Genomic DNA, 144179 nt, shown 5'->3' on the forward strand with positions numbered 1-144179 from the left:
GCGTAACACTACTGCGCATCGGCTCTTAAGCACGACGTCACGACGCGACGTCACGTGTGGGCGGGGTTATACTTCCGGTGCCTTGGGGAATCTCACTGCATTATTTTCCACTCAAAACAATATGTCTGAACCCGTAAATATATTTACATTAACGTCTTTTTTTAAAGACGAACCTCTCAGGGTGAAAAAGGGTCTCAATGCTTTCAATTCAGATAGAGTTGTGAACGTAAATGTTTCAGGGGGCATTATAAAAGGCAAGGTACAGGCTTCCATGAAACAGAAAGTTTATCAGGTTGAGGTGAGTGAGCTAACAGGGTTAGCTAGCGTTAGCTTGGTAATGTTGGGTATTCTGGCTTCTGATGTTATATCCCACGTTTACTGGCGATTCATAAGCCTTGGATAAAGACTGCCAGTGCTTTATTTTGTCGGTAGATAATTGTTTTCCGACGTTTGACTTGTTAAAATAACTCTGACGTTCTTGGATCCAAGGCTAGCTTTTCATGTGTCTAGCTCCAGAATGGCTATGATCGTACATACTGTAACGCTGTAAAGGTTTAATGAATTTAAAATACATATTAGGAATTAATGAAATATAGACTTACATGTAAGATCACAGCCATTTTAGGGCTACCATGTGTGCTACGATCTGTTTCTTATTAACGTTATAGGCCACGTTGGATACAGGTCAGCTGGGCACCAGGAAATCTCTGGGCACCTTGATGTAAAATGTTCTATTTTGTCCAAAATGTTTGGAAACATGTAATATTAGAAGAATGGTCTTAACCACATGAACCCCAGCATTCATTTAGTCATCCTCAGACGAGTTTGCCAAGGGTTTTAATTAAATTTAATTAATCAAATTAATCAAATTTAAACCTTTGTGCGTATTTAAGGACTGTGGGGCACAACCCCTCACAGCTCTTGAACCATTCTTAGTCTGTTCCCTCCTAGACCAGTTTGCCATGTGTGACCCTACAGTAGCGCAAGGCTACAGACAACATAGCTCTCGGGATTCATGGGGTCACTCAAACCTCTCCACCACGTTAAGGTGATGGTTCGAGGAGAGCATAACATAATAACATAAAACACAAGACACTTAGTTAGAGCCCTGAAGGACTCTGTCCAACCATATGGGTTGGATAAGTGGTTAAGTAATGTAAAGTATACATGATGTGAACATGCACGGTACATCATTATCATTTAAATATGCAAATTTGCATATTTAAATGTTGTATTCATCATATGGTGATCCTCTTCTTTACGTTGACAGTAGTTTTTGCACTATGCATTTTGTTACCAATGTTGATGTTTTGCATTTTATACTTTTTACAGTGACATTAGTTTTTGCACTATGCATTTTGTTACAAATGTGTTTTGATTAAAAAAATCAAGCAGTGTTCTTAATTCAGTATTACTTTATTAAAAGTATAAATACATGAATCTGATTCTGCTTACATTTATTCAAGTCATTTCATGCTATTTCCCGAAGAATTGGTGTTTGTAGGTTGGTAAGACACGCGCACACTTTCAGTATTTTGTTTATGTTTTTAGTGAACTGATATGGGATATTGTCCAAAATGTTGAACAATTTCAACCTCTGAATGGAGCGCTCCACATGGATCCTAGCACTGGATATGAGTTTGTTTTTCTTAACTTCTTCTTGTGTGAACTGTCCATTAACAAGGAAAGACGGGATGTTGAGTGAAACCCCTTCTGGCAAGATGTCCCGGATTGTGAAGCCTTTATCTGCCATCACCATGTCTCCTGGGCATAGATGATTGAGAACTCCAGAATCTAATGTAATAGCCTTGTCTGAGGCACTTCCACCATAATAGTCACTGACAAATGTTATCACTCCATTAGGAGCCACACCTATTAAGGCTTTGTGTGTTGTGTGGTCCGTTTTTTGTACTGGCTCCATAAATGATTCTGTTTGTCAAGCCTCTCTGTCCTGGAGACTGCTAACTCTGTGCAATCGAGCACAATCCTACAGTTAGGAAATGGACGGAAACACTCTGGCAACGATGCCTGGTTCTTCTCTATGGAGGGGATGTTGTTCTCAAGCATACCAGCATATAAAATGTCATACAGGGCACTGACAATGGTGATAAAAATGTTGGTAACTGTGGCTGTACTGCAATTAAACCTGGTTGCAAGGTCTTCATGACCAGAATTAAGTTTGAGCTTCATCAAAGTCAGTAGCAACTGATCGACTAGTGGCATAGACTGGACTGTCCAATTCGAATGATATTGTAGCTCAAACTTAGATAAGAGTGCTTCCAAAACCAGGACGGTAGCAACATCTGGTAAGCCAGTGAAATATTTTACTTTGACACGATTGGAAGATATTTGGCTGAAGGAAAAGGTCTGTTTTTGTTTCTCCAATTCTCTTTTCAATTTTTCATTCTCTCTTCTCAACATGTCAACCTCTATCTCTAGCAGCGCAACACTGTTAAAAGGGTTGTCTGAAGTACGAGGGGTGTCTGCGGTTGGGTTGTCTGAAGTACTAGGGGTGTCTGCGGTTGGGTTGTCTGAAGTACCAGGGGTGTCTGCGGTTGGGTTGTCTGAAGTATTAGGGGTGTCTGCGGTTGGGTTGTCTGAAGTACTAGGGGTGTCTGCGGTTGGGTTGTCTGAAGTACTAGGGGTGTCTGCGGTTGGGTTGTCTGAAGTACTAGGGGTCTCTGCGGTTGGGTTGTCTGAAGTACTAGGGGGCTCTGCGGTTGCAATGTCAGAATTTTGTAATTCAAGTTCATTTGTCCCTTCTTCACCACTGGGAGGGAGTGGTACTGTTTTTCTCTTCTTGTGTGGAAGGCTGAGGTGGCCTGGGAAAGTCTTCCCCTCGTTCCAAGCAAAACGTGATGGGCCAGCAGCTTTGCCATTTGGAAAATGCCAACTGCACACCCTTGAGCAGGGGCTTGGTGTAAAGCCATCACGCCTGTAAAAAAAAAAAGAATGAGAGATTTAGAAATGATTGGCAATGAAAACTTGAAGCTGCATTGTAACTTATCGTCTGCCCTGGATTTGAACAATTAAAGTAGCATTCTTTAACTTTTTTCGATAAGAAATAAAGTTGATTTTGGTCAAGATTAACCACTATCTTTTACTGAAGGAGGTAACACTGTACTAATTCAGCCTATTTCCCATTCATGAAATCTTCAGCATCTGCTACAATGCCCATTTTTGTGTCTGTGTCTGGTTAGACACAGTCACAAACATGGGCATTGTAACAGATGGTGAAGGATTTGTGAATGGGAAATAGGCTAAATCAGTCCTCTGTTACCTCCTTCAGTGAAAGATAGTGGTAAATTGTGACCAAAATCAACTTTATTTTTTATAAAAAAAGTTAAAGAATGCCACTTTAACCATCAATTATTTAAAACACAATTTCTATTGTGTTAACATACTCTACTGTAAAGATTGTATAATGATATTATACAAACAGTCTACCATACAGATTGGGCAAGTTATATTGTATTCACATACTATACAATACAGATTTTTTTTGGGGGGGGGGCAAATATTATAGCCTTTTCATAGCCTTTTCATAAAGGAAAGGTTACATAGTAAGGCTTTAGAATTAGATGTCAGTCTCCCTACAGAAACATTATTTTTTGTAGATATGAAGTTTCATTGTTTGATTTATATGGGAAAAGTCAGAAGTGAAACTACTGTAACAAAACAGGCAGAAACAGCACATTCACCTGGACTATCTAACGTTATGTACCCCTGCTTATTCATGCATTTACTCCAAGTCTCTTTAATGATAATCCCCTTGAGATGCATCATCTCGTTTTAGATAATCATGGGCTAACAATGCATAGAATAATGCAGTTTTCCGAGTGTGTAGCTGACATAATGCTTGCTTACAGTAACTGTATGTCTTCACAGACAGGGTTGTAGTAGTAACAACATAAGTGGCTAACCGATGCTTGTTTACGCTCCACTACACTCTGATTAAAGCCTTATTGAGCAGAAAAACATATGGAAAAGCACATATATTGATCCTCGCTTGTTGAATTAGCTAAAAATCTAAATACCTGTCTAGTATGTAACGTGGATTTCGGTAACAAGAGGGTAGCTACCAGTAGTAGCTAGTCTGCAGTGCAGGGTAGCTAGTCTGCACTTAGCACAAAAGTCGGCGCCAAACTTCGATTTTCAATGCATTTCTTCAATAGCAACTTACCGTATTAACTGCAGCCACCTCTTCTTATCTTTGTCTTTCGGAGGAAAGCGATAGAAAGACAGTTTGGTCTCGGTTTTACTCTCTGATCGATTTAAACAAAGGGGGACACAGCAGTGAGGCATATTGTCAACAAGTCGATGGAGCCGGAAGCAAATTCGCGCGCGCGCGCCTACGCAACAGGGACGTGCCTACGTCATAGCTTAAGACGCGAATTCAGTGGGCTGCATGTACCCGGAAGTAAACCGGAAGCTAGAAACTTTTTCGGTTTATGTGCCAGGCAAGGGGAAATAAGGCGAGCAATTCTCACAGGAATGAACAGGTGCCATTTTTAGATCTGGTGTCTTCTACTATAATACATCCATGGATGTGCACATTCGTGTCCCTGAAAGAGTGGCCACTGGCCTGTAGATGGTGTAGACCAGCGGTGGCTAACTATGTGCCATGGAGAGCCGTGTGTATGTAGGTTTTTCTTGCAACCCGCGAAATCAGCTGGTGTGGAGTGGGACTGGAAAGAGAACCTGCATACACACGGCTCTGCTGGTGTAGACTCTGGAGTCCTGGCCTGACGTCTTAGCTCTCCTGTGTTGCACAATACTGCCATTGCAACTATTCCCCCAATCCTCTGTGAATAGTACACATGGGCATTGTTTAGTTAATGGTCCCCGCAATTTGCATATGAAGCTGTTGGGTTGGGTCGTTATGCCCCGTATTGTTTATAAGGGTGGGACACCTGCAGTCAGTTTAGACCGAAGAGTCACTCCCAGCAGAGCCCTACAAAGAGGGAGTTACGTCAACTCCGTAGCGTCAACGGGCCAGTTATTTAACAGCAATGGCGGATCGTGGGAGCCCCGGATAGTTCCAAGCAGTGCATATAGAATGTGTGTCACGTTGGAATATATCTATATATCTATATATAAATGTAACCTTCTGAAAATATTGGTTTGTAGTGACCAGAAATCGCGGCTAAGCAGTTCATTTAAATGACCCGCCAAGCTTGGTTTGGAATTACTCGATGGCCACGTGGCCCACGCGACCCTCTCGCGCTCTGAGCCGCCATTGACGCAGCTCTTTCTGGGCTCTGTCTTTCTGGGCTCTGTCTTTCTGGGCTCTGCCACACAGATGATGAGAGATGAAACATGTCCCTCTGCAGACGTTGTGTCCAGGTGACCTGACTCCACTTTCTGTCATTTCCTCACCTGGGTTACCGAGCATGCATCAAGACACTGACCATGACCAGCTCCTGGTCTTCTTGTGTCTAGTTTGGTTTTTAGTAGGGACTCTTGCTTCTACTAGTGTGAACGTGTCCATAAGGTACATTGCCAAATACTTCGAGCACTATCGATGTCCACACACAGTGTGGAGATAAGGGAGGATATTAAACACAGAAAGACACCACTTCGTTTGTTGAATTTACGATCACAGTTACGTCATCATGACGCCGTCTTCTACAGGTCCCGCCTATTTAACGTAATCTCGCATTTGCAAGCTTCCCATTGGCTGTGTGTCACAGAGGAGCGGGATAGGCAAGCAATCAATGTTAGGAACGACAGTAAAGCCCCGCCCACTTGCTGTCTGGCGGCCATACACTATGGTGGTGCGTTCAACAGCTGTGGGAAAGTTGCAGGTGAAGAATGAAAGTGGCCCAAAGTACTGCGAGAGAGTGTACCGGAGTGGCGTGAGAGTGGCGTGAGAGGCCAGATGAGCGGTTTTCTCATGCCGGAATGAGGGCGCAGTGTCATGTAAGGCAGCAACGTGACGTGTTATTGGTGGGAGGTTGAAATAGACTAGAGGAATGTGGATTTCCCAGCCCTTAAAGCCGCTGAGAGAAGCAGTACACCACATTAGCGAGCGTCCCTGTCCGCGGCGTGCGTGAGAGGAGCAGCCGTCCTCGCACAGCCCGTCACCAGGGAGACGGACACTTTCCCGCCCGGCCTCGCCTCGCGGCGGCGCTAGCCTCACGAGCGGCCAGTTTCCGGCAGCGCGTGAACGCGCCATCCGTCAAGTGGAGCGGATTGAAAGTTGTCGTCAACAACGCGCCAGTCGGCCGCTCGGGAAGTGGGACGCCAGCAGCCCGGATCGTCTTTTTATCGTCCAACTTCAAGGTAAAGTCGGCGCGGCCGCTCGTTATTCACGGTTAAATACGGCAGCTCAACCCAGTAGTGTCGATTGGACGGCCGGCGTCAGTTGGAGGAGCGGGTGTCCATGTGAGAGGCACATGAACGTCACTTTGTTCCGTGGGAAGCGGCGTGCGGCGCAACAAAGACCCGCATCTCTCCTTAAGCGTCGGCCGGAGAAAAGCCGACCAGGACTCGGTTAACCCCCCTCCCTAACCTGGTCTCTCCCCGTCCCCCCCTCCCTAACCTGGTCTCCCCCCCCCCCCCCCCCCACTGTTTCTTGTCTTCTCTTCTTTGTGTCTTTCTCCGAAGTGCGACAGGCAGGCGGAGAGATGCCGCTCCTTCACAGAAAGCCCTTCGCCAGGCAGAAGCCCCCGGCGGATCTGAGTCCGGACGAGGAGGTCTTCCTCTGCAAGATCACCCAGGAGATCTTCCGCACATACGAGTACGACACTAACTGCCCCTCTCACAACTGCCCCTCTCGCAGCTGCCCTCCCCGCACCTCTTTACGGCGTGTCCAGCCGCCTCACCTTCGCCCGTGTACGCGCTGTCCGCCGGACTCCCGCGGCTGATGTTGGAAAGTTACCGATAATGTCGAGTCGATATGGAGTTACTGTGAACGAGTGGGTGTATCTATCTACACGGTACATATTCTGGAGGCTTTCAGCCCTCCGTCGCTCATAAAGTCCACAGCTTGCGGATTCACTCGAGTCATCTTCAAGTTTGGTCAGGTGCTGTACTTGATAAGCTCTTTAGGTTAGCTTTAGCTCAGTTAGCTGCCGGCTAACCCATGTGGGACCTCACCACCAGCGGCTACAGCAGCCACTTGGCCGGCCTGCTGGGAGCGCAGTGACGCCACAGAGCCGCCTGGGTCAACCCCAGAAGTCGGCAAAACACTTTTCTAGGTTTATTTTTCCAAGTTCTCAGCCATCATGGCTGAGTTAGTGAAGAAGCTTCTGGTGCGTTCAGACAAAGTCCCTAGTTTTGCCTGAGCAGAAGATTGTTTGGATAAGCCTGTAGGAGAAACGTGCTCTCAGGGCTTTTGTTGGGTATGCTTCAGAATCAAACGATAAAGAGCCAAGACCAGGATCAGATGAATTAATTAAGGGACTTTGTCTTCATATTTTGTTTTTTTTTTAATTAGGAGGTCGGGATTGGGGGGAGTGAGGTTACTCTGGTTTACTTCCAGATCACAGCAGGGAGTTTTTCAGTCTTTCTAGAATTTACACTGCTGGTTTTTGATATGGATGACAGTGTTTAAGATGGTGTATGAGATGCTGCTCCTGAGATATTCTTCTGAATACATCCCTCACCCCATAAAATATTCATCCTACTAACACCCATGTTAGAAAGCAATCAATACTTAGATGATTCATCAAAGCCCAGTAGGTCCAGCTGTCCTTTACTGTTCATATTACAAACATGTTTTGTCAGAGCAGATGTCACCTTTTTTATTAATGTCTGAGAAGCGCCAAAACTCGCTCACAAGTCAAGATTTTGTCATTTCAGCCTGTTGACTCCTATGTATAATCCATTCATGGGTTTAGTAAAGCATTAACCCCTGACAGGGTCGCAGGTTCTATTCCCTTTGTAGCGCAGTAAATAAAGCAAGGCACTGACACTGCCATCTTCAGGGAATCCAGCTATGATGCTTTTGGGTATTGAAAGAGAACTCCAGCAGAACAATACTCATCCTCTCTCTCTTCTACTTCAGTGAGTTCTTTGAGCGAACCATCCTGTGTAACAGTTTGGTGTGGAGCTGTGCACTGACTGGTAAAGCTGGCCTCACCTACCTCGAAGCTGTGGAGAGTGAGAAACGGGCCCGACAGAGCTTGCAGAACTTCCCATCAGCGCTGGTTCTGCCGCTGCTTCACCTGGTGGCCCTGACTCACCGCTGCAGGCTGACAGAGCTCTGTGAGGACATATACACCTTCGTCAAAGACCGCTTCTTCCCAGGGGAGATGGTGGACGTTGCTGGTCGCAGTGGAGCCAGGTAGAATCTACAAACCATAGAGTAGGCAGGGGTTGGTCTGCTGATTTGTGGGTCAACAGGAAGTGTGTGCTGTGTGTTGCCATGATGGTGGGTGATTGGGAGTGGGGATGACACAAAATTACTTCAGTGTTTAAATGATTTCACTAACAGACAACTGATGCATTGTGAATGTTTTCAGTTTTGCAAACGACCACTGACCGTGGCATTACAAAATAAAAGACTGTCGAGTAGACCGAAACAACGCCCTACGATGACGCCCTCATGTAAAGATAAGTTTGTAGACCTAAACAACACCATACGATGACGCCCTCATGTAAAGATGAGTTGTACTAAACAACGCCATACGATGACACCCTCATGTAAAGATGAGTTTTTAGACCTAAACAACACCATACGATGACGCCCTCATGTAAAGATGAGTTTGTAATAAACAACGCCATACAATGACACCTTCATGTAAAGATGAGTTGTACTAAACAGCACCATACGATGATGCCTTCATGTAAAGATGAGTTGTACTAAACAGCACCATACGATGATGCCCTCATGTAAAGATGAGTTGTACTAAACAGCACCATACGATGATGCCCTCATGTAAAGATGAGTTTGTAGACCTAAACAACACCATACGATGACGCCCTCATGTAAAGATGAGTTTGTAGACCTAAACAACACCATACGATGACGCCCTCATGTAAAGATGAGTTGTACTAAACAACGCCATACGATGACAACCTCATGTAAAGATGAGCTTGTACTAAACAACGCCATACGATGACAAGCTCGTGTAAAGATGAGTTTGTACTAAACAACGCCATACGATGACATCCTCGTGTAAAGATGAGTTTGTAGACCTAAACAACGGCATACGATGACGCCCTCATGTAAAGATGAGTTTGTAGACCTAAACAAAACCATACGATGACGGCCTCATGTAAAGATGAGTTTGTAGACCTAAACAACACCATACGATGACACTCTCATGTAAAGATGAGTTTGTAGACCTAAACAACACCATACGATGACGCCCCCATGTAAAGATGAGTTGTACTAAACAACACCATACGATGACGGCCTCATGTAAAGATGAGTTTGCACTAAACAACACCATACGATGACACCCTCATGTAAAGATGAGTTTGCACTAAACAACACCATACGATGACACCCTCATGTAAAGATGAGTTTGTACTAAACGACACCATACGATGACGCCCTCATGTAAAGATGAGTTTGTAGACCTAAACAACACCATACGATGACGGCCTCATGTAAAGATGAGTTTGTAGACCTAAACAACACCATACGATGATGCCCTCATGTAAAGATGAGTTTGTAGACCTAAACAACACCATACGATGACGCCCTCATGTAAAGATGAGTTTGCACTAAACAACACCATACGATGACACCCTCATGTAAAGATGAGTTTGTACTAAACAGCACCATACGATGACGCCCTCATGTAAAGATGAGTTTGTACTAAACGACACCATACGATGACGCCCTCATGTAAAGATGAGTTTGTAGACCTAAACAACACCATACGATGACGCCCTCATGTAAAGATGAGTTGTACTAAACAACGCCATACGATGACACCCTCATGTAAAGATGAGTTTTTAGACCTAAACAACACCATACGATGACGCCCTCATGTAAAGATGAGTTTGTAATAAACAACGCCATACAATGACACCTTCATGTAAAGATGAGTTGTACTAAACAGCACCATACGATGACACCCTCATGTAAAGATGAGTTTGTACTAAACGACACCATACGATGACGCCCTCATGTAAAGATGAGTTTGTAGACCTAAACAACACCATACGATGACGGCCTCATGTAAAGATGAGTTTGTAGACCTAAACAACACCATACGATGACGCCCTCATGTAAAGATGAGTTTGTAGACCTAAACGACACCATACGATGACGCCCTCATGTAAAGATGAGTTTGTAGACCTAAACAACACCATACGATGACGCCCTCATGTAAAGATGAGTTTGTACTAAACGACACCATACGATGACGCCCTCATGTAAAGATGAGTTTGTAGACCTAAACAACACCATACGATGACGCCCTCATGTAAAGATGAGTTTGTAGACCTAAACAACACCATACGATGACACCTTCATGTAAAGATGAGTTGTACTAAACAGCACCATACGATGATGCCCTCATGTAAAGATGAGTTTGTAGACCTAAACAACACCATACGATGACGCCCTCATGTAAAGATGAGTTTGTAGACCTAAACAACACCATACGATGACGCCCTCATGTAAAGATGAGTTGTACTAAACAACACCATACCATGACGCCCTCATGTAAAGATGAGTTGTACTAAACAACACCATACGATGACGCCCTCATGTAAAGATGAGTTTGTAGACCTAAACAACACCATACGATGACGCCCTCATGTAAAGATGAGTTTGTAGACCTAAACAACACCATACGATGACGCCCTCATGTAAAGATGAGTTGTACTAAACGACACCATACGATGACGCCCTCATGTAAAGATGAGTTTGTAGACCTAAACAACACCATACGATGACGCCCTCATGTAAAGATGAGTTTGTAGACCTAAACAACACCATACGATGACGCCCTCATGTAAAGATGAGTTGTACTAAACAACACCATACGATGACGCCCTCATGTAAAGATGAGTTGTACTAAACAACACCATACGATGACGCCCTCATGTAAAGATGAGTTTGTAGACCTAAACAACACCATACGATGACGGCCTCATGTAAAGATGAGTTTGTAGACCTAAACAACACCATACGATGACGCCCTCATGTAAAGATGAGTTGTACTAAACAACACCATACGATGACGCCCTCATGTAAAGATGAGTTTGTAGACCTAAACAACACCATACGATGACGGCCTCATGTAAAGATGAGTTTGTAGACCTAAACAACACCATACGATGACGCCCTCATGTAAAGATGAGTTTGTAGACCTAAACAACACCATACGATGACGCCCTCATGTAAAGATGAGTTTGTAGACCTAAACAACACCATACGATGACACCTTCATGTAAAGATGAGTTGTACTAAACAGCACCATACGATGACGCCCTCATGTAAAGATGAGTTTGTAGACCTAAACAACACCATACGATGACGCCCTCATGTAAAGATGAGTTGTACTAAACAACACCATACCATGACGCCCTCATGTAAAGATGAGTTGTACTAAAGAACACCATACGATGACGCCCTCATGTAAAGATGAGTTGTACTAAACAACGCCATATGATGACACCCTCATGTAAAGATGAGTTTGTAGACCTAAACAACACCATACGATGACGCCCTCATGTAAAGATGAGTTTGTAGACCTAAACAACGCCATACAATGACACCTTCATGTAAAGATGAGTTGTACTAAACAGCACCATACGATGACGGCCTCATGTAAAGATGAGTTTGTAGACCTAAACAACACCATACGATGACGCCCTCATGTAAAGATGAGTTTGTACTAAACGACACCATACGATGACGCCCTCATGTAAAGATGAGTTTGTAGACCTAAACAACACCATACGATGACACCCTCATGTAAAGATGAGTTTGTAGACCTAAACAACACCATACAATGACACCTTCATGTAAAGATGAGTTGTACTAAACAGCACCATACGATGATGCCCTCATGTAAAGATGAGTTTGTAGACCTAAACAACACCATACGATGACGCCCTCATGTAAAGATGAGTTTGTAGACCTAAACAACACCATACGATGACGCCCTCATGTAAAGATGAGTTTGTAGACCTAAACAACACCATACGATGACGCCGTCATGTAAAGATGAGTTGTACTAAACAACACCATACGATGACGCCCTCATGTAAAGATGAGTTTGTACTAAACGACACCATACGATGACGCCCTCATGTAAAGATGAGTTTGTAGACCTAAACAACACCATACGATGACGCCCTCATGTAAAGATGAGTTTGTAGACCTAAACAACACCATACGATGACGCCCTCATGTAAAGATGAGTTGTACTAAACAACACCATACGATGACGCCCTCATGTAAAGATGAGTTTGTAGACCTAAACAACACCATACGATGACGCCCTCATGTAAAGATGAGTTTGTAGACCTAAACAACACCATACGATGACGCCCTCATGTAAAGATGAGTTTGTAGACCTAAACAACACCATACGATGACACCTTCATGTAAAGATGAGTTGTACTAAACAGCACCATACGATGACGCCCTCATGTAAAGATGAGTTTGTAGACCTAAACAACACCATACGATGACGCCCTCATGTAAAGATGAGTTGTACTAAACAGCACCATACGATGACGCCCTCATGTAAAGATGAGTTTGTAGACCTAAACAACACCATACGATGACACCTTCATGTAAAGATGAGTTGTACTAAACAGCACCATACGATGACGCCCTCATGTAAAGATGAGTTTGTAGACCTAAACAACACCATACCATGACGCCCTCATGTAAAGATGAGTTGTACTAAACAACACCATACGATGACGCCCTCATGTAAAGATGAGTTGTACTAAACAACGCCATACGATGACACCCTCATGTAAAGATGAGTTTGTAGACCTAAACAACACCATACGATGACTCCCTCATGTAAAGATGAGTTTGTAATAAACAACGCCATACAATGACACCTTCATGTAAAGATGAGTTGTACTAAACAGCACCATACGATGACACCCTCATGTAAAGATGAGTTTGTACTAAACGACACCATACGATGACGCCCTCATGTAAAGATGAGTTTGTAGACCTAAACAACACCATACGATGACGGCCTCATGTAAAGATGAGTTTGTAGACCTAAACAACACCATACGATGACGCCCTCATGTAAAGATGAGTTTGTAGACCTAAACAACACCATACGATGACACCCTCATGTAAAGATGAGTTTGTACTAAACAACACCATACGATGACGCCCTCATGTAAAGATGAGTTGTACTAAACAACACCATACGATGACGCCCTCATGTAAAGATGAGTTTGTACTAAACGACACCATACGATGACGCCCTCATGTAAAGATGAGTTTGTAGACCTAAACAACACCATACGATGACGCCCTCATGTAAAGATGAGTTGTACTAAACAACACCATACGATGACGCCCTCATGTAAAGATGAGTTTGTAGACCTAAACAACACCATACGATGACGGCCTCATGTAAAGATGAGTTTGTAGACCTAAACAACACCGTACGATGACGCCCTCATGTAAAGATGAGTTTGTAGACCTAAACAACACCATACGATGACGCCCTCATGTAAAGATGAGTTTGTAGACCTAAACAACACCATACGATGACACCTTCATGTAAAGATGAGTTGTACTAAACAGCACCATACGATGACGCCCTCATGTAAAGATGAGTTTGTAGACCTAAACAACACCATACGATGACGCCCTCATGTAAAGATGAGTTGTACTAAACAACACCATACCATGACGCCCTCATGTAAAGATGAGTTGTACTAAAGAACACCATACGATGACGCCCTCATGTAAAGATGAGTTGTACTAAACAACGCCATATGATGACACCCTCATGTAAAGATGAGTTTGTAGACCTAAACAACACCATACGATGACGCCCTCATGTAAAGATGAGTTTGTAGACCTAAACAACGCCATACAATGACACCTTCATGTAAAGATGAGTTGTACTAAACAGCACCATACGATGACGGCCTCATGTAAAGATGAGTTTGTAGACCTAAACAACACCATACGATGACGCCCTCATGTAAAGATGAGTTTGTAGACCTAAACAACGCCATACAATGACACCTTCATGTAAAGATGAGTTGTACTAAACAGCACCATACGATGACGGCCTCATGTAAAGATGAGTTTGTAGACCTAAACAACACCATACGATGACGCCCTCATGTAAAGATGAGTTTGTAGACCTAAACAACACCATACGATGACGCCCTCATGTAAAGATGAGTTGTACTAAACGACACCATACGATGACGCCCTCATGTAAAGATGAGTTTGTAGACCTAAACAACACCATACGATGACGCCCTCATGTAAAGATGAGTTTGTAGACCTAAACAACACCATACGATGACGCCCTCATGTAAAGATGAGTTGTACTAAACAACACCATACGATGACGCCCTCATGTAAAGATGAGTTGTACTAAACAACACCATACGATGACGCCCTCATGTAAAGATGAGTTTGTAGACCTAAACAACACCATACGATGACGGCCTCATGTAAAGATGAGTTTGTAGACCTAAACAACACCATACGATGACGCCCTCATGTAAAGATGAGTTGTACTAAACAACACCATACGATGACGCCCTCATGTAAAGATGAGTTTGTAGACCTAAACAACACCATACGATGACGGCCTCATGTAAAGATGAGTTTGTAGACCTAAACAACACCATACGATGACGCCCTCATGTAAAGATGAGTTTGTAGACCTAAACAACACCATACGATGACGCCCTCATGTAAAGATGAGTTTGTAGACCTAAACAACACCATACGATGACACCTTCATGTAAAGATGAGTTGTACTAAACAGCACCATACGATGACGCCCTCATGTAAAGATGAGTTTGTAGACCTAAACAACACCATACGATGACGCCCTCATGTAAAGATGAGTTGTACTAAACAACACCATACCATGACGCCCTCATGTAAAGATGAGTTGTACTAAAGAACACCATACGATGACGCCCTCATGTAAAGATGAGTTGTACTAAACAACGCCATATGATGACACCCTCATGTAAAGATGAGTTTGTAGACCTAAACAACACCATACGATGACGCCCTCATGTAAAGATGAGTTTGTAGACCTAAACAACGCCATACAATGACACCTTCATGTAAAGATGAGTTGTACTAAACAGCACCATACGATGACGGCCTCATGTAAAGATGAGTTTGTAGACCTAAACAACACCATACGATGACGCCCTCATGTAAAGATGAGTTTGTACTAAACGACACCATACGATGACGCCCTCATGTAAAGATGAGTTTGTAGACCTAAACAACACCATACGATGACACCCTCATGTAAAGATGAGTTTGTAGACCTAAACAACACCATACAATGACACCTTCATGTAAAGATGAGTTGTACTAAACAGCACCATACGATGATGCCCTCATGTAAAGATGAGTTTGTAGACCTAAACAACACCATACGATGACGCCCTCATGTAAAGATGAGTTTGTAGACCTAAACAACACCATACGATGACGCCCTCATGTAAAGATGAGTTTGTAGACCTAAACAACACCATACGATGACGCCGTCATGTAAAGATGAGTTGTACTAAACAACACCATACGATGACGCCCTCATGTAAAGATGAGTTTGTACTAAACGACACCATACGATGACGCCCTCATGTAAAGATGAGTTTGTAGACCTAAACAACACCATACGATGACGCCCTCATGTAAAGATGAGTTTGTAGACCTAAACAACACCATACGATGACGCCCTCATGTAAAGATGAGTTGTACTAAACAACACCATACGATGACGCCCTCATGTAAAGATGAGTTTGTAGACCTAAACAACACCATACGATGACGCCCTCATGTAAAGATGAGTTTGTAGACCTAAACAACACCATACGATGACGCCCTCATGTAAAGATGAGTTTGTAGACCTAAACAACACCATACGATGACACCTTCATGTAAAGATGAGTTGTACTAAACAGCACCATACGATGACGCCCTCATGTAAAGATGAGTTTGTAGACCTAAACAACACCATACGATGACGCCCTCATGTAAAGATGAGTTGTACTAAACAGCACCATACGATGACGCCCTCATGTAAAGATGAGTTTGTAGACCTAAACAACACCATACGATGACACCTTCATGTAAAGATGAGTTGTACTAAACAGCACCATACGATGACGCCCTCATGTAAAGATGAGTTTGTAGACCTAAACAACACCATACCATGACGCCCTCATGTAAAGATGAGTTGTACTAAACAACACCATACGATGACGCCCTCATGTAAAGATGAGTTGTACTAAACAACGCCATACGATGACACCCTCATGTAAAGATGAGTTTGTAGACCTAAACAACACCATACGATGACTCCCTCATGTAAAGATGAGTTTGTAATAAACAACGCCATACAATGACACCTTCATGTAAAGATGAGTTGTACTAAACAGCACCATACGATGACACCCTCATGTAAAGATGAGTTTGTACTAAACGACACCATACGATGACGCCCTCATGTAAAGATGAGTTTGTAGACCTAAACAACACCATACGATGACGGCCTCATGTAAAGATGAGTTTGTAGACCTAAACAACACCATACGATGACGCCCTCATGTAAAGATGAGTTTGTAGACCTAAACAACACCATACGATGACACCCTCATGTAAAGATGAGTTTGTACTAAACAACACCATACGATGACGCCCTCATGTAAAGATGAGTTGTACTAAACAACACCATACGATGACGCCCTCATGTAAAGATGAGTTTGTACTAAACGACACCATACGATGACGCCCTCATGTAAAGATGAGTTTGTAGACCTAAACAACACCATACGATGACGCCCTCATGTAAAGATGAGTTGTACTAAACAACACCATACGATGACGCCCTCATGTAAAGATGAGTTTGTAGACCTAAACAACACCATACGATGACGGCCTCATGTAAAGATGAGTTTGTAGACCTAAACAACACCGTACGATGACGCCCTCATGTAAAGATGAGTTTGTAGACCTAAACAACACCATACGATGACGCCCTCATGTAAAGATGAGTTTGTAGACCTAAACAACACCATACGATGACACCTTCATGTAAAGATGAGTTGTACTAAACAGCACCATACGATGACGCCCTCATGTAAAGATGAGTTTGTAGACCTAAACAACACCATACGATGACGCCCTCATGTAAAGATGAGTTGTACTAAACAACACCATACCATGACGCCCTCATGTAAAGATGAGTTGTACTAAAGAACACCATACGATGACGCCCTCATGTAAAGATGAGTTGTACTAAACAACGCCATATGATGACACCCTCATGTAAAGATGAGTTTGTAGACCTAAACAACACCATACGATGACGCCCTCATGTAAAGATGAGTTTGTAGACCTAAACAACGCCATACAATGACACCTTCATGTAAAGATGAGTTGTACTAAACAGCACCATACGATGACGGCCTCATGTAAAGATGAGTTTGTAGACCTAAACAACACCATACGATGACGCCCTCATGTAAAGATGAGTTTGTACTAAACGACACCATACGATGACGCCCTCATGTAAAGATGAGTTTGTAGACCTAAACAACACCATACGATGACACCCTCATGTAAAGATGAGTTTGTAGACCTAAACAACACCATACAATGACACCTTCATGTAAAGATGAGTTCTACTAAACAGCACCATACGATGATGCCCTCATGTAAAGATGAGTTTGTAGACCTAAACAACACCATACGATGACGCCCTCATGTAAAGATGAGTTTGTAGACCTAAACAACACCATACGATGACGCCGTCATGTAAAGATGAGTTGTACTAAACAACACCATACGATGACGCCCTCATGTAAAGATGAGTTTGTACTAAACGACACCATACGATGACGCCCTCATGTAAAGATGAGTTTGTAGACCTAAACAACACCATACGATGACGCCCTCATGTAAAGATGAGTTTGTAGACCTAAACAACACCATACGATGACGCCCTCATGTAAAGATGAGTTGTACTAAACAACACCATACGATGACGCCCTCATGTAAAGATGAGTTTGTAGACCTAAACAACACCATACGATGACGCCCTCATGTAAAGATGAGTTTGTAGACCTAAACAACACCATACGATGACGCCCTCATGTAAAGATGAGTTTGTAGACCTAAACAACACCATACGATGACACCTTCATGTAAAGATGAGTTGTACTAAACAGCACCATACGATGACGCCCTCATGTAAAGATGAGTTTGTAGACCTAAACAACACCATACGATGACGCCCTCATGTAAAGATGAGTTGTACTAAACAGCACCATACGATGACGCCCTCATGTAAAGATGAGTTTGTAGACCTAAACAACACCATACGATGACACCTTCATGTAAAGATGAGTTGTACTAAACAGCACCATACGATGACGCCCTCATGTAAAGATGAGTTTGTAGACCTAAACAACACCATACCATGACGCCCTCATGTAAAGATGAGTTGTACTAAACAACACCATACGATGACGCCCTCATGTAAAGATGAGTTGTACTAAACAACGCCATACGATGACACCCTCATGTAAAGATGAGTTTGTAGACCTAAACAACACCATACGATGACTCCCTCATGTAAAGATGAGTTTGTAATAAACAACGCCATACGATGACGCCCTCATGTAAAGATGAGTTTGTAGACCTAAACAACACCATACGATGACACCCTCATGTAAAGATGAGTTTGTACTAAACGACACCATACGATGACGCCCTCATGTTAAGATGAGTTTGTAGACCTAAACAACACCATACGATGACGCCCTCATGTAAAGATGAGTTTGTAGACCTAAACAACACCATATGATGACACCTTCATGTAAAGATGAGTTGTACTAAACAGCACCATACGATGATGCCCTCATGTAAAGATGAGTTTGTAGACCTAAACAACACCATACGATGACGGCCTCATGTAAAGATGAGTTTGTAGACCTAAACAACACCATACGATGACGCCCTCATGTAAAGATGAGTTTGTAGACCTAAACAACACCATACGATGACACCCTCATGTAAAGATGAGTTTGTACTAAACGACACCATACGATGACGCCCTCATGTTAAGATGAGTTTGTAGACCTAAACAACACCATACGATGACGCCCTCATGTAAAGATGAGTTTGTGGACCTAAACAACACCATATGATGACACCTTCATGTAAAGATGAGTTGTACTAAACAGCACCATACGATGATGCCCTCATGTAAAGATGAGTTTGTAGACCTAAACAACACCATACGATGACGCCCTCATGTAAAGATGAGTTTGTAGACCTAAACAACACCATACGATGACGCCCTCATGTAAAGATGAGTTTGTAGACCTACACAACACCATACGATGACGCCCTCATGTAAAGATGAGTTGTACTAAACAACACCATACCATGACGGCCTCATGTAAAGATGAGTTTTTAGACCTAAACAACACCATACGATGACGCCCTCATGTAAAGATGAGTTGTACTAAACAACACCATACGATGACGCCCTCATGTAAAGATGAGTTTGTACTAAACAACACCATACGATGACGCCCTCATGTAAAGATGAGTTGTACTAAACAACACCATACGATGACGCCCTCATGTAAAGATGAGTTTGTAGACCTAAACAACACCATACGATGACGCCCTCATGTAAAGATGAGTTTGTAGACCTAAACAACACCATACGATGACACCTTCATGTAAAGATGAGTTTGTAGACCTAAACAACACCATACGATGACGCCCTCATGTAAAGATGAGTTTGTAATAAACAACACCATACGATGATGCCCTCATGTAAAGATGAGTTGTACTAAACAGCACCATACGATGACGCCCTCATGTAAAGATGAGTTGTACTAAACAACACCATATGATGACACCCTCATGTAAAGATGAGTTTTTAGACCTAAACAACACCATACGATGACGTCCTCATGTAAAGATGAGTTTGTACTAAACGACACCATATGATGACGCCCTCATGTAAAGATGAGTTTGTACTAAACAACACCATACGATGACGCCCTCATGTAAAGATGAGTTGTACTAAACAACACCATACGATGATGCCCTCATGTAAAGATGAGTTTGTAGACCTAAACAACGCCATACGATGACACCCTCATGTAAAGATGAGTTGTACTAAACAACACCATACGATGATGCCCTCATTGTAAAGATGAGATGTACTAAACAACACCATATGATGACGCCCTCATGTAAAGATGAGTTTGTACTAAACGCCATACGATGACGCCCTCATGTAAAGATGAGTTTGTACTAAATGACGCCATACGATGACGCCCTCATGTAAAGATGAGTTTGTAGACCTAAACGACACCATATGATGACGCCCTCATGTAAAGATGAGTTTGTACTAAATGACACCATTTGATGACGCCCTCATGTAAAGATGAGTTTGTACTAAACGACACCATATGATGACGCCCTCATGTAAAGATGAGTTTGTAGACCTAAACAACACCATACGATGACGCCCTCATGTAAAGATGAGTTTGTAGACCTAAACAACACCATACGATGACGCCCTCATGTAAAGATGAGTTGTACTAAACAACACCATACGATGACACCCTCATGTAAAGATGAGTTTGTACTAAACGACACCATACGATGATGCCCTCATGTAAAGATGAGTTTGTAGACCTAAACAACACCATACGATGACGCCCTCATGTAAAGATGAGTTGTACTAAACAACACCATATGATGACACCCTCATGTAAAGATGAGTTTGTTCTAAACGACACCATATGATGACACCCTCATGTAAAGATGAGTTTGTAGACCTAAACAACGCCATACGATGACACCCTAATGTAAAGATGAGTTTGTACTAAACGACACCATACGATGACGCCCTCATGTAAAGATGAGTTGTACTAAACAACACCATATGATGACACCCTCATGTAAAGATGAGTTTGTACTAAACGACACCATACGATGACGCCCTCATGTAAAGATGAGTTGTACTAAACAACACCATACGATGACACCCTCATGTAAAGATGAGTTTGTACTAAACGACACCATACAATGACGGCCTCATGTAAAGATGAGTTTGTACTAAACGACACCATACGATGACGCCCTCATGTAAAGATGAGTTTGTAGACCTAAACAACACCATATGATGACGCCCTCATGTAAAGATGAGTTGTACTAAACAACACCATACAATGACGGCCTCATGTAAAGATGAGTTTGTACTAAACGACACCATATGATGACACCCTCATGTAAAGATGAGTTGTACTAAACAACACCATACGATGACGCCCTCATGTAAAGATGAGTTTGTACTAAACGACACCATATGATGACGCCCTCATGTAAAGATGAGTTTGTAGACCTAAACAACACCATACGATGACGCCCTCATGTAAAGATGAGTTTGTAGACCTAAACAACACCATATGATGACACCCTCATGTAAAGATGAGTTTGTAGACCTAAACAACACCATATGATGACACCCTCATGTAAAGATGAGTTTGTAGACCTAAACAACACCATATGATGACGCCCTCATGTAAAGATGAGTTGTACTAAACAACACCATACCATGATGCCCTCATGTAAAGATGAGTTTGTAGACCTAAACAACGCCATATGATGACGCCCTCATGTAAAGATGAGTTTATACTAAACAACACCATACGATGATGCCCTCATGTAAAGATGAGTTGTACTAAACAACACCATACGATGACGCCCTCATGTAAAGATGAGTTTGTAGACCTAAACAACGCCATGAGATGACGCCCTCATGTAAAGATGAGTTGTACTAAACAACACCATATGATGATGCCCTCATGTAAAGATGAGTTGTACTAAACAACACCATACGATGATGCCCTCATGTAAAGATGAGTTTGTAGACCTAAACAACGCCATACGATGACACCCTCATGTAAAGATGAGTTGTACTAAACAACACCATATGATGATGCCCTCATGTAAAGATGAGTTGTACTGAACAACACCATACGATGACACCCTCATGTCAAGATGAGTTGTACTAAACAACACCATACCATGATGCCCTCATGTAAAGATGAGTTTGTAGACCTAAACAACGCCATATGATGACGCCCTCATGTAAAGATGAGTTGTACTAAACAACACCATACCATGATGCCCTCATGTAAAGATGAGTTTGTAGACCTAAACAACGCCATACGATGACGCCCTCATGTAATGGTGAGTTTGTACTAAACAACACCATACGATGACGCCCTCGTGTAAAGATGAGTTTGTTAGATTTTGTTTGCTCTGTGTCTGTTTGAGTGGCTGCAGCAACAGCATATTCCTCTATATTGAGCAATGCGAGTATAGACGGTTTTCAAGAGCAATGAAGAAACGTGGCGGAAAGGAGAGAAGCCCTGACAGCCTGTTGTATGATGTTGTATTTGTTGCACAACACTTGAGAGTTTGTACAATGACTGTGAACTTCTTTCCTGGAATTGTCACCATCGTAATAGTTCCACACACTTGTATTTGAAATATGAAGTTACGGTGAATATAATGTGAGAACCTGCAGATTACATGTAAACTTGTAATACATGTCTCCACATCCACAAATCTGATTACAACCTTTCGAACGTGTCATTCCAACTACACAAATATATGTGACAAATGTCTGTGATCTTGCGTATCACAAAGTGCAGATTTCTGCATCTGTTTAGCTTTTGTGATAAACTTGTTTACTTTTACATTTCGGGTGTTTTGCAGTAAATTTAATTTCATATATTCGATGGCTTCAGTGGCACTTGTAGAATTCTGACATAGTATGAACAAGAACAGCCCAGTTCAAAAAAACCACCCTTACTTTCACACATATCAGATTGTTACACTCCCACAAGCTATCATTCCACAAGCAGTTGTTTAAGGGTTGAAAAACTAAATGTTGAATTGGTGTGTCTCCACTGAATGGGTTTAAGTGAATTTATCAGTCTCTCTTTGGCCAGGGTGTGACAAGAATGAACAGGAGCTCCCGAATCCATTACATGACATCACCATATGGAGTTTAACACTGCATGACAAAACCCAGATCTATAAAACGAGCACACAACAGCTATATGTCAACAGTGTCAGACATAGCATCACATTTTAAGACAGGAACAGACAAACAACCCCAGTTTAAATTAGTTGTTAAAGAGTTGTGTTTACTAGCATATGGCTGCAGGCGCTTATGGACCAAGCCTCACCTTGATTAATGAGTTAATCTGAACAGAAACTATTAATGGGAGCATCAGTACCTCTTGTAAAACTGTGATGGGTAAAGGTATTGATGAACAGCATAGCGCCCTCATCGTGCGCTCTGATCGTGTAAGCCGACAAATTTAATTTAGAATTAGGGATTCCACATCTTGTTTGTAATGTGTGGGCCAGGGGGACTAGTTCTGTCCTCTCAAGTGTGTTTGTGTGTGTGTTTGTTTGTGTTCCAGACAGGGGTGTGAGATCTTAGAGGTACAGTCTCCTAATTCCAACTCAAATGGAGCACAGGTCCTTAATGGCCACACCAAGTCACCAGCAGGGGGTGACACAATCGTCATCAGCGACAGCGATGAAGACAGCAGCCCCCTGCACCCCCCCAGAGCACAGGTCAACGGGTCAGTAGCAAATGAACTCAGATTGTTGTGATACAAACCAGTCCTGACTTGATTTCACTGGTTTAATTTCCTGCAAATCCTGTATATGTTGTACACCAGACACAGGCGGCCATGGGGTGTAAAGAACATACAGGTTTTCCTTTTCCAGGAAACATGGTCGCTCATGTCTCCACAACCAAGACTGTGGACTCCTACACACCACCACATATTCCCAAGTGTTCAGATGATACTTCTATTTTAGCACCTGTCAGTTGTAACTTCATGACAGCTTACCAGGGATGGAATCCTTCATTCACTTCACCTTCCTGTGTAGCGAAAACTCTCTGCAGTACAATAACAGACAAGATTAGGTGGCACTTTATTAATCCCAATGGGGAAATTTGGCTGTTGCAGCAGCCGGTAAGAAAAGAGCAGATACATTACTTAAAAGAGGTACACCATGGATAAAATAACAACTAATTTACAATTTCATTTAGCCGACACTTTTATCCAGACATACATCTGAGAGGTAGGTGGCTTGTATGTCATTAGGAGTCCTAGCCACGGACTCTTATGGGTTTGAACCCCCGATCTAAGGCGGGAAAGCTGGCGTTTATCCCTACCGAGCTATCCAACTGCTAGATATCTACAAAAACAAAACAAGTAGACCTTGCAGGTGTGCCTGATATTCAAGTAAATTTGTGCAAAATACACATGTTTTAAAAAAAAAAGAAGAAGTGGCGTTTCATGCAGGTCACCATCAGAGGCAATGTTGTAAAGACTGAGGGTGGCCAGCAAAAAAACCATCTGAGGTGCTCCTTGGTGCTGCTGGGTGGGATGAGCCAGTGGCTAAAGCCTCCTACAGACTGTGTGATTGTACTGTAAGTTTATTCAAGCCACACTGTGTGATATAATCTAATAAACGTGGGCACGACATCAAGTGTGATGTGTGTAGACTGTACGATGATAACACTACTGAATCACATTAAGGGTGATGTGTGTAGACTGTACGATGATAACACTACTGAATCACATCAAGTGTGATGTGTGTAGACTGTATGATGATAACACTACTGAATCACATTAAGGGTGATGTGTGTAGACTGTACCAAGATAACACTACTGAATCACATCAAGTGTGATGTGTGTAGACTGTATGATGTTAACACTACTGAGTCACATTAAGGGTGATGTGTGTAGACTGTACGATGATAACACTACTGAATCACATTAAGGGTGATGTGTGTAGACTGTACGATGATAACACTACTGAATCACATTAAGGGTGATGTGTGTAGACTGTACGATGATAACACTACTGAATCACATTAAGGGTGATGTGTGTAGACTGTATGATGATAACACTACTGAATCACATTAAGGGTGATGTGTGTAGACTGTACGATGATAACACTACTGAATCACATTAAGGGTGTCCCAGGTTGTCTTCGGTCACAAGACCTTGATAACGGCCGTCTTTGAACTGTCTCACAGTGCCACATAGGAGCACCGTTTGGAGCCACAACCAAAGACATAACCACGTTTAGTCATCTTTCATCTGAGACAGCCCAAATCACACAGTTTGTAGGAGGCTTAAAGGAGATGCTGAGTTCATCAGAGAGAGGATGACGCTGGTTTTGACCCTTGTCTTTCTCTGCTGTGACCTCCATGCTGTCAAACCACACAACTGGTCTTCCTGAGCAGCCTGGTGAGCCTGTTGGCCTCAGCAGTCTTACAGTTTCAGTCCAGTGAAAATCAGGTTTTCCAATCCTATTTTTTAACAGAAAGTTTACTGTTGAGTCCGCGGTGGTGTAGCGGTCTAAGCATCGGCTTTGTGTCGATGCAGTTGCCGGGGTTCGCGCCCCGGTCTTGTCAGATCCGACTATGGCCGGACTCGATGAAGCAGCAATAATTGGCAACGCTGTCTTCGGGAGGGGGGAGGACTCGGCTTGTGTTCGTCACATGAATGCGTCTCTGGGTGTGTCGGAAAAAGCAGTGGTTCGGCCTGGAGTTTCCTTGTCACGAAAGTGGCGAGGCGTCTCCTTCGAGACTGCCGGCCGGAGAGATGCAGTTGGCGAACGCATGCAGTACGAGGGTGGAGTTTGAACTAAAACTAGGGATTAATTGGCCACTAAATTGGGAGAAAAAAGGGAAAAATCCGAAATAAATTAGAAAAAAAAGAAAGTTAACTTTTAAGTTAACTTAACAGTTAACTCTTGTCCTGGTTGTCAATGTAATTTAACCATTTCAGAAACCCATCAGCTTCTGGTAATAAATTACATCATGTGATACTCTGATTTGATTGGCCAGTCAGTGAATTGTTATTATCAGTCTTGTCAGCTGGTCTGGTTTTGAATAGTTGCCTAGCAACATCATGCTAGTTAGTGAGCTAGCTAGCTATCAGTAAAGAGTCTTGTGAACTCAACCTGCTGAGCCTGTGTTCAGAGAAGGGGCGCTAAAACAGTTATAACAAATTGAATGACTCTCCAAACATTAATATTTCACATTATTCAGCACTTTAAAATGAAGTGATTTCAATTCAGGCACCTTTAATAATGCGCCCACACACCACAGTGAAGAAAAGGGAACTGGTGGAACATCTGGAGTATCTTGGTGGACATCTTTAAGGAGCCAAGTCTCCCGATGAAGACAGCCTGCTCCGTTTTTTGTTTTTTTTCTGTACAGTTCATCAGTTTTTTCCTGTCTATTGTTCAGATGGTCCTCCAGAAACTTGTATATTTCCAAAACCACGGCTGTCATCATGAAGTCTGACACTGTCCACTGTCCAGACACCATCAATGGGAAGGCAGCAGAGTAGCTTGATGCTTTCTTGGGATTGGGATGGAAGGTGATGCCATCTTGGCATCACCTTCCATCCCAATCTGCATTTAATTCTACATGTCACAGACATTCCAACACACACAGTCGAGACTGTTGGAGGAAAATTCGAGGTCATTTGAGTCAAACAGAAGCTACGGACTACTGCTGTATCACAGCGACTATCTGTGTGTCAGGATGACGTGTTCACTTGTGTCATGTTACTGCTGTGTTTCTCTAATCATGTGTGTGAAGGTCTACTCAAAGGAGGGCATGAGCCGTCTGTCTTTCAGACTGTCTAATGGTATGTGGCTGTGGTTTTCTGTGTATGTGTGTGTGTTGGGGGGTGGGGCAGGAAGAAGAAGTCTCTGAATCCATCAGCGTTTCGATACAAAGTGAGGATGCTGAAGGCCGAAGGCAGCAAGCCCTTCATAGTCAAGGCAGCTCAGATCAGGTCAGACTGACACCCACACAGTTGTGTCTGCTTGGTGTTTAAATGTCTGCACGTTGTGTTGTAGGATGTGCATTACACTCACTCTGATGTCCAACACTTGTTGTAGCACGTGCATTACACTCAGTGTTGTCCAACACTTGTTGTAGCACGTGCATTACACTCGGTGTTGTCCAACACTTGTTGTAGCATGTGCATTACACTCGGTGTTGTCCAACAGTTGTTGTAGCACGTGCATTACACTCAGTGTTGTCCAACACTTGTTGTAGCACGTGCATTACACTCGGTGTTCTCCAACACTTGTAGCATGTGCATTACACTCGGTGTTGTCCAACACTTGTTGTACCACGTGCATTACACTCAGTGTTGTCCAACACTTGTTGTAGCACGTGCATTACACTCGCTGTTCTCCAACACTTGTTGTAGCACGTGCATTACACTGTGTTGTCCAACACTTGTTGTAGCACGTGCATTACACTCAGTGTTGTCCAACAGTTGTTGTAGCACGTGCATTACACTCGGTGTTGTCCAACAGTTGTTGTAGCATGTGCATTACACTCAGTGTTGTCCAACACTTGTTGTAGCACGTGCATTACACTCAGTGTTGTCCAACAGTTGTTGTAGCACGTGCATTACACTCGGTGTTGTCCAACAGTTGTTGTAGCACGTGCATTACACTCGGTGTTGTCCAACACTTGTTGTAGCACGTGCATTACACTCGGTGTTGTCCAACAGTTGTTGTAGCACGTGCATTACACTCAGTGTTGTCCAACACTTGTTGTAGCACGTGCATTACACTCGGTGTTCTCCAACACTTGTTGTACCACGTGCATTACACTCAGTGTTGTCCAACACTTGTTGTAGCACGTGCATTACACTCGCTGTTCTCCAACACTTGTTGTAGCACGTGCATTACACTGTGTTGTCCAACACTTGTTGTAGCACGCGCATTACACTCGGTGTTGTCCAACACTTGTTGTAGCACGTGCATTACACTCGGTGTTGTCCAACAGTTGTTGTAGCATGTGCATTACACTCAGTGTTGTCCAACAGTTGTTGTAGCACGTGCATTACACTCAGTGTTGTCCAACACTTGTTGTACCACGTGCATTACACTCAGTGTTGTCCAACACTTGTTGTAGCACGTGCATTACACTCGCTGTTCTCCAACACTTGTTGTAGCACGTGCATTACACTGTGTTGTCCAACACTTGTTGTAGCACGCGCATTACACTCGGTGTTGTCCAACACTTGTTGTAGCACGTGCATTACACTCGGTGTTGTCCAACACTTGTTGTAGCACGTGCATTACACTCGGTGTTGTCCAACACTTGTTGTAGCATGTGCATTACACTCAGTGTTGTCCAACAGTTGTTGTAGCACGTGCATTACACTGTGTTGTCCAACAGTTGTTGTAGCACGTGCATTACACTCAGTGTTGTCCAACACTTGTTGTAGCACGTGCATTACACTCGGTGTTGTCCAACGCTTGTTGTAGCATGTGCATTACACTCGGTGTTGTCCAACACTTGTTGTAGCACGTGCATTACACTTGGGGTTGTCCAACACTTGTTGTAGCACGTGCATTACACTCGGTGTTGTCCAACACTTGTTGTAGCATGTGCGTTACACTCACTCTGATATCCAACACTTGTCGTAGCATGTGCGTGCATTTCACTCACTGTGTTGTCCAACACTCCACTAACATTCACGCTTGCCAAACTTCTGTTTATCCACGTTGTCTGTTTTGTTTGTGTATTTTGTTTGTCTTTCTTTGTGTGTGTGTGTGTGTGTGTGTGTGTGTTGTGTTTGTGTGTCTGCAAGTGTGTGTGTCCATGTGGTGTTTTTGTGTGTATGTTGTTGTTGTGTGTGTATTGTGTTTGTGTGTCTGCATATGTGTGTGTCCATGTGGTGTTGTGTGTGTGTGTGTGTTGTGATGATTGTTTGTCTGCATGTGTGTGTGTCCATGTTGTGTTGTGTTCTGTTGTGTCTAAGGATGCACCAATACCACTTTTTTTCAGACCAAGTACAAGAAGTTCCAGTGGGGTACTTGCTGATGCTGAGTACTGATATGAGTACTTAATAATACTGTGACAGTTGTTAACATGACTTTGAAAACATTTTATTTTCATCACATGTTCCTCCCTTTCTTACTGTAACAAATGAAATATGATACATGGTGTTGTTGTTGACATTTTAACATTCAGCTGTGTTTTCCTGAACAGATGTGGCGCTGACTGAGTGTGTTGCGTGTGGTCTTGTGCCAGCCGTGTGTTCTGAGAAGATGTCTGCATGCATATTGAATGTTGCCAGGCGATCATGCAGCCGGTTCTGCATGCATATTGAGTGTTGCCAGGCGATCATTCAACTAGTTCTGCATGCATATTGAGTGTTGCCAGGTGATCATGCGGCTGGTTCTGCATGCACATTTACTGTTGCCAGGTGATCATGAAGCTGGTTCTGCATGCATATTGAGTGTTGCCAGGTGATCATGCGGCTGGTGCTGCATGCGCATTGAGTGTTGCCAGGTGATCGTGCGGCTGGTGCTGCATGCACTTTGAGTGTTGCCAGGTGAACATGCGGGTGGTTCTGCATGCACATTGAGTGTTGCCAGGTGATCGTGCAGCTGGTGCTGCATGCACATTGAGTGTTGCCAGGTGAACATGCGGGTGGTTCTGCATGCATATTGAGTGTTGCCAGGTGATCATGCAACTGGTGCTGCAGTGTTTGGAAACATAGGCTATATTAACTGGTACTGAATTGATGCACGTTGATTTGATTTATTTTAATGTGCAAAGGAAAAAACCCACAAGCTTGCATTGGTGCATTGCATTGCCTTTGGTACAATGAGGTGTTTATTTTAATTATCTTTAAACAGCTTGTACTCGTTTTTTACACATTTCTGTGTAGGTTTTACCTGTTGAAGCATTAGTGAAGCAGAAAACACTGCTGCCACGCAAACACAGCACACAATTCAACACAGTCATAGTGTAGCAGGTAAAAAAAAGAATGCTCTGCAGGCGTCCAGGTAGCATAGTGGTCTATTCCGTTGCCTACCAACATGAGGATCGCCGGTTCGAATCCCTGCGTTACCTCTGGCTTGGTCGGGCGTCCCTGCAGACACAATTGGCCGTGTCTGCGGGTGAGAATGGATGTAGGTATGTGTCCTGGTTGCTGCACTAGCGCCTCCTCTGGTCGGTCGGGGGGCCTGTTCGGGGGGAAGGGGGAACTGGGGGGAATAGCATGATCGTCCCACACGCTACATCCCCCTCACTGTCAGGTGAAAGGAAGCAGCTGGTGACTCCACATGTATGGGAGGAGACATGTGGTAGTCTGCAGCCCTCCCCGGATCAGTAGAGGAGGTGGAGCAGAGACCGGGATGGCTTGGAAGAGCGGGGTAGTTGGGCAAATACAAATGGGGAGAAAAGGGGGGGGTGAAATCCCCCCAAAAAAAATAGGAAAAAAAACCCCGCTCTGCCCTGCACACGTCACATGGCGTATTGCATCCGTGCCCGGGCTGTCTGCCCTCGTCCACATTACACATGCTTGTACCTTTGGCATTTCTTGCTCCGTTTGGACAGATGACGTCCATGTTTTCAAGTGTTTCTTTGCTGCTGTGCTGTGTCATCTGTCTCGTCCCTCCCCCTATGAATGGCAAAGAAAGCACTGCTCACTTTTCACTATTTCAGCAAGCGTTGTCTGTTTGGGTATCGGGTGCGGTTTTAGTTTTATGAGTACAAGTGAGGGCAGAAATGGACCAATAACTGATAGCGGTGTCTGTTCATCCCTGGTTGCATCTTACTTAAAGCAGCGAGACACGGTCGCACTTACCATATTGTGATGTTAGTTCTAGAATAATGTCCAGCTGTAGAGCGATGTGGTATAGTTGAGTCATATTGTGACGTTAGTTATAGAATAATGTCCAGTTGTAGAGCGATGTGGTCTAGTTGAGTCATATTGTGATGTTAGTTATAGAATAATGTCCAGTTGTAGAGCGATGTGGTCTAGTTGAGTCATATTGTGACGTTAGTTATAGAATAATGTCCAGTTGTAGAGCGATGTGGTCTAGTTGAGTCATATTGTGACGTTAGTTATAGAATAATGTCCAGTTGTAGAGCGATGTGGTCTAGTTGAGTCATATTGTGACGTTAGTTATAGAATAATGTCCAGTTGTAGAGCGATGTGGTCTAGTTGAGTCATATTGTGACGTTAGTTATAGAATAATGTCCAGTTGTAGAGCGATGTGGTATAGTTGAGTCATATTGTGATGTTAGTTATAGGACAATTTCCAGTTGTAGAACAATGTGGTCTAGTTGAGTCATATTGTGATGTTAGTTGTCTTTTTTGGAGGAGGGTTTTCAGAGTTTGTAAGCTTTGGACCATTCGGTCTAATGATTGAAAATGGTCTCTTATTACAAAACAATCAACCTCATTTCTTCAAAGTTATTTTCTCCTGAGTGTGGGTTTTGCTGGGTTCTTTTGTGGCTTTAAGAAACAGTTCAATGATTTGTGTTTTCAGTCGAAAGAAGAATGTCTTGTCAAGGGAGAGACTGAAGCTGCTGTTCAAACAACACTGTGAACCTCAGTTTGGAACCATTGCACTCAAGGTAGGAACCACAACACCCTGCTGCCCCAAATAAACTGCTGCCCTAAATATCCTGCTGCCCCAAATATGCTGCTGCCCTAAATATGTTATTACCCAAAGACAGTAACCTGAAGTTGGTACCCTCCTCCTCTGTAGACCATAGTCAGTTAGGGTTTAATGCTGTTAACTGACCATCTCACAGTAACTCATTCCTACCAGCAGGTCCTGGTAAGGTTGAATAAAGTTTGTTTTTTAAATAAAGTATTGGAAATATTTTACGTCACCAGCTCCGAGATGCTTTTCCCCCTTTTTTCCTCCCTTCTTTTGTTGATGAAAGTTTGTTTCGCCTTTGTCACGTTTATCCTTGTTACATCTAGACCCACCACCAGTCTTTGTCTGTTGCAGTGTCTTCATTGACTGGCATAATATTTTTATTTATACCTTTAGCTGCTCTCCAAGACTTTCTAACAATCCACTTGAATCTAAATCCAAGATAATTAATTTACTGATTTGTCATTGTAATTGTTTTAAAATCTTAATGTCTCTGTGTATTCCAGCCATCTACTGTAGTTAAATACAACCTGGTAGAAACCACCTTCTCCCATTTCTTCCCTGATGAGCCCCCCCACTTCCCCTGCAGCCCCCCCGCTAAGGGGCGGGGCAATTGGCCTGAAGATGGCGCACCTGGACAGGTGAGGCTGTGGGTGTGATTTGATGACAACAGTAATGGATGGATATCATTAGGAATAGATTTCAGACACCTCGTCAATTCTGCTTCAGCTGTCAGAAACAACTCGCACCTCTCCTTTAATAATGCCTCTCTCCTCCTCTGCATGTACTCTGATAACACTCCCTTTACTGACACTCACGCCATCTACTGCCTCTCGCGTCTCTGTCATCCATCATCTTCCTGTCTATCTCTCACTTCTCTCTCATCTATCATCTTTCTATCTCTGTCTATCTCTCACTTCTCTATCTTTCTATCTGTCTGGTGTGTCTCTCACTTCTCTATCATCCATCTTTCTGTCGCTCTGGTCTATCTCTCACTTCTCTATCATCTTTCTATCTCTCACTTCTCTATCATCCATCATCATTCTATCTCTCTGGTCTATCTCTCACTTCTATCATCCATCATCTTTCTATCGCTCTGTCTATGTCTCACTTCTCTATCATCTTTCTATCTCTCACTTCTCTATCATCCATCATCATTCTATCTCTCTGGTCTATCTCACTTCTCTATCATCCATCATCTTTCTATCGCTCTGTCTATGTCTCACTTCTCTATCATCCATCATCTTTCTGTCTCTGGTCTGTCTCTCACTTCTCTATCAAACATCATCTTTCTATCTCTCTATGTCTCACTTCTCTATCATCCTTCTGTCGCTCTGGTCTATCTCTCACTTCTCTATCATCTTTCTAACTGTCTGTCTATCTCTCACTTCTCTATCATCCATCATCTTTCTATCTGTCTGGTCTGTCTCTCACTTCTCTATCATCCATCATCTTTCTATCTCTGGTCTGTCTCTCACTTCTATCATCCATCATCTTTCTATCTCTCTATGTCTCACTTCTCTGTCATCCATCTTTCTATCTCTCTGGTCTGTCTCTCATTTCTCTATCATCCATCATCTTTCTATCTCTGGTGTATCTCTCACTTCTCTATCATCCATCATCTTTCTATCTCTCTATGTCTCACTTCTCTGTCATCCATCTTTCTATCTCTCTGGTCTGTCTCTCATTTCTCTATCATCCATCATCTTTCTATCTCTCTGGTCTGTCTCTCACTTCTATCATCCATCATCTTTCTATCTCTCTATGTCTCACTTCTCTGTCATCCATCTTTCTATCTCTCTGGTTTGTCTCTCATTTCTCTATCATCCGTCATCTTTCTATCTCTGGTCTATCTCTCACTTCTCTATCATCCATCATCTTTCTATCTCTGGTCTATGTCTCACTTCTCTATCATCCATCATCTTTCTATTTCTCTGGTCCGTCTCACTTCTCTGTCATCCATCATCTTTCTATCACTGTGGTCTATCTCTCACCTCGCCATCATCTTTTTATCTCTGTCTATCTCTCACTTCTCTATCATCCATCATCTGTCTATCTCTCTGATCTATCTCTCACTTTTCTGTCATCCATCATTCAATTCAATTTATTGTCATTAAAAACAATGTGCAGGCACATATTAAAAATGAAATGAGCGCTGTGGCTTCACCAAACAGTGCAAGACAGACACAGACAAACACAGCAAACACAGTATTAGATATACACACATGAAGACCAAAAGCTAAAAATAAGTTAAAACAGAGCAAGAGTACAAAATATTTAAAAATATCTACAGACATTCATTGGGTAGCCAGGTTCAGGTAGGCATCAGCTTATGGAAAAGAGCTGTTTTTGAGCCTGGTAGTGCAGGCTCTGAGGCTCCTGTAGCGCCTCCCAGAGCGCAGGGGGGAGAACAGTCCATGGTTGGGGTGGGTGGGATCTGCTGATGCTGAGACCCCTTCGACCCCTTCATCATTTTGAGGTCATAAGGTCTCTTGTTTCGGTTGGGAATGTATAAATTTAACTGCTTGTTTGCTGTTTACAGCTGAGCTCCTCTGTGCTGAAGGCATCAGAGGAAAAGTTGAAGTTGATGCAGCAGAAGGATGAGATGATTGCCGTTGTCCAGAAGGCCAAGCTGAAGAGGGAGAAGGAAGATGCCGTGCAGATCAAGAGGAGAGAAAAAGAGGACAAGGAGCGGCTGAAGGAAGAGCACAAGAAAAGGTTTGAGGAGGAGAAACAGAAGAGGAAGGAAGAAAAGGAGCGTATTAAGCAGGAGAAGGAGAGGGTGAGTCGAGACGGAACTCTGCAAGATGTCATATGTGGCTAAAAGTAGACCAACCGTTTAAACACCACCCCCTGCCCCCCAAATCTGTTCAGGAGAGAGAGAAGCTGAAAGAAGAGAAGAAGAAATACGCTGAGCGACTGAAGCTCTGGAACAAACCCAGAGAGGACATGGAGTGTGATGACCTCAAAGTAAAAAAGCCTCATTTTAAGACATCCTTTTTTTCTACAGTCTGTTGTCATTTGATTTAACTAATGACTGTGTGTAACTCTCCAGGAGCTGCCCTGCCCAGCACCGGTCCAAACCCGCCTGCCAGCCAACTTGTTTGGAGACGCCCTCATGGTGCTGGAGTTCCTGCGTGCATTTGGAGACCTGTTTGACCTGAAGGATGAATTCCCTGAGGGTCTTTCTTTGGGTCAGAGAACTCTTTAGTTCCCCTCCACTGAACTAGACTATGGTACCACCACAGTTCGGTCAGTATGGTATTTCATTCTAAGTTGTGATAGGTTTGGTTAATGGTAACCATAAGCTGAAGGGGGACCCACACATTTCATCCTGGACCTCTTTCAAGTGTTACCACACAAAACCAGAGTGCGTTGGTACTGTACCATAGCTACAGCAGGTCCATTATGGAAACAGCTTGGAACTGGTACTGGTTCCTGCCATGGCCGTAGTAAACCCAGTATGGGTACTGTGAAATACAAGGCCTGTCCCAGAGACTGTGCTGTGTGAGTTTGTAACGGTGTACTGCTCATCTCTCCAGAGGTTCTGGAAGAAGCATTGGTTGGTTGTGACCCGGAGGGCCCGCTCTGTGAGCTGCTCTTCTTCTTCCTGACAGCCATTTTCCTGGCTCAGGCTGAAGAACAGGAGGAGGTTGCTAAAGAGCAGTTGGCTGAAGGTAACGTATGTGTGTGCACACACACACAGTACTATGTGTATGTTTGCATCGTAGTCAGTGGTGGACTGTATACTAGTGGACATGTTACAAAATTGTTTTATTGCAGTGATGTGTAAATGGTTACTATCAAAGTTGTGAAAGAAAAAAAGGCCAGCCCTTGCTGGAAATACTGTGAGTAAAGCTTGTAAAAAATGACTTTTTTCAGAAAGCTAAGCAGTGTTTCTACCTGTGAGTCCCTCATTTTCTGCTGCCAAAGCACTATGAAAAGCTATGAAAATGAATTTTATGTCACACTGCTCATCCTTACGATGAAGTCACACACTGACAGGCAATTATATGAAGGGGTGTGTATGACAGACGGGTGTCTATATCAAGGTGTGCGTATGACAGACAGGCGTCTGTATGGAAGTATGTGTGAGGGTAAACTGCTTCTGTATCCTGTAGAACTGTCTGAGGTTCTGGATGATGACACTGACCCAACCCAGTCTGCAATCAGCGCTGTGGCCTCGCTGGCTGCTGCCTGGCCGCAACTCCACCAGGGTAAGACACACACACACACACACACATGCTCCACATGCACAATCCACACACTTAACATACACATTTCATAAAACTTCACATACATGTGCGTGCGCGCGCACACACACACACACATATTAGGGTCTTACATGGAGTTGTGTGTGTTATAGGCTGCAGTCTGAAGCAGTTGGATCTTGACAGCTGTACTCTGTCAGAGATCCTGCGTCTTCACATCCTGGCATCAGGTGCTGATTGTAACCACAGCAACGCAAAGTTCCGCTACCAGAAGCAGGGCGGGTTCGTGTTGACTGATGACCCCTGTGTGGAGCTGCGATTGGAGGATCCTGCACTGCTGAAGAAACTTACAAGTACCACTGTGTACGACCTGAACCCAGGTCAGCCACATTATTTCCTTTAAACTAAATACTCCCCTCATGAGCTTCCCAACAGAAATCACTTGACTCATTTACTTCCAGTCAGTTCACAGGTTGGAGCTTTGATATATTTGAATGAAGTGTGAGTTTTGTGTGTTCAGAGGACAAGCTGAAGATTCTCCATGCCCTGTGTGGGAAGCTGCTGACTCTGGTAGCAACTAGAGAACTGATAGAAGACAGCGCTGAAGAGCAGAGAGCCGCCAGACATGAACTCCGAGATATCAAGGCTGAACAACACCGCAGAGAGAGAGAGGAAGCAGCACACAGGTGTGTATACACAAACCATCATCATCATCATTAAAAAAATATACACACATATACACTATATTCAGCTCTTGTTTTGGTTTGTGTTCAGTACCGTCTCCTTGTAAGAAAGGTTCTGGCATGAGTCTTGGTCTGGTTTCTCCCTGCATGGAGTTAGCATGTTCTCCTATGTTCGTGTTGGTCTCTGCCACATCTAAAGACATGGCGGTGTTTGGTATCAGATACCCTGCCAGCTCCTCTGACCAAGACCCCACTCCTCATCATAGTTGAATGAATGAGTCTTTCCACGGCGATTAATCAAGAATTTCTATTGTCTATTCTTTTTATAAAGTCAGATGGTAAATTGGCTCTTCCACTGAAGTATGGTTTCTCCCACACCTCCTGGAAACCTGGAAATTGTATATTAAGTTTCTAGTCATGGAAACCACCTGGAAAGTACCAGCACATCTCTAGTTAACAACTCAATACAATACAGACAATTTGTTTGGAGCAGCTTATTGTACACAAAACATAGTAACTTCCCGACAAACAAATAACACAAACAATAAATAACATTCCAGGGAGCTAACTGTGGAATAAAATCTATAAGTACTTAATGATATTGATTGGCTAGATAAACTTAGTAAACACAATAAAATGATCAGATTAAAAAAAAAACTAAGAAGCATTTATCAGTCAATTTGCAGAGGGAATGAATGATTTAGAATAACAGGTAGTTTTACAAGCAGGTAAAACATAATAACACCTTGATGGCAACAGAGAAAATTCACTTGTTAGAACTTGTCCAGAAGAAGCCAAAATACTTGCTGCTTTCTGGAGGATTTGTTGGTTGCAAAAAGAATTCAGATCTTTTTGTTTCACTCTGCTGATCTTAGAACAGATTTTAACAATGCTGTTCAGGCTGTTTCTGTGTTTTACCGTGAGGCTGTGAAACTAGCAGGTAAAAGAAAAACTCTGAAGACTCTCAATACAAGATTGATAAAAGCGAAAGAGAATGACAGGACTGACAGAAAAGGAATTTAGTTTACGGAGAAGCTGAATTCTCTGTTGCCCCTGTTTCACAATAGCCTCAGTGTTCACATCTAATTTAAGGTGCTCATTGATGATAGTGCCCAATTATTTGTATGATGTAACCATTTACACACTTTCATTATGTATGATGCACTCTTTGGCTGCATCTCTGCTACGTCTAAAATCAATAATCAATTCCTTGGATTTAGAAACATTTAATTCCAAGAAGTTTTTATCACACCAAGAAATAAAATCAGTGAGCGCATTGCCATGGACTGATTCTGAACCTCGGAGGAGGGTCAGCAATGCAGCGTTGTCAGAAAATTTGACCAAATAGCTACCCTGCTGATTGCTCCTGCATCCATCAGTGTACATAATAAAAAGGGTGAAAGGAGGCATCCTTGTGGTGAGCCTGTGGCCCTAGCTACAGAGTCTGAGAGATAGCCATTTACAGACACCTTCTGCTCTCTGTCAGTCAAGAAGTCTCAAGATCCATAACACAAGCTGATGAGGCAAATTAAAATCATATAACAACCTATCTCATCAATCTCATCACCTATCTATATCATTTCCCCTCGGGTATGAATAGAGTATTCTGATCTATTAAAAGATGTGCGCCATCATATTGAATGCTGATGAAAAGTCAGCAAACAAAAGCTTGGCATGGGCTTGCGGCTTTTCCAAGTGCTTATACAGGTTATTATGTATAAAAAGTTTTGCATCCTCCACACCTCTCCCTGCCTGGTAAGCAAATTACAGTGGATCAAGTTTTTCATCCACAGGTAACAAAACAAGGTTTTTAACAATTTTCTAAAATGTTCATTACTAACGATGTTAGTGCGACTGGTCTAAAATCATTAAGTTGCCTAGTATTGGTGTTCTTTGGGACAGGTATCACAGTAGAGGATTTCCAGATAGCAGGGTTTTGCTTACAGTCAACTGACATCTGGAAGATATGGTGGAGGACACCGCTAAGCTGGTCAGCACATTATCGCAAGGTGCGTCCAAAAATGTGATCTGGATCAGGGGCATTCTTGAGGTTTAGCCATTATAAAAGATCACTAACACATTCCTGAGTGATGACAATATCACAGTCAGAAGACAGAGACTGTCTAAGGCCAGAGATGTTTTCAGAAAAGTTGTGTTTTTCAAAGACGGAATAAAAGTCGTTAAATATATTTGGGAGATCAGTCTAGTTTGTTCCCTCAATTTTAAGAGGTTTCCTGTCTGAGTGATTGAGGACAGATTTAATTCTCCTCCAAGCTGCCTGCAGATCACCGCTGCTGTGCTTGTGCTCCATCCTATCCTCATACATTCTTTTAGCTTTTCTTATCTCATTCCTTGCTTCTTTGGCAATTTCCTTCTTTTCCTGGCTAGTCCCTGTATAAAAAAATGCATTTCTTCTTGTTGATGCCATTTTTAAGTTCTTTAGTAACCCATGGTTTGTTATTAGGGAAGACAGTAATTTTTACAGGGAATATTGAAGTCCACACAGAAGGGTATGTAGGAAGAAACAGTTTGTGCCAGTTCATTTAAGTCAGACCAGGAGCTATAGAAGACACCCCAATCTGTAAGTCAAAGTGAGCTTGTAAGCTGGCAATGCTGTTTTCCCTCCAGCATGTCACTGTTTTTAGTATTTCTCTTGTTGTTTACAGATGGGCTTGTAGATCAGCAGAAGAAGTACACTGTTGTGGTAAGATGCTCCAAAGGGAGGCCTAGGCAGAGATCTGAAAGCGCCAGGCACTGAGCCATAGCGCAGGTCAATAGCGGAGTTCTTCTTGGTAGTTGTACAGGTATATACTGTTCATATGTTTTCAGTGACTTATGTACCTGGCAGTGATTGAAATCTCCTAGAATAGGACCCAGAAGCTGTCCTATCCAGACCGAGTCCAAAACGAGAAATTATTGAGAAATACTACTGTAATGAGAGCTTTACTATTTTAACCTGCTCAGCTTTTCTAGCATTTAAGGTACTGATTTATCATCTCACGTGATGCTATTAGCTGGTCAAATCTGCATTCCAAGTCAATCAGTGAGTGAGACAGGAGAGACAAGACGAGACAGTTGGAGAGAACAGAGAAGTGAGTCAGATAAAAGAAGAATAATTTCACATGGCATGCTCGAAAATAAGAAAAGTAGACAGCGAAAATAGGGCTTTCAATCAAGAATCGACAGACTGGTACATGTTCATTCTTCCCACAGGCAGTTCAAAACCTGTGTCTCACATATGCTCCGAGACCATGACGATTATTAAAAGTGGGAACATGAAGCGCCACTATGAGACAAAGCACAAAGCTTTTGAGCAAACCCGCTGAAATCAGAACTAAGTGCACAGAAAATACACAATCTAAGAGGCCAATATGATCGAGCCACAAGGATCCTAACCCATTCACTGCCCAACAACATGCTAACGAATGTTCCCTGAGAGTTGCTTGGATTTTGGGTCAACACAAGAAACCATTTACTGATGGAGTCGTTGTGAAGGAGTGCATGAATGCAGTAACTAAAACCTTACTCGAGGGAAAACAAAAAGAAGAGTTGTGTGTAAAAAATCAAGCAAATACCGATGTCAGCATCATCAGCCACAAAAAAAAGTGAAATGTTAACAGAGGATCAGAGGATATGCTAGCACAGCTGGATGAAGCAATTCATGAGGCACCATGTGTGGGCATGTAAGGAGAATGGAGAGTTCTGTGAAGACCTGTTAGGTGTAACACCCCTTCAGACCAGTACAAGAGGAGAGGACATCTACCTGGCCATAAAGGAGATGTTAATGAAGAGAGGAATAGGGCCTAAACAAGTGGTTTCAATAACCGCAGATGGAGCCCTTGCCATGGTAGGTAGAGAGAAAGGAGTCATGGCAAGAATGAAAGAGGACAATCCTGAGCTCATCTCTTACCATTGCATAATTCATCAATCGGTCCTGTGCTCCACCCTGTCAGACGAGTATGCTGAGGTGATGAACACAATGATCAACTTTCTCAGGGTGTCCTCTTCCTATCGGCATCACATGCTCAAGGAATTCCTCAGAGAAGTTGATGCAAATGCTGATGACCTTCTGATGCACAACGATGTCAGATGGCTTAGCAAAGGCAGGGTGTTGGAGCACTTTTGGTCTATCCGAACGGAAATTGCAACTTTCTTGGCACAGGTAAAGAACCAGAAGGCAACACCATTTTCTGTCTTTTTAGAAGATGAGAAGAAGATGGATATTGTGGCTTTTTTGGTTGATATCACTTCACACCTGAATGAACTGAATTTAAAGCTACAGGGCAAGGGCAATTCAGTTTGTGACCTGATGACCGCTGTCCGCTCCTTCCAGAGGAAACTTGAAGTGTTCGAAGGACACCTGCAGGGAGACTGTGGACACTTCCCAACAGTGCAGGAACAGGTTCAGGGTAAGAGAGATGTATCTTCTTTTGTTGACTTTGTTGACAAACTGATTGTAAACTTCAGCAAACGTTTTGACAGCTTCAGCCTTGGGACAGCAGCTCGCCCTGTTCATTCAGAATCCATTCCTCATCACAGATGTCAGTGGGTTCTCAAAGGAAGTCACACAGCACTTCAAGTGGGCAAATGCTGAACCTCTCCAGATGCAACTGGTCGATCTCCAAACAGATGTGGCCCTGAAAGAGCATTTTGGAGGAACTGACCCTGCCACTTTCTGGCTCCAAATGGTCTCGGAGACGGCTTTCCCAGGTCTGAGAAAGTAGCACTGTACATCTTGACCATGTTTGGCTCCACATACAGCTGTGAGGCAACTTTCTCCACTATGAACATTATTAAAACCAAATATTGTTCCAGGCTCACCAATGAGCATCTACACATGTGTATGAGAGTGGCCCTGACACCATTCCAGCCCAGATTTAAAATCCTGGCAGTACAAGCTAGAGCTCAATTCTCTCACTGAACAACAGAAAGTGGGGGGAGTGGGATACAAGAGGGAAAGACAGAGAAAAGGAGGTGTTAAAGTAGTCCAATTGTTAAGATGTGTTGAGATTGTTTATTATAAATTTGGTTGAGACTGTTAAGATGTGAAATGGAGTTAACAAAAAAAGAAGAAACAGGGAAACTCAGGCTACACTTTTTATTTCATTTTTCTAAAATTAAGCACTTTATTTTAAGATGCACATTTTTCGAAAACTCTTTATGTATTTTATTTTTAAATGCAGCCCTGATTTTACTTGAAATGAGAAAATTATATTTGTTTATAGTAGCCTACTTGTTATTTATAATCCCTCCAGTTAAATGTGAAAACTGACAATAAATATTGTTGAAATATTATTGAAATGTACTTTATTTATTTAATTTGAAAGTCAGTTGTTGATCATACAGCCGAAGGGAATGATAGCATACTCAACTTCATATGAGTATCGCACAGTAACACAGCAAGGGCAATCATTTGATAGGAATACGCAAGGAGCAAGGAAACACATATCTGTGAAATCGAGGGCATAAAAAACACATGCATCACCACCGGACCTTGGCTTGAGGCCATTTTATTTAACTTGACCTCTTTGAATTTTACTTGAATACCTCTCTCCTAGAATACATTTTGGCGTGTCAGGTGAAAGAGCTTCCAGTCTGTTGGTCACCTCTGTGATCAGCTGAGTGGCTGAAGAGACGTTCGCCCACGGATGAATGTAAACAAGGGTGAAGAAGAGCTGGGGAAACTCCCTCGGCAGGTAGAAGGGGTGAAATGAGATGGACCACAGCTCAAGGTTGGGAGTGCAAATTTTCTCCTGGACCACAACAGTGTTACAGTACCTCTCATAAAACAGCATACACTGCCTTCGGTGGGTTTATTTGTAATGAGAGGCGACCGATCCATTTGAACAGGGTACCCAAAACTGCTTATGTGTAGATCCTCGTTGCGATCCGTGTCTCCCGGCCACGTCTCAGTAAAAGCCAGCAGGCATGTTTCTCTAAAATCATGGTCAGATCTGGCGTAAGTCCCCAGTTCATCCATCTTGTTGCGAATGGATTGTACGTTCGAGAGAAGAATAGTTGGCAGCGGTGGGAGCTGGCGTCTGTCACTTAGTCTATGTCTGCATTGAACACCTCCCCTCCTTCCGTTCTTCCTCCGGTGCTTTTTGGACAATGTTCTGCTTACTGCAGCATTCAAGCTACTGCTTCGTAGTGACCGACCAGGGAATGTATAAAAGATTGTCACTTAGTGCCAGTGGTCAAAAAGCAAGGAGTAACTCAAGGCTGTAGGTGATCATGTTAACAGTCTCGCCACTGCCATCATGGTGTCCACAGGCAAATCAGCTTAAAAGAAACCAAGTGCAGCAAAGACCCCCAAGTAGACTCCCCTCATGATTAAAATCACTTCCACATCAGCTCCAAGGCGATAAAAGTTAAAAAGGTGCATGTTGCGCATTAACAGTAGACAAACATTCAGCAAACAGAGTAAACAAGCTGCCCCCCAGTTGCACAGGTAGCGTGAGCGCCCCAGATGGACTAGCCATAGCAGACAGCAGACTTGTAGCTGGCTAGTCCACACTTGTTAACCTGCTAAGCTGTGAGGCGCAGCTCCACAGCTTCCTGGTGTCAGTATGAGATATGACATTTTGTTGTCTGTTACTCGCCAATGTGGAGCCCAAGTAATCAGTGAAGGCAAGAGCGCCTTCAGAGTCGACAGAGTTCAACTTCAGGGCAGAAGGACATCCTTCATCCATATTTCAGTTAACAACACCACGTCTACACTTTCCAGCATTGCTTCATCAGTAATGTCCTCCATCCACTTCCTGATAGGGCTGTCTGGAGAGGTGGGGGAAGTGATGGAGTCGGGCTGTTTTTGTTTTGTTTTTCATTCATGGTTGTTCTTCATCCATAGTAAACATTTAAACTCTCCCCCAGAGTTCGCCTGCGCAAGGAGGAGAAGCTGAGGGAGCAGGAGCTCCGTCTGAAGGAGAAGGTGAAGGAGCAGCAGGGAAGGTAGAGTAAAATCACATGAATTCAAACCGTCAACAGGCGACAGAAAATAAACTGTACTTGAAAGGAATTTTAATAGTGGGTAACTTTAATTCCATCCTAAAGTGAAGGTATTATAACAAGTTAACAAGTGATGGTCTTATAACAAGTTATTATAACAAGTTAAGTGGAGGTATTATAACAAGTTAGCAAGTGACGGTATTATAACAAGTTATAACAAGTTAACAAGCAAAGGTATTATAACAAGTTAGCAAGTGACGGTATTATAACAAGTTAACAAGCAAAGGTATTATAATAAGTTAGCAAGCGAAGGTATTATAATAAGTTAGCAAGTGACGGTATTATAACAAGTTAACAAGTGAAGGTATTATAACAAGTTAACAAGTGAAGTCCAAAGGAATTGAATCAAGTGCAACTGGACTTGGTATATATCCGTGAAGACGTTTCGCCTCTCATCCAAGAGGCTTCCTCAGTTCGTGCCTTTCTGACTAGACCAAGCTAGTCTGACTGGCTGGTGATGAGACTCAGAATTTATCCTCTAGGAGTCGGTGTCAGAGCTATTGATATGCGTGGCTCTTTGTGATCCGATGTTGGACAGATTGGCCGCGCCCGTCATTATCAGAGCTATTGAGCTATTATAGCTCTGATAACGACAGGTGCGGCCATAACATCGGTACACAAAAGGGCCACTCATATCTATGGCTCTGTTAGCGACGGGCGTTGGTAAACATCGGATCACAAAGAGCCATGCATATCAATAGCTCTGACAACGACTCCTAGAGGATAAATTCTGAGTCTCATCAGCAGCCAGTCAGACTAGCTTGGTCTAGTCAGAAAGGCACGAACTGAGGAAGCCTCTTGGATGAGAGGCGAAACGTCTTCACGGATATATACCAAGTCCAGTTGCACTTGATTCAACTCCTTTGGATAACCATGACCTGGATGAATGAGAACATTCACAGACATATTAACAAGTGAAGGTATTAAAGCAAGTTAACAAGTGAGGATATAAAAAGTTATAACAAATTAACAAGTGAAGTTATTATAACAAGTTATTATAACAAGTGATGGTATTATGACAAGTTATTTTACTATAACAAGTGAAGGTATAACAAGTTATTATAACAAGTTAACAAGTGAAGGTATTATAACAAGTTAATAAGTGAAGATATTATAACAAGTGAAGGTATTATAACATTTGGCCATGATAAGTTTGTTTGACCTGTTGGCATCTTTCAAATGGCCTCAGAGAAGGACCAGCTGACCGCTGTTAATGAGACAAGTGTGTGCGTGTGTGTGTGTGTGTGTGTATGTACATGTAGTAGTACTAAGGACATCTGCATGAGCCCTGAGATTCGCCAGGAGCTTGGCACTGAGGATGAGGAGCAGAGCTCTAATGGGAAGAAAGGTAACGGACTGTGTAAAACACCATGTGAGGAAAACACAAGGTATCTGAGAATCTTCACAGCAAGGACCTGAAGATTACATTCAGCCTCGTTTGGACAATACATCAGCTTGTGTACAGAAGTAACAAGACAACAGCCCTGGTCTGTACAGATGTAGGGAAGTTTACTGTGCTAATGTGTTTTCTCTGCCTCAGATAAAAACAACCACAGTTCCTCCGTCCCCCCCGCCAGCCTCACCGCCGAGGAACTGAAGAGAGAACAGGACAAGGTGAGACACCGTCACCCACGTCTGTCCAATCAGTTTCTCTCTCCAGTCTGTCTGTCTCTCTCTGGTCTCTTTCTCTCTAACTTGTCTCTCTAGTCTGTCTGTCTCTCTCTGTAACACTTCTGTCTCTCTAGTCTTTCAGCCTGACTACTTCTTCTGTCTCTCTTGTCTGTCTGTCTCTCTGTAACACTTCTGTCTCTGTAGTCTTTCAGCCTTACTACTTCTTCTGTCTCTCTTGTCTGTCTGTCTCTCTCTGTAACACTTCTGTCTCTCTAGTCTTTCAGCCTGACTACTTCTTCTGTCTCTCTTGTCTGTCTGTCTAGTTTGTCTTTCCAGTCTGTCCTTCTGTCTTTGTACCTAGTCTGTCTGTTTAACTTGTCTACATTTAGTCTGTTGGTCTTTCTGAGGACGATGTGTGTCGTGTCGTGGTGTCCCAGGTTCGCGAGCTCCAGGAGCGGATCCAGAAGGTGGCAGCCTGTACCTACATCCTCCCTCTGGGCCGGGACCGGCTCTACAGGCGCTACTGGCTCTTCCCCTCCACCTGCGCTTTATTTGTAGAGGAAGATTATTTTGGTCTGACAGAGGACATGCTCCTCCCCCAGCCTGCTGTTCCTCAGGAGGTCAGCATGGAGGAGGACACCGGAGAGAGGTGGGTCACCCGGAGTTCAGAAGCTTTGAGTACTGATCTGCTCCCAGTAACCAGCAGTAGAAGACTGTGGTTTTACTGGTCAGCTCCCAGTAACCAGCTGTATAAGACTGTTCTTTTACTGGTCAGCTCCCAGTAACCCAGTGGTTTTCAAAGTGTGAGGTCCACCTCTCCTGGGGAGTGCCAAAGATTGTCAGGGGAGGCGTGAAAAAAAGCAGGAATTAAAAGAACATGTCTGCGCCTTACAGAAAGTATGATGATGTATATTACTCGACCAGGCCGCCAGTGCTCCCAGCGATCTGTGGTAGGTTTAAAAAGAGCGACCTGTGTGTAAGTTCCCCGGAACGTTTTAAACTTTACTTGACCGGTCAGGTTGAAGCACAGTTTGAGAGGCTGCATTGTACATTTTCATCTTCTCCATTGTGGATTGTTAAAAGGTGAGAAGATACCTGTTCAATTCTCTATTTTGTTAATACTTCAGAAACGTGCACGGAGAGGCGCTGACCCGTACACTGATTCTTAACCACGTGTTGGTTTTTATATGTCAGGTGTGGTATTGGGACTGTGTTCAACATACATATTTTCAAACCCTTTATGGTTGCAGCCCTTTGATGGTAAAACAGTGGATTGTTATTATTATTAAAATGGGGCGGCCCCGGTGACGTGAGGGTCTCTGAAGGGAGGCTGACTGTTGTATACTTGGACCAGTCCTGGACCGTGATGGGCCAGCTCCCAGGTCTGAATGCTTGTGATGAGTAAATGTGAACTAAACAGTTTGAGTTTGAAAAAGAAATATAACTCTGTCTCCACACTTCCTGTACAGTGTCCGTGCCAGTGCCACCCCCGTCCACGCCGGCAGCATGCCAGTCAACCGACCCAACCGATGGGCTTTCTTTAGCTCCGCGGCAGAGGTGGAGCAGCTTATAGAAGCATTGAACCCAAGAGGTCACAGAGAGAACGCCCTGAAGGAAGCGCTGTTACTGGAGAGGGATCGCATCCAGCAGCTTCTCAACAACACAGCTGTCCAGAAGTACAACCATCAAGGTAGCAGACACCACCTCCTGGCCTCCAACCAGCTGGATTTGATAGGCTGTTTGTAAGGTAGCAGATGCCACCTCCTGGCCTCTAGCCAGTTGGACTTGATAGGCTGTTGAATGTGAAACAGGAAGCTTGGAGTTAGCTTGATACACACAGTGATAACACAGGAGCGTCCTGCTAAACTACAACACTGAACGCTCCAAGGGTTCATGGATGTGAAGTAGGAGAGGCGTTACTGTGGTAAGGAGATGCTCTGGCAGGAGGGGGTTATGGGTAGTGTCCAGTTGATGATAGAATTAAGGTGATTTGGTCGAATATAATTAAGTACCATGAATGCAATGCTGTTAAAAGCCGAATAAACACTAGCTCCTAGAAAGTAAATGAAAACCTGTCATCGCACATACTTGCTGGTATTGTTAAAATGTAGTCAGGGTTCCCGCGGGTCCTTAAAAAGTCTAAAATTCTGAACTATAAATTGAAGGCCTTAAAACGTCTTAAAAACGGCCAGATTTTCATCAGAGGTCTTAAATTTCATTTGGTCAGGTCTAAAAAAATATTTTACCCTCGTTCATTTCTAGAAACGCTGGCCGCGGAAAGTTATTACAAAGTAGCAAAAAAGTATCGAGTACAAAGCGGAGCTCTAGTAAAATTCTTTGAAGGACGCCGCCCTCAAGAACGTTGGTTCGGTGTGTTGTAGTTCTTTCTGGGGGATATTCGGGGGATATTGGTGTTGGAACGTACGCGGTGATAAAACTACAAATCCCGTGATAACTGCAATACCTGCCCGCGAAATACGTCTGTGTCTCCTCAGAGTTTGTTAAAGTTTGCCTCCCTGAAGAAAATGGGGAAGTGTACTTTCAACGAGACATGGCTAGATCACAGCGATTTCCGCTGCTGGTTACAAGCGGTATCCAGCTGCAAGTACGAGGCTCGCTGCAAACTTTGTAAAAAAAAACAAAACTATTCAGTTAGGGACTCTGGGCGTGAAGGCGCTAGAGTCACACGCCAGAGCGGAGAAGCATAAGCTAGCCGAAAAATGCCTTCAGTGGACTCGGCCCATCAGCCAGTTTTGTGCCGCACCCCTGCCGTCCTCGCCGTCATCCTCCTCAATGCCTGGTCCCTCCGGTATCCAGCGCAATGTCATCGCTGCTCCCTCGAACGACCTTCGGGGTACTTTTGGATCGACTGACACATCAAAAGCCGAGGTGCTTTGGATACTTCACACGGTGTCAAAACACCATTAATTTAATAGCAACAGTGAGATTAGCGATCTCCTGACTTAGTAATCGCGAAGACGTTCTCTTCTAAGTTTGTTTTAGCCTGTTTTCATTTTGTCATTTTGGACACGTGACACGGCTGTTGAGCTGTAGACGTTCAGTTGACGTTGACGTTGTTCAGTTGAGTTGTAGACGTTGTTGGGTGTGGAAGGCCAATGACTGAATTCATTGAAATAAAATGATTTTTTCAGAATTTCTTTGGTTTAAATATTTTTTTGGTAATGTGTCGTGTAGGTCTTAAATTTCAATTTTTATGGTCTTAAAATGTCTTAAAAAGGTCTTAAATTTGACTTCTGAATGGTCTACATCGGGGGGGTCAGTGGGACTGTGTCCCGAGGGGGGGGTCAGTGTCCTGGCGAAATATATGTTTCATGACTGTCTGTTCTGTTGGCCAGGTCAAACCTCCGCCTCCAGCCCACAGACATCTGCCGCCGCTGAGAGCTTCATGGAGACCAGGCTGCGAGACCTCCTGCTTGACGTGGAGGACAGGATTTATCAGGGGACACTGGGGACACTCAAGGTGTGTACACACACACACACACACACACAGTCAATAAAAAATAGAAAGACTCTAGTTGTGAACATGGAAGTATTGTTTCTTTTCTTTCTTTTTTTTTTTTGAAGTTATATTTTCAACTTTTCAAAATACAACTACAACCTCAACCCACTGCCCATCCACCCTCCTCACAGACCCATACAACATCCCCCACCACACTCCCACCCATCTGGCATGCCACCAAAAATAACATGAATAAAATTAAACCATAAAAAACTAACAAAGTAAACCAGTAACAAGCGTAAGATAGATGAACAAAACAAAAGGGAAAATTAACCAAAAAAAAAAGTAAATACAGTGCATCCGGAAAGTATTCACACCCCTTCACTTTCCCCACATTTTGTTATGTTACAGCCTTATTCCAAAATTTATTAAATTCCTTTTTTTTTTCTCATCAGCCTACACACAATGTCCCATAATGACAAAGCGAAAAAGGTTTTGTAGAAATTTTTGCAAATTTATTAAAAATAAAAACTGAAATATTGCATGTACTTAAGTATTCACACCCTTTGCTATGAGACTCAAAATTGAGCTCAGGTTCATCCTGTTTCCACTGATCATCCTTCAGATATTTCTACATCTTGATTGGAGTCCACCTGTAGTAAATTCAATTGATTGGACATGATTTGGAAAGGCACACACCTGTCTATATAAGGTCACACTGTTGACAGTGGATGTCAGAGCAGAAACCAAGCCATGAAGTCAAAGGAATTGTCTGTGGACCTCCGAGACAGGATTGTATCGAGGCACAGATCTGGGGAAGGGGTACAAAAAAATGTCTACAGCTTTGAAGGTCCTGAAGAGCACAGTGGTCGCCATCATTCATACATGGAAGAAGTTTGGATCCACCAGGACTCTTCCTAGAGCTGGCCGCCCAGCCAAACTGAGCAATAGGGGGAGAAGGACCTTTGTCAGGGAGGTGACCAAGAACCCGATGGTCACTCTGACAGAGCTCCAGTGTTCCTCTGTGGCGATGGGAGAACCTTCCAGAAGGACAACCATCTCTGCAGCACTCCACCAATCAGGCCTTTATGGTAGAGTGGCCAGACAGAAGCCTCTGCTCAGTAAAAGGCACTTGACAGCCCGCTTGGAGTTTGCCAGAAAGTACCCAAAGGACTCTCAGACCATGAGAAACAAGATTCTCTGGTCTGATGAAACCAAGATTGAACTCTTTGGCCTGAATGCCAAACGTCACGTCTGGAGGAAACCAGGCACCTCTCATCACCTTGCTAATACCATCCCTACAGTGAAGCATGGTGGTGGCAGCATCATGCTGTGGGGATGTTCTTCAGCGGCAGGAACTGGGAGACTAGTCAGGATCGAGGGAAAGATGAATGGAGCAAAGTACAGAGAGATCCTTGATGAAAACCTGCTCCAGAGCGCTCAGGACCCCAGACTGGGGTGAAGGTTTACCTTTCAACACGTCAATGACCCTAAGCACACAGCCAAGACAACGAAGGAGTGGCTTCGGGACAAGTCTGTGAATGTCCTTGAGTGGCCCAGCCAGAGCCCAGACTTGAACCCCATTAAACATCTCTGGAAAGACCTGAAAATAGCTGTGCAGCGACACTCCCCATCTAACCTTACAGAGCTCGAGAGGATCTGCAGAGAAGAATGGGAGAAATACTCCAAATATAGGTGTGCCAAGCTTGTAGCTTCATACCCAAGAAGACTTGAGGCTGTAATCGCTGCCAAGGGTGCCTCAACCAAGTACTGAGTAAAGGGTGTGAATTCTTATGTACATGCAATATTTCAGTTTTTTATTTTTAATAAATTTGCAAAAATTTCTACAAAACCTTTTTCGCTTTGTCATTATGGGATATTGTATGTAGATTGATGAGAAAAAAAGGAATTTAATCCATTTTGGAATAAGGCTGTAACATAACAAAATGTGGGGAAAGTGAAGGGATGCGTATACTTTCCGGATGCACTGTAAATAAGCAAAAGGGAGAATAGAAGAGAAAGGGTCGAGAACTAGATTGCAAGTCCACCAACCGAGCATCTAACTCCTCCACAAAGTCTAAAAAGGGCTTCCATGTCGAGTGGAAGTTGGATATAGGTCCTCTCATGGAATATCTGATCTTTTCTCATTTCAGTGACTGACAAACCTCTGCATCCAACATGTGGAAGTAGGAGGAGAAGCCTCCTTCCATGTGAACAATATCCATCTCCAAGCTAATGTATTGGTGTAGGCCAACAGCTTTCCCTGAGTAGCATTTAAATGTGCACCAACTGGAAGGATCCCAAAGGTGGCACTCAAGTCAAGTCCATTTTATTTGTATAGACCAATATGACAAATGTGCCTCAGGGGGCTTTACAGCAACACAACATCCTGTCCTTAGACCCTCGCATCGGATAAGGAACTAATACTACTACTTTTGGCTGCTCCTGTTAGGGGTCGCTACAGCAGATCATCCGTTTCCATTTCTTCCTGTCTTCTGCGTCTTCCTCTGTCACACCAGCCACCTGCATGTCCACCCTCACCACATCCATAAACCTCCTCTTTGGCCTTCCTCTTCTCCTCTTCCCTGGCAGCTCCATATTCAGCATTCTTCTCCCAATATACCCAGCATCTCTCCTCCACACATGTCCAAACCATCTCAATCTTGCCTCTCTTGCTTTGTCTCCAAACCATCCAACCTGAACTGTCCCGCTAATATACTCGTTCCTAATCCTGTCCTCCTCCATCACTCCCAGTGAAAATCTTAGCGTCTTCAACTCTGCCACCTCCAGCTCCACCTCCTGTCTTTTCATCAGTGCCACTGTCTCCAAACCATACAACATAGCTGGTCTCACAACCGTCTTGTAAACCTTCCCTTTAACTCTTGCTGGTACCCTTTTGTCACAAATCACTCCTGACACTCTTCTCCACCCACTCCACCCTGCCTGCACTCTCTTCTTCACCTCTCTTCTGCACTCCCCGTTACTTTGGACAGTTGACCTCAAGTATTTAAACTCGTATGCCTTCGTCACCTCCACTCCTTGCATCCTGACCATTCCACTGTCCTCCCTCTCATTCACGCATATGTATTCCGTCTTGCTCCTACTGACTTTCATTCCTCTCGTCTCCAGTGCATACCTCCACCTCTCCAGGCTCTCCTCAACCTGCACCCTACTCTCACTACAGATCACAATGTCATCCGCGAGCATCATCGTCCATGGAGACTCCTGCCTGATCTTGTCCGTCAACCTGTCCATCACCATTGCAAACAAGATAGGGCTCAGAGCCGATCCTTGATGTAATCCCACCTCCACCTTGAACCCATCTGTCATTCCAACTGCACACCTCACTATTGTCACACTTCCCTCATACATATCCTGCACCACTCCTACATACTTTTCTGCAACTCCCGACTTCCTCATACAATATCACACCTCCTCTCTCGGCACCCTGTCATTTGCTTTCTCCAAATCTACAAAGACACAATGTAACTCCTTCTGGCCTTCTCTATACTTCTCCATCAATATTCTCAAAGCAAACATCACATCTGTGGTGCTCTTTCATGGCATGAAGCCATACTGCTGCTCGCTGATCATCACCTCTCCTCCTCTTAACCTAGCTTCTATTACTCTTTCCCAAATCTTCATGCTGTGGCTGATCAACTTTATACCTCTGTAGTTGCTACAGTTCTGCACATCGCCCTTGTTCTTGAACAAGATAAGGAACAACTCCCTAAAACCCTTTAACAGGGAGAGAAATTAGGAAGAAAGCTCAAGGAGAGCACCAGAGGAGGATCTCTCTCCCCAGACGCACAACATGCAATGATGTTGTGTTTACACAGTTTACACAATACAACATAGAAAGAGGACAACCTAATTATAATGGAGTTATAAAATATATCAAGAACATGAGAGGAGGAAGCTCAAGTGGGAAACATAAAACAGCAACCAAGGCCTCAAAAGTGGAATGCCAGAACTGAGTTAATTTCAGGCAGGACCAGAACATATGTAAGAGACTGGCCTTTGCTTGTTTGCACCTGTCACGTGTTGGGTCTCAATCTGGGTTGATTTTGGTGCATACGTATCATGGTGTGTCACTAATAGGGTTTCAGTATTATTATTATTACATTTACTATGTCAACAACTTGTTACCACCTGACATCATCGTCTGGGGTTAATGATGTTGTATATGATATCAGTATGTTGTACATGACACCACGTGTAATGACCGCCACTCTTTTAGCAACACGTTACCACCTGACATCATCGTCTGGGGTTAATGATGTTGTATATGACATCATTATGTTGTACATCACACCATGTTTAATGACCACCACTCTTTTAGCAACACGTTCATGCACAACACTGACAATAACACTGAATGTAAGTAAAATATCACACATTAGCTTTTTTCTTTTGGCCTAGTTACATTTGAAGGTTGGAGCGCGGCAGTGGAAATTGTGTTCTCTGTTTGAATTGACAACCTGTTGTTGAGTTCATGTCGGACCGCTGTTTTGCTCTTTGGTGTGTGTGGGAGGGAGAGAGAGACGGAGAAACTAACGTTACGGAGTGAGTTTTGTAACTAACATTATGGCATGCTTTTCTTACCAACTGAGTGGGTTTTATGGCATCTGGCATGCTCCTCTTTCCTTAGAAAATTGGTCCGACTCCTGGATGCTTCTCTTCTGTGTTTTGTGTTGTTGAAGTGAGTGTCGTATTGTGTTTCGGGAGAGTGAAGGCTGCGTTGGAACCGCATGTGTTGCGCAGCAGACTTTTTTTTAATCGGTTGGCCGATAAAAAATATGCCGATAACGATAATATGAAAAATTACAAATAGGTAAGCCGATAATTGGCCATACCGATAATCGGTCGATCTTTAGTGCATAGGTATAATGTAGTACTAAAAGACGTAGTAGTAAAATAAAATGCTGCCAAAAAGATAATTTTTTCCCAACTGAAAAAAATGGGTGGTGTAGATACAAAAGCACCGTTGTTTTATTGAATTATTGAACAATTGGCAGGGAGTTCTAAAATCTTCCGCCTCCCCACTCATCACACCACCGGAAGTCTGGTTTTTCTTTTAATAATTTTCTCACTCAGTTTCTGTTTGTCTGACTGTTTGTCTGTCTTTCTGCTTCTTGCTGGCTGGATGTCTGTCTAGGTGATGGACAGGGCTGAATGGAGGGAAGCATTAGAAGGAGGTCACTATGAGTTGCTGTCTGCTGAGGGGAGAGAGAATGGAGGACTGGAGCAGATGGAGACAGACGCCACTCAATTGAGAGCCAAAGACAGGTATAGAGACATGGAGGGATGACAGAGAGTTCAGGTTCAAGTTCAACTTTATTGTCATATGTATTTACAATAAAATGACATTTTTGTGCTCTGGCTCTCTCTGCCTTAACACAAGGAACCCCCCCCCCCAAAAAAAATGTACACAGTGAATTCATACATTATATACACAATATAGCAAAGTATACAATAACACAACAGTGTAAAGTGCATATGGGTAGGTCAGCTGTTCAGCAACCTGACTGCCTGTGGAAAGAAACTATTACCGAGATGGCTGGTGTGTGATTTGATGCTCCGGTAACGTTTTTTAGATGGAAGGAGTGAGAACAGAACATGAGCAGGATGGCTGGTGTCCTTCATGATGTTTTGGGCTTTCCTTTTGCAGTGAGTGGTGTAAATATTATGAAGTTTTGGTAGGTTCATGCCAGTGATTTTTGCTGCTGTCTTTACAGTCCTCTGCAGCAGTCTGCAGTCCTGATAAGTCAGGTCGCCAAACCACACCGTGATACAGCTTGTCAACACACTCTCCATGGTACTGCCATAAAAGTTCGTAAGAGTTTTGGTGCTCATACCAAAACTCTTGAGATGCCTCAGAAAATACAGTCTCTGCTTTGCCTTCTTCAGGATGTGATTGGTGTTGAGAGATCATGTGAGGCAGTTAGGGATGTGTAAACCAAGAAATCTAAAATTGTCCACAATTTCAACAGATGACCCATTGATGGGAATAGGAATATGATTTCCTCTGATCTTTCCAAAGTCAACAATGATTTCTTTTGTCTTATTGACATTTAGAGAGAGGTTATCATGGCACCATATGGTTCAATCTTCCACTTCCTTCCTATAGGCCCTCTAGTCGCTGTCACTTATTAGTCCCATCACTGTAGTGTCATCTGTGAATTTCATGATGCTGTTGTTGTCATATTTGGCAACACAGTTATGTGTAAACAGACTGTAAAATATGGGACCTAGACAGCAGCCCTGAGGTGCACCGGTCCTAAGAACTAATGTGGATGAGTATGTTTTACCTATCCTCACAGTCTGGGGCTGGCCTGTCAAGAAATCAAATAGCCAGTTACAGATAGTTGCCCAGACCAAGACCTCTTGAGTTTCAGCACCATTTTGGATGGTACAACTGTATTAAAAGCAGAACTGTAATCAATAAACAACATTTTGACGTAGGAATTTTTCTTTTCAAGGTGTACTAGAGCAGTATGCAGAGCAAATGAGATAGCGTCATCTACAGATCTGTTGGAACAGTTGGCAAACTGTAATGGGTCAAGGGTACACGAGTGTTACATTTTATATGTGTCATAACCGATCTTTCCAGACACTTCATAATAACAGAGGTCACGTAATCAGTAAGGCGAGACATGGGTGTTTTTTTAGTTACAGGCACAATTGTGGTTTTCCTAAAATACAGTGGAACCACACATAATGACAAGGACAGGTTGAAAATGTCGGTAAAACCCGAGATAGCTGAGCGTAAGATGCCTTGAAGACACAGGAAAGGATGTTGTCTGGGCCAGCAGCTTTATGAGCCTTAACCCTTTCAAAAGTTTACTCACATCAGCCTCTGTCACTTGTAGATCAGCTTCATCGGGTGGGCACCGTGCTGCTGTCACAGGGTCCAAGTTGTGAGCTTCAAAGCGGGCATTACAGTTGTTAAGCTCATCTGGCAGAGAGGCAGAGGTGTTGATAGCCGCACTGGGGCTAGCTTTTTAGTACGTAATCTTCTGCAGCTCCCTCCACATGTACCGCGAGTCACAGCCACTGTATAGTCATTTTCCAGTTTGTCTCTGTATGGTCTTTTAGTGGCTTTGATGGCTCTCCTTTAGTCTTTTTTGTTTGTTTGTCATTTTCCACCTTTATTGGTTTTATGTTAGGGCAACTGGTCTGAAGTCATTGAGGCAGGTGATCTTTGAAGACTTTGGCACAGGAGTGATGGTAGAGAGTTTGAAGCACTGGGGGACTGTACATTGGCTTAGAGAGGTGTTAAATATGGTGGAAAATATTGGGGCCAGTTGTGCTGCACAGTGGCTCAACAAAGCAGGACTGATGCTGTCTGGCCCTGCTGCTTACCTAGTGTTCAGCCTCTTGAATGTAGCTCTCACTTCGTCCTCCCAGATGCAGAAGGGTGGCATTGGAGTAGGAGTTGGGGGTGGCTGGTGGAATAGGTTTTTCAGGGGGGGTGGTAGGTCCCCCAAAACTACTATTGTCGTGGAGCGCGTGTGTCACGGATACGCGCTGGCAACATTGTCGTCGTAGACGGGCGCAGCGGTTGTATATCGGAGCATTTCACTGAGCTGAAATGAAACGATTGCACATAAATTAGGTAAAAAAACGAACAATATTTATTTACATAACAATAAGTGCATGTAGGTGGTTAAGAGTCACCAGAAATCATAAGTGCATAACCAGTGCTGAATTAATAGTGCAAAAACAAATAATCCAAAAACGTAAGTGCTAAGAGGAAGGGTCTACTAGCTTGCTACCATTTCGTGCATCAGGTTTCGTTGTGAGATTTTTTTTAAAAAAATTTTCTGGTCACGTGCGATTTTCAGGAGCTCTTTCAGGAGGGGTGAGGTGTCCTGTTGGCGGGGCAGGCCGCCCCTCCAAGGCAATGGTAGGGGAAACACTGTTGCATAAAACTAATGTAATTTATCTGGGAAGTTATGGACATCTGGAGGGGAGCACGGGTGTTTTTTGTAATCTGTCATTTCCTTAAGTTTTTTCCATATTGCTCTGGAGTTACTGAAAGAGAATTGTTGTTCGAGTTTTGTTGCGTAGCTGGACTTTGCTTTTCTTATTGCAGCACGCAACTTATTCTTGACTGCTCTGTACTGATCCCTGTTTCCGTTTTTTTATTGCCGTAAAATGTCACGGTTTTGGTAGGGATGTACATTTCCTTGCAGAACTTAATATATGACGTCACTGTGTCAGTGAGTTCGTCCAGGGAGTCACAAGCTGCACTAAATATATTCCAATTAGTGCATTCAAAACACCCACGAAGCGTTTCAATGGCAACCATGGACCAGGACCTGACAGATTTGGATGTTGTTTTTTTTTATGTATTTAAGCTTTTGTCTGTATTTTGGGATGAGGAGTAACACAGCGTGGTCAGACTTCCCCAGTGGAGCCCTGGGGAATGCACGGTAAGCATTTGAAATTGAGATGTAGCAGTGATTCAATGTTTTGTTTTCTCTGCTATGGCACGTGACTTGTTGCTTATAGTTCGGGAGTTCGAGGGACATGTTTGTATGGTTGAAATCGCCTAACACGATGACAGACGTGTCAGGGTTGGAGTTTTCAACATGGGAAATGTGTTGCAAGAATTCGCTAATGGCTGTGTTAGCATTAGCTTGTGGTGGAATGTAAACACAACTAATACAATTTAAGTGAATTCTCTTGGAAGGTAATATGGTCTGCATTTCAAACTGATGAATTCAAGATCATAAGAGTGATGAAGGGTTGTTGAGTTGTTACACCAGTGTTGATTGACCATGAGACAAATACGTGAGAATCTTTGAGGTTTCCGCTTTAAAAACAATTTGAGGGCCACCCCACCCAAAATTTTGTGATCCTGTTTAACTCCTGTTTTTTTTTTTTTTTTTTCTGATGGAATGGTAGACTGCCTCCTGTCACTGTCTCTCTGTCCGTTTTACTCTCTGGCTCTCTCTCAGGCTGCAGGAGCTGAAGGGGGAGCGAGTCGGTCTGGCTCTGGCGGGGAGTGGCTGTGGGACGCCGCAGGCAGTCAGCAGCACTGTGCGCTGCCTGGCTCAGGCCCTCGGCCATGTTGAGCAAGGCATCGAGAGGAAGTTCCTGAAGCCTCCACTGGGTGAGTTCCTTTTCTCAGAGTATCCCAGCAGTCTTACCTAGCTCAGAAACAGCTGGAGAACAAGGAAATAAATCATTTTTACTTGTCACGGTCTTCAGGTTTTAAAATTCAATAGAAAGTTTGGAAATTGAAATGGGTTTGGTGATTCTGGAAAGCTACCCCTTGTTGGTTTCTGTTAGCCTTCTTCAAGCTCAGATGAAGCTAGCTAGCAGGACACTCCTGTTATTCACAGAGCAAGTGGTGAAGGGTCACTCATTTGTGTTGTGATGATTTTACGGAATACAAGACGATTGTGTGACTTTTGAGAAAATTTGACAGTAGGATGTGAAAATATACTTTTTTACAACAAAATTTGAACTTCAGTCCATGAAAAACTGCTTTATAAAGAACTGATGCTCTGATTTCGGGCGTACTCACACTAGGCACAGTTGCTTTGTACCGTGCCCGAGCACGAATGTCCCCTCCTCCCCAATCCCTCGCTGACCTGCACTCACATTGCGCTTAACGTCATCACAGTGTGACTTTATGGGTTGAAGCGAAGTGCTCTCGTACAATGGACTTCATGATTTTATTTACCTTGTGGCGTATTTGGAGTTGTTCTGGGTGTGGTGACACATGACCCTCTCACATGCCTTATAGATTTATCAATTATGCAACGCAGCGATTTTCAGTAAATCGTGCTGCACGCATAAGAATGTTTTTTGAAAGGGACAATCATAGCATTCTGTGCTCAGACATGGTTAGTGATCACATGAGATGCGTACATGCCTGAGTCCAACTGAACCATGGCCAAGCCCACCTCTTCCACCGGTGAACTGGTACGCTGAACCCTGCTCGAGCAATCACACCAGTCAAACGAACTGGACTTTGGGGGTCAAACGTGCTCGAGCACGGTACAGACCGCCTACTGTGAGTACGCCCTGAAATCATTTGACCTGGTTCAAAAGACGGATGTGGTTTAAATGATCTGGCCTGATATAAATGATGAGGTGTTGGATGGAACAGACCTGAGAGTTGATCTGTCTTCTAGGTGATGAAGAGTCCAAAAAAGACCAAAAACACAAGAAAAGCAAAAAGAGAGAAGACGACCAGATGAGCGACGGTAACAACAAACTAAATAGCTTTTTGTGTGTGCACGCGCGCGTGTGTGTGTTTGTGTGCGTATGTGCATGTGCGGGTGTGCATGTGGGTGTGCGCACGCGCCCGTTTTAATTGATCACCTGACTGCTATCTTTTTATAACATGTCTCTTCATCTCTCTCTCTGTCTCGCTGTCTCTGTCTAGCTGACAGTGACAGTGGCCGTGTTTGTAAGACTGTGTTGGAGAGATGGCGAGAGTCTCTACTGGCCTGCACCAGTCTGTCTCAGGTCAGCTCATGTGAACTTTGACCTTCACCCTGAACCTCAGTCTACCCCAGCCTTCATTCGGATTCACCATTGCTGATAAATCATCTGCTCCTCCATCCGTCATCACTCTTATCTGTCACTTCGCTACCATCCATCATCACTCTTAACTGTCACTTCACTACCATCCATCATCACTCTTAACTGTCACTTCTCTACCATCCATCATCATTTTATCTGTCACTTCTGTCACTTCTCTACCATCCATCATCATTTTATCTGTCACTTCTGTCACTTCTCTACCATCCATCATCATTCTATCTGTCACCTCTACCATCAATCGTCATTCTATCTCTGTCAGTTCTCTATCATCCATCATCATTCTGTCACTTCTCTACCATCCATCACTTCTCTATCGTCCATCATCATTCTGTCTGTGTCACTTCTCTACCATCCATCATCATTTGATCTCTGTCACTTCTCTACCATCCATCATCATTCTGTCTCTCTGTCACTTGTCTACCGTCCATCATCATTCTGTCTGTCTGTCACTTCTCTACCATCCATCATCATTCTATCTCCGTCACTTCTCTATCATCCATCATCATTCTGTCACTTCTCTACCATCCATCATCATTCTATCTCCGTCACTTTTCTATCATCCATCATCATTCTGTCTGTCTGTCACTTCTCTGTCATCCATCATCACTCTATCCCTCTTCATCACTTTTGTCAGCAATCATTTTTGGATGTCATCTGTTGTGGCTCTGAATTTTGACTTCCTTACTGTTTGTTGCTGGTAATAAAGGTGATCTTTGAGTTGACAGATTTCTCTTAAATGTTTTTGTTTTTTATTTGAGTTAAATTTGTATTTGACTCCAGGTGTTTGTCCACTTGTCCACCTTGGAGAAGAGTGTGATCTGGGCCAAGTCTCTGCTCAATACCCGCTGCAAGATCTGCCGCAAAAAGGGAGATGCAGACAACATGCTGCTGTGTGACGGGTGTGACAGAGGACACCACACACACTGTCTGAGACCACGGCTGAAGGTACACACACACACACACACACACTGTCTGAACTGTGGTTTGAAGTACACACACAACCACTGGCATTCTGAAAGTGCATGCTGGTTTGTCTTGTCCAGGCCGTACCAGTGGGAGACTGGTTCTGTCCAGAGTGTCGTCCCAAACAGAGATCTAGACGCCTGTCCTCTCACCAGCACTCCTCCGTCAACTCGGAGGAGGAAAATTCAGAAGCGGAGAAGCAAACAGTGAGGTGAGGGAGAGAGAGACAAAGACTTTGTTCACATTACAAGCGAAATGTGGCCCAAATCTGATTTATTCACCACATGTGCCATGGGACTCCCCCCCCCCCCCCCCCCCAAAAAAAACCTTGTGGACAGGGTCCGAAATTAACTTTTTGGCTTACCGGCCAAGGGGACTGGTAGATGGAAAAATTCGACTGGCCAAGCATACTTTTTACCGGCCAAAATAATTGGTAGCCTTTTTTGTGCCGTACATATCAATGAGAGAATAAGGAATTGTGTTGAATAAAAGCTTTTAAAAATGTGACAAGAGCAGAAGCAAAAACATTTTTATGTAAAATTAGTCAATGGTAAAGCGATAAAATGTTACTAGTATGATTTCATGTTTTATTTGCAGTATTATTATAACTACTCGAGTGCTCCACATGCCCATCCCTAGTCCCAGACTACTTCTCACTCTACAGCAGCCACTCTCTTTGCACCATCCTTGAAGTCTGGCCTCCTGCTCCTGACAGAGTCTTGGTGCCGCAGATCAACAGCACTGGTTGGGTCATACTCCCTGATCTCGGGATGACAGCGGCACCCTCAGTAGATCCGAGAGTGTGTCTGAGTTGAGGTTGGACGTTAGTGCAAGCTAGGTGTCACATGCTAGTGCTAGCTGGCTAACGTTAGCTACAGCCAGCACTTTGTTTACGCTGTAAAATTATATTTTGAGATGACAACTAAATTCACTTACTCGCACATCCATTTGAAGTTGGAGAGTGGTCTCCCCTTCTTGCCAATGGCATGCACAGTCCTAAACATGTTCTGCATTTTCATGCTGGTCTGCTCGGACATGGCTATTAGTGCCTTTACGGAGGACGTTGCGAGGACAGACTCCAACTGAGCCTGAGAGGCATTCATACAGGTAATGTGACATGTGGAGGTCTCATGTTCCTTAATGTTTTCTACCTTCATTATCTTGTTACCGATGACAAATGAATTGCTACGGTTTTTGGCATACTAGCGACAGACGGAGCAACTCATTGCCACGGTCTGTGCATTATACCCCAGCCAGCCTCTCGCAGCTCCTTTATCGTCATACCTCCACTTTTCACTAAACTTTATTTTTTTCGGTTTGGTGGTGATGGTGGCTTCTTCCTCCTCTTCGGGGCATGGTTGTCTTTTTGATGGTGGTTTTGCGCCTTCTAAATATCGCCACATAACTGGTGTTGCTGGCTAACGTTAGTTTAAAGAATAGAGTAGGCTAGTACCGAGTTTGACGGGTGCTGCTGTCGTTGTTCCTCTCAGGTGTGTGCGTCATGTTACCCGCCAGTAGCGTCTAGCAACATTCTAATGCACTTTGATTGGTTAGTTTCTGTTATTGGTGTTGCCGTGTTATTGTTCTAATGCACTTTGGTTGGTTAATTTCTGTTATTGGTGTTGCCATGTTATTGTTCTAATGCACTTTAGTTGGTTACTTTCTGTTATTGTTGTTGCCATGTTATTGTTCTAATGCACTTTGGTTGGTTAATTTCTGTTATTGGTGTTGCTGTGTTATTGTTCTAATGCACTTTGGTTGGTTAATTTCTGTTATTGGTGTTGCTGTGTTATTGTTCTAATGCACTTTAGTTGGTTACTTTCTGTTATTGTTGTTGCCATGTTATTGTTCTAATGCACTTTGGTTGGTTAATTTCTGTTATTGGTGTTGCTGTGTTATTGTTCTAATGCACTTTGGTTGGTTACTTTCTGTTATTGTTGCTAAGGAGAGAGAGAGAGAGAGAGAGATGAAGGGGGGATTAGGTGGTTGGATTTCTTTTCTTTTTTTGTTACTCACCATGTGGCGGGTAGGCTTCTGAAATTTACTCGTCAATCAGAAAATCTACTCGCATTTGGCGGGTGGCGAGTGTTAATTTCAGGCCCTGCTTGTGGACACAAAAATCAGATTTTTTTTTCTGAACAGATTTGGGCCACTTTCATACTAGAATCTGATGGTGCCAGTGTGACCTGAGTCTGACCGGACAGGTGGAGTTCATGGAGCGGTTACATCACTCACACTTGCACATGACCGACAGTTGTAATTGCTACTGCAGCTACAGCTATGGCTCTGGCCCTTTTTTACCTTCTCATCCTCAGCAGCTGACTCGTCATCCAGCTACCAGAGCAAATCATCTTAGCAGTTAATGCTTGCACATCTGCTTCATTCATGTCATGGTCTCGCAATTTTGGCTTTTTTTTTTCTTTTTCTTACTATATGCGCAGGCAGATTATGTTATTCGTTTGTTAAATCTGCATGGAGGACTTCTCAGGGCTACAGTCTGTTCAAACTAACGTCAGAGATGGCTCACTTTACAACCATGAATGTGAACGGCCAAGTGAAAAGATCGGATCAGGCCACAAAAGACTACATCTGTTACCATTTTACGACACTGTGTATGCAGCTATTCCCCAATCCTCTGTGAATAGTACACGTGGCCATTGTCTACTACTACTATCTACTACTACTACTTTCAGCTGCTCCCGTTAGGGGGCGCCACAGCGGATCATCCGTTTCCATCTCTTCCTGTCCTCTGCATCTTCCTCTGTCACACCAGCCACCTGCATGTCCTCCCTCACCACATCCAAAACCTCCTCGTTGGCCTTCCTCTTCTCCTCTTCCCTGGCAGCTCCATATTCAGCATCCTTCTCCCAATATACCCAGCATCTCTCCTCCACACATGTCCAAACCATCTCAATCTTGTCTCTCTTGCTTTGTTGCCAAACCGACCAACCTGAGCTGTCCCTGTAATATACTCGTTCCTAATCCTGTCCTTCATCACTCCCAATGAAAATCTTATCATCTTCAACTCTGCCACCTCCACCTCCTCCTCCTGTCTTTTCATCAGTGCCACTGTCTCCAAACCATGTAACATAGCTGGTCTCACAACCATCTTGTAAACCTTCCCTCAAATCACTCCTGACACTCTTCTCCACCCACTCCACCCTGCCTGCACTCTCTTCTTCACCTCTCTTCTTCACTCTTCTAAACTCATACACCTTCGTCACCTCTGTCTTCCCTCTTATTCATGCGTAGGTATTCCATCTTGCTCCTACTGACTTTCATTCCTCTTCTCTCCAGTGCATACCTCCACCTCTCCAGGCTCTCCTCCACCTGCACCCTACTCTCACTACACATCACAATGTCATCTGCAAACATCATAGTCCACGGAGACTCCTGCCTGATCTTGTCCATCAACCTGTCCATCACCATTGCAAACAAGAAAGGGCTCAGAGCCGATCCTTGATGTAATCCCACCTCCACCTTGAACCCATCTGTCATTCCAACCATGCACCTCACCACGGTCACACTGCCCTCATACATATCCTGCACCACTCTTGGTACAGAGTATACGTGTCCATTGTAACTCTACTTAATGGTTGCGGCAATTTGTATATGAAACTGATTGCGGCTTTTGGTCGCTATGTAGCTGAACTGTGTCTAGGGTAGGGGAGTGCCTGCAGTCAGCTGAGACTGGCAAAAGTCACTTTGAAGAATGATGAAATGTGTCTCCACTAAACTTCGTGTCCAGGTAAATTGATTCAGCTTTTGGGGGCAACAAACAATGGTTTCAGTTATAACTCATGTCCTCTGTCTTTTTCTCTTTCACTCGTATATGTGTGTGTGTGTGTGTGTGTGTATATATATATATATATGTGTGTGTGTGTGTGTGTGTGTATATATATATATATATGTATATATATATATAAAACCAGGAAGAGCCAAACACTGGTTAAAGTGCTGCCCCGCAGCCAACAGGCCACACCCAAGAATCCCTCTGGCTCTACTGGGAAGACCCCATCAGCCTCCAAGTCTGTATATACATCAACCTCCCTAGTACTGTTACTGCTAGTCTATTACTGTTACTCCTAGAATAAATACTGCCTTACTAGTTTAGCACTGTTCCTGCAAGGCTGAATACTGTTACTGCTAGTCTAGTACTTAAGGCTAGTCTAAATACTGTTGCTGCTAGTCTAGTATAGGAATGTAATTTGTGTTTTATTATCTTAATAATATTTATTGGTATTTTTATTACTTTCATTCCTGCTGCTGTTTTTTATTATTATTATTATTATTATTGAAAGTATCTGCTTTAGTTTTGGACGTTGTGGAGATGTTTTACTCATCTTCCGATCCAATCACAGGTCCTCAGGGAAGAAGGCCCCGCCCTCATTAAAGACTACTCCGGTGTCCACCAGCAAAGCCCCTCCCCGTGCAGGGAGTCGAACTAGTGCCCGTCTGAGCCACGAGGTCGCCACCAGCAGCAGCAAGATGCCACCAGCTCCAACTGACACACGCAAGAGACCGCTGGAAGGTAAAACATTCAACTGCTTCTGCCATCACCTGCAGCTCTTCCAGCAGAGGGAGCCATACTGCTTCATAAAATCACTCCTCTTACTGTCTCTCTTCCCACCAGCAGAGGATACTCCATCTCCCATGCTCTCCAAACCCGTTCTGCCCATCTTCACCCCATCCTCCGCCTCCTCCTCCTCCTCCTGCTCCTCCACCCGACGCTCATCAGGGCGTAACCAGGGCGTCCATGAGCTGTCGGCCTGTGAGCAGCTGACTGTGGAACTGGTGCGACACCAAGACAGCTGGCCTTTCATGAAACTGGTGTCCAGAACACAGGTACGCATGCGCACACACACACACACACACACACACACACTGAGGTCAGTCCCTGTTGTTGACGTCCTCTGTCCTGTGGATAAAGGTTCCTGATTACTATGACATCATTAAGAAGCCCATGGCTCTGAGCACCATCAGAGAGAAGGTCAACAACTGTGAATACAAGAAAGCAGGTGAGCTTAAGTCAGGAAGAGACCAGACCTTAAAAAAAAAAAATCAAACACCCAGATATTCTTGGAATCTCTGAGTCCAGTCCTAAAATCCTCTCTCTCTCTCTCTCTCTCTCTCTCTCTCTCTCTCTCTCTCTCTCTGTCACTCTAGCGGAGTTCATTGAGGATGTGGACTTGATGTTCTCTAACTGTCTGCAGTATAATCCTCGCCACACCAACGAGGCCAAAGCTGGCCAGCGTCTTCAGACCTTCTTCCACAGTGAGCTCAGCAAGCTGGGCCTTGGAGTGTGCAACCCCTCCCTCCCCAAACGCTCCAGGCTTTAAATCAAACAAACCCACCTCAGCTCAGCTTGTCTGAGCATGTGCAGCATTCTGGATTTTTATTTTTATTTTTTATTTTTTGTCTGTAGTAAGAAATTGACATTATGTGGTTTGTCTGGACCTTAAGGGCTCTGATGACATCATCAATTCAGCTGGATTCTGATTGGTCCAGGGACAGCAAATGGGGAGACTAGAGGATGCTGTCCAAATCAAGTTTTTGTTTTGTTTTTTTGCTTTTTCTCCCCAGTTGTATCCGGCCAATTACCCCACTCTTCCCAGCCGTCCCGGTCTCTGCTGCACCCCCTCTGCCGATCCGGGCAGGACTGCAGACTACCACATGCCTCCTCCCATACATGTGGAGTCACCAGCTGCTTCTTTTCACCTGACAGTGAGGAGTTTCACCAGGGGGATGTAGCGTGTGGAAGGATCACGCTATTCCCCCTAGTTCCCCCTCCCCCCTGAACAGGCGCCCCGACCGACCAGAGGAGGTGCTAGTGCAGCGATCAGGACACATACCCACATCCGGCTTCCCACCTGCAGACACTGCCAATTGTTTCTGTAGGGATGCCCGACAAAGCCAGACGTGACACGAGGATTCAAACCGGTGATCTCGTGTTGGCAGGCAACAGAATAGACCGCCATGCTACCTTGACGCCTCCAAATCAAGTTATTTGATGGTTTTGAATTGGTCCTTTAAAGTCAGCAGAGCCCTGGAACCTGACAACAAAATGATAGAAGTTTCCTCTTACAAAAATGATTTAAAAGACCAGGGCTCATTAACCGCTCTCATAAATGACCATGGAAAGCTGAAGTGATAAATAGAAAAAACTGATAAATGTTGGAGTTTCTCAAGGAGGTTTCATCTCATCTGTCTGGATTAGACAGTCGTGTCATCGAGGTTTTCCTCCTGACCGGGTTACTTCGCTGTTGTCTTTGGCTGAAGGCGTGTTCTAGGGCGAAGTCACCTGGAGATGTGGTCGGTTGGAAGGAGAACCTTTGTGGCAGATGGCTTTTTATGTCTAACTTAGTAAGGCCCCTAGCTTCTCTAAGCCCAACAGTTTAAGGCCTTTCTCTAAACCAGCTTTCTGGGCCATGCTAGAATTTTCTGCAGTCCTTTGGGTCAATAAAGATGTCAGCCCAGTTTTTCTTCATGTGGCTGTGCTTCACTTTAGGGGAACAGCCAACTTCTCAGAAAACGAATATTGCATTGCAAAGTTTAAGTCCAGATAATGTTAATTTGGTTATTTTAGGACCTTACTTTCAAAGTGAAAATCCATTAAATGCTGTTTAAGTTGGTAGCTATGATAGGGCTCTAACAGTTCTGCTGATGTAGTCCCCTCAGTATTATGTAGCATGTTAAACGGACATTCCTGTGGTGCTCCTTAATCCTGGTGCTGAACAGACGAGCTGGAGGACGAGACGACAGACTCTGGACGTTCTGCTTGACTTCTTGAAGTCTGAACTCAGCTGACACGGAGGACACAAGTACATTTGAAAACCTCACCATCCATCGTCCATGCTGAGTCCACGCTGACTCTGGAAGATTTGAAATGTTCCCGGGGAGAAAATGGTTGCCTGATTTCCCAGAACTGTAAAACCACTAAGAGACTAAGCGCGCAGTCGCTTTGCACTGAACATGTTTGGGGAAAGTCAAGCTTTTTGTATTTGCTCAGGGAACAGCGCAGTCACTCGTGTTATCAAAGACTACTGCAACCAATAATACTACTACGTTTAAGTGGGGGGGTGTCTTTTCTTCCAAATGCCCAAGCTTCGTTTGTTTTGCTGAATCAGGTGTCCACGTTTGCAGGGAGGGTCCTGCTGGGTTGGCAGCCCAGACTGAGTTGGGCCTCCCTTCCGAGTCTTTTCCCGAGGGAACTGGAACATCAGTTCAGGTGCTTATCAAGTCTCCCTAGCTCGCCTGGCTCGACCCCCTCTCCTGCGCTTTCCTCATCAACATGACTGAGTGACTTGCCACCAGCAGGAAGCGAGGTAGGCTGGGTCCCAGCTGCTGCTCCTGCTCCTGCTCCTGCTGCAGGCGGGCGGGCGGGCGGGCGGGTCAGACCACACCGGACCCGCTGCTTCGCTCGCTGCGCGTGCCTCGGCGTGGTTATTTATTGAGTTCTCACTAATTTATGATCCGTGTGCTTGCTTGACATGACTGCTCCGAGCCGAGCGTGGCGCGTCACGCCGAGCCGAGCGTGGCGCGTCACGCCGAGCCGAGCGTGGCGCGTCACGCCGAGCCGAGCCGAGCGTGGCGCGTCACGCCGAGCCGAGCCGAGCGTGGCGCGTCACGCCGAGCCGAGCCGAGCGTGGCGCGTCACGCCGAGCCGAGCCGAGCGTGGCGCGTCACGCCGAGCCGAGCCGAGCGTGGCGCGTCACGCCGAGCCGAGCCGAGCGTGGCGCGTCACGCCGAGCCGAGCCGAGCGTGGCGCGTCACGCCGAGCCGAGCCGAGCGTGGCGCGTCACGCCGAGCCGAGCCTCGTCCTCTGTGGGCTGTGCGCCGCCCTGCCTCCATCTCAGCTCGTCACGTGTCCTTTCTAGTTCGCTGTTGTACTTTTTCACATGTCAAAGAAATAAAGTCACTTTTGTATGAACACGTGCCTGTGCCTCCCTCCCTCCCGCGTGCTGCTGCCTGGATAACGTGCTGGTGTGGTGACGTGTGCTCCCCAACAGAACCACCATCAGAACGGAGTCGGAGCGGGGCTCTGAGCGGTGACGCTCGGAGCCCCGCTCCGACTCCGCCCGCCGGGGCTATCCCGTCCACAGCGCCCGCCCCCTCCTCCTCCCCTCTGTCTCCTGCTGACGACCGGTGGAAGGCTCGCACTCCCCTCTGCCTTCACCCCGAAAACCCCGCAGAACCGCAGCCCAGAGCCCCGAAACCGTCGGACGACATGGTGAGAACCGTACCGCCGCCGCCGAGCGCCCGGCGCCGCCGCCACCGGGCGCTCGGCGGTCTTTCATTTGGTGGCGCCAAAACCACTTTTGATCACTTTGTATGTGCTGGGCTCCATTTGTGTCGACCGTTAGTGACGTGCTTAGCGGCTAGCTGTTAGCGGCTAGCTGTTAGCTGTTAGCAAGCTTCAGAAATATGGCTGCATGTAAAGCACTTTGACGGGACGTGGCCCCGCTGGCCCGGCTAGCCCTGCTGGGCTGTGGGTGACCCCGGAAGGAAGCTGGCTTTACTTGATGCTGAACTTTAATGGAGTGCTGGCTGTCACAAGGCCCGCCGTGGCCCCGGGCGGCCATTTTAGCCTAATTATAGTCTCACTGGACCGCTGACTGAACCCCCCCCCCCCGGCCTTCAGCTCCTTGCTGGTCTCATGGTGGCTGTACAGCCAGGCTAACTGCTAGGCTAGCCCAGCCTGCTACAACTGCCTACACTATGAAAGTCAGACGACCAACAATCAGTGTTGAAGTTCTGCTTTTAAACTCGGAGCCGAGCCGAGCCGAGCCGCCGCTAAATGAGACTCGACGACAGCACATCCGTTACTCGTGAGAGTTTGGAGGGCTACATGGTCCAGCAGTGACTTGGCAGTCTGGGCCCAACAATCACTTTGCTGTTAACTGACCAAGTCACCAGGACTTTTATTAACCCTGACCAAGTCACCAGCATTTTATTAACCCTGACCAAGTCACCAGCATTTTATTAACCCTGACCAAGTCACCAGCCTTTTATTAACCCTGACCAAGTCACCAGGACTTTTATTAACCCTGACCAAGTCACCAGGCTTTTATTAACCCTGACCAAGTCACCAGGCTTTTATTAACCCTGACCAAGTCACCAGCCTTTTATTAACCCCGACCAAGTCACCAGGCTTTTATTAACCCTGACCAAGTCACCAGGACTTTATTAACCCTGACCAAGACACCATCCTTTTATTAACCCTGACCAAGTCACCAGGCTTTTATTAACCCTGACCAAGTCACCAGCCTTTTATTAACTCTGACCAAGTCACCAGCCTTTTATTAACCCTGACCAAGTCACCAGGCTTTTATTGACCCAGACCAAGTCACCAGCCTTTTATTAACTCTGACCAAGTCACCAGCCTTTTATTAACCCTGACAAAGTCACCAGGCTTTTATTAACCCTGACCAATTCACCAGACTTTTATTAGCCCTGACCAAGTCACCAGCCTTTTATTAACCCTGACCAAGTCACCAGGCTTTTATTAACCCTGACCAAGTCACCAGGACTTTTATTAACCCTGACCAAGTCACCAGGCTTTTATTAACCCTGACCAAGTCACCAGGCTTTTATTAACCCTGACCAAGTCACCAGCCTTTTATTAACTCTGAAAAGTCACCAGCCTTTTATTAACTCTGACCAAGTCACCAGGCTTTTATTAACCCTGACCAAGTCACCAGACTTTTGTTAACCCTGACCAAGTCACCAGGCTTTTATTAACCCTGACCAAGTCACCAGCCTTTTATTAACCCTGACCAAGTCACCAGCCTTATTATCCCTGACCAAGTCACCAGCCTTTTATTATCGCTGACCAAGTCACCAGCCTTTTATTAACCCTGACCAAGTCACCAGGCTTTTATTAACCCTGACCAAGTCACCAGGCTTTTATTAACCCTGACCAATTCACCAGCTTTTGTTAACCCTGACCAAGTCACCAGGCTTTTATTAACCCTGACCAAGTCACCAGGCTTTTATTAACCCTGACCAATTCACCAGCCTTATTATCCCTGACCAAGTCACCAGCCTTTTATTAACCCTGACCAAGTCACCAGGCTTTTATTAACCCTGACCAAGTCACCAGCCTTATTAACCCTGACCAAGTCACCAGGCTTTTATTAACCCTGACCAAGTCACCAGCCTTATTAACCCTGACCAAGTCATCAGGCTTTTATTAACCCTGACCAAGTCACCAGGCTTTTATTAACCCTGACCAAGTCACCAGCCTTATTAACCCTGACCAAGTCACCAGCCTTATTAACCCAGACCAAGTCACCAGGCTTTTATTAACCCTGACCAAGTCACCAGCCTTACTAACCCTGACCAAGTCACCAGGCTTTTATTAACCCTGACCAAGTCACCAGCCTTATTAACCCTGACCAAGTCACCAGGCTTTTATTAACCCTGACCAAGTCACCAGGCTTTTATTAACCCTGACCAAGTCACCAGCTTTTGTTAACCCTGACCAAGTCACCAGGCTTTTATTAAACCTGACCAAGTCACCAGGCTTTTATTAACCCTGACAAAGTCACCAGCCTTATTATCCCTGACCAAGTCACCAGCCTTTTATTAACGCTGACCAAGTCACCAGGCTTTTATTAACCCTGACCAAGTCACCAGCCTTTTATTAACCCTGACCAAGTCACCAGCATTTTATTAACCCTGACCAAGTCACCAGCCTTATTAACCCTGACCAAGTCACCAGGCTTTTATTAACCCTGACCAAGTCACCAGGCTTTTATTAACCCTGACCAAGTCACCAGGCTTTTATTAACCCTGACCAAGTCACCAGGCTTTTATTAACCCTGACCAAGTGACCAGCCTTTTATTAACCCTGACCAAGTCATCAGGACTTTAGCTTTTATTAAAGGGGGCATATCATGCTCATTCCAGCTCTTTGTTTTTAGTTAGGGGCTCCACTAGCTTTGTATGATTTTTAGTTAAAAAAAAAATCCTCATTTATCTATCCTGGCCCTTTGGCAGCCCATCAGTTCATCTTCTGTCTGAAATAGGCTCTCTGGGCTATTTTTTCTTTTAGGCCCCCCACCCTAAAAGCCCACTTTCTTCTGATTGGTCAACTTCCGGACGCCTGCCGAGGGGGCCCCACCCAGTGCTTGTTATATCGTACTCTGTTTCTCCTTCGAGATCTGTTACCCCCTAGCCAGAGTTCAATATGTCACCAGGACGCTTGATAGGGGGGAAATGGATCTCAACAGGGAAACAGTTCAATAGAACACTGGTGTAGGAGATTTCACAAGCAAAATATAAACCTGCTAAGTAACATAATTTCTCGTTCTTGATTGGAAATGGCAACTTCTCAAATCTATCTGTACATGTTCGAGCCTGAATATAATTGTGAATATGAGAGTGGACAGCACAAACTTCCACAGCAACAAAGACTACAGCAGGATGTCTCTGGTAAACGCGTTACCTGCTTATTGTGTGACATAATGGTGGATTTAGTCTTTCAGTCACAAGCCATATATAAAAATGTTTCTTTAAATACCCCTGTTAATTGTTATATGTGTGGAAAATGCGCTGAAATGCCTGCTGAAGTGGAAAACGTCTGCTGTCAGGAAAGAAAAAATTTCACGTAGATAGTAAAATGTTGTTCTGCTGTCACCAAACTATAGTATCTCCCTACATTGTTGGTTATTTGTATGCTGGACTACATTAAATGTCTATAATTCCATTCCAGTAGACTGTAGTTTGACAGGCTTTTGGCTTGGAGTATCTCTGCTTGAGCATAGCTGCTTTTGGTATTATAAAAATTATAGTTGATTGCTTATTACTTGAAAAAAAACGTGTTTAGGGGATGGTGACATTTATCCTCAGCAGTTGTGAAAATAACGTCATGATTTTGAGTGGATATAGTTGAAATAAAGGCTACTGGCTACAATCAATATACTGCTTGACAATAATCTATAATCAGCTTTTAGTAACTCTGACCGAGTCACCAGGACTTTAACTTTTATTAACTCTGACCAAGTCGCCAGGAATTCCTGAGATTAGCTAATGTAGTTAAATTTAAGTATGGTTAATTCCCTTTTCTTTTTCTTTTTCTTTTTTGTAATCAGGCATGGATCTGTCACAAGTAGGCTGGGAGTTTTAATGTCCAAATCTCATATTGACATTATTATAAATAAAGCCGGTCAGCTCCGTAGCAGGAGTAAGACAAACTCTTGGGCAAATGTTATTTTCAGTCACTTGTCCTAGCTGACTCATCTCATCAGGGCTGTGCTTTGATTCAGGTCTGCAGTATGTTGTCTAATCACAATCATCAGCATATTTAAATCTGTTTTCTTCAGAACAGATTAGGAACATATTAATTTTCAAGGAACCACCTCTGGCTCCTAACACATCCGGAAACCTGAAAACAGTACTCTGATAAATGACACTTGAACATGTGTCAAAGCCAAACTAGCTAAAGTCATCCACTCTCGGGTTTGCCTGAGCTAGTGTTTAGTTTTGATTGAAATGTGTTCAGCGGACAATGTGTTGAGAAAGCAGTTATGTGTCCTCCTGGTTGGGTCAGCCCAGGACTTTAAATTCTGTCAGACCAAAAGTTGACAATCTTCTCAGTCTGGGAATGACATTTGACCATAAAAACTACTGATCACACTGGTTACTGTTAAGGTGATGACAAGTATTGGCTGAACTGTGAACAGGCAAGAATAATGTCTGCTGTTTTAAGGGATAGTTTGGTTTCTGAGGTTTTACTTACATAAAGTCGGACAAACATGCACAATATAACATATCTAATATAACATTTTTAGTATTTTGTATGTACTTGTGAAAACGTTGGTTAAGAAAAAGTTAATGCTAGTCTTACGAGTAAAAAGTATTAACAGCTTTGAAGAAGGTGCATTTGCCTTTTGAGAGGAGCTGCTAATACAGACATCCAGCAATTAAGCGAAACTCAACATTCACCATACTTTTCAATTAGCACACGAACATAAAAAAAAGGAATCCATGAGTTTGTCTGACTCTGTGAGTAGCACACATAGGAAAAGGCCTGAAATCCAAATCCCTGTAACCTGTAGATGTTGTTGGCACACTGATTCCATCCCTCAGTATTGACCAGATGGTTCTTGGCCTGAATCAATTTTGTGATTAAACAGAGAAATGGTTTGAACATGAACTTGTTCTGTTGCCATTAGTCAGGTCAGCAGTATGGTGGGAGGGCAGCTGTTATTTTCTTCAACGTCTCCCTCAGGTCGGTACTCCAGTCACAAACAGATAAATGCTCTAACCAAACCCCTCCACCCGTAGGCGTCAGGTGTCACAGTCAACGATGAGGTCATCAAGGTCTTCAATGACATGAAGGTACGGAAGTCGTCCACCTCCGATGAGGTGAAAAAGAGGAAGAAGGCTGTGCTTTTCTGCCTCAGTGAAGACAAGAAGAAGATTATTGTAGAAGAGGGGAAGCAGATCTTGGTTGGGGACATCGGAGAGACCGTGGATGACCCCTATGCCTGCTTTGTTAAGCTCCTCCCCCTCAACGACTGCAGATACGGCCTGTATGACGCCACATATGAAACCAAGGAGTCCAAGAAAGAAGACCTTGTGTTTATATTTTGGTCAGTATTCTCTCTGTTTGTCTGTTGGAGGGAGGAGAGAAACAAGGTTGGATGTTGAAGTCTTGTGTGTATTGGGATGACAGTAGGACTGAAATTATTCCACAGGATACTCAAACAGGTTTTTCATCCTTGAGTACTTTTTAACAGGGTTTGAATCCAGTTCTTAGTCAGCAGAAAACCAGCATTACTGCAAACAGAAAACCAGAATGAAAACAGAGAATAGAAATCCAGCAGTACTGCTCAGTGCAGTACTGCTGGATTTCTATTTTGCCAGGTAGTTCTTTGCATTCACCTGTTGTGTCAGGTATTCCAGACATTTAATAAACGTGGTTGCATCTAAAATCACATATTGCATACTTCATATATGTGTGTAGTATGGAGGATTTTAACCACTTTCTGTTTAGCATCTGTCTTGCCCTCCACCATTATTCATTAATGTCGTGAATTATCGCAATGCAATGTTGGATACGTATGCCAGCTTAGTGTCCAATTTTTGTGTACTCCAGTATTTCTCTGGATGTAGTATGACATCCAGGTGTTTTTCACATGCTATTTGATGCATACTTTTGGACATGCTAGAAACCTTCACATACGTATTTGATGAACTAGTATGCAATTTCGGATGCAGCCACTTCTTTAGACCTGGCACGACAGATGAATGTAATGAACTACCCGACCGAATAGAAAACCAGCAGTACGGTGGATCAATGAGAACCAGATTGAGAGCCATTCACTGGTCTACAATATAGCTGTTTGGTGGGGTAGACAGAAAACACGGATGGAAGGCTCAGCACTAAAAATCAGAAGATGTCTTAAGTTTGGGAGCATTAAAAAAAGAGAGAATATAGTTATCTGTGTGTGGTGCAAAGTTGAACTTGCCTGTCATAATAGGATGTCTATAATAAAAGAACACCTACATAGATAAACTCAAGATCCACTGGACACAAAGTAAGTTATGACTGCAGTTAACTAGCATGCAGTAGAATAATATTAATGCACACACAGCTGTAGGCTACATGTCCCACCAGTATCTCTCCAATATTGAATATTATGGATTGGAGTTGATTTTAGATTGCATTGAGTCAGTTTAATCAGTAAATCAAACATCTGTACCTAGTTAATTTCTCCAGTAAAATATTTCGATTGTCAAAACTTTTAGCAAAATACTTTATTACGAAAATAATCAATAGTGTCAAACCTAGATGACCATATGATAATGACTTTAATCAATAAAGAGAACTTGGCACTACTTGCTGTTATTCAGGCCCAAACATGGAAACCTTATAATTCTATTTATAAGAACAATAATGTGAAGAGATATTTTAAAGGCCTGCTCCAACAAAGCTATGCCTAGCTAACCATGTCTCTGGTCCACCAGTACTGAGAACTGTGTCACTGGTCCACCAGTATTGAGGACTGTGTCACTGGTTCACCAGTACTGAGGACTGTGTCATTGCTCTACCATTACTACCATTACTGAGAACTGTCACTGGTCCACCAGTACTGAGAACTGTGTCACTGGTCTACCAATACTGATAACTATGTCATTGGTCCACTAGTACTGAGAACTGTGTCACTGGTCCACCAGTATTGAGGACTGTGTCACTGGTTCACCAGTACTGAGGACTGTGTCATTGCTCTACCATTACTACCAGTACTGAGAACTGTGTCATTGGTCCACCAGTACTGAGAACTGTGTCACTGGTCTACCAATACTGATAACTATGTCATTGGTCCACAAGTACTGAGAACAGTGTCACAGGTCCACCAGTATTGAGGACTGTGTCATTGCTCTACCATTACTACCATTATTGAGATCTGTGTCATTGGTCCACCAGTACTGAGAACTGTATCACTGGTCTACTAGTATTGATAACCGTGTCATTGGTCCATCAGTATTGAGGACTGTGTCATTGCTCTACCAGTATTGAGGACTGTGTCATTAGTCCACCAGTAATGACAACTGTGTCACTGGTCCACTAGTACTGAGAACTGTGTCACTGGTCTGCCAGTATTGATAACCATGTCATTGGTCCAGCAGTGCTGAGAATTTTGTCACTGCCCTACCAGTACTGAGAATTTTGTCAGTGGTCGACCAGTACTGAGAACTGTCATCGGTCCACCAATACTGGAAACTGTTTGACTGCTCTACCAGTACTGAGAACTGTATCATTGATCCACCAGTACTAGGAACTGTTTCTCTGCTTTACCAGTACTGAGAACTGTATAATTGGTCCACCAGTACTAGGAACTGTTTCACTGCTTTGCCGGTATTGATAACTGTGTCATTGGTCCACCAGTACTAGGAACTGTTTCACTTTTCTACCAGTATTGATAACTGTCATTGGTCCGTCCACCAATACTGGGAACTGTTTCACTGCTCTACCAGTATTGATAACTGTGTCATTGGTCCACCATACTAGGAGCTGTTTCACTGCTCTACCAGTACTGAGAACTGTGTCACCAGTACTGAGGACAGTGTCATTGGTCTACAAGTACTGAAAACTTCGTCATTGGTCAACCAGTACTGAGAACTGTGTCACTGGTCTACCAGTACTAAGGACTATGTCATTGGTCCACCAGTACTGAGAACTGCATCATTGTTCCACCAGTACTGAGAATGGTGTCATTGGCCAGCCAGTACTGAGAACTGTGTCACTGGTCTACCAGTACTAAGGACTATGTCATTGGTCCACCAGTACTGAGAACTTCATCATTGTTCCACCAGTACTGAGAACCACATCATTGGTCCACCAGTACTGAGAATGGTGTCATTGGTCAACCAGTACTGAGAACTGTGTCACTGGTCTACCAGTACTAAGGACTATGTCATTGGTCCACCAGTACTGAGAACTTCATCATTGTTCCACCAGTACTGAGAACCACATCATTGGTCCACCAGTACTGAGAATGGTGTCATTGGCCAGCCAGTACTGAGAACTGTGTCACTGGTCTACCAGTACTGAGAAATGTGTCATTGGTCTACCAGTACTAAGAACTGTGTCACTGGTCTACCAGTACTGAGAAATGTGTCATTGGTCCGCCAGTACTGAGAAATGTGTCATTGGTCTACCAGTACTAAGAACTGTGTCACTGGTCTACCAGTACTGAGAAATGTGTAATTGGTCTACCAGTACTGAGAACTGTGTCACTGGTCTACCAGTACTGAGAAATGTGTCGTTGGTCTACCAGTACTGATAACTGTGTCATTGGTCTACCAGTACTGAGAACTGTGTCACTGGTCTACCAGTACTGAGAAATGTGTCATTGGTCTACCAGTACTGAGAACTGTGTCATTGGTCTACCAGTACTAAGAACTGTGTCACTGGTCTACCAGTACTGAGAAATGTGTCATTGGTCTACCAGTACTGAGAACTGTGTCATTGGTCTACCAGTACTGAGAACTGTGTCATTGGTCTACCAGTACTGAGAAATGTGTCATTGGTCTACCAGTACTGAGAACTGTGTCATTGGTCTACCAGTACTAAGAACTGTGTCACTGGTCTACCAGTACTGAGAAATGTGTCATTGGTCTACCAGTACTGAGAACTGTGTCATTGGTCTACCAGTACTGAGAACTGTGTCATTGGTCCGCCAGTACTGAGAAATGTGTCACTGGTCTACCAGTACTGAGAAATGTGTCATTGGTCCGCCAGTACTAAGAACTGTGTCATTGGTCCGCCAGTACTGAGAAATGTGTCACTGGTCTACCAGTACTGAGAAATGTGTCATTGGTCTACCAGTACTGAGAACTGTGTCACTGGTCTACCAGTACTGAGAACTGTGTCATTGGTCCGCCAGTACTAAGAACTGTGTCACTGGTCTAACAGTACTGAGGACTATGTCATTGGTGTACCAATACTGAGAACTGTGTCACTGGTCTACCAGTACTGAGAAATGTGTCACTGGTCTACCAGTACTGAGAAATGTGTCATTGGTCTACCAGTACTGAGAACTGTGTCATTGGTCTACCAGTACTGAGAACTGTGTCATTGGTCCGCCAGTACTAAGAACTGTGTCACTGGTCTAACAGTACTGAGGACTATGTCATTGGTGTACCAATACTGAGAACTGTGTCACTGGTCTACCAGTACTGAGGACTATGTCATTGGTGTACCAGTACTGAGGACTATGTCACTGGTGTACCAGTACTGAGAACTGTGTCACTGGTCTAACAGTACTGAGGACTATGTCATTGGTGTACCAATACTGAGAACTGTGTCACTGGTCTAACAGTACTGAGGACTATGTCATTGGTGTACCAATACTGAGAACTGTGTCATTGGTCTACCAGTACTGAGAACTGTGTCACTGGTCTAACAGTACTGAGGACTATGTCATTGGTGTACCAATACTGAGAACTGTGTCATTGGTCTACCAGTACTGAGAACTGTGTCACTGGTCTACCAGTACTGAGAAATGTGTCATTGGTCTACCAGTACTGAGAAATGTGTCATTGGTCCACCAGTACTGAGAATGGTGTCATTGGTCAACCAGTACTGAGAACTGTGTCACTGGTCTACCAGTACTAAGGACTATGTCATTGGTCCACCAGTACTGAGAACTTCATCATTGTTCCACCAGTACTGAGAACCACATCATTGGTCCACCAGTACTGAGAATGGTGTCATTGGCCAGCCAGTACTGAGAACTGTGTCACTGGTCTACCAGTACTGAGAAATGTGTCATTGGTCTACCAGTACTAAGAACTGTGTCACTGGTCTACCAGTACTGAGAAATGTGTCATTGGTCCGCCAGTACTGAGAAATGTGTCATTGGTCTACCAGTACTAAGAACTGTGTCACTGGTCTACCAGTACTGAGAACTGTGTCACTGGTCTACCAGTACTGAGAAATGTGTCATTGGTCTACCAGTACTGAGAACTGTGTCACTGGTCTACCAGTACTGAGAAATGTGTCATTGGTCTACCAGTACTGAGAACTGTGTCATTGGTCTACCAGTACTGAGAACTGTGTCACTGGTCTACCAGTACTGAGAAATGTGTCATTGGTCTACCAGTACTGAGAACTGTGTCATTGGTCTACCAGTACTACGAACTGTGTCACTGGTCTACAAGTACTGAGAAATGTGTCATTGGTCTACCAGTACTGAGAACTGTGTCATTGGTCTACCAGTACTGAGAACTGTGTCATTGGTCTACCAGTACTGAGAAATGTGTCACTGGTCTACCAGTACTGAGAAATGTGTCATTGGTCTACCAGTACTGAGAACTGTGTCACTGGTCTACCAGTACTGAGAAATGTGTCACTGGTCTACCAGTACTGAGAAATGTGTCATTGGTCTGCCAGTACTGAGAACTGTGTCATTGGTCTACCAGTACTGAGAACTGTGTCATTGGTCCGCCAGTACTAAGAACTGTGTCACTGGTCTAACAGTACTGAGGACTATGTCATTGGTGTACCAATACTGAGAACTGTGTCACTGGTCTACCAGTACTGAGAAATGTGTCATTGGTCTACCAGTACTGAGAACTGTGTCATTGGTCTACCAGTACTGAGAACTGTGTCATTGGTCCGCCAGTACTAAGAACTGTGTCACTGGTCTAACAGTACTGAGGACTATGTCATTGGTGTACCAATACTGAGAACTGTGTCACTGGTCTACCAGTACTGAGAAATGTGTCATTGGTCTACCAGTACTGAGAACTGTGTCATTGGTCTACCAGTACTGAGAACTGTGTCATTGGTCCGCCAGTACTAAGAACTGTGTCACTGGTCTAACAGTACTGAGAAATGTGTCATTGGTGTACCAATACTGAGAACTGTGTCACTGGTCTACCAGTACTGAGAAATGTGTCATTGGTCTACCAGTACTGAGAAATGTGTCATTGGTCTACCAGTACTGAGAACTGTGTCACTGGTCTACCAGTACTGAGAAATGTGTCATTGGTCTACCAGTACTAAGAACTGTGTCACTGGTCTACCAGTACTGAAAAATGTGTCATTGGTCTACCAGTACTGAGAAATGTGTCATTGGTCTACCAGTACTAAGAACTGTGTCGCTGGTCTACCAGTACTGAGAAATGTGTCATTGGTCTACCAGTACTGAGAACTGTGTCACTGGTCTACCAGTACTGAGAAATGTGTCACTGGTCTACCAGTACTGAGAAATGTGTCATTGGTCTACCAGTACTGAGAACTGTGTCGCTGGTCTACCAATACTGAGAACTGTGTCACTGGTCTACCAGTACTGAGAACTGTGTCATTGGTCTACCAGTACTGAGAAATGAGTCATTGGTCTACCAGTACTGAGAACTGTGTCATTGGTCTACCAGTACTGAGAACTGTGTCATTGGTCCGCCAGTACTAAGAACTGTGTCACTGGTCTAACAGTACTGAGGACTATGTCATTGGTGTACCAATACTGAGAACTGTGTCACTGGTCCACCAGTACTGAGGACTATGTCATTGGTGTACCAATACTGAGAACTGTGTCACTGGTCTAACAGTACTGAGGACTATGTCATTGGTGTACCAGTACTGAGGACTATGTCACTGGTGTACCAGTACTGAGAACTGTGTCACTGGTCTAACAGTACTGAGGACTATGTCATTGGTGTACCAATACTGAGAACTGTGTCACTGGTCTACCAGTACTGAGGACTATGTCATTGGTGTACCAATACTGAGAACTGTGTCACTGGTCTAACAGTACTGAGGACTATGTCATTGGTGTACCAATACTGAGAACTGTGTCACTGGTCTACCAGTACTGAGAAATGTGTCATTGGTCTACCAGTACTGAGAAATGTGTCATTGGTCTACCAGTACTGAGAACTGTGTCATTGGTCCGCCAGTACTAAGAACTGTGTCATTGGTCTACCAGTACTGAGGACTATGTCATTGGTGTACCAATACTGAGAACTGTGTCACTGGTCTAACAGTACTGAGGACTATGTCATTGGTGTACCAATACTGAGAACTGTGTCATTGGTCTACCAGTACTGAGAACTGTGTCACTGGTCTACCAGTACTGAGAAATGTGTCATTGGTCTACCAGTACTGAGAAATGTGTCATTGGTCTACCAGTACTGAGAACTGTGTCATTGGTCTACCAGTACTGAGAACTGTGTCATTGGTCCGCCAGTACTAAGAACTGTGTCATTGGTCTACCAGTACTGAGGACTATGTCATGGTGTACCAATACTGAGAACTGTGTCACTGGTCTACCAGTACTGAGGACTATGTCATTGGTCTACCAGTACTGAGGACTATGTCATGGTGTACCAATACTGAGAACTGTGTCACTGGTCTACCAGTACTGAGGACTATGTCATGGTGTACCAATACTGAGAACTGTGTCACTGGTCTAACAGTACTGAGGACTATGTCATTGGTGTACCAATACTGAGAACTGTGTCACTGGTCTACCAGTTCCGAGAACTTTGTCAGAGCATCAGTGGGAAAATGAACCTGAGCTGATATGAAGCCTGTGCTTTTCTGTTCTGTTCTGTTCTACTTATTCTATAGTAAGAAGATTGTCATGTTTGAAATTTTCCTAAATCCTTGTTGTTCTTCCAGGGCACCAGAGGGCGCTCCCTTGAAAAGCAAGATGATATATGCTAGCTCTAAAGATGCCATAAAAAAGAAGTTCACAGGTGAGTTGGTCTTGTCTTGTGCTTCATGCATTGAGTCGTGACAACTGATGGTTGGAGGTTTCTGTGTTGTATGGACTGTAAGGTGAAGGTGCAGTTTCTGTGACTTGGTTTCATGTCATGAGGGGTGTTATGGGGGTGTTTCTTCTAATGAGGGGTGTGATGAGGAGTGTTATGGGGGTGTTTCATGTAATGAGGGGTGTTTCTTGTCATGAGGGGTGTTATGAGGGTGTTTATTGTAATGAGGGGTGTATTTCTTGTAATGAGGGGTGTTTCTTGTCATGAGGGGTGTTATGAGGGTGTTACTTGTAATAGGGGGTGTTTCTTTTAATGAGGGGTGTTATGGGTGTGTTTCTTGTAATGAGGGGTGTTATGGGGGTGTTTCTTGTAATGAGGGGTGTTTCTTGTAATGAGAGGTGTTATGGGGGTGGCTCTTGTAATGAGGGGTGTTATGGGTGTGTTTCTTGTAATGAGGGGTGTTATGGGGGTGTTTCTTGTAATGAGGGGTGTTATGGGTGTGTTTCTTGTCATGAGGGGTGTTATGGGGGTGGCTCTTGTAATGAGGGGTGTTATGGGGGAGTTTCTTGTCATGAGGGGTGTTATGTGGGTGTTGTAATGAGGGCTGTTATGTGGGTGTTGTAATGAGGGCTGTTATGTGGGTGTTGTAATGAGGGATGTTATGTGGGTGTTGTAATGAGGGATGTTATGTGGGTGTTGTCATGAGGGCTGTTATGTGGGTGTTGTAATGAGGGATGTTATGTGGGTGTTGTAATGAGGGATGTTATGTGGGTGTTGTAATGAGGGATGTTATGTGGGTGTTGTAATGAGGGGTGTTATGGGGGTGTTGTAATGAGGGCTGTTATGTGGGTGTTGTAATGAGGGCTGTTATGTGGGTGTTGTAATGAGGGCTGTTATGTGGGTGTTGTAATGAGGGATGTTATGTGGGTGTTGTAATGAGGGCTGTTATGTGGGTGTTGTAATGAGGGCTGTTATGTGGGTGTTGTAATGAGGGATGTTATGTGGGTGTTGTAATGAGGGATGTTATGTGGGTGTTGTCATGAGGGCTGTTATGTGGGTGTTGTAATGAGGGATGTTATGTGGGTGTTGTAATGAGGGATGTTATGTGGGTGTTGTAATGAGGGCTGTTATGTGGGTGTTGTAATGAGGGATGTTATGTGGGTGTTGTAATGAGGGATGTTATGTGGGTGTTGTCATGAGGGATGTTATGTGGGTGTTGTCATGAGGGATGTTATGTGGGTGTTGTAATGAGGGGTGTTATGTGGGTGTTGTAATGAGGGATGTTATGTGGGTGTTGTCATGAGGGCTGTTATGTGGGTGTTGTAATGAGGGATGTTATGTGGGTGTTGTAATTAGGCCTGCAACTAACGATTATTTTGGTAGTCGACTAATCTGTCGATTATTTTTTCGATTAGTCGACTAATCTAACGATTATTTCTTTCACACCCTCCATCTCTGCTTCCTGAGGGCGCGGATCCTCTTCCGGGCTCCAGTGCATGTTTTACCTCACATGCTTAAGTCTGCACACCTGTGAATGTCGCCCTGTGTCTCTGTCTTAACATAACACGATCCCATAGCGAATTAAAATAATGACTCATGAAACATTTGAATTTGGAACTTGTTTTGGAGCTACTTGTTTAATCAAATGCATCATCAATCATAATGAAAACTAAATAAATACATTAAATAATACAAATGAAAGTCAATGCATTATCAATCATAATAAAAACAAAGTAAATAAATTAAACAATGCAAATTAAAGTGCAAGTCAAAACGTAAAGATAATGTGCAAATAATGTTTTAAAAGTAACTCAAAATAGCAGCCTCTGCCCCAGCACCGCGGTTCTGATGGGGCTGTTAACCTGGTCCAGGAGGGGGACGTGGATCCACTCACTAGGCTCCACCATCTCCAACAGGAGGGGAGGATGAGTCAGATCAGACAGACTTGTAGGTCTTTTGTTTGCTGTGTGTGAGTGAGAGGAGCTGTGTGTGTGTATATGTGTGTCTTACTCTGATCTCATGCAGTTCATAAATGCTTTAAATTGCAGTGCAGGAACGTGAGCATGTCGACGTGCTCTGGAGTGAGGCTGGCTCTCTTCTTTGAGGCGATGTTCCCAGCTGCTGAGAAGAGACGCTCAGAGGAAGTAGAAGTAGCTGGAATACACAAAAACGATTTGGCTTGTGATGCAAGGGTTGGATACTTTGCCTCATTCAATTTCCACCAAGACAGGGGACTTTCTGTCTTTGAGAGGGGCTGCTCTCCGAAGTACATCAGCACTTCATTACTGATCGCTTGGTTGCGTGCATCCTGTTCATCATTGGTCTCACTATCACTGTCTGTTGAGTCACATCCAAGCAGTGAATCGAGAGCTGAAACAGACCTATTTGGAGTTCCCTCAGCTGAGTCTGTGGCATCCTTGTCAGCTGATGCTGCTGTGGCTTCTTCATTCCCACTGGTGTGCTGGTTATTCACAGTACTCCCATCCTTGGACTGTAGGGCCAGAGCTTGTACTTTATTCTGAACAGTAAACCTCTCCTCTGGTGTCAGGAATTTCAGTTTTCGAAATCGTGGGTCTAGTGCAGCTGCAATGATCTGTTTGCTTGGGTCATCATCTGTGATGGTGACCTCTCTTGACCAGCGTGCAGTGGTCTCCTCTGAAGCAGCCGCCTGGAAGGCCTGCACAGGAGCTGTATTATAGGCAGTGTGGGTGGACTTCAAAAGCCCTCTGACTAGTGGAGGCAGGGCGGAGACTGTCACATAGCTTTCACCACTCAAGTAGACAGTGGCACATTCAAAGGCCTGGAGAGCTTTGGCCAGTTCATCTAGCAGGGTCCACTGATCAGCTTTGAGGTCTAGGTATTGTTTCCCTCTCTGTGTTACTGCCGGGTCAGACAGAGTCGCAGTCAGTGGCCATCTCTGTTCCAGCATGCGAGTCACCATATAATAGGTGCTGTTCCACCTGGTAGAGACATCTTGGACAAGTTTGTGTTCCGGGGTCCCCATCTGTTTCTGCTTTGTCTTAAGCTTGCTTGAAGCCAGTTCGCTCCTTTTAAAGTGCTCGACGAGACACCTCGCTGCTCCCAGTGCTTTACTGATCTGAGGGTGTTTCAGTGCACGATTGATCACCAACTGTAAAGTGTGGCCTGCACAGCGGATAGACACCCACCCATGTTTTTCCTGCAAGATGTTTGCAGCCAGTACGACATTGGAGCCATTGTCATGAACAACTGCCACAATCTTGCTTGGAGGGATCTCAAACCTTTCCACAGCCTGCTCAATCCATGCAGCAATGTTGGGTCCAGTGTGCCGTTCTTCGAGTGGCATGGTTGTAAGGCAGAAGCTAGTGAGCTCCCAGTCATCACTTATAAAGTGACAGGTGATGCCAAGATATGCCTCTGTCGCGACACTGGTCCAGGCATCAGTTGTCAGGGCAATCTTGTTCTTGGTTGCTTTAAGAGCATCTTTAACCTTACCAAAAGTAGCTTCATACTTTCCCTCCATAAGCTTAGTAAAATGAGTTCTGGAAGGTAAGGTGTAACCTGGATGGAATGTGGTGACCATCTGCTTAAATCCCCCATCTTCAACCATGGATATTGGTCTCATGTCATTGACGAGCATGTTGAGGATGCTCTCTGTTAAGACTCCAGCCATTTGAGGGGTGCATGAGCCTCTCTTCAGGATGAACTCATCCACACGCCTTTGCTTAGTACTAAAATAGAAAGAGAACAAAACAGAAAGCTGTATTAATTATCATCACAAGTTGTAGGCTATGGTATCAGTTTATCTTAGTGTACTGCCTAATACCAATTAAACCATTTAAATGAATAAATATCTTACAACTGAATTATTGATATGCTCCAACCCAGTCTAACTAGCTAACGCTACGACAAGCTACAGCTGATTAGAGCGCACTGTGAAAGCTAGTTGACTGTCTAGGCTACAGACAGCTCACGTTAGCACCGTGTCGTGTTTTTGCAGACTGCAGATTGACTAGCTAAGTAAGATAGCTAGCTAATGTTAGATGGTGCTAACGTTCCCCGTCTCTGCAGTCTTGCCTGCGCTTTAGCCCAAAAAGTTCAATTTTTTTCAACTGAAAAAAAAGAAACCTAGAGCTCATAGCGTAAGTTACTGCAGAGTCAGTGAATGTTAGAACCCGTTAACATTTAGCTAACGTTAGCAATCTTAACTTAGCTAGTTAATACTCCAGTCTGCAAAAACACGACACTCGGTGATAAATGACGGAGCTAAACAACTCTAAGCTGTAGTGTGCTACGCTGCAAGCTTGGTGCTGTTTAGCTAATGTTACATACAGCTCGTTGGTGGATACGCAGAATCCACATAACTGAAATAGCGTTCGCTTAGCAAGCATCACCCTTGAGACGTTCTGTTTTCCAACATGTAACTTAAGCTAACGTAAACATTACGATACTGTGGCTAACTAGCTAAACTTATCCATGATCCGAAGTAGCAATCATCGTGGCTCCAGGGTGCTTGCGTTTCAAATGCTCGTGCATTGCCGTAGTGCTGCTGTGGAATGCCAATTCGGCTTTGCATATTCTGCATTTAACTGACTTCTTTGGCTTGTCATCTGTGAAATACTCCCAGACTTTTGATAGTCTCGGTCTCGCTGGTTTTTGCTCTTCATTAGCCTCATTCGCTCTCCTTTCCGCCATCGTTCATACGCTTTCTTCTTCTCTTCGTCGTTCATGCAAAATGCAGTTATATCAGACGATGGAAGCGATACTGCCCCCAGCACTTCCTATAGGGCATTGCAGTTACAAATGAACATTTGTGCGGTTTTGAGTTAACGTTACTGGCTCTGATTGTTTTTATACGACGCGTCGAAGCTAAAATTCTGCGTCGACGAGTTTTTATGATCGACGTCGTCGATTATGTCGACTAATCGTTGCAGCCCCAGTTGTAATGAGGGGTGTTATGTGGGTGTTGTAATGAGGGCTGTTATGTGGGTGTTGTAATGAGGGCTGTTATGTGGGTGTTGTCATGAGGGATGTTATGTGGGTGTTGTAATGAGGGCTGTTATGTGGGTGTTTCTTGTCATGAGGGATGTTATGTGGGTGTTGTAATGAGGGCTGTTATGTGGGTGTTGTAATGAGGGATGTGATGTGGGTGTTGTAATGAGGGGTGTTATGTGGGTGTTGTAATGAGGGCTGTTATGTGGGTGTTGTAATGAGGGATGTGATGTGGGTGTTGTAATGAGGGGTGTTATGTGGGGAGTTTCTTGTCATGAGGGGTGTTATGTGGGTGTTGTAATGAGGGCTGTTATGTGGGTGTTGTAATGAGGGATGTTATGTGGGTGTTGTAATGAGGGCTGTTATGTGGGTGTTGTAATGAGGGGTGTTATGTGGGTGTTGTAATGAGGGATGTTATGTGGGTGTTGTAATGAGGGCTGTTATGTGGGTGTTGTAATGAGGGATGTGATGTGGGTGTTGTAATGAGGGGTGTTATGGGGGAGTTTCTTGTCATGAGGGGTGTTATGTGGGTGTTGTAATGAGGGCTGTTATGTGGGTGTTGTAATGAGGGATGTTATGTGGGTGTTGTCATGAGGGCTGTTATGTGGGTGTTGTAATGAGGGATGTTATGTGGGTGTTGTAATGAGGGATGTTATGTGGGTGTTGTAATGAGGGATGTTATGTGGGTGTTGTAATGAGGGGTGTTATGGGGGTGTTGTAATGAGGGCTGTTATGTGGGTGTTGTAATGAGGGCTGTTATGTGGGTGTTGTAATGAGGGCTGTTATGTGGGTGTTGTAATGAGGGATGTTATGTGGGTGTTGTAATGAGGGCTGTTATGTGGGTGTTGTAATGAGGGCTGTTATGTGGGTGTTGTAATGAGGGATGTTATGTGGGTGTTGTAATGAGGGATGTTATGTGGGTGTTGTCATGAGGGCTGTTATGTGGGTGTTGTAATGAGGGATGTTATGTGGGTGTTGTAATGAGGGATGTTATGTGGGTGTTGTAATGAGGGATGTTATGTGGGTGTTGTAATGAGGGGTGTTATGGGGGTGTTGTAATGAGGGCTGTTATGTGGGTGTTGTAATGAGGGCTGTTATGTGGGTGTTGTAATGAGGGGTGTTATGTGGGTGTTGTAATGAGGGGTGTTATGTGGGTGTTGTCATGAGGGCTGTTATGTGGGTGTTGTAATGAGGGATGTTATGTGGGTGTTGTAATGAGGGATGTTATGTGGGTGTTGTCATGAGGGCTGTTATGTGGGTGTTGTAATGAGGGATGTTATGTGGGTGTTGTAATGAGGGATGTTATGTGGGTGTTGTAATGAGGGATGTTATGTGGGTGTTGTAATGAGGGGTGTTATGGGGGTGTTGTAATGAGGGCTGTTATGTGGGTGTTGTAATGAGGGCTGTTATGTGGGTGTTGTAATGAGGGCTGTTATGTGGGTGTTGTAATGAGGGATGTTATGTGGGTGTTGTAATGAGGGCTGTTATGTGGGTGTTGTAATGAGGGCTGTTATGTGGGTGTTGTAATGAGGGATGTTATGTGGGTGTTGTAATGAGGGATGTTATGTGGGTGTTGTCATGAGGGATGTTATGTGGGTGTTGTAATGAGGGCTGTTATGTGGGTGTTGTAATGAGGGATGTTATGTGGGTGTTGTCATGAGGGATGTTATGTGGGTGTTGTAATGAGGGGTGTTATGTGGGTGTTGTAATGAGGGGTGTTATGTGGGTGTTGTAATGAGGGGTGTTATGTGGGTGTTGTAATGAGGGATGTTATGGGGGTGTTGTAATGAGGGCTGTTATGTGGGTGTTGTAATGAGGGCTGTTATGTGGGTGTTGTCATGAGGGCTGTTATGTGGGTGTTGTCATGAGGGATGTTATGTGGGTGTTGTAATGAGGGATGTTATGTGGGTGTTGTCATGAGGGATGTTATGTGGGTGTTGTCATGAGGGCTGTTATGTGGGTGTTGTCATGAGGGGTGTTATGTGGGTGTTGTCATGAGGGGTGTTATGGGGGTGTTGTAATGAGGGGTGTTATGTGGGTGTTGTAATGAGGGCTGTTATGTGGGTGTTGTAATGAGGGCTGTTATGTGGGTGTTGTAATGAGGGATGTTATGTGGGTGTTGTAATGAGGGGTGTTATGTGGGTGTTGTAATGAGGGGTGTTATAAGGGTGTTGTAATGAGGGCTGTTATGTGGGTGTTGTAATGAGGGATGTTATGTGGGTGTTGTCATGAGGGATGTTATGGGGGAGTTTCTTGTCATGAGGGGTGTTATGGGATGTTTATTGTCATGAGGGGTGTTATGGGGAGTTTCTTGTCATGAGGGGTGTTATGGGATGTTTATTGTCATGAGGGGTGTTATGAGGGAGTCTCTTGTCATGAGGGGTGTTATGGGGGAGTTTCTTGTCATGAGGGGTGTTATGGGGAGTTTCTTGTCATGAGGGGTGTTATGGGGAGTTTCTTGTCATGAGGGGTGTTATGGGGTGTTTCTTGTCATGAGGGGTGTTATGGGGAGTTTCTTGTCATGAGGGGTGTTATGAGGGAGTTTCTTGTCATGAGGGGTGTTATGAGGGAGGTTCTTGTCATGAGGGGTGTTATGAGGGAGTTTCTTGTCATGAGGGGTGTTATGGGGGAGTTTCTTGTCATGAGGGGTGTTATGGGGGAGTTTCTTGTCATGAGGGGTGTTATGAGGGAGTTTCTTGTCATGAGGGCTGTTATGAGGGAGTTTCTTGTCATGAGGGGTGTTATGAGGGAGTCTCTTGTCATGAGGGGTGTTATGGGGGAGTTTCTTGTCATGAGGGGTGTTATGAGGGAGTTTCTTGTCATGAGGGGTGTTATGGGATGTTTATTGTCATGAGGGGTGTTATGAGGGAGTTTCTTGTCATGAGGGGTGTTATGGGATGTTTATTGTCATGAGGGGTGTTATGAGGGAGTTTCTTGTCATGAGGGGTGTTATGGGATGTTTATTGTCATGAGGGGTGTTATGAGGGAGTTTCTTGTCATGAGGGGTGTTATGGGGAGTTTCTTGTCATGAGGGGTGTTATGAGGGAGTTTCTTGTCATGAGGGGTGTTATGGGATGTTTATTGTCATGAGGGGTGTTATGAGGGAGTTTCTTGTCATGAGGGGTGTTATGAGGGTGTTGCTTGTCATGAGGGGTGTTATGGGGAGTTTCTTGTCATGAGGGGTGTTATGAGGGAGTTTCTTGTCATGAGGGGTGTTATGGGGTGTTGCTTGTCATGAGGGGTGTTATGGGGGAGTTTCTTGTCATGAGGGGTGTTATGAGGGTGTCTCTTGTCATGAGGGGTGTTATGGGATGTTTATTGTCATGAGGGGTGTTATGAGGGAGTTTCTTGTCATGAGGGGTGTTATGAGGGAGTTTCTTGTCATGAGGGGTGTTATGGGGTGTTTCTTGTCATGAGGGGTGTTATGAGGGAGTTTCTTGTCATGAGGGGTGTTATGAGGGAGTTTCTTGTCATGAGGGGTGTTATGGGATGTTTATTGTCATGAGGGGTGTTATGAGGGAGTTTCTTGTCATGAGGGGTGTTATGGGATGTTTATTGTCATGAGGGGTGTTATGAGGGAGTTTCTTGTCATGAGGGGTGTTATGAGGGAGTTTCTTGTCATGAGGGGTGTTATGGGGAGTTTCTTGTCATGAGGGGTGTTATGGGATGTTTATTGTCATGAGGGGTGTTATGAGGGAGTTTCTTGTAATGAGGGGTGTTATGAGGGAGTTTCTTGTCATGAGGGGTGTTATGGGGTGTTTCTTGTCATGAGGGGTGTTATGAGGGAGTTTCTTGTCATGAGGGGTGTTATGGGGTGTTTCTTGTCATGAGGGGTGTTATGAGGGAGTTTCTTGTCATGAGGGGTGTTATGAGGGAGTTTCTTGTCATGAGGGCTGTTATGGGGGAGTTTCTTGTCATGAGGGGTGTTATGGGATGTTTATTGTCATGAGGGGTGTTATGAGGGAGTTTCTTGTCATGAGGGGTGTTATGGGGTGTTTCTTGTCATGAGGGGTGTTATGGGGAGTTTCTTGTCATGAGGGGTGTTATGGGGGAGTCTCTTGTCATGAGGGGTGTTATGAGGGAGTTTCTTGTCATGAGGGGTGTTATGGGGAGTTTCTTGTCATGAGGGGTGTTATGAGGGAGTTTCTTGTCATGAGGGGTGTTATGAGGGAGTTTCTTGTCATGAGGGGTGTTATGGGGGAGTTTCTTGTCATGAGGGGTGTTATGGGGGAGTTTCTTGTCATGAGGGGTGTTATGAGGGAGTTTCTTGTCATGAGGGGTGTTATGGGATGTTTATTGTCATGAGGGGTGTTATGGGGGAGTCTTGTCATGAGGGGTGTTATGGGATGTTTATTGTCATGAGGGGTGTTATGGGGGAGTTTCTTGTCATGAGGGGTGTTATGAGGGAGTTTCTTGTCATGAGGGGTGTTATGGGGAGTTTCTTGTCATGAGGGGTGTTATGAGGGAGTTTCTTGTCATGAGGGGTGTTATGGGATGTTTATTGTCATGAGGGGTGTTATGAGGGAGTTTCTTGTCATGAGGGGTGTTATGGGGAGTTTCTTGTAATGAGGGCTGTTATGAGGGAGTTTCTTGTCACGAGGGCTGTTATGAGGGAGTTTCTTGTCATGAGGGCTGTTATGAGGGTGTTTCTTGTCATGAGGGGTGTTATGAGGGAGTTTCTTGTCATGAGGGGTGTTATGGGGGAGTCTCTTGTCATGAGGGGTGTTATGAGGGAGTTTCTTGTCATGAGGGGTGTTATGGGGAGTTTCTTGTCATGAGGGGTGTTATGAGGGAGTTTCTTGTCATGAGGGGTGTTATGAGGGAGTTTCTTGTCATGAGGGGTGTTATGGGATGTTTATTGTCATGAGGGGTGTTATGGGGGAGTCTCTTGTCATGAGGGGTGTTATGAGGGAGTTTCTTGTCATGAGGGGTGTTATGGGGAGTTTCTTGTCATGAGGGGTGTTATGAGGGAGTTTCTTGTCATGAGGGGTGTTATGAGGGAGTTTCTTGTCATGAGGGGTGTTATGGGGGAGTTTCTTGTCATGAGGGGTGTTATGGGGGAGTTTCTTGTCATGAGGGGTGTTATGGGGAGTTTCTTGTCATGAGGGGTGTTATGGGGGAGTTTCTTGTCATGAGGGGTGTTATGAGGGAGTTTCTTGTCATGAGGGGTGTTATGGGGGAGTTTCTTGTCATGAGGGGTGTTATGGGGGAGTTTCTTGTCATGAGGGGTGTTATGAGGGAGTTTCTTGTCATGAGGGGTGTTATGTGGGAGTTTCTTGTCATGAGGGGTGTTATGGGGAGTTTCTTGTCATGAGGGGTGTTATGAGGGAGTTTCTTGTCATGAGGGGTGTTATGGGATGTTTATTGTCATGAGGGGTGTTATGTGGGAGTTTCTTGTCATGAGGGGTGTTATGGGGAGTTTCTTGTAATGAGGGGTGTTATGGGGAGTTTCTTGTCATGAGGGGTGTTATGGGATGTTTATTGTCATGAGGGGTGTTATGAGGGAGTTTCTTGTCATGAGGGGTGTTATGAGGGAGTTTCTTGTCATGAGGGGTGTTATGAGGGAGTTTCTTGTCATGAGGGGTGTTATGTGGGAGTTTCTTGTCATGAGGGGTGTTATGAGGGAGTTTCTTGTCATGAGGGGTGTTATGAGGGAGTTTCTTGTCATGAGGGGTGTTATGAGGGAGTTTCTTGTCATGAGGGGTGTTATGTGGGAGTTTCTTGTCATGAGGGGTGTTATGGGATGTTTATTGTCATGAGGGGTGTTATGAGGGAGTTTCTTGTCATGAGGGGTGTTATGAGGGAGTCTCTTGTCATGAGGGGTGTTATGGGGAGTTTCTTGTCATGAGGGCTGTTATGGGGAGTTTCTTGTCATGAGGGGTGTTATGGGGAGTTTCTTGTAATGAGGGGTGTTATGGGGAGTTTCTTGTCATGAGGGGTGTTATGAGGGAGTTTCTTGTAATGAGGGGTGTTATGAGATGTTTATTGTCATGAGGGGTGTTATGGGATGTTTATTGTCATGAGGGGTGTTATGGGATGTTTATTGTCATGAGGGGTGTTATGAGGGAGTTTCTTGTCATGAGGGGTGTTATGGGATGTTTATTGTCATGAGGGGTGTTATGAGGGAGTTTCTTGTCACGAGGGCTGTTATGAGGGTGTTTCTTGTCACGAGGGGTGTTATGGGGGAGTTTCTTGTCATGAGGGGTGTTATGAGGGTGTTTCTTGTCATGAGGGCTGTTATGAGGGAGTTTCTTGTCATGAGGGGTGTTATGAGGGAGTTTCTTGTCATGAGGGGTGTTATGTGGGAGTTTCTTGTCATGAGGGGTGTTATGTGGGAGTTTCTTGTCATTAGGGCTGTTATGAGGGAGTTTCTTGTCATGAGGGGTGTTATGAGGGAGTTTCTTGTCATGAGGGGTGTTATGTGGGAGTTTCTTGTCATTAGGGCTGTTATGAGGGAGTTTCTTGTCATGAGGGGTGTTATGTGGGTGTTGTAATGAGGGGTGTTATGTGGGTGTTGCTTGTCATGAGGGGTGTTATGGGGTGTTGCTTGTCATGAGGGGTGTTATGGGATGTTGCTTGTCATGAGGGGTGTTATGGGGTGTTGCTTGTCATGAGGGGTGTTATGGGGGAGTTCCTTGTCATGAGGGGTGTTATGGGGGTGTTGTAATGAGGGGTGTTATGGGATGTTGCTTGTCATGAGGGGTGTTATGGGGTGTTGCTTGTCATGAGGGGTGTTATGGGGAGTTTCTTGTCATGAGGGGTGTTATGGGGAGTTTCTTGTCATGAGGGGTGTTATGAGGGAGTTTCTTGTCATGAGGGGTGTTATGGGGAGTTTCTTGTAATGAGGGGTGTTATGAGGGAGTTTCTTGTCATGAGGGGTGTTATGGGGAGTTTCTTGTAATGAGGGGTGTTATGGGGGAGTTTCTTGTAATGAGGGGTGTTATGAGGGAGTTTCTTGTAATGAGGGGTGTTATGAGGGAGTTTCTTGTCATGAGGGGTGTTATGGGGAGTTTCTTGTAATGAGGGGTGTTATGAGGGAGTTTCTTGTCATGAGGGGTGTTATGGGGGAGTTTCTTGCCATGAGGGGTGTTATGGGGGAGTTTCTTGTCATGAGGGGTGTTATGGGGAGTTTCTTGTCATGAGGGGTGTTATGGGGAGTTTCTTGTCATGAGGGGTGTTATGGGGTGTTTCTTGTCATGAGGGGTGTTATGGGGAGTTTCTTGTCATGAGGGGTGTTATGGGGAGTTTCTTGTCATGAGGGGTGTTATGGGGAGTTTCTTGTCATGAGGGGTGTTATGAGGGAGTTTCTTGTCATGAGGGGTGTTATGGGGAGTTTCTTGTCATGAGGGGTGTTATGGGATGTTTATTGTCATGAGGGGTGTTATGAGGGAGTTTCTTGTCATGAGGGGTGTTATGAGGGAGTTTCTTGTCATGAGGGGTGTTATGGGGAGTTTCTTGTCATGAGGGCTGTTATGGGGAGTTTCTTGTCATGAGGGGTGTTATGGGGTGTTTCTTGTCATGAGGGCTGTTATGAGGGAGTTTCTTGTCATGAGGGGTGTTATGGGGGAGTTTCTTGTCATGAGGGGTGTTATGGGGTGTTTCTTGTCATGAGGGGTGTTATGGGGAGTTTCTTGTCATGAGGGGTGTTATGGGGGTGTCTCTTGTCATGAGGGCTGTTATGGGGGTGTCTCTTGTTATGAGGGAGTTTCTTGTCATGAGGGGTGTTATGGGGGTGTCTCTTGTCATGAGGGGTGTTATGGGGGTGTCTCTTGTCATGAGGGCTGTTATGGGGGTGTCTCTTGTCATGAGGGGTGTTATGAGGGAGTTTCTTGTCATGAGGGGTGTTATAAGGGAGTTTCTTGTCATGAGGGGTGTTATGGGGAGTTTCTTGTCATGAGGGGTGTTATGGGGAGTTTCTTGTCATGAGGGCTGTTATGAGGGAGTTTCTTGCCATGAGGGGTGTTATGAGGGAGTTTCTTGCCATGAGGGCTGTTATGAGGGTGTTTCTTGTCATGAGGGGTGTTATGAGGGAGTTTCTTGTCATGAGGGGTGTTATGAGGGAGTTTCTTGCCATGAGGGCTGTTATGAGGGTGTTTCTTGTCATGAGGGGTGTTATGAGGGAGTTTCTTGTCATGAGGGGTGTTATGGGGGAGTTTCTTGTCATGAGGGGTGTTATGAGGGAGTTTCTTGTCATGAGGGGTGTTATGGGGGAGTTTCTTGTCATGAGGGGTGTTATGAGGGAGTTTCTTGTCATGAGGGGTGTTATGGGGGAGTTTCTTGTCATGAGGGGTGTTATGGGGAGTTTCTTGTCATGAGGGGTGTTATGAGGGAGTTTCTTGTCATGAGGGGTGTTATGGGGGTAATCAGGGGTATTAGGGAACATGACGTGTTCAGTCTTGGGGCTGGTTTTGCTGCTTTAACACATGAAATAACATCTCTGTCAGAAGACCAGGACCCCGTAACAACAGAAGACCAGGACCCCGTAACAACAGAAGACCAGGACCCCTTAACAACAGGGGTTCAGTTTGAGCTGCGTGCTGGTCTTAGTTTGTGATATGGGGCTGAACACATAAAAGTGACTTGACAGGACTTCCCACAGGTGGTCTTTTCCCTCCTTAAGATTTTAACAGTACTACTACTCATACCGATACTGCTTATCCATCTGGTACTTTAACAGTACTACTACTCTTACTGATACCGCTTATCGATCCAGTACTTTAATGGTACTACTACTCATACTGATACTGCTTATCGATCCGGTACTTTAACGGTACTACTACTCTTACTGATCCTGTTATCAATCCGGTACTTTAACGGTACTACTACTCTTACGATACTGCTTATCGAGCCCGTACTTTAACGGTACTACTACTACTCTTACCGATACTGCTTATCGATCCGGTACTTTAATGGTACTGCTACTCTTACTGATACTGTTTATCGATCCGGTACATTAACAGTACTCTTATTGGTTCTTTTTGTTATTTTTTAAGAGAAACAAAACAAAACAAATGAAGAACAGAATGAACATGACTTTATTGTCTCATGTGGACAGAGTGTTACTTTGAATCATGAAACATGTGTGTATAATGTAGTAACTTTATTGTCTCATGTGGACAGAGTATTACTTTGAATCATGAAACATGTGTGTATAATGTAGTAACTTTATTGTCTCCTGTGTGGACAGAGTGTTACTTTGAATCATGAAGCATGTGTGTATAATGTAGTAACTTTATTGTCTCCTGTGTGGACAGAGTATTACTTTGAATCATGAAGCATGTGTGTATAATGTAGTAACTTTATTGTCTCATGTGTGGACAGAGTGTTACTTTGAATCATGAAACGTGTGTATAATGTAGTAACTTTATTGTCTCCTGTGTGGACAGAGTGTTACTTTGAATCATGAAGCATGTGTGTATAATGTAGTAACTTTATTGTCTCCTGTGTGGACAGAGTATTACTTTGAATCACGAAGCATGTGTGTATAATGTAGTAACTTTATTGTCTCCTGTGTGGACAGAGTGTTACTTTGAATCACGAAGCATGTGTGTATAATGTAGTAACTTTATTGTCTCCTGTGTGGACAGAGTGTTACTTTGAATCACGAAGCATGTGTGTATAATGTAGTAACTTTATTGTCTCCTGTGTGGACAGAGTGTTACTTTGAATCATGAAGCATGTGTGTATAATGTAGTAACTTTATTGTCTCATGTGTGGACAGAGTATTACTTTGAATCATGAAGCATGTGTGTATAATGTAGTAACTTTATTGTCTCCTGTGTGGACAGAGTATTACTTTGAATCATGAAGCATGTGTGTATAATGTAGTAACTTTATTGTCTCATGTGTGGACAGAGTATTACTTTGAATCATGAAGCATGTGTGTATAATGTAGTAACTTTATTGTCTCCTGTGTGGACAGAGTGTTACTTTGAATCATGAAGCATGTGTGTATAATGTAGTAACTTTATTGTCTCCTGTGTGGACAGAGTGTTACTTTGAATCATGAAGCATGTGTGTATAATGTAGTAACTTTATTGTCTCCTGTGTGGACAGAGTGTTACTTTGAATCATGAAGCATGTGTGTATAATGTAGTAACTTTATTGTCTCCTGTGTGGACAGAGTATTACTTTGAATCATGAAGCATGTGTGTATAATGTAGTAACTTTATTGTCTCCTGTGTGGACAGAGTGTTACTTTGAATCATGAAGCATGTGTGTATAATGTAGTAACTTTATTGTCTCATGTGGACAGAGTGTTACTTTGAATCATGAAGCATGTGTGTATAATGTAGTAACTTTATTGTCTCATGTGGACAGAGTGTTACTTTGAATCATGAAGCATGTGTGTATAATGTAGTAACTTTATTGTCTCATGTGTGGACAGAGTATTACTTTGAATCACGAAGCATGTGTGTATAATGTAGTAACTTTATTGTCTCCTGTGTGGACAGAGTATTACTTTGAATCATGAAGCATGTGTGTATAATGTAGTAACTTTGTTGTCTCCTGTGTGGACAGAGTGTTACTTTGAATCATGAAGCATGTGTGTATAATGTAGTAACTTTATTGTCTCCTGTGTGGACAGAGTATTACTTTGAATCATGAAGCATGTGTGTATAATGTAGTAACTTTATTGTCTCCTGTGTGGACAGAGTGTTACTTTGAATCATGAAGCATGTGTGTATAATGTAGTAACTTTATTGTCTCCTGTGTGGACAGAGTATTACTTTGAATCATGAAGCATGTGTGTATAATGTAGTAACTTTATTGTCTCCTGTGTGGACAGTGTTACTTTGAATCATGAAGCATGTGTGTATAATGTAGTAACTTTATTGTCTCCTGTGTGGACAGAGTGTTACTTTGAATCATGAAGCATGTGTGTATAATGTAGTAACTTTATTGTCTCATGTGTGGACAGAGTATTACTTTGAATCACGAAGCATGTGTGTATAATGTAGTAACTTTATTGTCTCCTGTGTGGACAGAGTATTACTTTGAATCATGAAGCATGTGTGTATAATGTAGTAACTTTGTTGTCTCATGTGTGGACAGAGTGTTACTTTGAATCATGAAGCATGTGTGTATAATGTAGTAACTTTGTTGTCTCCTGTGTGGACAGAGTATTACTTTGAATCATGAAGCATGTGTGTATAATGTAGTAACTTTATTGTCTCCTGTGTGGACAGAGTATTACTTTGAATCATGAAGCATGTGTGTATAATGTAGTAACTTTGTTGTCTCCTGTGTGGACAGAGTGTTACTTTGAATCATGAAGCATGTGTGTATAATGTAGTAACTTTATTGTCTCCTGTGTGGACAGAGTGTTACTTTGAATCATGAAGCATGTGTGTATAATGTAGTAACTTTATTGTCTCCTGTGTGGACAGAGTATTACTTTGAATCATGAAGCATGTGTGTATAATGTAGTAACTTTATTGTCTCCTGTGTGGACAGAGTATTACTTTGAATCATGAAGCATGTGTGTATAATGTAGTAACTTTATTGTCTCATGTGGACAGAGTATTACTTTGAATCATGAAGCATGTGTGTATAATGTAGTAACTTTATTGTCTCCTGTGTGGACAGAGTATTACTTTGAATCATGAAGCATGTGTGTATAATGTAGTAACTTTATTGTCTCCTGTGTGGACAGAGTATTACTTTGAATCATGAAGCATGTGTGTATAATGTAGTAACTTTGTTGTCTCCTGTGTGGACAGAGTGTTACTTTGAATCATGAAGCATGTGTGTATAATGTAGTAACTTTATTGTCTCCTGTGTGGACAGAGTATTACTTTGAATCATGAAGCATGTGTGTATAATGTAGTAACTTTGTTGTCTCCTGTGTGGACAGAGTGTTACTTTGAATCATGAAGCATGTGTGTATAATGTAGTAACTTTATTGTCTCCTGTGTGGACAGAGTATTACTTTGAATCATGAAGCATGTGTGTATAATGTAGTAACTTTGTTGTCTCCTGTGTGGACAGAGTGTTACTTTGAATCATGAAGCATGTGTGTATAATGTATTCAGTGCGTGTGAGCTCCAGGCTGCTAGCATACATAACATACTGAGATATGGAGGAAGAGCCAGGCAGTGGAAAACTGCAGTTCTCACCTGTACTGATGCTCTTGCAGTACATGTTTGGAAAGATTGCTTGCGTTTCCACCCTGACATGCAGAAGACTCGTTGCACTTGTAGTAACGAGCATAGTCAGCATCGACTCTAGTGACACACAATCACACTTCTGACCGTCTATCTCTCACTCCGCCACTGTCACTAAGAACAGCCTGTCTGTGTGTGTGTGTGAGAGAGAGAGACAGAGAGAGAGAGAGAGACAGAGAGCAAGAGGAGGAGAGAGAGACAGAGAGCAAGAGGAGGAGAGAGAGACAGAGAGCAAGAGGAGGAGAGAGAGCCAGAGAGCAAGAGGAGGAGAGAGAGCCAGAGAGCAAGAGGAGGAGAGAGAGCCAGAGAGCAAGAGGAGGAGAGAGAGACAGAGAGCAAGAGGAGGAGAGAGGGGGGGGGGGTGCACACAGAGAGAGAGAGAGAGAGAGAGAGAGGCAGGCAGAGAGAGCTGGCCTGGCCCTCAGCTCACACACAGGACAGACAGGCTGTGAAAGAGTCACGTCTCTTCTGGATGGAGAACAGCAAAGATGCATCAAACAGCTTCATCTTACTGCACATGAGAAACAAGGTGCAGTTTCTGTAGCCTAAATAGAGACAGATAGATGATTGACAGGCAGACATAGACAAATAGATAGATAGACATGATATAGATGATAGACAGGCAGATAGATAGATAGATGATAGACAGGCAGACAGGCAGACATGATATAGATGATAGATAGATGATAGACAGGCAGACATAGACAGATATATAGCTAGATAGATGATAGACAGACAGACGGATGATACAGATGATAGAGCTAGATAGATGATGGACAGGCAGACATAGATGATAGACAGGCAGACAGATGGATAGATATATTCTCACGACTGACAATGAGTTTGGATTTAAAACAAAACACGGCACTGATTTATGCATTTATGCACTACAGGAGATAGTGGCCAAATATAGAAGCCACCATTCGACTGTATTTCTATGTTTTATTGATGCTTCCAAGGCATTTGACAGGGTTAACCATGAGACATTATTTATGAAATAGCTGGTTAGAGGTGTTCCAGATGATATAGTCAGGAGTCTTGTCTTCTGGTATCCTCATCAGACGTTTCAGGTTAAATGGGACAATGATGTGTCTGCCCCATTCCATGTAGGCAATGGGGTTCGCCGAGGTGGAATTTTGTCTCCTTTTCTGTTCAGTGTGTATATGGATGACCTGTCGAGACAGCTGAATGGGTGTAACATGGGCTGTCTTGTGGGTGGCTCTGTCATCAATCACCTCATGTATGCTGATGATTTAGTTTTCGTTAGCCCATATAGTGCTGGACTCCAGCAGCTACTGAAGGTGTGCTCGCAGTATGGCGAAGAACATGACATTAAATATAACGCCAAAAATAGTAATGGCATGATTGTCTGAACTAGAGAGGACAGGAAATCATATTTTCCTGTATTTCAGTTATCAGATAGTCCTCTCAATACATGCAAGGAAATAAAATATCTTAGACATGTCCTCTCTGATGATCTGACGAATGACAGAGATATATACCGACAATGCTGTAAAATCTATGCTCAGGCTGATATGTTGCTCCGGAAGTTCTCTATGTGCTCTGTTGATGTCAAGTGTTCATGGTTTAGAGCTTATATAACACCTCTGTATACAGCTCATCTCTGGTCTTCTTACAGGAAGACCAGTATACAGAGGCTATATAACACCTCTGTATACAGCTCATCTCTGGTCTTCTTATAGGAGGAGAAGTATACAGAGGCTATATAACACCTCTGTATACAGCTCATCTCTGGTCTTCCTACAGGAAGAGAAGTATACAGAGGCTATATAACACCTCTGTATACAGCTCATCTCTGGTCTTCTTACAGGAAGAGAAGTATACAGAGGCTATATAACACCTCTGTATACAGCTCATCTCTGGTCTTCCTACAGGAAGAGAAGTATACAGAGGCTATATAACACCTCTGTATACAGCTCATCTCTGGTCTTCTTATAGGAAGAGAAGTATACAGAGGCTATATAACACCTCTGTATACAGCTCATCTCTGGTCTTCCTACAGGAAGAGAAGTATACAGAGGCTATATAACACCTCTGTATACAGCTCATCTCTGGTCTTACAGGAAGAGAAGTATACAGAGGCTATATAACACCTCTGTATACAGCTCATCTCTGGTCTTCCTACAGGAAGAGAAGTATACAGAGGCTATATAACACCTCTGTAAACAGCTCATCTCTGGTCTTCTCACAGGAAGAGAAGTATACAGAGGCTATATAACACCTCTGTATACAGCTCATCTCTGATCTTCTTACAGGAAGAGAAGTATACAGAGGCTATATAACACCTCTGTAAACAGCTCATCTCTGGTCTTCTCACAGGAAGAGAAGTATGCAGAGGCTATATAACACCTCTGTAAACAGCTCATCTCTGGTCTTCTCACAGGAAGAGAAGTATACAGAGGCTATATAACACCTCTGTATACAGCTCATCTCTGGTCTTCTTACAGGAAGAGAAGTATGCAGAGGCTATATAACACCTCTGTAAACAGCTCATCTCTGGTCTTCTCACAGGAAGAGAAGTATACAGAGGCTATATAACACCTCTGTATACAGCTCATCTCTGGTCTTACAGGAAGAGAAGTATACAGAGGCTATATAACACCTCTGTAAACAGCTCATCTCTGGTCTTCTCACAGGAAGAGAAGTATACAGAGGCTATATAACACCTCTGTAAACAGCTCATCTCTGGTCTTCTCACAGGAAGAGAAGTATGCAGAGGCTATATAACACCTCTGTATACAGCTCATCTCTGGTCTTCTCACAGGAAGACCAGTACACAGAGGCTATATAACACCTCTGTATACAGCTCATCTCTGGTCTTCTTACAGGAAGACCAGTACACAGAGGCTATATAACACCTCTGTATACAGCTCATCTCTGGTCTTCCTACAGGAAGAGAAGTATACAGAGGCTATATAACACCTCTGTATACAGCTCATCTCTGGTCTTCTCACAGGAAGAGAAGTATGCAGAGGCTATATAACACCTCTGTATACAGCTCATCTCTGGTCTTCCTACAGGAAGAGAAGTATACAGAGGCTATATAACACCTCTGTATACAGCTCATCTCTGGTCTTCTCACAGGAAGAGAAGTATACAGAGGCTATATAACACCTCTGTATACAGCTCATCTCTGGTCTTCTTACAGGAAGAGAAGTATACAGAGGCTATATAACACCTCTGTATACAGCTCATCTCTGGTCTTCTTACAGGAAGAGAAGTATACAGAGGCTATATAACACCTCTGTATACAGCTCATCTCTGGTCTTACAGGAAGAGAAGTATACAGAGGCTATATAACACCTCTGTAAACAGCTCATCTCTGGTCTTCTTACAGGAAGACCAGTACACAGAGGCTATATAACGCCTCTGTGTACAGCTCATCTCTGGTCTTCCTACAGGAAGAGAAGTATACAGAGGCTATATAACACCTCTGTAAACAGCTCATCTCTGGTCTTCTCACAGGAAGAGAAGTATACAGAGGCTATATAACACCTCTGTATACAGCTCATCTCTGGTCTTCTTACAGGAAGAGAAGTATACAGAGGCTATATAACACCTCTGTATACAGCTCATCTCTGGTCTTCTTACAGGAAGAGAAGTATACAGAGGCTATATAACACCTCTGTATACAGCTCATCTCTGATCTTCTTACAGGAAGAGAAGTATGCAGAGGCTATATAACACCTCTGTATACAGCTCATCTCTGGTCTTCTTACAGGAAGAGAAGTATACAGAGGCTATATAACACCTCTGTAAACAGCTCATCTCTGGTCTTCTCACAGGAAGAGAAGTATACAGAGGCTATATAACACCTCTGTATACAGCTCATCTCTGGTCTTACAGGAAGAGAAGTATACAGAGGCTATATAACACCTCTGTATACAGCTCATCTCTGGTCTTCTCACAGGAAGAGAAGTATACAGAGGCTATATAACACCTCTGTAAACAGCTCATCTCTGGTCTTCTCACAGGAAGAGAAGTATACAGAGGCTATATAACACCTCTGTAAACAGCTCATCTCTGGTCTTCTCACAGGAAGAGAAGTATGCAGAGGCTATATAACACCTCTGTATACAGCTCATCTCTGGTCTTCTCACAGGAAGAGAAGTATACAGAGGCTATATAACACCTCTGTATACAGCTCATCTCTGGTCTTCTTACAGGAAGACCAGTACACAGAGGCTATATAACACCTCTGTATACAGCTCATCTCTGGTCTTACAGGAAGAGAAGTATACAGAGGCTATATAACACCTCTGTATACAGCTCATCTCTGGTCTTCTCACAGGAAGAGAAGTATACAGAGGCTATATAACACCTCTGTAAACAGCTCATCTCTGGTCTTCTCACAGGAAGAGAAGTATACAGAGGCTATATAACACCTCTGTATACAGCTCATCTCTGGTCTTCTCACAGGAAGACCAGTACACAGAGGCTATATAACACCTCTGTATACAGCTCATCTCTGGTCTTCTTACAGGAAGACCAGTACACAGAGGCTATATAACACCTCTGTATACAGCTCATCTCTGGTCTTCTCACAGGAAGAGAAGTATGCAGAGGCTATATAACACCTCTGTATACAGCTCATCTCTGGTCTTCTCACAGGAAGAGAAGTATACAGAGGCTATATAACACCTCTGTATACAGCTCATCTCTGGTCTTCTCACAGGAAGAGAAGTATACAGAGGCTATATAACACCTCTGTATACAGCTCATCTCTGGTCTTACAGGAAGAGAAGTATACAGAGGCTATATAACACCTCTGTATACAGCTCATCTCTGGTCTTCTTACAGGAAGAGAAGTATACAGAGGCTATATAACACCTCTGTATACAGCTCATCTCTGGTCTTCTCACAGGAAGAGAAGTATACAGAGGCTATATAACACCTCTGTATACAGCTCATCTCTGGTCTTCTCACAGGAAGAGAAGTATACAGAGGCTATATAACACCTCTGTATACAGCTCATCTCTGGTCTTACAGGAAGAGAAGTATACAGAGGCTATATAACACCTCTGTATACAGCTCATCTCTGGTCTTCTCACAGGAAGAGAAGTATGCAGAGGCTATATAACACCTCTGTATACTGGTCTTCTACAGGAAGAGAAGTATGCAGAGGCTATATAACACCTCTGTATACAGCTCATCTCTGGTCTCACAGGAAGAGAAGTATGCAGAGGCTATATAACACCTCTGTATACTGGTCTTCTCACAGGGAGACAAGTATGCAGAGGCTATATAACACCTCTGTATACTGGTCTTCCTACAGGAAGAGAAGTATACAGAGGCTATATAACACCTCTGTATACAGCTCATCTCTGGTCTTCTTACAGGAAGAGAAGTATGCAGAGGCTCAGAGGAACTTACGATGATGCTATGAGCTTGTTGCTTCATGTCCCCTGATGGCATAGTGCCAGTCAGTTGTGTGTGTTCTCAGATGTGCCTACATGTGATGTACTTTTAAGACGGCTAATGTATAATTTTATGTGTCGCCTGGATGTGTTGAGAACAGCATCATAGAGGCTCTAACCAGCCCTATGAAAAGTTGCTGTAGGTTCACATCCAGACTTCAAAAGCACTGGCGAGACAGCCTGTATCTGTTATGAACTGACTGTGTTGTATGGTGCAGGTGTGTGGACACCTCACATGTTGTGTGTGTGTGTGTGTGTGTGTGTGTGCGCTCATGGAGTGTAGGGGTGTCATGTAGGCCTAAAAGTTTTGGGTTTTTTTTTTTTTTTTTTTTTTTTATTGTATTGTTTTATTTTATTGTATTGTTGCTTGTATGCTATGGACCGGCTGTGTGTCCGAAATAAAGATTATTATTATTATTATTATTATAGATACATAGATTGAACATTTGTTTTCTAATTTCTCCAGTACTGATAGCAGAACTGTTAACGTTAGAGGTTATCAACACGACAGTCTTTAATAATTTAGCACCGGTGCCCATTTAATACCGGGTTTCAATACCCATCCGTAGAATTGAGTTCAGGTCAACATGACACATCCACTAACCCAGTGGTTCTCGATCAGGTCCTCAGTGCCCTCTAGTCCTGCAGCTTTTTATTCTGCCCGGTACTTCATTAATTCAGCTGCTGCAACTCTAAATCACCAGCTTCTGGAATCACAACACTAACCCTGAAATAACTATTCATCCAGTCTAGAGCAAGAATTCACCAGTCAAATAGAAACTGTTCATCCAGTCTAGAGCGAGAATTCACCAGCGGAAAAGAAGTTGTTCATCCAGTCTAGAGCGAGAATTCACCAGTTGAATAGAACCTGTTCATCCAGTCTACAGCGAGAATTCACCAGTCGAAAAGAAACTGTTCATCCAGTCTAGAGCGAGAATTCACCAGTCCAAAAGAAACTGTTCATCCAGTCTAGAGCGAGAATTCACCAGTCGAATAGAAACTGTTCATCCAGTGTAGAGCGAGAATTCACCAGTCGAAAAGAAATTGTTCGTCCAGTCTAGAGCGAGAATTCACCAGTCCAAAAGAAACTGTTCATCCAGTCTAGAGCGAGAATTCACCAGTCGAATAGAAGCTGTTCATCCAGTCTAGAGCGAGAATTCACCAGTCGAATAGAAACTGTTCATCCAGTCTAGAGCGAGAATTCACCAGTGGAATAGAAACTGTTCATCCAGTCTAGAGCGAGAATTCACCAGTGGTAAAGAAGCTGTTCATCCAGTCTAGAGCGAGAATTCACCAGTTGATTAGAAACTGTTCATCCAGTCTAGAGCGAGAATTCACCAGTCGAAAAGAAACTGTTCATCCAGTCTAGAGCGAGAATTCACCAGTCGAATAGAAACTGTTCATCCAGTGTAGAGCGAGAATTCACCAGTCGAAAAGAAATTGCTCGTCCAGTCTAGAGCGAGAATTCACCAGTCGAAAAGAAACTGTTCATCCAGTCTAGAGCGAGAATTCACCAATAGAATAGAAACTGTTCATCCAGTCTAGAGCGAGAATTCACCAGTCGAAAAGAAACTGTTCATCCAGTCTAGAGCGAGAATTCACCAGTCGAATAGAAACTGTTCATCCAGTCTAGAGCGAGAATTCACCAATAGAATAGAAACTGTTCATCCAGTCTAGAGCGAGAATTCACCAGTCGAAAAGAAACTGTTCATCCAGTCTAGAGCGAGAATTCACCAGTCGAAAAGAAACTGTTCATCCAGTCTAGAGCGAGAATTCACCAGTCGAAAAGAAACTGTTCATCCAGTCTAGAGCGAGAATTCACCAGTCGAATAGAAACTGTTCATCCAGTGTAGAGCGAGAATTCACCAGTCGAAAAGAAATTGTTCGTCCAGTCTAGAGCGAGAATTCACCAGTCCAAAAGAAACTGTTCATCCAGTCTAGAGCGAGAATTCACCAATAGAATAGAAACTGTTCATCCAGTCTAGAGCGAGAATTCACCAGTCGAATAGAAACTGTTCATCCAGTCTAGAGCGAGAATTCACCAGTTGAATAGAAACTGTTCATCCAGTGTAGCGCGAGAATTCACCAATAGAATAGAAACTGTTCATCCAGTCTAGAGCGAGAATTCACCAGTCGAAAAGAAACTGTTCATCCAGTCTAGAGTGAGAATTCATCAGTGGAATAGAAACTGTTAATCCAGTCTAGAGCGAGAATTCATCAGTGGAATAGAAACTGTTCAGCCAGTCTAGAGCGAGAATTCATCAGTGGAATAGAAACTTATCATCCAGTCTAGAGCGAGAATTCACCAGTCGAATAGAAACTGTTCATCCAGTCTAGAGCGAGAATTCACCAATAGAATAGAAACTGTTCATCCAGTCTACAGCGAGAATTCACCAGTCGAAAAGAAACTGTTCATCCAGTCTAGAGCGAGAATTCACCAGTCGAAAAGAAACTGTTCATCCAGTCTAGAGCGAGTATTCACCAGTGGAATAGAAACTGTTCATCCAGTCTAGAGCGAGAATTCACCAGTCAAATAGAAACTGTTCATCCAGTCTAGAGCGAGAATTCACCAGTCGAATAGAATTATAAGAGCGTCTGAAAAGCTGAGGATTGAGTCTCAGCAAGTGAACTTTTTATTTACCTGCATTTTCAAAAAAAATACATCACAGCAAGTTTCTTTTTCCAAACGTAGAGCTTTCGTTTTACAAGGTCCTTCATTAAGTCATCAGGCCCCAGAGGACTCAGATGAGGATCAGTAGTTTCAGGTTTCAATGTACAGCTCTCACACGTATGGCCTCTTGTCCTGTGTTCTGTGCTCTGTACATGTGGAGCCAACTGACGTGTCTTTTCTGCCCATCAGGAATCAAACACGAGTGGCAGGTGAATGGACTTGATGACATTCAGGACCGCACGACTCTGGCCGACAAGCTAGGAGGCAACGTGGTGGTATCACTGGAGGGCAAACCGCTGTGAGCAGAACCAACCAAACCAATGTGCCATCTGGACCCGGACCCACCCAGCACCACTCTGACCCCACCGTTTGCTCTGTATGGCTGACCCTGAAGGAGTAGCATCCTCAGGCTCTGTTTTCTCTGTTTTTCTTTTGTTTGTTTTTCCAAGATGAAGGAGTTCTCATTAACACTATATGCAAATCGCTACCAGTTTTTGCCACATGACTTGTTAACCTGGTAGAAAGCAACACCAAAACTCAGAACCAGCTCCTCTTCCCAGGAAGGTTGTCTGTGTTTTGCCAAAAGTCCACATGAAGGAACGAGGCCGCATGTCGCTGAGCTGAACGCCCAGAAAGGCAGTTCACAGCAGCAAGGCTTTTGCACTCATGAGATTTTTCACAAGATTTTATTTATTTGAACATGTTGTATCTTATCCAGTTTGTCATGCAGATGGAGGCAAAACCCACATTGTTAGACTATGCATTGATGACAATGATGATTATTACCCAGCACCTTTTGTTTATACACTACAAGCTCAGACAGAAAGATGGAGCAGAGTTCTATTTATGTCACGTAGATAGCTGTTACTTCATTCCTGTGTGTGCATATGAACAACACACGTGTTATTCTGTCTGTTTGGTTACCGCCTTAATTTGATTTTGAATGTAAAATCACGACAGCGCGCCACCAAAACTCTTAAGGGATGGGTGGTGCTTGCAGTTAACTTTGAAAAGAACACTAGAAGGAATCAGTTACAGAGATGGATGGCACTGTCCTCTACAAATCTTGTGCTTTTGGAGCCTTAAGTGGAACATTGTTATGAGATCAGAAATGCCACTTTGCAATAAAACTCGGTGGCAGAAGTAGCCTCGTCTGCCTTGTCTCTGTCCCTGTGTACACCAAGCATCACCATGGCAACAGTTACCAGAGATACTCACACCAAGCATCACCGTGGCAACAGTTACCAGAGATACTCACAGCAACCATCACCATGGCAACAATTACCAGAGATACTCACAGCAACCATCACCATGGCAACAATTACCAGAGCTACTCACACCAAGCATACCGAGTCAACAACACCAGAGATACACCAACTGTCACCATGGTAATGAGATCCTCGCCACAATACAAAAAGTCTCATCTGTAAATATGAAACGGGTGGACGTAAAAATACGAAGACATACAAAGACCGATTATTCTGTCAGTTCGTCTTTGATCAGTTACATATTGTTGCCTGTCAACTTGCCTTTGAGATTCTTGTTTTTATTGTCAGTACTAAAATGTAAGAAAAGGAATAATCTTCCTTGGGTGGCGAACTCATCTGCAGCTGAATGACTGGTGGGCTGCTGGACTTTGTGTTGTAGACACAGGCTTTAGGTCAGGACCACCGACTGATGTGAATTCTGTTGGCATGCAGGAGGACTCCTTCCTCGCCTCTCCCCCCCCCCCCCCAGCAGTTTCCCTCTCCTCAGCTCCAGCCCTGACCGGACACTTCTCATCTGACAGCATTCAGTCTTTCTTTTCCTCCAGAGCCTCAAATGTCTGAACCCAGAACAGATTAGAGTTCTGATGGCGTGCAGCTGCTCCTCGAGTCTGCCACAGTAAACTCCTCTCTGATGGGGAAGGAAAACACTCCTGCCGTGGCGTAGCGGTCTATTTCGTTGCCTACCAAACACGGGGATCAGCGGTTCGAATCTCCATGTAACCTCCAGCGTGGTCAGGCGTCCCTACAGACATATAGCTGGCCGTGTCTGCGGGTGGGAAGCCGGATGTGGGTATGTGTCCTGGTCGCTGCAATAGCGCCTCCTCTCGTCGGTCGGGGCGCCTGTTCAGGGGGGAGGAGCAACTGGGGGGAATAGCGTGATCCTCCCACACGCTACGTCCCCCTGGTGAAACTCCTCCCTGTCAGGTGAAAAGAAGTGGCTGGTGACTCCACATGTATGGGAGGAGGCATGTGGTAGTCTGCAGCCCTGCCCGGATCAGCAGAGGGGGTGGAGCAGAGAGCGGGACGGCTCGGAAGAGGGGGGTAATTGGCCAAGTACAACTGGGGAGAAAAAACGGGGGCGGGAATACTGCCACCCTCCCCTCCGCTTTGATGTTGTCATGGTAACTATTGATGTCGTCATGGTAACTGGGAGGAAGTTTACTGTCCGTATCATTGAGACGCTGATGGAGGAGGCTCCATTCCGGCAGCGTTTAATTTTTTTCATCAACAAATATCAAACCTTCGCGCTGTTTGTCACCTCCAGGTATCGACACACATTATCAGCTAGTTGTGTAACCAACTCAACAGGTTAGCAAACCTGACGAGGTTTCAAACGGACTGCGTCTGTGACGTTCTGAGCTTCATGGCATTCAGCCAGAACATCAAAGTCCTCTTAGCAACTTGAACGTACTTTGCTAAATGAAGATAACTTCCGTTGTTCGGGGATGTCTAGACAGCACGCGGGGCATTGTGGGATACGGATGTTTGGGAGGAAGTCTGTCAACTGGCAGCAGGAAAGAGAAGCGTAACCTGAGAATGAACTTTCGTTCAGACACAAGAAGTAGAAACTTTGCAGGTGACTTTGTTTTTATATGAAAAGCTCAAGAACTGTCCGGGACGGCTGTGCTGGCTCACATCCAGAACCTTCATCTCTGAGGCTCCTCATCCACCCCAAAAGGAACGATGTACCCAGACACACCGGGTCCCGGGAACACACCGGGTCCCGGCAGACATTTTGTTCTCCACTGCTATTTCTGGTTCACATGCGGCGCGTGCACACGGTGCAAGCGGTCCGCCTACAGGACACGTGCTGCTGAAACACTTAACGTGGCTTAATGAACCAAAACATGATCAGAGATCTCCAAACTGTTCTCACACGTCATGAACCAAAACACGATCAGAGATCTCCAAACTGTTCTCACACGTCATGAACCAAAACACGATCAGAGATCTCCAGACTGTTCTCACATGTCATGAACCAAAACACGATCAGAGATCTCCAGACTGTTCTCTCACACGTCATGAACCAAAACACGTTAAGAGATCTCCAAACTGTTCTCACATGTCATGAACCAAAACACGATCAGAGATCTCCAAACTGTTCTCTCACACGTCATGAACCAAAACACGATCAGAGATCTCCAAACTGTTCTCACACGTCATGAACCAAAACACGATCAGAGATCTCCAGACTGTTCTCACACGTCATGAACCAAAACATGATCAGAGATCTCCAAACTGTTCTCACATGTCATGAACCAAAACACGATCAGAGATCTCCAAACTGTTCTCTCACACGTCATGAACCAAAACATGATCAGAGATCTCCAAACTGTTCTCACGTCATGAACCAAAACACGATCAGAGATCTCCAAACTGTTCTCTCACACGTCATGAACCAAAACATGATCAGAGATCTCCAAACTGTTCTCTCACACGTCATGAACCAAAACACGATCAGAGATCTCCAAACTGTTCTCACACGTCATGAACCAGAACACGATCAGAGATCTCCAAACTGTTCCAAAACATGATCAGAGATCTCCAAACTGTTCTCACACGTCATGAACCAAAACACGATCAGAGATCTCCAAACTGTTCTCACGTCATGAACCAAAACACGATCAGAGATCTCCAGACTGTTCTCTCACACGTCATGAACCAAAACACGACCAGAGATCTCCAAACTGTTCTCACACGTCATGAACCAAAACACGATCAGAGATCTCCAGACTGTTCTCTCACACGTCATGAACCAAAACACGATCAGAGATCTCCGAACTGTTCTCACACGTCATGAACCAGAACACGATCAGAGATCTCCAAACTGTTCCAAAACATGATCAGAGATCTCCAAACTGTTCTCACACGTCATGAACCAAAACATGATCAGAGATCTCCAAACTGTTCTCACATGTCATGAACCAAAACACGATCAGAGATCTCCAGACTGTTCTCACACGTCATGAACCAAAACATGATCAGAGATCTCCAAACTGTTCTCACACGTCATGAACCAAAACATGATCAGAGATCTCCAAACTGTTCTCACACGTCATGAACCAAAACACGATCAGAGATCTCCAAACTGTTCTCACACGTCATGAACCAAAACATGTTAAGAGATCTCCAAACTGTTCTCACACGTCATGAACCAAAACACGATCAGAGATCTCCAAACTGTTCTCACACGTCATGAACCAAAACACGATCAGAGATCTCCAAACTGTTCTCACACGTCATGAACCAAAACGTGATCAGAGATCTCCAAACTGTTCTCACACGTCATGAACCAAAACATGATCAGAGATCTCCAAACTGTTCTCACACGTCATGAACCAAAACACGATCAGAGATCTCCAGACTGTTCTCTCACACGTCATGAACCAAAACACGATCAGAGATCTCCGAACTGTTCTCACACGTCATGAACCAGAACACGATCAGAGATCTCCAAACTGTTCCAAAACATGATCAGAGATCTCCAAACTGTTCTCACACGTCATGAACCAAAACATGATCAGAGATCTCCAAACTGTTCTCACACGTCATGAACCAAAACATGATCAGAGATCTCCAAACTGTTCTCACACGTCATGAACCAAAACACGATCAGAGATCTCCAAACTGTTCTCACACGTCATGAACCAAAACACGATCAGAGATCTCCAAACTGTTCTCACACGTCATGAACCAAAACACGATCAGAGATCTCCAGACTGTTCTCACACGTCATGAACCAAAACACGATCAGAGATCTCCAGACTGTTCTCACACGTCATGAACCAAAACACGTTAAGAGATCTCCAAACTGTTCTCACACGTCATGAACCAAAACACGATCAGAGATCTCCAAACTGTTCTCACACGTCATGAACCAAAACATGTTAAGAGATCTCCAAACTGTTCTCACACGTCATGAACCAAAACACGATCAGAGATCTCCAAACTGTTCTCACACGTCATGAACCAAAGCACGATCAGAGATCTCCAAACTGTTCTCACACGTCATGAACCAAAACATGATCGGAGATCTCCAAACTGTTCTCACACGTCATGAACCAAAACATGATCAGAGATCTCCAAACTGTTCTCACACGTCATGAACCAAAACACGATCAGAGATCTCCAAACTGTTCTCACATGTCATGAACCAAAACATGATCAGAGATCTCCAAACTGTTCTCTCACACGTCATGAACCAAAACACGATCAGAGATCTCCAGACTGTTCTCTCACACGTCATGAACCAAAACACGACCAGAGATCTCCAAACTGTTCTCACACGTCATGAACCAAAACACGATCAGAGATCTCCAGACTGTTCTCTCACACGTCATGAACCAAAACACGATCAGAGATCTCCAAACTGTTCTCACACGTCATGAACCAAAACACGATCAGAGATCTCCAAACTGTTCCAAACGTCATGAACCAAAACACGATCAGAGATCTCCAGACTGTTCTCACACGTCATGAACCAAAACACGATCAGAGATCTCCAAACTGTTCTCACACGTTCTCACCGCGCGCCAAAACTGGCGGCCCCAGAGTGGGAATGAAATGTTGTACCCCGTGTTTAGTAACCACGGTGGAAAAGGCAGGTGGAGTCACCGATGGAGAATCCACCAGCAAGCGCTGAAAAACATCCCCTAATGCTAAAAAGTTAGCGTGTGTTATCTGCCCGGCTCCCCCTGTCTCGCACGGAACAGTGGCGAAAGACACAGCATCAATTAAACGGCGGTTTGTAACATCAACCAGCGGACCATTAGCACACAGAACATCCGCGCCGATAATAGGAACCGTAATGGCGGCCACTACAAAGTCCCACTCAAAATGGCGCCCGTGGAAGCAAACAGTCACCAACCTTGTGCCAAACGTCGCAATGGACGAATCGTTAGCTGCACTTAACTGTGGGCCGCTGCCTTCGGCCGACCTGTCTGTCTTAGCAGGAGGGAGTAGGCTCTTTTGTGAGCCTGAGTCCACCAGAAACCGTCTTCCTGACATCGTGTCCTTAATGAAGAACAGCTCACTACGTCCGCCAGCGCCCACAGCTGCTACTGAGCGCTGTCCTGGAGTTTCCCGCCGCCTCCAACGTGCACGGAGGGACGCAGCGCCTCGCCTTGCCGCCGAACCGCTGGTGGAAGAAACAGAGGCCTCTCCCGCGCCGTCTCCGGGCAGTCACTTCAGCCACCACTGCTGGGTCCGCGTCCTCCGACGCCGGCTGCAGAGGCTCCGATGCCACACTCTGCACAGAGAACCGTCTGGTAGCCAGCAGGACCCGATCGGCCTCCTCAGCCAAACCTCGGCAGTCACCAGCGGCCAGACACGGGGAGTTAGCCAAAGCCGCGCGCACAGGAGACGGGAGCTGGCGCAGGAAAACGTGCGGGAAAAGGAACCCACCTTCGTCTGAGCCTAGCAGCGACAGCATATTGTCCATGAGATCCACAGCCGTCCCGTCGCCCAAACCGGATAGGGAAACACACAGGGGTGTGTCTTGCCATCCTTACTGGAGCGCTGAGAAAGGACTGCCTCCACCCCAATCTCAGAGGCGTCCACTTCTACAACGAACTGCTTGGTTGGGTCTGGCTGGATGAGGATAGGAGCTGTGGTGAAACGGTGCTTGAGGGCTTGGAAAGCTGCCTCTGCTACAGGGGTCCACAGGAACGGTCTGGAGGTGGAGGTAAGAGCGGTTAGTGGGGCCGCAACGCGGCTGTAGTTGCGGATGAACCGTCTGTAGAAGTTGGCAACCCCGAGGAACCTCTGAAGCTGCTTACGGCTGGTCAGGCTTGGCCACTCAAGAACCGCTTTGACCTTGGCGGGGTCCATTCTCACCTGCCCATCGGCCACGATGTCGCCCAGGAAGGTGACTGAAGGGGCATGGAATTCGCACTTCTCTGCTTTTACGAAAAGGCGGTTCTCCAGAAGCCGTTGAAGGACTTGGCGGACGTGCATGACATGCTCTGACAGGTCTCTGGAAAAAATCAGGATATCATCCAGGTAAACAAAAACGAAACGATCCAACATGTCACGTAGGACGTCATTGACCAGACTGGAGGCAGCTGGGGCATTAGTGAGACCAAACGGCATCACCAGATATTCAAAATGCCCCAGGGGGGTGTTGAAGGCAGTCTTCCATTCATCTCCGTCTCGAACCCGGACCAGGGGGTAAGCATTGCGGAGGTCTAGTTTAGTGAACACTGTGGCTCCCTGGAGAGAATCAAAAGCGGAAGTCATGAGGGGCAGAGGGTACTTATTCTTGACTGTGATGTTATTGAGGTCTCTATAGTCAATACACGGCCGGAGGGTCTTGTCCTTCTTGGCCACATAAAAGAACCCCGCACCAAGGGGTGATGATGACGGGCGAATAAGACCAGCAGCCAAGGAGTCCTTGATGTACCTCTCCATGGACTCCCGCTCAGGCTTGGAGAGGCTATATAGGCGGCTGCTGGGGAGGGGAGCGTCCGGCAGCAGGTCAATAGCACAATCATAGGGGCGATGAGGAGGCAGGGAGAGAGAGCTTGCTGCTTGTTGAACACGGCTTGGAGGTCATGGTACTCTGGAGGCACCAGTGACAGGTCAGAGGTCTCAGAGCTTGACACCTGACTGGGGACAGACTGAGGCAGAGCAGACTGGAGGCAGATGGCATGACAGACGGGACTCCAACTTGAAACTCTGGCCGATGACCAATCAATATGGGGACTATGCTTAACCAGCCAGGGATGACCAAGTATAATGGGAACAAATGGAGAATTGATAACGAAAAAACTTAACTCCTCTTGATGGTTTCCTGACAACAGGAGGCGCACAGGCTCGGTCTTAGAGGTTATCTGGGCCAGGAGACGTCCATCCAGGGCATTAGCTTCAAGAGGCTGGTCCAGACTCACAGTGGCAAGACCTAGCTGCTTCACAACACTTGCATCCAAAAAGCTTTCATCAGCTCCAGAGTCAATTAAAGCCAAAAGTTTAGTGGACTGGCCTTTAAAACTGATGGTAGCTTGCAACTGGGTACGTGGACAAGGAGACAGGGGGCAGACAGTTGGGCTCACGAGGATCCTCCCCCTCCCTCGTGAGCCTGCTAGTTTGACGGAACGGTGAGGGCAGGAGGCGAGAAAGTGACCAGGCTGACCACAATACAAGCAGCTGTTCTCGGTGATGCGGCGTTGACGCTCCTCCGGGTTGAGCCAGAAGCGGCCGAGTTGCATCGGCTCCGAAGCTGGGGAAGAATCACGCCTCGGGCTTTCTCGGAGGACGGCAACCTCAGTCGAGCGAGCTCGGCCCCAAGAGTTTGGAGGTGTGGCCCGTGGTAAGTTGTTGTGCCCAGGAAAGCGGCGTGTCCTCTCTCGCCTCCGCTCCCGGAGACGGTTGTCCACACGAATGGCCAGGGTAACCAATTCCTCCAACCCTCCAGGCTCGGGGTAGGAAACCAATTCGTCCTTTATGGATTCGCTTAGCCCGTTGGAAAAGCCGGCCTGGAGGGACTCGTTGTTCCATCCGCTCTCCGCTGATAGCGTACGGAACTCAACTGAGTAGTCAGCGACGCTGCGGGACCCCTGGCGGAGAGAGATCAGTCTTTTTGACGCATCCTTTCCCCGCACGGGATGATCAAAAACCTGGCGAAAGGCAGTGGTGAACTCAGCGTAGGATGAGGAAGTGGAGGCCCGCATTTCCCCCACCGCTGTAGCCCAATCCAGGGCGCTTCCCCGGAGAAGACCCATGATGTAAGTGACTTTGGCTCCATCTGTGGAATATGACTGGGGCTGCTGGTTAAACACAATCTCACACTGCATCAAAAAAGGGCGACAAAATCCAAAATCTGCATCATACTTATCGGGCGGGGCAACCCATGGTTCCTTAGCCGAAGTTGATGGCGCTGGGGGTGGCAAAGCTGGAGGGGCGGATCCCGGGCTAGCGGAGGCACTAAGTTGGGTCTGGATTCCGGAGATCTTTGAGCCGAGCCCACGGAGGGCGTCAGCCATCTCCTGTAGCATCTGGCTGTGCTGGCCGAGGACCGATTCCTGGTTGGCTACAGCCTGGCAGAGCGTGGCCAGGTCTGTGGTGGAATGGTCTGCTGGGTCCATAGTGGTTGGAACGTACTGTCACGTATCGGGAAGGAACCCAAAAGCAGACGGGACAACCAGGTAAGGGAAGAATCCAGTCTTTACTGAAGTGACCGATCTCAGGGGTAGAGCAGGAGGTGGCTCTGTGGCAGGTAGGCAGTCAGGCAGAAGTCCATGAATGGCAACATTCCAGCGAAGACTGGTCCATAGTGGAGGCCTTTTAAGGGTGAGGGCGATTGCTGGGGTGAAGGGGGGGTCAGCAGGTGTCAGCTGGTGTAGCAGGTGTCAGCTGGTGTAGCAGGTGTCAGCTGGCATAGCAGGTGTCAGCTGGTGTAGCAGGTGTCAAGGGCGATCGCTTTGATGTCAAGGGCGAGAGGCTGTGACAAACTTAGAGGCCTGCTTGGCTACTGTGAAAAACTGGATGTCACTTAACTTTCTGCTTTTAAATTCAGATAAAACCGAGATGCTGGTCATTGGCCCTGCTAGACACAGACACCAATTTGATCAAGTAACGATAACAATCGACAACTCTGTGGTTTCACAAAGTGTGGCAGCCAAAAATCTTGGTGTTACGTTTGATCCCAGCCTTTCCTTTGATAAGCACATTAAAGAAATCACCAAGACTGCCTTTTTTAACTTACGTAACAAAGCTAAAATTCGGTCTTTTCTCTCCATGGCTGACGCAGAGACTCTAATACATGCATGTGTTTCATCCAGACTTGATTACTGTAATGTTCTGTTCTCAGGTCTGCCACGTTCTAGTACTACAAGTCTTCAGATGGTTCAGAATGCTGCTGCTAGAATCCTAACTAAAACTAGGAAATTTGACCATATTACACCAATTCTTGCCTCCCTTCACTGGCTTCCTATCCATGTTAGATCAGAATACAAGGTGCTTCTGCTGATTTATAAAATCCTAAATGGGCTTGCTCCATCCTACCTGTCTGATCTCCTTAAACCTCACATGCCATCTCAAGCTCTTCCTTCTCAAAATACAGGGCTCCTGTGTGACCCAAAGTTAAAAAGAGGTCAGCTGGTGGCAGCAGGGCCTTTTCCTATCGGGCTCCATTGTTGTGGAATAACCTGCCTGCTGCCATCAGACAATCGGAGTCTGTTGAGTCCTTTAAATCCAAACTTAAAACTCATCTTTTTGCCTTAGTTTACAATTAGTTGCCTTTAAGTTGAGTGCTTCACAACCTGTACTGGATGGTGGGTTGGTTTTCTGTCTCAATGAATTTACCAACCACTGTTCTGCCGACGAGATTATCGAGTATAGATTATCGAGTATAGATTATGACGAATTGATGACTTAATTGATTATGGTTAATGACTACTGCAACCTGTTCTCTTCTCTAACATGTCTTTTCTCTCTCTCTGAATGATGTCTTCTCCTTTCTCCTTTTCTGTGTGTGAATGGCGTCATGTGAGTCTCTCCTGCATGCATGTGCAGTCGGTTCTCCTCCCAGGTCTCCGTGGTGATGGTGGCCGCCATTAGGATGCTGCCTGCCCTTCCACTGCTCACATAAGTTTTTCTCTTATTACATGATGATGCTGGTTGCGTGGCTTGGGTCCTGGACTGCTCCGTTGGCACGTGGACACTGCTTGGCATCCTGTGCATCATGTTCTTCATAAATGTGATGTCCATTATAATTCTGTTACCCTCTTTCAATGTTGTATTATGTAAATTGCGTGAACACAACATCCATTGCACGCTGTCCGTCTTGGGAGAGAGATCCTCCTCTGTTGCTCTTGTAACCAGGTTAAAATTAATGTTTTTATTTTATTTTGTTTGAGTATGAAGTATCACCAAATCCTGTCTGTGTGCTGTTATTTGTGTTTACTACGTTTTATTTTATGTCATTATTTATTTTTATGTATGTTTTACAACGACCGTCATATACTTGTACTGTCTCTTTAAGAGATTCATGTTTTGTTTACGGTTGGTCTGTCCAGCTGTCAGCTCGCGCTGGCTGTAGAGCTGAGAGGTGCCTGTCATGGAGCCGCGTCACGAGACAGACAGCATGGTGTTTCTTTTTCTTTCCTGTGATTTCGTACAGAAAATAAATGGCGAGGTGGGCCGAATAGAGTCCTGTGTGTCCCCCCCCCCTTCCTTGATCATGGTGATGATGATGATGATGAGAGACTGAGGGCCCCCCACAACACCTGCCCCCCCCCAACACCTGGGGCCCCACCCAACACCTGGGGCCCCACCCAACTAGAACCCAGCGCAGAGCTGCTGATGAGCGTGACGGGCGTGCAGCATGCTGACCAGCGCAGGACTGCCCCGTTACACCTCCGCGGGGTTCTTCCTGTTGCTCCTCCCTGTTAAAGGGGTATGTTAGGGAGGTGTTCCTCATCCGATTCGAGGGTCTCAGGACAGGATGTTGTGTTGCTATTAAGCCCACTGAGGCACATTTGTGACTTGTGATATTGGGCTGTACAAATAAAATGGATTTGATTTGATTTGATTCTTCTTCTTCTTCTTCGGAGTAACGACACGTGATCACAGGCTGGATCACAAGCGGCGAGCAGCACGCGGCTGGAGACGCGTGCCACGCGCGGGTGTAAACGGCACCGTGTGTCGCTGTCCACTTCCGGTCCGAGCGCCCACAGCGCGTTTTCACCCCAAGTGTAAACGGGGTCTCGGTGTGTCCATGTGTAATTACATGTGTATGGGAACCCGGACGCAGCTCCAGCTCGGCGGGCTCCTCCTCCTCCTCCTCCTCCTCCTCCTCCGCGCTCCGTCACAGTCTATGTGTTTCAGCGTGTGTAACCGGACGCAGCTCCAGCTCGGCGGGCTCCTCCTCCTCCTCCTCCGGGGTCCGGCACGTCACTCCTCTTCCCCGGGTCGGTCTCCGTACTCCACCCGTGTAGCAGCAGCCATGATGGTAGGTGTTATCCCGTCCTCTCCTCTCCTCTCCTCTCCTCTCCTGGCTTCTGGGTTTTTACTCTAATTCAGTTGAACGAAGACGTTTCTCCCCCCCCCCCCCAAAGAGAGGTTTTGTCCTTCTGTTCTCCTCATGCTGGTTTTTTGTTCCCATTCAGCAGGAAGGGCTGGACGACGGACCCGACTTCCTCTCCGAGGAGGACCGGGGAGTAAGTTGTTGTTTTTTAATCGTCTCTCATGTTTCCCTGTGCTTCTCCTCCCCTGTCTGGACGGACTTCTGCTAGACCATGCTCAAGTAGTGGCTCGGTAGATGGGTCCATGTCCAGCCGCAGACAGACCCTGTGCCTAGCTTGTTAGCTCATATTTCCTCGCTAGTTAGCTTAGCTTATCTACCGTGAATTAGCAGACCTGGATCCGAGCCATGTAACTGACGGTCTTATTAGTCAGTACTACTAACACTCCCCGGCTGCCTGGCAGCTTTGGGGTACATGTTGGTGAGCCAAGTACAGAGCAGTAAACCTGCACACACCATGCAGGCTAGCAGGAGGACTGGATGCACACACCATGTAGGCTAGCAGGAGGACTGGATGCACACACCATGCAGGCTAGCAGGAGGACTGGATGCACACACCATGCAGGCTAGCAGGAGGACTGGATGCACACACCATGTAGGCTAGCAGGAGGACTGGATGCACACACCATGTAGGCTAGCAGGAGGACTGGATGCACACACCATGCAGGCTAGCAGGAGGACTGGATGCACACAGCATGCAGGCTAGCAGGAGGACTGGATGCACACACCATGCAGGCTAGCAGGAGGACTGGATGCACACACCATGCAGGCTAGCAGGAGGACTGGATGCACACACCATGTAGGCTAGCAGGAGGACTGGATGCACACACCATGTAGGCTAGCAGGAGGACTGGATGCACACACCATGCAGGCTAGCAGGAGGACTGGATGCACACAGCATGCAGGCTAGCAGGAGGACTGGATGCACACACCATGCAGGCTAGCAGGAGGACTGGATGCACACAGCATGCAGGCTAGCAGGAGGACTGGATGCACACAGCATGCAGGCTAGCAGGAGGACTGGATGCACACACCATGCAGGCTAGCAGGAGGACTGGATGCACACACCATGTAGGCTAGCAGGAGGACTGGATGCACACACCATGCAGGCTAGCAGGAGGACTGGATGCACACACCATGCAGGCTAGCAGCAGGACTGGATGCACACACCATGTAGGCTAGCAGGAGGACTGGATGGACACACCATGCAGGCTAGCAGGAGGACTGGATGCACACACCATGCAGGCTAGCAGGAGGACTGGATGCACACACCATGCAGGCTAGCAGGAGGACTGGATGCACACACCATGCAGGCTAGCAGGAGGACTGGATGCACACACCATGTAGGCTAGCAGGAGGACTGGATGCACACACCATGTAGGCTAGCAGGAGGACTGGATGCACACACCATGTAGGCTAGCAGGAGGACTGGATGCACACACCATGGAGGCTAGCAGGAGGACTGGATGGACACACCATGCAGGCTAGCAGGAGGACTGGATGCACACACCATGCAGACTAGCAGGAGGACTGGATGGACACACCATGCAGGCTAGCAGGAGGACTGGATGCACACAGCATGCAGGCTAGCAGGAGGACTGGATGCACACACCATGTAGGCTAGCAGGAGGACTGGATGGACACACCATGCAGGCTAGCAGGAGGACTGGATGCACACACCATGCAGGCTAGCAGGAGAACTGGATGCACACACCATGCAGGCTAGCAGGAGGACTGGATGGAGTCGGCGCTGAGCTGCAAACTGCAGTGAGGCTCTTTGTTTTGTACAGACTCACATGGAAATGGGAACTTCACCCTCATTTTGGCTCGTCTTACCTGTGTGCCATTCAGTCCAGGCTTAAACCAGATTTGCCTGCTTGTTATGCTGGTTGGTAAATCATCCACTGGGCTGTCACATGCCTGTCATTTACATAATGGACTTAATGTCTGCACTTGTCTGTGCCGTACACTTTGTCTGTTACTGCACTATATTGTATGCACTGTAATGTGGCAGCCTTGATGTCCGAGACACATTCCCTAGAGACAAAGTAATCTTGAATACACACATATCGTACATACATAGAAACAGCAGAGGGAATCCAGGAGACCCGCTCAGTAGAGCTGTTCTCTGTCTGTTAGCCAAATGTTTATCATTAAAGACGATGAACGACTCCGAGCATAGGACACAAACACACAGGACATGTCTGGAAATGTTTGCCTCTGCTTTGGCCTGGTCCGTTCATGCAGGGGTCCTCTCACTCTTTCTGTCCCTCTCTCATGCTCTGCCTCTGCTGTTTGCAGCTGTAGGAAGTGGCTAGTGAGCAGGTCGAAGTTAAAAGGCTGTAAGTTCATGGGGAGTTATTAAAAGGATTACCAAGATCATGGTTCTGGTCAAAGTAATTGGTCAGGCTGACTTCATGTGACATGACTCACATGGTTTGCATTTTATTATTCCACTAAGCAGGAATCCTAGTGCTTGGGGAGGTTGATAGACCTGCTAGATTTCAGTTCTGGGTGGAGCAGATGTAGAATGAGCATAGCATGAAAATGTAGTGGCATCATTCTCTGTTTCTAATGGCACAGCATTGTCATGCAGGCTGACAGGATAGATACCATGATGGATACCAGACTAATCCAGATGCTGACACTAGCCTGGAAAACATGGGGTGCATCATGTGTACCAGTAACCGCTGGGAGAGTTTCTTTTAGTTACTTTCATAATAATGTAGTAATGCATAAGAAGAAAAAAAATGTTATTCTATGTTTGCGAAGCTTGTCAACACTAGTAGTCGCCATCACTCCATTCTAAACATTTTGTTTGCTGGTAAACTGTTCAACGTGGATTTGTAGATTTACTGCTCAGATACTGTGTTCTGTGTGTTATATTTCCTGTTTGCAGCCCAGGGCAGTGAATGTGGACCTGCAGACTGATGCCACCCTGCAAGTGGACATCTCGGACGCCCTGAGTGAGAGAGACAAGGTCAAGTTCACAGTTCACACCAAGGTAAGCTGTCTCTGTGTAGATCAGTGCACCGGGGATGGGTGGGGTGGGGTAGTTCACCGATAAAATTCAAACCTATGGACTTGTGTAATTCCTTTGCACTGTCTCTCCGATGTATAGAGTGTGTTTTTCCGTTTTCCAGTATTTTGTGTTATTATGTAGATTAGTTGCTTCCCTGATGGTCTGCTTCTGCAGAAGAAACCAAGCCAGTCATCAGACTTCAGTAAGCGCAAGTGTAGATGTGTGGTGAATGTGGATGTAAGCTGGTTTATCACCGCTCCGTCGTAAACACACACACAGAGGTTGTGGCTTTCATGAGTTCCTTTTGAGATTGTGGCTCTAAATGCTTGCAAAGTAAGGCCAGAATCTGTCTGTGACATGACAAAGCACAGAGAGCACGGTGACTGTGACAGTCTCTAGACAGCTTTAAACCTCGTCAGACTTCCACTAGCTAACACCAACACATATACACACTCTTTTATACCATCTGCCATCTTCCTCCTAAACTCCATGAGGAAAAGGTAGTTATTTGCAGAATGTTTTAAATTGTTGTTGTTGTTTTTTTTATTGACTGAGTATTGTCTGTGATGGCCTGGCAGCCTGTCCAGGGTGTCTTCCCGCCTGCCACCCAGTGACTGCTGGGATAGGCTCCAGCATCCCCACAAGCCTGAGAGCAGGATAAGCGGTTTGGATAATGGATGGATAGATGACTGAGTATTTTACTCTGTATTTATGTTTTCCGGTCTTAGTGTATTTACTGGTGACAGGCATGGGTGCAAGTCCATGTGCATCCAGCGCTTCACCTGTGTCCCGTCCATAGGGTTAATGGTTGTGTCAGGAAGGACATCCAACATAACATTTTGCCGAATCAGTATGTGGATTGACAAGATCATACGGGATCAGTTGAGGTTCCATACGGGATCAGCTGAGGTCCGGGTTAAGAACGGCCACCATTGGTGCTGTGCCCTCACAGGGTATTGATGGAAACTGTAAAACCTGCTGTGGCGACCCCTGAGAAACAGGGAACAAGCTGAAAGAAGAAGAAGGTCTTAGTGTTGTATTTCTGTGCCCCTTTTTGTATGTGTCTAAATGTTTGCATCCCACTGCTGCATAACAGTTACCTCACCGGGGACAAATAAAGTTACTGGTTTATTGATTGATTGATTGATTGATTGATTGATTGATTGATTGATTGATTGATTGATTGATTGATTAACCTGTCAAGAATCTCTGCAGCCATGTTCAGAGTCCTGTATAGATGATGATGTCATGTCTCTAGAGAGCTGGTGACTGGAGGTGAGCTTGTATTGAATGTGATGGCCTCAACATGATTCCTGCTGATCAGGTCATGTCGTGCTGATCAGGTCATGTCGTGCCGTGTAAGCCTCGTGCCACACTGCAGAGGGAAGCATCGTGAAGGGCCAAAATTTTGCCGGCATTTTATTTCAGTATCCATATTAACTCGGTGTTAAAAGATCTTGCACGAGATGCACTCGGTGTGTGGCACACCGTGGAAGTGAATCACTGATTTGGCATTAAATCTTTCTTGAGTTTGCGCTTGAAACATCCAATAGAAAACATACAAAATATACATTTTTTTAGACAACATGTTGGCAGCATGTCTCACAACAGGAAGTCGTTAATATCATTTGAAAGCGTCATTCACGGTTTATAATTGTGGTTTAATTTTGTGTCATAAAATGGGACCGTTGCTGCCTTTGTTATGCCCAGTAGCAGTGCGATGGAGAGACTTGACCATCGATGCCAACACTGAGAGAGAATTCTATCGGCTACAAGACCATTTGACGTTGTTTTAGATGGATATTTGTTCAGCTGTTGGACAGCAGCCTTGTGTTTACACCAGTGAAGAAACATACGTAGCCTGTATCTTTAGCCCTAGTATGAAGCCTACATTACTGTTACACCACCATGAAGAAACATAGCCTGTATCTTTAGCACTGGTGTGAGGCCTACGTTACTGTTACACCACTATGAAGAAACATAGCCTGTATCTTTAGCACTGGCATGAAGCCTACGTTACTGTTACACCACCATGAAGAAACATAGCCTGTATCTTTAGCACTGGTATGAGGCCTAAGTTACTGTTACATGATCATGAAGAAACATAGCCTGTATCTTTAGCACTGGTATGAGGCCTACGTAACTGTTACACCACCATGAAGAAACATAGCCTGTATCTTTAGCACTGGTATGAGGCCTACGTTAATGTTACACCACCATGAAGAAACATAGCCTGTATCTTTAGCGCTGGTATGAAGCCTACATTACTGTTACACCACCATGAAGAAACATAGCCTGTATCTTTAGCACTGGTATGAAGCCTACGTCACTGTTACATGATCATGAAGAAACATAGCCTGTATCTTTAGCCCTAGTATGAAGCCTACGTTACTGTTACACCACCATGAAGAAACATAGCCTGTATCTTTAGCACTGGCATGAAGCCTACGTTACTGTTACACCACCATGAAGAAACATAGCCTGTATCTTTAGCACTGGTATGAGGCCTAAGTTACTGTTACATGATCATGAAGAAACATAGCCTGTATCTTTAGCACTGGTATGAGGCCTAAGTTACTGTTACATGATCATGAAGAAACATAGCCTGTATCTTTAACAGTAGTATGAAGCCTACGTTACTGTTACACCACCATGAAGAAACATAGCCTGTATCTTTAGCACTGGTATGAGGCCTAAGTCACTGTTACATGATCATGAAGAAACATAGCCTGTATCTTTAGCCCTAGTATGAAGCCTACGTTACTGTTACACCACCATGAAGAAACATAGCCTGTATCTATAGCACTGGTATGAAGCCTACGTTACTGTTACACCACCATGAAGAAACATAGCCTGTATCTTTAGCACTGGTATGAAGCCTACGCTACTGTTACACCACCATGAAGAAACATAGCCTGTATCTTCAGCGCTGGTATGAAGCCTACGTTACTGTTACACCACCATGAAGAAACATAGCCTGTATCTTTAGCGCTGGTATGAGGCCTATGTTACTGTTACACCACCATGAAGAAACATAGCCTGTATCTTTAGCCCTAGTATGAAGCCTACGTTACTGTTACACCACCATGAAGAAACATAGCCTGTATCTTTAGCACTGGCATGAAGCCTACGTTACTGTTACACCACCATGAAGAAACATAGCCTGTATCTTTAGCACTGGTATGAAGCCTACATTACTGTTACACCACCATGAAGAAACATAGCCTGTATCTTTAGCGCTGGTATGAGGCCTACGTTACTGTTACACCACCATGAAGAAACATAGCCTGTATCTTTAGCACTGGCATGAAGCCTACGTTACTGTTACACCACCATGAAGAAACATAGCCTGTATCTTAAGCGCTGGTATGAGGCCTACGTTACTGTTACACCACCATGAAGAAACATAGCCTGTATCTTTAGCACTGACATGAAGCCTACGTTAATGTTACATCACCATGAAGAAACATAGCCTGTATCTTTAGCACTGGTATGAAGCCTACATTACTGTTACACCACCATGAAGAAACATAGCCTGTATCTTTAGCACTGGTATGAAGCCTACGTAACTGTTACACCACCATGAAGAAACATAGCCTGTATCTTTAACAGTAGTATGAAGCCTACGTTACTGTTACACCACCATGAAGAAACATAGCCTGTATCTTTAGCCCTAGTATGAAGCCTACGTTACTGTTACACCACCATGAAGAAACATAGCCTGTATCTTTAGCACTGGTGTGAGGCCTACGTTACTGTTACACAACCATGAAGAAACATAGCCTGTATCTTTAGCACTGGCATGAAGCCTACGTTACTGTTACACCACCATGAAGAAACATAGCCTGTATCTTTAGCCCTAGTATGAAGCCTACATTACTGTTACACCACCATGAAGAAACATAGCCTGTATCTTTAGCCCTAGTATGAAGCCTACGTTACTGTTACACCACCATGAAGAAACATAGCCTGTATCTTTAGCACTGGCATGAAGCCTACGTTACTGTTACACCACCATGAAGAAACATAGCCTGTATCTTTAGCACTGGTATGAAGCCTACGTTACTGTTACACCACCATGAAGAAACATAGCCTGTATCTTTAGCGCTGGTATGAGGCCTACGTTACTGTTACACCACCATGAAGAAACATAGCCTGTATCTTTAGCGCTGGCACGAACCCTACGTTACTGTTACACCACCATGAAGAAACATAGCCTGTATCTTTAGCGCTGGTATGAGGCCTACGTTACTGTTACACCACCATGAAGAAACATAGCCTGTATCTTTAGCACTGGCATGAAGCCTACGTTAATGTTACATCACCATGAAGAAACATAGCCTGTATCTTTAGCGCTGGTATGAAGCCTACATTACTGTTACACCACCATGAAGAAACATAGCCTGTATCTTTAGCACTGGTATGAAGCCTACGTAACTGTTACACCACCATGAAGAAACATAGCCTGTATCTTTAACAGTAGTATGAAGCCTACGTTACTGTTACACCACCATGAAGAAACATAGCCTGTATCTTTAGCGCTGGTATGAAGCCTACATTACTGTTACACCACCATGAAGAAACATAGCCTGTATCTTTAGCACTGGTATGAACCCTACGTAACTGTTACACCACCATGAAGAAACATAGCCTGTATCTTTAACAGTAGTATGAAGCCTACGTTACTGTTACACCACTATGAAGAAACATAGCCTGTATCTTTAGCACTGGCATGAAGCCTACGTTGCTGTTACACAACCATGAAGAAACATAGCCTGTATCTTTAGCACTGGTATGAGGCCTACGTTAATGTTACACCACCATGAAGAAACATAGCCTGTATCTTTAGCGCTGGTATGAAGCCTACATTACTGTTACACCACCATGAAGAAACATAGCCTGTATCTTTAGCACTGGTATGAAGCCTACGTTACTGTTACATGATCATGAAGAAACATAGCCTGTATCTTTAGCACTGGTATGAAGCCTACGTTACTGTTACACCACCATGAAGAAACATAGCCTGTATCTTTAGCGCTGGTATGAGGCCTAAGTTACTGTTACATGATCATGAAGAAACATAGCCTGTATCTTTAGCACTGGTATGAGGCCTACGTAACTGTTACACCACCATGAAGAAACATAGCCTGTATCTTTAGCACTGGTATGAGGCCTACGTTAATGTTACACCACCATGAAGAAACATAGCCTGTATCTTTAGCGCTGGTATGAGGCCTACATTACTGTTACACCACCATGAAGAAACATAGCCTGTATCTTTAGCACTGGTATGAAGCCTACGTCACTGTTACATGATCATGAAGAAACATAGCCTGTATCTTTAGCACTGGTATGAAGCCTACGTAACTGTTACACCACCATGAAGAAACATAGCCTGTATCTTTAGCACTGGTATGAAGCCTACATTACTGTTACACCACCATGAAGAAACATAGCCTGTATCTTTAGCACTGGTATGAGGCCTGAGTTACTGTTACATGATCATGAAGAAACATAGCCTGTATCTTTAACAGTAGTATGAAGCCTACGTTACTGTTACACCACCATGAAGAAACATAGCCTGTATCTTTAGCACTGGTATGAAGCCTACATTACTGTTACACCACCATGAAGAAACATAGCCTGTATCTTTAGCACTGGTATGAGACCTATGTTACTGTTACACCACCATGATGAAACATAGCCTGTATCTTTAGCACTGGTATGAAGCCTACGTTACTGTTACACCACCATGAAGAAACATAGCCTGTATCTTTAGTACTGGTGTGTGGCCTACGTTACTGTTACACCACCATGAAGAAACATAGCCTGTATCTTTAGTACTGGCATGAAGCCTAAGTTACTGTTACACCACCATGAAGAAACATAGCCTGTATCTTTAGCACTGGCATGAAGCCTACGTTACTGTTACACCACCATGAAGAAACATAGCCTGTATCTTTAGCCCTAGTATGAAGCCTACATTACTGTTACACCACCATGAAGAAACATAGCCTGTATCTTTAGCACTGGCATGAAGCCTATGTTACTGTTACACCACCATGAAGAAACATAGCCTGTATCTTTAGCCCTAGTATGAAGCCTACGTTACTGTTACACCACCATGAAGAAACATAGCCTGTATCTTTAGCACTGGCATGAAGCCTACGTTACTGTTACACCACCATGAAGAAACATAGCCTGTATCTTTAGCACTGGTATGAAGCCTACGTTACTGTTACACCACCATGAAGAAACATAGCCTGTATCTTTAGCGCTGGTATGAGGCCTACGTTACTGTTACACCACCATGAAGAAACATAGCCTGTATCTTTAGCACTGGCATGAAGCCTACGTTACTGTTACACCACCATGAAGAAACATAGCCTGTATCTTTAGCGCTGGTATGAGGCCTACGTTACTGTTACACCACCATGAAGAAACATAGCCTGTATCTTTAGCACTGGTATGAAGCCTACGTAACTGTTACACCACCATGTAGAAACATAGCCTGTATCTTTAGCACTGGTATGGGGCCTAAGTTACTGTTACATGATCATGAAGAAACATAGCCTGTATCTTTAACAGTAGTATGAAGCCTACGTTACTGTTACACCACCATGAAGAAACATAGCCTGTATCTTTAGCACTGGTATGAGGCCTAAGTCACTGTTACATGATCATGAAGACACATAGCCTGTATCTTTAGCCCTAGTATGAAGCCTACGTTACTGTTACACCACCATGAAGATACATAGCCTGTATCTATAGCACTGGTATGAAGCCTACGTTACTGTTACACCACCATGAAGAAACATAGCCTGTATCTTTATCGCTGGTATGAGGCCTATGTTACTGTTACACCACCATGAAGAAACATAGCCTGTATCTTCAGCACTGGTATGAAGCCTACGTTACTGTTACACCACCATGAAGAAACATAGCCTGTATCTTTAACAGTAGTATGAAGCCTACGTTACTGTTACACCACTATGAAGAAACATAGCCTGTATCTTTAGCACTGGCATGAAGCCTACGTTGCTGTTACACAACCATGAAGAAACATAGCCTGTATCTTTAGCACTGGTATGAGGCCTACGTTAATGTTACACCACCATGAAGAAACACAGCCTGTATCTTTAGCCCTAGTATGAAGCCTACGTTACTGTTACACCACCATGAAGAAACATAGGAGGATGACCTCGTCAACATAGACCTTTTTAATTAACCAGTGACCACTCAGAGGAGGATGACCTCGTCAGCATAGACCTTTCTAATTAACCAGTCACCACTCAGAGCAGGATGACCTCGTCAGCATAGACCTTTCTAATTAACCAGTCACCACTCAGAGCAGGATGACCTCGTCAACATAGACCTTTCTAATTAACCAGTGACCACTCAGAGGAGGATGACCTCGTCAGCATAGACCTTTCTAATTAACCAGTCACCACTTAGAGCAGGATGACCTCGTCAGCATAGACCTTTCTAATTAACCAGTCACCACTCAGAGCAGGATGACCTCGTCAACATAGACCTTTCTAATTAACCAGTCACCACTCAGAGGAGGATGACCTCGTCAGCATAGACCTTTCTAATTAACCAGTCACCACTCAGAGCAGGATGACCTCGTCAGCATAGACCTTTCTAATTAACCAGTCACCACTCAGAGCAGGATGACCTCGTCAACATAGACCTTTCTAATTAACCAGTGACCACTCAGAGCAGGATGACCTCGTCAGCATAGACCTTTCTAATTAACCAGTCACCACTTAGAGCAGGATGACCTCGTCAGCATAGACCTTTCTAATTAACCAGTCACCACTCAGAGCAGGATGACCTCGTCAACATAGACCTTTCTAATTAACCAGTCACCACTCAGAGGAGGATGACCTCGTCAACATAGACCTTTCTAATTAACCAGTCACCACTCAGAGCAGGATGACCTCGTCAGCATAGACCTTTCTAATTAACCAGTCACCACTCAGAGCAGGATGACCTCGTCAACATAGACCTTTCTAATTAACCAGTCACCACTCAGAGCAGGATGACCTCGTCAACATAGACCTTTCTAATTAACCAGTCACCACTCAGAGGAGGATGACCTCGTCAGCATAGACCTTTCTAATTAACCAGTCACCACTCAGAGGAGGGTGACCTCGTCAGCATAGACCTTTCTAATTAACCAGTCACCACTCAGAGCAGGATGACCTCGTCAGCATAGACCTTTCTAATTAACCAGTCACCACTCAGAGCAGGATGACCTCGTCAGCATAGACCTTTCTAATTAACCAGTCACCACTCAGAGCAGGATGACCTCGTCAACATAGACCTTTCTAATTAACCAGTCACCACTTAGAGCAGGATGACCTCGTCAGCATAGACCTTTCTAATTAACCAGTCACCACTCAGAGCAGGATGACCTCGTCAACATAGACCTTTCTAATTAACCAGTCACCACTCAGAGGAGGATGACCTCGTCAACATAGACCTTTCTAATTAACCAGTAACCACTCAGAGGAGGATGACCTCGTCAGCATAGACCTTTCTAATTAACCAGTCACCACTCAGAGCAGGATGACCTCGTCAGCATAGACCTTTCTAATTAACCAGTCACCACTCAGAGCAGGATGACCTCGTCAACATAGACCTTTCTAATTAACCAGTCACCACTCAGAGGAGGATGACCTCGTCAGCATAGACCTTTCTAATTAACCAGTCACCACTCAGAGGAGGGTGACCTCGTCAGCATAGACCTTTCTAATTAACCAGTCACCACTCAGAGCAGGATGACCTCGTCAGCATAGACCTTTCTAATTAACCAGTGACCACTCAGAGGAGGATGACCTCGTCAGCATAGACCTTTCTAATTAACCAGTCACCACTCAGATCAGGATGACCTCGTCAGCATAGACCTTTCTAATTAACCAGTCACCACTCAGAGCAGGATGACCTCGTCAACATAGACCTTTCTAATTAACCAGTCACCACTCAGAGGAGGATGACCTCGTCAACATAGACCTTTCTAATTAACCAGTGACCACTCAGAGGAGGATGACCTCGTCAGCATAGACCTTTCTAATTAACCAGTCACCACTTAGAGCAGGATGACCTCGTCAGCATAGACCTTTCTAATTAACCAGTCACCACTCAGAGCAGGATGACCTCGTCAACATAGACCTTTCTAATTAACCAGTCACCACTCAGAGGAGGATGACCTCGTCAACATAGACCTTTCTAATTAACCAGTAACCACTCAGAGGAGGATGACCTCGTCAGCATAGACCTTTCTAATTAACCAGTCACCACTCAGAGCAGGATGACCTCGTCAGCATAGACCTTTCTAATTAACCAGTCACCACTCAGAGGAGGATGACCTCGTCAGCATAGACCTTTCTAATTAACCAGTCACCACTCAGAGGAGGGTGACCTCGTCAGCATAGACCTTTCTAATTAACCAGTCACCACTCAGAGCAGGATGACCTCGTCAGCATAGACCTTTCTAATTAACCAGTCACCACTCAGAGCAGGATGACCTCGTCAACATAGACCTTTCTAATTAACCAGTCACCACTCAGAGGAGGATGACCTCGTCAACATAGACCTTTCTAATTAACCAGTGACCACTCAGAGGAGGATGACCTCGTCAGCATAGACCTTTCTAATTAACCAGTCACCACTCAGAGCAGGATGACCTCGTCAACATAGACCTTTCTAATTAACCAGTCACCACTCAGAGGAGGATGACCTCGTCAACATAGACCTTTCTAATTAACCAGTGACCACTCAGAGGAGGATGACCTCGTCAGCATAGACCTTTCTAATTAACCAGTCACCACTCAGAGCAGGATGACCTCGTCAACATAGACCTCTCTAATTAACCAGTCACCACTGAGAGGAGGATGACCTCGTCAGCATAGACCTTTCTAATTAACCAGTCACCACTCAGAGGAGGATGACCTCGTCAACATAGACCTTTCTAATTAACCAGTCACCACTGAGAGGAGGATGACCTCATCAGCATAGACCTTTCTAATTAACCAGTCACCACTCAGAGGAGGATGACCTCGTCAACATAGACCTTTCTAATTAACCAGTGACCACTAAGAGGAGGATGACCTCGTCAGCATAGACCTTTCTAATTAACCAGTCACCACTCAGAGCAGGATGACCTCGTCAGCATAGACCTTTCTTTCTTTTTTTTTAAAATTTATTTCTGATTTTTCCCTCTTTTCTCCCAATTTAGTGGCCAATTGATCCCTATTTTAATTCAAACACCCACCCTCGTACTGCATGCGTTCGCCAACTGCATCTCTCCGGCCGGCAGTCTCGAAGGAAAGCGCCTCCCCACTTTCGTGACAAGGTGAATCCAGGCCGAACCACTGTTTTTCCGACACACACAGAGACGCATTCACATGACGAACACAAGCCGACTCCGCCCCCCTCCCGAAGACAGCGTTGCCAATGATTGCTGCTTCATTGAGTCCGGCCATAGTCGGATCTGACAAGACCGGGGCGCGAACCCCAGTCCCCAGTGGGCAATTGCATCGACACAAAGCCGATGCTTAGACTGCTACACCACCGCGGACCAACATAGACCTTTCTGATTAACCAGTCACCACTCAGAGGACGATGACCTCGTCAACATAGACCTTTCTCCCTTGTTTTCTCTTCTGAATAATTTCAAGTAGACTTCAGTATGTTGTGTTGGCCTACACTTCCTGTACCTCTCGTTCCAGCGGACTGTATCCCCTGTCCTGTCCCACTCCCAACACACATGGCGGTACACTGTACATACTACTACACATATAGAGACAGTATACCATGAATATTACTACATATAGACAGTACACTGTACATATTACTACATAGAGACAGTACACTATGAATATTACTACATATAGACAGTACACTGTACATATTACTACATAGAGACTGTACACTATGAATATTACGACATATAGACAGTACACTGTACATATTACTTCATATATAGACAGTACATTATGAATATTACTACATATAGACAGTACACTGTACATATTACTACATAGACAGTACACTATGAATATTACTACATAGAGATGGTACACTGTACATATTACTACATAGAGACAGTACACAATACACAACACTTTACATACATATGTATACATATCTGCTAATCCTTCCAATATAATATCAAAAGTCTGCTGAGCTGATCCAGGATATGAAGCAGCTTACCAAACCAGGAAGTCATACATATATACTACCTGTCACTCCAGCAGGAATACAACCTTTAACCCTGACAACATTAGTGTCTAGTTCAGGAAATGGATCCCCTGAGCTCGGCAGTGTTGGAGCCTTGCTCCACATGTTAACTACCATGGCCATACATATAGCCATATTACTGCCAGCTAGTGTTCCCTACACTCCTGTCTGTGGCCAGCAGAAGTGTTGTCTGACTGGGTCTGTCGCTGGTTCTGCTGATTCCAGTTTTGGCCTCAATGGTTGATAGTGCATTCTGCTTCTGTCTCTTGAAGTAAAAACAAGCTGCTATTTCTGCTGATCTGGACTTCCACTTAACCAGCCTGGGTCTGCTGCCTGGACATGCAAGCTAACCACTTCCTGTTTCCACAGAGCACGCTCCCAAACTTCAAGCAGAACGAGTTCTCGGTGGTGAGACAGCATGAGGAGTTCATCTGGCTCCATGACTCCTTTGTGGAGAATGAGGACTATGCCGGCTATATTGTAAGAACTGATGTCACCCTCTCTACTAAATAGAATTCACAATTCAGCTCTTAATTTGTTAAAGAATTGCCCTACATATGCCATACAGTATCCATGAAATACTATAAAATATCAAAGAAGTAAACTACAGAATTCCCTCATTATAGAAACACTTCAGGATTTTCACAGGAAGTTGAATCAGTTCATCTGGACACAAACATTTAGTGAGAGAACTGTGTGATCATCATCTACGTGACCTCTTCAGTCTCACCTGACTGCAGGTACTCGATAAACGTGTCCAGATGAACTGATTTAACGTGCTGTGATGTCCTTATCTGGATTGTTGAGCATGCAGAAAGACTCTTTGTGTTATGGTTTGATGGGTAGTACGGTATAGTTTGTGAATTTTGCTGAATAATTTTTAGGTGTTTAAGACATGTAGCTCTTCTTCTTGACACTAGGTAAAGTGTAAATAAGAGCTGGTTGTAGGACATAGGTGACCTTTAAGTCCTCAGATGCTAGCACACCTGTCACCATTAGCACACCTGTCGCCATTAGCATACCTGTCTCAATCGGCATACCTGTCACTGTTAGCAGATCTGTAACTCTTCTGCCAGATGGACAGATCTTCGGAAGAAATTTGTTACCTTCCACAGTTAAAGTCTAGAATCCACAGTTCAAGTGTAAATGGATTGCTTGTCATCTCCCAGTCTGTGTTCATGGGTCTCTGGCTCTCTTTCCCCAGATTCCTCCTGCCCCCCCCCGACCAGACTTTGATGCGTCCAGAGAGAAGCTACAGAAACTGGGAGAGGGTGAAGGTTCCATGACCAAGGAGGAGTTCACCAAGATGAAACAGGAACTAGAGGCGTGAGTCACCATGGCAACAAATGACCAAACTAATCCATAATCCTTATCTCAGAGCCTGAAGACAGGATAACGGTTCTGTTGTATTACATAGTGTTTTACAATATAATATTCTCTGTGTGCTCTTAGTGAAGGACACAGTCGTGGAAATAAACCAGCAGGAAAGGAATCAGGTCATCTGGACACAGCGTTTATTGACAGATACGTTTCATCATCATCTTATGCCCCTTTTCCACTACACGGTACCGGCTCAACTCGACTCGACTCGCAGAGTGTCGTTTTCCATTACCGTAACAGTACCCCTCAGTGTAGCTGGTCTGCATTGATTTTGGTACCTGCTCCAGTTGTTTTGGAGCCTTGACAAAGGTGGTACCAGAAAAATGGTAACAGTTACCAAAATACCGGTGCTTTCCAGTAATGGAAAACGAAAAAGTCAAGTGGAGTTGAGCTGGTACCATGTAGTGGAAAAGGGGCGTAAGTGACCTCTTCAGTCTCACCTGACTGCAGGTGTCCCCACCCTTATAAACAATACAGTGGCGTAACCACCCAAACCAACGAACAGTTTCATATGCAAATATGGGCATGACCATTAACTAGAGTTTCAATATTCAATTCAATTCAATTCAAAACTTTATTGCAGACTCAGGGTCCATAACAGACAAAGACAAATAGGTAAAAGACAAACCCTAGACAATACACAGAGTAAACACAATACAATTACATAACTGGAACAAGTCAGTGTGTTATAAGAAGGCAGCTATACCAGTGGTCCCACAGCCGGGATTGGTAGCGTGTGGCACTGAATCTTATATTAGTCAAACTGTTGATGATTACATTATCAGTCTTTGATCCGGCAAATAAATTTATACATGAGATTTCTTAGAAGAGCCTGAAAGGTACTGACTCCTGCAGCCACAAACATTTCACTTGCACTACACCATCTAGGTCTTTTTAGCAGTATTCTCATGGCATCATTATAAGCCACTCGAAGCCTCTGTAAGCTTGCTTTTTTATAGTTTGACCACAGGGGAGCAGTATAGAATATTGTACAATATGCTCTGAACAGAGACATCTTCACACTAACTGAACACATACCAAACTTGTGTGACAGTTTTTGCTTGTGCAGACATCATGCGGCATTGCCTATAAATATCATCATCGTCTGTCATTTGTTCAGTAATATAGTGCCCAAGATATTTCACCTTATTACATACCACAAGATTATTATCAGACAATTTAAAATCAGGAAATTTTAGATGATTGACCTCTTAGCTTCTGCAGATCATGACAACACTCTTACTAGCATTGTATTTGATGTCATGCGCCACACCGTACACACAACATATATCAAGGAGCTGCTGGAGACCAGCGCTACAGGGACTAAGAATGACAAGGTCATCTGCATACAGAATATGGTTCACCAAGGTATTACCAGTCATGCACCCAGTGTTACAGGCTTTCAGCTGCTTGGACGAATCATCAACATATAAATTGTAGAGAACTGGAGACAGAACTCCCCCTTGTCTGACACCACTGCTGACCCCAAATGGGGCTGAAACACTATTACCCCATTTCACTTGCATAGTCTGGTGGGCATACCAATAAGCCAGAATTCTCACAATGTATTTAGGCACCCCTCTTTGACTCAATTTAACAAACAACTTTCTATGATTAACACGATCAAAAGCTTTAGAAGCATCAATAAAACACATAAGAAGTGATGAGTTTTGGCCTCTGTATTTGTTAATAATTTCCTTTAAGACATATATACTTAAGGCAGCGCCATGTTTAGCTTTAAAACCAAACTGGTTATCTGTGGAGTTGGTAAATTCATGCACTCTATCCAGCAGGATTCTTTCTAGGACTTTTGACAGTATGCTGGCCGGAGCTATAGGCCTGTAGGTATCTAGGCTGCATACTTTACCAGCTTTGTCCTTAATGACTGGCACTAACAGTACAGACAACACTGAGTCTGGTAACAAGCCATGGACCATGAAGCCAATAAAACAGATAGCAAGGAGAGGAGCTAACCTCGGACTGGCATATTTAAGGTGTTCAGCAGTAATATGATCTAAGCCACTTGCCTTGTTAACAGACAGCTTGTTTATAGCTTGGTACACCTCGTGTGACATGATCACCATTGAATCATCACTCTCAGTATTGCCCACCTTATACAGATCACTGTGGACACAATTGAATAAGGTACTATAATGCTGTCGCCATAACTCGGCAGTATTGTCTGTACCGGAGATACCATCAACAGTGCATGGTAGAGATGTTTTATAGTTGTTGAGAGCTCTTACTTCTTTCCAAAAATTAGCAGGATCATTTCTTAGCAGCTTCTTAGCCATGGAATCTGCCCTCATGGCTTGCTCATTTTTACAGATGAAGCGAATGGCGTACTTGTATCTTGCATTAGTGAGCTTCTTGTGTTCAAGCTCCGGCCCTTGTGCACATGATTTAAAGGCTTCACATGCTTCTTCATGATACGCAGCTACATACTTGTTCCAACCAGACCTGATGTTATGTGTCTTATTTTTATACTTGTAGTAGGGCTTACTACCTTCATACAGAGCACTAACAATATCATCATACATGCAGCAGAGATCTCTCCTATGCCTCATATCCTTACAATTAATGTCTCTGCACATACCTGCATCTCTAAGCAGATGTATATTACCCAAGGTTTCATCTGTACGGGCATGATAGGCTAAGATGTCCTCCTTTGTAGGAGCTGACCAGTCCAACCTTTCTGCATTATCACTATCTCCATTACTAGACAGTGCAGGCAGATGTTCAACATTTATAGCCATAGCTAGAGGTATGTGATCAGTCGTTGCTACCCCATACATAATACCCATACTCCCCAACGAGGCATGTGCAGACCTGCCAACATGTACGCACTTCTCGTACTCAGCACGCATTTTGACCCTTAAGTACGCTTGTACGATTCACTGCTCTCCAGGTACGCATTTTGTTGCATCTCGCATTTCGCCGGTTTCCGTTTCTATGCATTCTATGAAGTTGATTCTGCCGCTGAGCCACAGCAATCTATGTAAGTGGAGTGAAAAGCTTTCGGCCAATCAGAGCGCAGTATTTGAACCCACTCGCCCACCTGCCCCTCCTAGCAAATGCTTCGCGCATTCAATTCAATTCAGTGCCTCTGCCTTAAGCAAGATCCCTCTTCGGCCGCTTGCTCATCACTGCTATTCGCCTGCATCCCTGCTTCTCACCATTCTACGTCAGTGGTTCTCACCAATGCAAACAGCATTGAAAAGATAATAAGTTACCGTTCATCTATACGATGTCTACGATGTCGTGTGTGTGTTGCAAATAGTAGGCTAACCGGCACGTTTCCCCGAATCCATTAGCCCACAGACAAAACTGTAGGCTTGCGTGCCATGGCTGAACCGCCTCAAAAAAAGGTTCGGAAAGATTGCTGGACGGCTATCGGGAGAGATGGCCTTGCCTATGGGGCCGAATTGCTGCATCATGCTGCCGTAGCTGATATAAGCAGACGGCAAACAGCCAAATTCTCCTCACTGCCATACTTTATAGACAGGTTCCCCTGCTTGTTGGGAAATGGTGTGACAGTCGATGAAGTCCACCACCTTGAACGATGGTATTCTGACCAAAAGGGCTGATGACGCTTGGACAGAACCAGGTTTGATGTAGTCAGGAGGGAGGAAACCTTTTGAAAAGCTCTCCACTGTAATGCTTGGTGTGGGTTCGATTTTTCACAGTAACGCGGACTGTGAAAGGATCTTCAGCTTGGTCACTAAAAATAAAACACAATGTCGTGCTAGCCTGAGCACAGAGAGGCTCAGTTCTCTGGTGACACGAAAAGTCATGATTGCCTCCAAAGAGACTTTCTGTGACGCGGTACTTAAAAAAGCCAAATCTGCAACCTTCAACAAGTTGCACTAGTTTCACTATGCATGGAACATTTGAATCTTTTTTGTTTTTTGTTTTTAGCAAACTGATTTTGATATTGATAACTGCTGTTTTTGCACATTTATTTAATGTTTTGGTTTATTTATTTACAAAGAATGTCCTCAGTTTACTTTTAGAAGTTTCCATGGGCTATGCCTCCTGTACAACACTTGTGCAGCTGTTCTGACAATAAATCTCGATTGGTGAAAGTATATAATGTGTATATTATGTATTATGGTGTTATGTGTCTCAGTGGTGGTGGGTGAGCGACGGTGGAGCGTACATTGGTGGTGGGCTATCAGGTGTGCGCGCGCAGGGGGGGTGATTGGTGTTGGGGGATAGTACTCATAAAATTTCTTCAAGGTTGGCAGGTCTGTACGTGCATCAGCAGTGCAAATACAGTGGTTCAGCCATGACATGGTGTGCCAGGCCTCACTTACGTATGTAAAAGTATTTGTAGGCAACAAAACTTTGCTTGACAATATAAGATTATTATCTTGACAGAACTGAACCATGTGATTAGCAAATAACGAATTCCTGTCTGAGATATCAGCATTCAGATCCCCAATGACATACACACTGGAAGAAGTATTAGCTTGAATAAAGGAATTGATGAGTGCAAGCCTATTTAAATATTCATCCTCATTCTGCTGGCATTCGTAGGGTGTATACACATCTAGGATAAAGAATCCCCTGTTATTGTGAGTAAACTGTATTGCAATGCACCAGTCAACACCAAGCCTAACCACATTTATCAATGAGTCGAGCTTCTTATTCCATAGAATAGCCACACCCCCTGGTATCCTGCCCCTGACTAGTCCCACGCCAAGGTCAGTTGTAGACTCCCCAGCCCCATGAAAGTTCCCATTGTAGGAGTTTAGTTTTTCCAGCTCTTGCTTTGTTAAAAATGTCTCTTGCATACATAGTATGTCACAGCTCTCCAAAAGGTTTTCAACAACTATGCGGCGAGCTTTATCCCCTGCACTCTGGCCCAGACGCAGGCCACGACAGTTGTATGACAAAACCCCAATGTTCATTTAGCAAGACTAGTGAGTGACCATATCATCAGCAGGCATACTCATCCCCCCCGCAACAAAAGCAGTGTTTGACCCTATAACTCCACCCCTGCGCGGCTCATAATAGCGCCGGACAAGTGCCCCTTCAGGCCAGAGCTCCGGATTGTACATTTCTCCAACCTCATTGCATTCGGCAGATATTTTAAATGAGCCGAAGCTACTGTGTAGAGCCAATCTGTCGACAGATAACATCACGGCCAAGTTTATCTTTAAGATACCCAGACAGAGTGTCAGCATCTAGGTCTGGTGGGAACTTGGTGGCAAAAACACTCACCAGCTTCGTCTTCACCACCTTGATATTACTCCCAGCTCCGGTACCAACAACATTAACGGATGTATTTTTCTGCCCGGGGTGAACACTACGTGAGCTTGAGTGAATAGCAACTTTCGCGGGGCGACGTTTCACGACTTGACTCCACATTGAGGTGCCTGGCAGAGACGTTAATCCACCAGGACCCTCTGCTACCTCAGCCTTCTCCACTTCCAGAGTGGAGACCACTGCTGAAGCTCCCTCCTCTGCTCCCAGGCCCGGGGCTTCCACCGGTGCAGCCCCAGATGCCGTGCCGACCAGGCCGGCGGCTCCATCTATCGTGCTCATGACAGTGGCCCCAACCACCGCCACCGACGTATCTGGACCATTGCCCCCAGTCGCTCCAGTGCACACACTCGGCGATCGATCTTCTCCGTGATAAACCTTTGTATCTTTGCTCACAGTAGCATGTATCTGCATTGCATGCTTCATAGAGCTGACCTGCACGTACAGCTGCTCCATTCTCCCAAGCAGGCTGGAGACAGCCATGCTGGAGAACGTCACCGGCGGCAGAGCATCCAAGTAATGAGAGACAAATCTGGGACTCTTCTCTCCACACTCATTCAGCACTATGTTACCGGCATCGTTCTTAGGCCCTTTGTGGGAAATGAGCCACTGCGTAGGACGGCAAAGGTTAAACAGTACCTTCCTTGAGGTCTCTATCCACTCGGAGTCAAAGTTGTTCTCAACCAACAACACGATCTCCTCCTGGGTCAGTGTCTTCATTTCTACAGCCAGGAAACTGAGTAGCTCATCCTCCACAATAATTCTGCCATCTTTAGTCTCATAAATCTCAGGTTCTGTGCCAAACCGAATCTGAGACCGGCAATGGCGTACAGCGTCCGCCATCTATATGGTTTTTAATTGATGTAATCGATGGTCGGGTAAAAAAAAAAAATCATAAAATACACAAACCATAAAATCAATTAAAATGATCCAAGATCTCACGAGTCATAAAAAAATGGTTAAAATCTTAAAAAATATGCAGAGCCTCAAAACAAACCGCCATTGGTAACTGGAACCGGAAGCCCGGTCAATAGTTAATGGTTACACCCATATTTGGATATGAAACCGGTCATTGGTTTCAGTCGTTATGCCGCTGTGTTGTTTATAAGGGTGGGGTACCTGCAGTCAGGTGAGACTGAAGAGGTCACTTAGATGATGATGAAATGATAAACTTTGTGTCCAGATGAACTGACTCAACCTTCTGTGATTTTCCTGCCTGGATTATTGAGCATGCATAAAGACTCTTCAAAACTACAATCCTGAAGATGCTACATTGCAAAAAATGTAATTTTTGAGACACTGGTGTATTTAAGACAATGAATATCAGGTCCTGTAGACTTTAGTAGTATTTGATGTGAATGGTTGGTGTCTGGTAGGACTTCACCAGTAAATATGACAGGGTGCATAATGTTTTCATCTTCGTCATAGCAGCTAGATGAGGGAGAAGAAGGCAGGTAGTGTTGAGTGTGAAGAAGAAGTGAAGGTGTTGTGTCTAACCAGCAGATATGACAGAACAAGCTGGTAGAAGATCTTTACCAACACATAGTACAACATCAATAAGTACAACTCAGGTTCCACCAGGTTTTACAGCAGCTATGACAGAACAAGCTGGTAGAAGACCTTCACCAACACATAGTACTACATCAATAAGTACAACTCAGGTTCCACCATGTTTTACAGCAGATATGACAGAACAAGCTGGTAGAAGACCTTCACCAACACATAGTACTACATCAATAAGTACAACTCAGGTTCCACCAGGTTTTATGTTTGTTTCTGACAAAACAGCCCTGCTGACTCTCATTCATCTGGAATAGAGCTCAGATACTCACCTCACCACCACCTACATAGGACACACTGGTCCAGTAACACCAGGAGATTCACCTCACCACCACCTACATAGGACACACACTGGTCCAGTAACACCAGGAGATTCACCTCACCACCACCTACATAGGACACATACTGGTCCAGTAACACCAGGAGATTCACCTCACCACCACCTACATAGGACACACTGGTCCAGTAACACCAGGAGATTCACCTCACCACCACCTACATAGGACACACTGGTCCAGTAACACCAGGAGATTCACCTCACCACCACCTACATAGCACACACTGGTCCAGTAACACCAGGAGATTCACCTCACCACCACCTACATAGGACACATACTGGTCCAGTAACACCAGGAGATTCACCTCACCACCACCTTTATAGGACACACTGGTCCAGCAACACCAGGAGATTCACCTCACCACCACCTACATAGGACACATACTGGTCCAGTAACACCAGGAGATTCACCTCACCACCACCTACATAGGACACACACTGGTCCAGTAACACCAGGAGATTCACCTCACCACCACCTACATAGGACACACACTGGTCCAGTAACACCAGGAGATTCACCCACCACCACCTACATAGGAGACACACTGATCCAGTAACACCAGGAGATTCACCCCACCACCACCTTTATAGGACACACACTGGTCCAGTAACACCAGGAGATTCACCCACCACCACCTACATAGGAGACACATTGGTCCAGTAACACCAGGAGATTCACCCACCACCACCTTTATAGGACACATACTGGTCCAGTAACACCAGGAGATTCACCTCACCACCACCTACATAGGACACACACTGGTCCAGTAACACCAGGAGATTCACCTCACCACCACCTACATAGGACACACTGGTCCAGTAACACCAGGAGATTCACCTCACCACCACCTACATAGCACACACTGGTCCAGTAACACCAGGAGATTCACCTCACCACCACCTACATAGGACACACACTGGTCCAGTAACACCAGGAGATTCACCTCACCACCACCTACATAGGACACACTGGTCCAGTAACACCAGGAGATTCACCTCACCACCACCTACATAGGACACACACTGGTCCAGTAACACCAGGAGATTCACCTCACCACCACCTACATAGGACACATACTGGTCCAGTAACACCAGGAGATTCACCTCACCACCACCTACATAGCACACACTGGTCCAGTAACACCAGGAGATTCACCTCACCACCACCTACATAGGACACACACTGGTCCAGTAACACCAGGAGATTCACCCACCACCACCTTTATAGGACACAAACTGGTCCAGTAACACCAGGAGATTCACCTCACCACCACCTACATAGCACACACTGGTCCAGTAACACCAGGAGATTCACCTCGCCACCACCTACATAGCACACACTGGTCCAGTAACACCAGGAGATTCACCTCACCACCACCTACATAGGACACACTGGTCCAGTAACACCAGGAGATTCACCTCACCACCACCTACATAGCACACACTGGTCCAGTAACACTAGGAGATTCACCTCACCACCACCTACATAGGACACATACTGGTCCAGTAACACCAGGAGATTCACCTCACCACCACCTTTTTAGGACACACACTGGTCCAGCAACACCAGGAGATTCACCTCACCACCACCTTTATAGGACACACACTGGTCCAGTAACACCAGGAGATTCACCCACCACCACCTACATAGGAGACACATTGGTCCAGTAACACCAGGAGATTCACCCACCACCACCTTTATAGGACACACACTGGTCCAGTAACACCAGGAGATTCACCTCACCACCACCTACATAGGACACACATACTGGTCCAGTAACACCAGGAGATTCACCTCACCACCACCTACATAGGACACACTGGTCCAGTAACACCAGGAGATTCACCTCACCACCACCTACATAGGACACACACTGGTCCAGTAACACCAGGAGATTCACCTCACCACCACCTACATAGGACACATACTGGTCCAGTAACACCAGGAGATTCACCTCACCACCACCTTTATAGGACACACTGGTCCAGTAACACCAGGAGATTCACCTCACCACCACCTACATAGGACACATACTGGTCCAGCAACACCAGGAGATTCACCTCACCACCACCTACATAGGACACACACTGGTCCAGTAACACCAGGAGATTCACCCACCACCTACATAGGAGACACACTGGTCCAGCAACACCAGGAGATTCACCTCACCACCACCTACATAGGAGACACACTGGTCCAGTAACACCAGGAGATTCACCTCACCACCACCTACATAGGACACACACTGGTCCAGTAACACCAGGAGATTCACCTCACCACCACCTACATAGGACACACACTGGTCCAGTAACACCAGGAGATTCACCTCACCACCACCTACATAGGACACATACTGGTCCAGTAACACCAGGAGATTCACCTCACCACCACCTTTATAGGACACACAC

At 44.6% G+C, this 144179-nt stretch overlaps 3 protein-coding genes across 4 annotated transcripts in view; all 3 read left to right on the forward strand.

The window, feature by feature from the left end:
* Positions 1-5829: 5829 nt before the first annotated feature.
* On the forward strand, positions 5830-67261 carry baz1a (bromodomain adjacent to zinc finger domain, 1A). Of its 2 annotated transcripts, none has more exons than XM_056295862.1 (31): positions 5830-6285; positions 6610-6742; positions 8012-8290; positions 23641-23805; positions 26957-27055; positions 31572-31659; positions 32195-32329; positions 34231-34470; positions 34563-34658; positions 34744-34882; positions 35231-35365; positions 35810-35905; positions 36055-36279; positions 36420-36585; positions 43456-43533; positions 44853-44938; positions 45131-45204; positions 45639-45850; positions 46671-46891; positions 48558-48682; positions 53820-53950; positions 57628-57782; positions 58813-58884; positions 59067-59149; positions 60008-60172; positions 60271-60401; positions 64123-64218; positions 64552-64721; positions 64824-65035; positions 65121-65208; positions 65357-67261. In XM_056295862.1, exons 2-31 carry the CDS (start codon positions 6630-6632, stop codon positions 65527-65529), a joined length of 4248 nt encoding a protein of 1415 aa, XP_056151837.1. In that variant the 5' UTR covers positions 5830-6285; positions 6610-6629; the 3' UTR covers positions 65530-67261. The 2 variants fall into 2 exon arrangements, with proteins under 2 accessions (XP_056151837.1, XP_056151838.1); XM_056295863.1 differs by having other exon boundaries at positions 64827-65035.
* A 1015-nt stretch (positions 67262-68276) lies between these two features.
* On the forward strand, positions 68277-107814 carry cfl2 (cofilin 2 (muscle)). Its single transcript, XM_056295759.1, has 4 exons — positions 68277-68420; positions 73481-73788; positions 81330-81406; positions 106858-107814. The coding sequence occupies exons 1-4, from the start codon at positions 68418-68420 to the stop codon at positions 106968-106970; spliced, it is 501 nt and encodes a 166-aa protein (XP_056151734.1). The 5' UTR covers positions 68277-68417; the 3' UTR covers positions 106971-107814.
* Positions 107815-118872: 11058 nt separating this feature from the next.
* The window catches only part of snx6 (sorting nexin 6), a 61422-nt gene continuing 36115 nt past the window's right edge, over positions 118873-144179 (forward strand). Inside the window, exons 1-5 of the mRNA XM_056295740.1 lie at positions 118873-118884; positions 119042-119092; positions 121856-121960; positions 133595-133705; positions 134430-134551. Coding sequence (XP_056151715.1) covers positions 118879-118884; positions 119042-119092; positions 121856-121960; positions 133595-133705; positions 134430-134551 — 395 coding nt within the window. The 5' untranslated portion in view covers positions 118873-118878. The remainder of the gene's footprint in view (positions 118885-119041; positions 119093-121855; positions 121961-133594; positions 133706-134429; positions 134552-144179) is intronic.

Source organism: Lampris incognitus, chromosome 16 (assembly GCF_029633865.1).
Source record: "Lampris incognitus isolate fLamInc1 chromosome 16, fLamInc1.hap2, whole genome shotgun sequence".
Classification (NCBI taxonomy): Eukaryota; Metazoa; Chordata; class Actinopteri; order Lampriformes; family Lampridae; genus Lampris; species Lampris incognitus.

What these genes read in the sequence shown, in the direction of transcription:
- baz1a (XM_056295862.1), top strand. Translation starts at nt 6,630, where the DNA reads ATGCCGCTCCTTCACAGAAAGCCCTTCGCCAGGCAGAAGCCCCCGGCG. An exon ending in CTGGCCGCAACTCCACCAGG is followed by an intron (nt 35,906 to 36,054) that starts GTAAGACACACA and finishes TGTGTGTTATAG; the next exon opens with GCTGCAGTCTGAAGCAGTTG. An exon ending in GCGGAGAAGCAAACAGTGAG is followed by an intron (nt 60,402 to 64,122) that starts GTGAGGGAGAGA and finishes ATATAAAACCAG; the next exon opens with GAAGAGCCAAACACTGGTTA.
- cfl2 (XM_056295759.1), top strand. An exon ending in GACCTTGTGTTTATATTTTG is followed by an intron (nt 73,789 to 81,329) that starts GTCAGTATTCTC and finishes TTGTTCTTCCAG; the next exon opens with GGCACCAGAGGGCGCTCCCT. An exon ending in CATAAAAAAGAAGTTCACAG is followed by an intron (nt 81,407 to 106,857) that starts GTGAGTTGGTCT and finishes TCTGCCCATCAG; the next exon opens with GAATCAAACACGAGTGGCAG.